Source organism: Sturnus vulgaris, chromosome 6 (genome assembly GCF_052056855.1).
Source record: "Sturnus vulgaris isolate bStuVul1 chromosome 6, bStuVul1.hap1, whole genome shotgun sequence".
Lineage (NCBI taxonomy): Eukaryota > Metazoa > Chordata > Aves > Passeriformes > Sturnidae > Sturnus > Sturnus vulgaris.
The window spans coordinates 2489176-2600073 of record NC_142248.1 but is presented as its reverse complement, the minus strand read 5'-3'; the positions used below and the strand labels follow the sequence as shown (position 1 = coordinate 2600073).

At 41.1% G+C, this 110898-nt stretch overlaps 1 protein-coding gene across 1 annotated transcript; it reads left to right on the top strand.

The window, feature by feature from the left end:
* Nucleotides 1-60518: 60518 nt before the first annotated feature.
* Nucleotides 60519-107921, top strand: MUC5AC (mucin 5AC, oligomeric mucus/gel-forming). Its single transcript, XM_088166695.1, has 54 exons — nt 60519-60591; nt 63406-63465; nt 64396-64657; nt 65622-65736; nt 66202-66292; nt 66707-66819; nt 67319-67535; nt 67864-67989; nt 68965-69082; nt 69839-69977; nt 71260-71370; nt 71753-71822; nt 72598-72735; nt 72820-72984; nt 73709-73803; nt 74778-74904; nt 75450-75705; nt 76315-76364; nt 76958-77058; nt 77185-77336; nt 77859-77997; nt 78095-78208; nt 78498-78677; nt 79187-79426; nt 80013-80169; nt 80780-80908; nt 81238-81379; nt 81989-82032; nt 82121-82309; nt 83155-83485; nt 83549-84115; nt 84509-85531; nt 85907-87943; nt 88319-89383; nt 89759-91321; nt 91697-95193; nt 95336-95559; nt 96359-96533; nt 97277-97527; nt 98803-98986; nt 99348-99546; nt 100453-100631; nt 100885-100954; nt 101245-101342; nt 101701-101732; nt 102439-102616; nt 103247-103351; nt 103573-103607; nt 103974-104096; nt 104204-104302; nt 104955-105083; nt 105713-105770; nt 106373-106478; nt 106999-107921. The coding sequence occupies exons 1-54, from the start codon at nt 60519-60521 to the stop codon at nt 107228-107230; spliced, it is 16473 nt and encodes a 5490-aa protein (XP_088022821.1). The 3' UTR covers nt 107231-107921.
* The last annotated feature ends 2977 nt before the right edge of the window (nt 107922-110898 follow it).

Sequence of the window (110898 nt, the reverse complement as noted above, 5' to 3'; positions counted from 1 at the left end):
TGTAGCTGGTCTCAACCTTTTTGCCATATCCCTGGCTTTTGTGCCCCAAAACATTAACGAAGTAACCACAAGTTGTAGTCATTTCTGCTGTTAAAAATGTTTGTGCATAATTACATCACTAGAAAAGAAATCCTTTTGCAAGTCTGTCTTTCCCCTTCAGTGATGTTGTTATTACAGGGCTCACTACAAACACTGAGCATGGCATATTTTTACATAAATCCTGGTTTCTTTTGAGCATAGGTTTACAATACTATATCAGAAAATAACCTTGGTCTGAAATTTTTGCAATATTTTTAAATATGGCAAATTGGCAAGGTGAAAAAACTCATAAAGTGATTTTTAAAAGCTCTTAACTTAGATTGCTATGTTGCTAAATTCAAAATATTTTTGGGCTTTGACTTTTGAAGAATACCAGGAGTATAGTAGGCATTCCAGAAATGAAACTTTATAAAGTGCCAGTTCATTCACTCTAGTAGGTCTTAATCTTTCCTTTATAGTATCTAAAGATCAGAATTAAAACAATGAAGCTACTAACAGAACAAATTAAAAGTTAAGTCTATGTTATACCTAAAAGCACTGAAATGCTTTCTCATATTTTGATAGAGAATTAGACTGAACTGCATCCACAAAGATTACATTTTAAGAAAAAATCACCGTTTGACCATATGTCAGTCCTAGGTTAACATTTTCTTGATTTACTGGAAGTTATTTTTGGATTTAAGGGAAACCTAGGAAAAAAATATTTTTGAGCCAGTTCTGAAGATAACATGATGATCTTCCATTTCATTAAATATCAGAATATTTAGCATTATGAGAATTTTGTTTATAATCGTTATGGGTATGCTTACTATTCTTAAATCATCTCTTATTTCTGTAGATAGAATTTATGATTTCCTAAATGTATTTTGATAACCATTTCCCCCTTTCTGCTTGCACCAGTCTATTGCCCTCACGTTGCTATGATATTCTGTCAATACATTTACATCATCAGTTATTGAGCATAATAACTTTACATCAGTATTAGCATAACATATACATTTAGTGAGATAATATCACTCATCAAACACTGCTGATTGTGTTACCCTTTAAGTCTATTTGAAACAATTTTGTGTTGTTGTTGCAGATGCTACTGCTTTTACTTAGGCCAATATAAGGCAGAACAAAATTCACTGAAATCAGAACTCTAGTGAGACAATAAAGAAATGGTGAGAAGAGAGTTATTCTTTTGTTTACAGTAAAGCTTTAGATTTATAAGTACAACATCCGTTTGATATTATACCAATCCTGTTATTTCATGGGTTTTGTATTACAGTGCTCCTAATTCCTGCTTACAACCATAGTCCTTCTGTTGTGTGCTTGTAGAAATGAATGTTTATAGAGAACCAAATCTGATGCTGACAGTTTTCTCAGAAGAAAGGTAAAGAGTTCATTTGCATATTTTTATGCACATATCGTCTGTATCCAGAAAGTCAATACAAGAAGGGTGGAACAATCAACAGGTTTTACAGAGATATTTGCTTTGTATTCCTTAATCTAAGACATATTTTTTAAGCCATCAAATGCTTAAGGCCTGTCATAATTTTTTCTTATGAAATAGCAAAGGTGAACAACCCATCTGGTTTAAGGTAGAGATCATTAATTTATGAAGGATTATCTGAGATGATTCTTTCACCAGAAGGGAATCTGGTGATCTCAGAACTCTCTTCCACTTGGAGAATCATACTAAATTTCATGGCTAGACCAGATGCATGAGTTTTAGTGGCATGAGTCAAGAGGCCACCTTGATACTTTCAGTGCACACTGAAGTCCATATTTGCTGTTTGAACAACATGTTCCTGACCGTTGGTGTATTTCTGTCCAGAGAGCCAAATTAAACTTCGTCCCCTTGCTTTCAGTACATGATTTGACATAAATCATGGCTGCAGTGGCATGTCCAGGACCTTTGCCAGACTGAGCACTTAACATAGTTTATGTCCTGAACTAGTGTTCCTTACTCAGCTCCCACACTGGATTTTTAGCACTGGCTTTATAATCTCTATTGTAATTACAGTAATGTTGCCTAATATCCCCTTATCAAATTTGTGACTCTTTCTTCACCATGAATGTGCCAGTCTCAAAGCCTGAAGTTAAATCAAGTAACCTGGCTTTTTTTGCTGTGCCTGGCAGGGATTTGTGGAGGCCTGTAAGACTGTCTCTGTTTCATGAATCACATTTGAAATTCACTGTCACAAATACAGACTCTCTTTGGAGTTCATACTGCAGAAGAGTTGACTGCACCTCCTTTATCCTAGCTCAGTCATATTTTCTTCTCAGGATTACATATCCTGTGGGACCAAGTGTTAGTCCAGTGGTATTCTGCCATGTTTCATGAGGTCCTAAAGGAAAACATTAGAGAAGCAAACTGCTGTGTGTCACTAGTGGTGATATTGCACTGAACAATGTTTGCTTTCCAAAACCCATTTTCAATAGGGGTAATAAATCATTTAATTGCTTTCCACAAGTCTACTGCAGCACAGCCAACCTCCTGCTTAACTGGCCAGACAGACTTCAGCAAACACTCTGCACAGGAGAGGTGAAAAGGGGCCCTAACATAATGGCAGAAGAAAATTTGTTTCTATGTTGGCAAAAGTAACTATTTCTCCCTAAATCACATGCCAGTACAATGCAATCACCCCAAAATACAACATATTGTGCTGCTCTTAGTTTGTAGCATGGGAGTCTGAGCCCTCATTGTTCTTTCCCATATGCCAGTAAGCAGTAGTGTTTACTGTACAATTTCCGTGGGTTCAGCTTTTGTGCCTAGTTAATTACAAGGAAGCAGCTACAATTCAAAGTCCCTGCATTTCTGAAAGCAGGACAAAGCACTACTGGACAAAACTTACACATTCTGTGACTGAGCAAGGGCTTTTGAACAGCTTTAAAGGACTAGAATCTTCATTCTTTCTATGCATGTCCAGCCCTGAGTCTTTTTCATCACATGCCATTGAGTTCCACAACAAAGATGAACAAATGTACGGGTTTGGTAAATTTGCAGTGTCAGTGTAAGAGACAGGAGCTATGTGGGGAGCAGCAGATGATCTGCAAGAGGTCTGGAGAAGTCCTGCAGCCTGTTGCTCAGAACACATGCAGTGGGAGATCACAGGGGCCAGCACTGCAAAAAGGAAGGGATGCCAAAGGCTTTCAGTATGTTCACTGCAGATAATAATAAAGTACTAATGAGACAAACCCAGCTCTACTAGACAAGGACTGTTTTCCTGCAAAAATGACCCAGAATTAAAGAACCGACTTAGTTGCGAAGACAATGGACCCATCACCTCCTTCTTAAATTGTAACTCAGTTTCACAAACCAAAAATGCTCCTATGCAACACACTTTTTAAGGAAACAGGCTTAAACTAGCTGCAGTCATGTTTTTTTCCTCCTGATGTTGCTGAAGATTCCGGTTTTTTTCGGGAGAATTTTGCTTCTTTTGATAACTCAGCATGGGTGAGTTTCTGCAGAGGCAAGAGTTACAGAAGTTGCTGCAGGCTTGAGCTGTGAGCATATAAAATGCATTGCACATCACCCAATGCCCTGAGTGGTTTAAGTATATGACAATTTTTCAGCTATTTTATGCCTTGGTTCTTAGTTTATTTTTTGACTGAGCTTATGAGCAAATATTGGCCTGTTAAAAAAGAAACGTTTCTGATGTAAATTAACATGGAAGCAATTCTCTCATTTCTACTTTTGACTTAAATGAAATGTAAATCCTGGAAAATTAAATTGTGAAACCACACCTCTCATTCTGCTTTCTCCATTTATACTGGTTGATTAGTGAACTTACAGAAAGCTTATCTCCTTATGGAAGTGAATTTGGATTAAGGGTGTGTGTATGAATTTAAACTGTGCTGCTTCTCATTGATTGGCTTCCTAGGATATTGTTCTTATGTGGGAAGTGAGAGGTCTAAACCAATTCAGAATAAGACACTCTTTACAACTTCAGAAAGCTTTATTTTCCCATTTGCCTTCATCTGCAAAGTGCTGGGTGTAAATCCTGGAATGAGATGTCCAGAGGAGGCAGGAAAGGTTGGAAAACTAGGGCTGTGCTCCTGGCCCTACAGAGCATCAATCACAAACCCACATCCTTTTTTGATAACTCACAAGAGCTGATAATGGTTGAAACAATGTTTGCTGCTGTTAGGTCTCTATAGCCTGTGAGTAATTTGCAGTCTTGGACAACATTTAAAATTCTGCCTCATTTGTGGCCAATACACTATTGATGGTATTTTTCATAGAGCTCGAAGTGCTAACACCCTGGCATCCTGGATCTATTCCAGCATCCATACTCCCAGTTTGCTCACCCATGCTAGCCCTGGAGTTCCATCTCCTGTAGCCAAACCATTTGCTGCTTCTTGTTTTAAACTGGCAAATACATGCCATGTTGTCAGCCTGTTGACTCACAGGGCAGGGCATTCCTACAGCTTACACTGTTATTACATCTGTCTTGTAAAGAAAGCTTGTTATATCACACATGCACAAAACATTTTAGCTGTCACCATCTTTCCCTCATTCTTTTTAACTATTCAAACATTTACCTAAGGAATGGTCATTTTCCATTCTTGGCCAACACGAGATTTGGGTTTGGTTTTGTTTGTTTTATTTTTACGGGAAAAACAGTTTCCAAACATTGGGGTTTTTTAAGAAATGCAGTTTGACTTCTTCCTCTGACATTTTTTCAGCATGGGTGGTTGACATTCTTCCTCTTTTTCCCATTTTCTGGTTTTTTTATATGATTTAAAGGACCAGTAGGTACAACTAGTAAATTAATTCTTGGATCAGAAAAAAAATCGACACCAATAAGAATAGAAATTGATTAAATCATAACACTGGGACTGTGAGCAGTGACAATATTGACTACTTCTACTATCTACATTGGCTAAATACAATAATAATAATAATAATAATAATAATAATAATAATAATAATAATAATAATAATAATAATAATAATAGACTCAAAGATCCTAAGAGTGAAAAAGTTTAATAATTTCTCAGCATTCTCAGGGCTGTACTGATTATGTGTTCTTATTCCCATCACTCAGAAAAACTGACACAGTGAAGGCAGTGGAGGGACACACTCTTTTAACCATGACTTTAGGCCATACATGGTGGAAAGCATTTCACTGTCCAGTGTCCAACAAATTCCTCCAAAGCACCTGTGTTTGATGCTTCAGCAGAGGGGAGTCATTAATATGAAGTTTATATTGAGATGAGCCTTGCAAGGCTGTCTAGTTTATTGAATCAAGAATTAAAAGGACTTTTATTAGTGCATGAAGATGTAGGGATTTCTTATTCTTTAAAAAAAAATTGAGATATCTGGCCTAAGTTTACAGGATATATGATCTAATAATATTTGGCAGCAATGTCTACTTTTAAGAGTGTTTTTCTCAGGGTTGACCACACATATGTTTCTTGACGAAAATCAGCATGCACCTTCCTGCTTCACTCAAGACTTCATATCTTCTGCACACCCAGATTGTCAGCAGTCATAGCTGGATAGAACCACTGAAATACTAATTTTGTTCAGTAAGGAGTCTCTTTTTCACCACTGATTTTTTACTTGTTATCTTGAAAATCAAAGGAAATCAAAATTAACCAGACTGCCTGCAGCAGTGAAAATAAATGCAGAGTTTCCCTAGGAAGGTTGCCTAATGCTGCAGATTTCTCACATATTCATTTTGGTGGAAAGCATCTGGAGAAATAACCAGAGCTAGATTTAACAATAAAAAGGCACTGAAAATGCAATAGATTGGTAGGAAAATTAATCTCCTTTTGTCTTAAAGCGTGATTTACAGGCAGAGCTGTGATGTCGGATATATTTTCAGTTAAGATAGTGTACACACAGTACAATCCTTTTATTTCATAAGAGCATTAGGATTCTTGGTGAAGAAAGGCTCTATTATAAATGCAACATATTATTATTAATATGTTAACAATTGTAAGAATTATTGCAAAGGAAATGAGCAATTTGTTCAAACAATATCATTTTATCATCTATTCCTATCGATGCACAATATAAATGGGATTGAATCCAGTCCACAATGTCAAAGTCCAGCTGAATTTCATTTACAGTGCATTAAGCAGGAAAGAAAGATAATTTGGGAAGTGTGGGATGTTTGCACTTTGCTTTCTTTGGCAAGACTCATTCCTGTATAATACATTCCTGACTCTCCCATTTTTGCAGTCAACATATGCAGGTCTTTTTCAGTGCCAGAAGATCAGTGTGCTTCTTACAAAACAAGGTTACATAATGCTCCTAACACATGTGTGCCAAGGGGGAACCCCCTTTATTCCATGTCCTACAGCCTTTTAAAGCAACTGTTGGCATTTTTTCCATTCTATTGCATGTGGTTAATTTTTTAACTTGCTGCAAGTAAGGGGAAAAAAAAAGGCAGTCCAGTGTTTGCAATGAGTGCACCTATCAGAGAACTAGGTGGTGCCCAGCCTGATGCATTTGGGCCCTAAGCTGAACCCATTTACCTCTAAACTTCCCAGGTAGATGGAGATATTATTGCTAGCTTTATCCTTTGTCCCTCAATCACATGTTCTTGGCACGTCCTCTCTCCCAGAAGGAGTGAAAGAGCTCCACCACTGCTTTTTCATCACCACCCCCAGCATCACCATCTGCTCTCCATGATCTCCAGCCCAATGGGTGCTCTGGATTTACAGCTATCCAAGTCAGTTTTTGCTAAGACTTGTCAACACATTTCCTCTTTAAATAGCACAAAAATCTACATGGTGGGAAGAAGGGGAGGAGAGTGCACCCTGAAAGATTTTGCAAAAGCCTGATCTCCTTTCCCCGACCAGTTGGGAGCACTCTGAGAATGATTCCTGCATCTCAGCTGCCTTGTTTGCATGAGGCTGGAGTGTTTAATGGAGAGGAAAGGAAGGAAGGAAGGAAGGAAGGAAGTGGCAGCTGCAAACTGTTGAATATTTTCCGAGGACCTTCTTCCAGGCCATGGATTTCTGGCACCTCCAGGCGTAAGCAAGACAAGCACTACCTGGAGTGCTGACCTGAGAGTCTTGTAGGCCATTCTATCCCTCAGCAAATTACATCTGGCTACCCACTTCACCACATGCATGGAGACTCATCCCCCACCTTTTTTATATTTGGTGCTTTCTGAGTCCCCCAGCCCAGGTGCCAGTGGACAGAAATTGCTGTGGAACAGCTGCAGCTAAGGCATGGACCTGCTAGCTGTACTCTGGCTCACATCTCGTGGGACTTGTGGCCACTGGGAAACTTGCAGAATTTCTCCTGTCTAAACAGGTGTCTTCTTCCTTAGAGAGGCAACGTGAGGAGGCCAGAGTAGGAAGAATGGAGAGGCAGGGACATGGAACTCCAGTTTGAGAGGGCACGTGTGTGGTGGGATGCCATGGGCTTGTGTGACCTGGACAGGTCTGGCCCATCCTTCTGGGCTGTCATCAAAGTACAGCTTCCTGGGGAACTAAAGGCTGTGCCTCTTCACTGCAGCAAGTACAGCATCTTTACTGCAGCTGATCTTTTAATCATTGACCCACTGCCATCCAAATAAATTTTATTTGATCTTGATTGAGGCAGCTGAATGGACAGAATTTCCTCTTGCTCCCTTTGCTCTCCTCAGACATTCAGTATTATAAGACCTCTCACACATACCTGGGGATTTTTGTTCTGATTTTGGAAAATTCCACTGCTCCAACTCCAGCCATTTTCATTCAGGAAAAGGAAAGTAAGTGAAAATTGGTTATCGTTAAATTTTAGTCATTGTTTAGTCTGAGCTTAGACCAGTTGCTAACTGAGAGTTCTTTATGCTGGTCTCTTTTGAAATGAGACTTGTAGCTGCCCCTCCTTTCCTGCTTAGTGCAAGCAGCAGGAGGTAAGAGGAGGAGGTAGATTTAAATCTGAACAAAAACCCTCATGTTGCATTTACAGAGGAATTTCTCCATTTCTTAAAGGATCACAGCACACAATTCTATGACTTCAAAACACAGAGTACCAGGAGGTTGATTACATTTTTTGTTACCATATCAGAAGTATTGAGTGTTTGATGGACCATGTCTGACCTAATAATTAAAAAACCTCTTTGTCAATGTATTGCCTTTATAGATCCTAAAGCCAAGTAAATTTCAGGAAAAAAAAACCCCAACATTTTTCCTTTAAAAAGGTAATTACTGAACTTCTTACCCATCCCCTCCTGACTGAGGTTTGTTCGAGTCATGGAGGGTTGGTCTTAAACAAATATCCCAATGAATTTTTTACGTCAAAGTCACGTTCACTCCATTGTGTCTAATGCCAAAGGTATTGAGGAAATTCCATCTACAAAATAATTTTCCAGTCTCCCTGCATTCGTTGCCAAGAACAGCATCAGCACAGCTGATAAACAGAGCTGCCATTTTCTGTAACGTTCCTTTTAAAGGAAAACCAGAGCTAAACCAGCAGAGTCACTCGAATATAAATGGAGAAAACCAAAAGCTTATAACATCACTTTTGTAGTTCTCTGTTGAATGAGACTTTACGAGATGTTAGTGGAATCTAGGCCTAAATTGAAACAGAGGCTAAAATTTACTTCTTGAATTAAGACCCTGCCCTGGGTGGGACCTGCTCATCTTTGGTGTAATAAAGGTCATGCAAGGATGTTCAGAACTATGCTGTAAGTGAAAGGCTCATCAGGGTTTAATGCCCTCCTAATTAACTGTATGCATGGTTGTTACCCTTCCGTGATGTAAGACACATCCCTCCCCCCTCCAGATGATGGTTCTCTAGTGACTATTCCTGTTTTTATTTTGATTGCTTCTGTCTTTGCAAAAAGAATAAGGATGGTAGAATGAGACCGATTTTGATTTTTCATATTATCTGAGATTTATCTCTAGGAAAGTGAAGGAGAAGATTTAAAGCTCATGAAGTTCAAAGGGAGAATAATTAGAATATCTTTCACTGCACACCATCTTCAGTTACTAGATAAACAGAGGCCCTATGTGCACACAAACTGTTCCTTATGCCGAGGGCCAAAGCCTGTTCTCTCAAGCAAACCAGAAGGACTTCAGGTGTGTTTCAAGCCAGATGTCAGAACCAAACCTAACCAAACTTTAAGGTGTTCAAATTCTGCATTTTGATTTTCCATATGGGACATTTCCCTATTTCACAACTTGTCTAAAAGAGAAAATAGGAGGATGTGGCTTTGCATTGCAGAGCCTAAACTCCTTTTGAATCGCCTCTCCCACTGCTTATCTTCATTCCTCTATTCATTCTTTCCTATATCATGTGCTTGTGATGCAATTGCAGGAACAACACATGGGCTCACTGCCCATGCTCAGGGCAGAAATGTTATAGCCCCAGGATTACAGCATTTGTAGAGCTGGAAGAGTTAATGAAGAGTAAATGGCAACAGGCAACTTGAGAGGAGGGAGAGATGTTAAGAATCGAGGCATTGTTTTCTGGATTAATGGTTCGTACACAGAAAAGAAAGTCAAAACCTTTCCTGCTGTAGGCAGTTGGGATTGGTAGAACCTGGTCACACCTTTAGAAAAAAATTCTTAGCAATTTACTCCAAACAATTCCAAGTAAACTGAAACTTTCCAGGTTACTTAGTATTCCTCCTGACGTACCATCCAGGGATGACTTAACACTTGTGATTGGCGTTGTAGTGCTTAACACCTGAGACTGGAGCTGTAGCAATGAGAAGACAGAAGTGTGTTGGATGGATGGATACGTGCAAGCCTGAATCCTCCTGCTCTGCAGACTCTGGAGGACAGTAGGCTGTGACTGACCAAAGCTGAAGGGGATGAGTGTTAGGAAGGGTAACCAAAGCAGCTAGAGTCACACATAAAAAAAGCAGTCTTAACAGTGAATCTCTAAAAATGGTTATTCACTGTATTATCCTCTTAAATCCGTCTTCTGACAAAGTTACCCAGTTGGTCAGTATGATGTTAGCTGCTATGCAGAACTGTCTGTGAGAAGAACTCAACCTCCAGAAGAAGAGATGAATCCAGAAGAAATATCACCAGTAAAAATGTTACACAGATTTCCCAGTAGGAAACAATACATGACAATGACTTCATGTACTTATGGATCAGTAGATCTCATTCTCCTGCATCTTGCCTTTTCTTTCCCTGGATGACTTGTTTCCAAATGTACCTAAGTGCTTGCATTCTTCATGAAGGGACTTGGCAGTTCAGTTCCATAGAAACACTGTTTTAACTTCATTTGTTGAGAAAATACAACCTGCTGCTTGGCCTACCTTGTGTAATCATAGGTTGACATAATGCCAACACTGGTCACAAATTCTGTGCAGCAGATGTACATTAACAGGTAGATTCTTGCTCCGTTTGCTCCTATTTTTACATGAGGCAGGTGCCTAAGAGGAAAAGTTAGGGCACAGGTTTGCTTGGTGTAGCACTATGCTGTATGATGGAGAGGCAGGAGGTCATCCAACTAGGTTTTGGTTTTAAATTTTAGTCTGTATAAATGAGGTCACATCCTGAATGCCACAAATGTCACTTTGGGTTTATACTATCTAAATCCGTCTGTTTAAGAGCATTAGTGAATTAAGGTCCTTAGTTGCCCACCAAGTCAATACCCCACCAAGGCAGTTCAACCAATTAGAGACACAAATCTCCTTGCATCATTCTCCACTGACTTGGGTCCTGAATTAAATATTTCACTTAGGTAACCACATCAAATTAACATATTTCAAGCACTCATATTTTATTGGCAGGTAATCTCTTGACATCCATTAAAACTAGAATTTGCTGTGAATGCTAATTTAAAGATACTTATCAGGGCTCCAGGCTTTGAGCACAAAGTGTTTCCCTGCCTTCCTACCTGCAACCCATCAAATATCTGTTGATGGTCTGATATGGAGAAAGATCCCATGAGGAATATGTCCCAGATTTGACCAGTCTTTATCCTGCAATTTATTGTCCAAATACCTTTGCAAGTCCTTTGGTGTGCTCCTTGGTGGACCTGAATGCTTTGTAAACACTCTTGTCCACAAAACTCACAGCCTAACGTGCAGTTTCATTCTACCATACACAACAAATCCTGTGACTAGTCTGCTTGAAGATTACAGATTCTCAGGCATGATTGGAACAACAGCATAAAAATAGTAATAACTTCATGATCAAGGAAACTTTCCATAAGCCTGGGGAAACAGAGTTCAGTTGTCCTACCATCAAATGTCAAGTTAAATATTACTTTGATTTCTGAAGGCAGTAATTGGTTCCAACTCTTAGCCCTGCAAAGCTGCCTGGTCCTAGCATCACCCTTGTTGTGTGTGCTCTTGTGATCAGTGGCATTTCATGGAAGATGGCTCAAACCAGCAGACATGAGCTTCCAGGAGGGACCATATTTCAGCATCTGGGGGTGGTTTTCAGCATCCTGAGTGAAGCAGTCCTTTTGATACAGAGCCACTGATCTCTAGGGCAGAGAAGTCAAGGGATGATTGTCACTGACTACAGCTGGATTAGGATCACATCTGCCATCTTCACTTCCTCTGGTGATTTTGTGTATCAGCTGACTCCAGAAAAATGTTGTAGTTACATGTGATGCAGGGTGCCAGGAGGAACGCCCTGTTCAGGGCCCATAGGAAACCAAAGGACCTTCTTCAGCAGAACTGCAAGAAAAACTCAGCAACAGAGAGCCACACATTACTCAGTATGATAAAGGCCAAATTCCTCCATGTCTGCACTTAATATCCATAACTGGGGAACAGTGGAAGTGCTTGTAAACACATAGGAACTTCTTGTAGCATGACTAAAAGGAATTATAAAGAATCTTTATTTTTGCAAAATGTCAAGGATTATCATCAGTTCATCCAGCCTCCTTGTATCCCATGAAGAACTTTGAATTGTGAATTTCCTTCCCGACTCTCTCTCCATCCCATCCATCACTTTAAGCTTGTATTTCCTAGGTTACTTTCTTGGTGTTGCCAGGACATTAAGTATCTTCATATTGTATTTCATGCTACTCTATGAAGTGTCCCTTAATGAAGGCTAATCCTATTTTAAATTATGATCTAGCCACTAAACCCACTAAATTCAGCTACTGGATTTTTATCCTACTTTTTAAAAATCCTGTACCTCTTTCTCAGCCTTTCACAAAGCCTTTAAGTTTTATGAGATCTAGGAAAATAAAACCATACTTTATGGATCAGATTTTCTTGTCAACTTTGGGGAATAATAGTATAGGGGACTACTAAATTGTTGGACTTCTAAAAAAGTATTAGAACCCACCACCTTTACATGTTAGGATTTTGTTGCTTTTTTCAGCCAGTGTTTCAGAGGAACACTTTTTTCCTTGACTTTGTTTCTTAAATTAAAAACTTCCTGCTTAAGAAGAACTTAAGGAAATGCTTGTATGGTTTGGTACATTCCCCAAATTGTTATGCAAAATTAAATGCACACTGGTAAATATAAATCACTTTACTTTGGGGGAAGATGAAGTAATAGATAAATAAAAGGGAATAGTCAAGTAATATTTCCATAGTAATGAACAATGGTTGTATGTTTGCACAGTCGTACTCAGACAAGAAGATTTCCCTTGTTGAGACACTGCCACCTATGTAAGACAAATTTGCTCAAGTCTATGCTGAGCTGTCTGCTTTGACTGACTGGATGAAGCAGATCCAGAGTGATTAGAGATGAGTAAGAATAGGGACAATGGTCAACTGTTATATCAAAATCCATCAGACACGTGTTGCAGAAAAACAGGAGAGAAGGAAACGTGATCTATTGCAGCTTGAGGATCCTGCATTTTCCCTGAGGGAGCCCTTCCCCAAAGCCTAAGTAGTTAAAATGCACAACATTTTGTTTGCCTCACAGTGGCTACTTACGTGACAGGCCTCAGGATAAAGCACCATAAATCATATTTTTATTTTGTCAGGATGCTTAAAAATCTGATATAAACAGGCTCCTGACAAAAATGTGACACCACTGGAATGGCCAGGAGTCATTGATTTTATGTTTACAGGTTCTCTTCCTCAGATTCAAAACAGTCCAGTTTACAGCCAAATAAGAGGTGTCATGGAAGCAATTTGAAACCTTGAAAGCCACTTATATCAGTGGCTTAACATGGACAGATGAGCTAGCTAAGGAGAACTGAGATGCTCATTTCTCATGATACTAATGCCCATTTAATTTCAAATTATTTCTCCAAATATTTGTATAAAACCATTAACCTAAAGGCGAAGGTGCCTCTTACTTCAAATCAATCTCAATTTGTGCTGGAGCTGTCACAGCACCACTGTGGAGCAGAATTAGCAAGTCCACAAAGACAAGGAAGGTAAAACTGCAAAACCCTGATTACAGAAAACTGTACTCAAAGTATCCCTCTTTATCTAACAATCACTATCCTATTTTCTATTTAAGTTCATAGAAGGTAGCAGTAGAAAAGAAAAGGTACCCTAAGATCTGCTGTAACAGCTGTTACCCTGGGGCCATGTGAAATGAGTGGGTTATGAATGGGCTGAAAGAATGGGTGAAATAAATGTGTGAATGGGTTAATGAATGAGCTGAAATGAATGACTTAAAAGTTTGAGTATTACAGATGTTAGGGAGTGCATAGAACTGAACAAAATCTGGAAAGGTTAAATTTCAGGATGATATTGTAATTTGCAGATTTAGTTCAAAGACATGGAGGGGATGTTGATTTGGCTGAAGGGCAGTGTAGTTTGGCTGAGGGATAAGGCCACTCTGCCTCTGTGTGTGTGTGTGTGTGTGTGCACTTTGCACTGGGGAAAAATGGGACATATAAAAATCTAAGCAACGAATTGATTTTAAAGATCTGGCAAAAATTATTATGACCTTGATCATGTATGAAAAATAGCACATTTAGGAAATTACCAAATGCCTGTGCATTCCCATTGGGGCTCTCACAGACATGGTAACTGCTCAAGAAAGTTTTCCTTGAACGAAAACACAGATGATTTTTATTACAGCAAACAGCAAATAGCAAATCTATATGAAACCAATAAAAAAGTTTCAGAATCTGTCTAAAACATAGCAAGATTACAAGAGAAAAAAGATGAAGCATTCACAGCAAGTTACGTGCCTCAATGGTTCCTTATCGGGTTATATGAATACCAAAGATCACACAAGTGCCAGTTAAGAGAGTAATAAAGTCTGTACAATATTAGGCTTTAGCAATATTGACACTTGCAGGGAAGCAGAAGGTAGGCTGTGTTAAATAAATCTTAAAAAATCCCATTAAAGTAAGCACTGTTTGCTTGCCGTAAAATCAAATCACTAACACAGCTGTCCATGCAGAATATTATCCACATGGTTTCAGATAAAGGCTTGTATCTTCATCCTTCAGTTTTTCTTGACAAATGGACAGAGTCCCTCTTCAGCAATTTGTCTTTTGTCAGCACCTTCTGAACCATGAAAATTTATAAGCAACACAACTGACAAGTTTTGCTGCTGTGACTCCAACAGAAAAACTAAACCAGATATCCAGCATCCAGGTAGACTTAAAATGAGTCCTTTCATGTGGTAAAAGGGCAAAAAGACCTTTTTCCTCAGTTTTCAGTTTCTGTGCTATAGTATTATAGTTTCAATTTATTTAAATGCCCTGAAATGCAGGCATACATATATCTCACTCTTAGTAATAAATATAGTTCTTATATTTTATATATTTGCCTATAACATAAAACATAACCAAAAATTAATGCATGTTAGAGCTACTCAAAGTGACTCTAAGTTGCATTAATTATGATTGCATTATAATGTTTACATCAATTATAACAATCAAAAATGCTTCAGCAAGGTAAAAATACCAGCTTAGAGCCACAAAATATGTGGACATCATCTTTGAACATATCATCCAAAAAGTACAAATGTTTTAATTTAATATTTTTATTGAGCCTTGAATTGCTTTACTCTCCCTAACATGCATACAATTGAATGAATGGAGCTTGTATGGGTTGACCTGCAGGCCTATCCTACACACACTGAAAAGAACTAGACTTGGTAGCTATGGGGATCATATGGATTTCCATGGAAACCAGAGGATAAGTCAGAGAGGATCTATATAAAAACACTGAATGTTCTCCTGCAATGTCTCCTCAGAGAACTAACTCTAGCTGCTGGCTGCAACAAGACAAAAGCTCAAGTCATAAAATAAATCAGATCTGGGTTTCAGTTCCACTTTGGAAGTGGAAGCTTTTAGTTTCATTTGGCTTATTGCACTGACAGGTCCATGAACAAAATAAACAGGCAAAAACTACTCAGAGTCAAAAGTCAGAAATAAACACTCATGGCTATGGTGTAGGTTAAGACAGAAACAAACAAACAACATCAGAAAACCACCCCAAACAAATCCCCAAGGGCTCTCAATGCCATTCATGTGAAGACACCCAGCAAAATGTCTGATTTTCAGTCTTTGTCCATAAAGAAAAAAAGATTGGTTTACCTCATGGAGGTGTTTTCTCACTGCACATGAAATGACAAATGTCTTGTCTTGCTGCTCCTCTCTGGACAAAAATTATTGAAGGCGAGTGACAATTTAGACAGTGATTTTGAGTATCTTATAACATTATCAATGTACATAATCCCTTCTCATACTAAAACATCATGTTCATAGTTTTTCTGTATAGTAAGAGATTGAGACAGTTCCTTGTGCAAAATCTCTGTATGAAAGAAAATCAAATTTGTGCATAAATGCACTTGTACACATACATAAGTGAATATAAATACAGATGGCTTAATGTTTTTTCACAATAGTCTTTGACTTATCTGCTGTGTTCAATCTTCCTTGTTTTCCCTGTAAAATACATGTATTTTAGCATATGACTTCTTTTATTCTTGAGTATCTCTTACTCAAAAAGAGCAAGGACTATGAACTAGTTAATTAAAATAAGTTGAAAGAGAATAACTTATTTAGCCAAATATTCAGAGGGTGATATGACATTTCTTTGTATACCAAGAGAAGATTTGGATTGGAACTGGGGACATATGGGTGTGATTCAGCAACGTTGACGTACACAGAAAAGCCTGCATCCCATTCTCTTCTGTATCCTTTGCTCTGTTCCTCATTATATGACATCTTTAAAGAGATAGGCTCTGTCTAGGCTGGATTTTTAATGTTTTCTTGATTTATGACCTTCAAGTGAGTTTCCTCTAGGAAAGCAGTATCTCAGATTTGTGCCTTTAATGGGATATCCAGAGGAAAGGTAAATGTTTTCAGGAAATAAAATACAGTAGTGCACAGTGACTTTTGGAATTTACACCATCTCCCTTATGCAGCAGTAGTGACAAGCAAATGTCTGCTCCAACATTTCCACGAGGTCTTGTGCCTACATAGCACACTTTATTTTATTGACAGCTCCAGAATGAGTTTAGAGCTTTATCCTGCTATCACTGCATTGAATGGAAAGTTGGGATTTTGGTGTGATCTTTCAACATCAGCTATGTTTGCTTTAAGACAGGCGCTGGAGGACTCTGAGGCTTGTCATGAAATTGTGATGCCAAGCCTGACTTTAAGCATATAGTCTGTGACACGAGGAAATGTCATGCAAGTGGAACCTATTCCCTGCTTTCTAAACTGATTTGTGATAGGTTCACTGTGCTCTGTTTGGTTTTTAAAAATGCATTTAATTTTGTCTTTTTTTTAGTGCATAGTAACTTTACCTGTAGCAAACTGGCGAGCCCCTACAAATCATTTTCTACATGTTCTTGGAAAGGTGTCAAATCCAGAAAGAAGGTTAATTAACCTTTGCAGTCATGCTGATAAAGCACAAAACTTATTTGCAGCAGTTACACTGGCTAAATACAGATGGTTAATCTTGATGAAGACATCAGCCATCAAAATATCCTTTAAGCTTTTACTTCCCTCTATATATCATTTTGGCTGTGATATTTCCCCTGCTATGAAATTTTAGATAGATGGAAATTCCTGAGCGGTTTCTGAGGCATGCAGTTTGAATCTCTGCATATTTCTGCCAAAGGAATGAGAAATTATCTGATGTGCTGCTCTGGCCTCATTGTACTGTTGGAATTATGATGTTACTGGCATACATGTATGGCAAATTCTCCTAGGAATCCTTTTGGATGGAAGGCATTATCCAAATGTAAATTTTAAATTTTAGCAATATCACTTGTAACTCTGAATTAGGAATTACATGAGCAGGTGTTGAATAGGCTGGCTAATTCTCTTAGAAATGCAGGGCATAAGGTAACACTGTGCAGGCCTGGTTTGAGTCTAGAACAATAGGAAATTCAGGGAGGCCAGGAGTTAAAAGCAAGGAATACTGGAAAAGACAGGCAAAGGTCTGTAAGTGTCTCCACCTGCTCCCTTACTTTTTTTAGGGGGAAAAACAAAAAAAGGGACATAATGAAATAAACTGTTGTCTTCTTTCAAAGCTTATCACATTCCCAAGGAGTCTTTCCACTACCTTCATCAGTTTTGTTTATGGTTTTAAATTTTCCGTATACCACTTTCTTGGTAACGTTGCTTCCAGCAGGCCACATTTCCATCAACTCCAGGAGCTGCTGCTCAACATCCACTCATTTTGCACCACTGACAACAGGATGCTGCTTCCTCTGCCACATGTTTGAAAAGACCTGACTTATGTTAGAGTTAGGTCTTTTTACTACGTTCTTTAAGGATGTATATACAGATTTATGAACACAGGACTCCAAACAATCTGTGTGCCAGAACTGTTCAGTCCCACTTTGGAAGACATTAGAACCTGACTTCAATTCCAGACTTTTTTGCAATTGTCCGAGAATGAAGATCACTTAGAAGTTGTCTCTATTGATGTTCAGAGCTGGTTTGTTTTGCTTTTCACCAGCCACCCTCCCATCTTTACATCTGGTCCTGTATCCTGTATTCTGTATCCTGTATCCTGTATCTACCCTGTATCCTGCACTGAAATGCACATCTATGCATTTTTGAAGTCAGCACAAAAGGTTCCTGCCAAAGGCCAGGTGATGCCAAAGGGGCATCTCATCTGACATCTCATATCCCTTCCTGTGGGGAACATCTGGGCAGACACTGGGCTCTCCTCCAGACCTCTCTCCACTCTGTGTGGAATGTGAGACATGGTGTGCAGAGAGGTCAGGAGCCAGGGACATGAAATTGTGCAAATCCTGTGCACAATTCTGTGTTAAGGTGTGCACGTGTGCTGACTCCAAGCACACAGCCACTGCTGCAGAGCCAGCAGCCCACAGGTCAGTCTGGGACCCAGAGATGACCAGATCTCCCTCTGCTGTGTGGGGTCAAGTAAAAAACCTCAGGGTTGAGATGAAAGGCAGATAGGGGCACAAGGCCAACATGAAGGACAGTGGAACTTCAACCACAGCTGCAGCTTTACTGACATAGCAGAACTATGCAAAACTGTAAGGGCACACGTACACAGATTCTTCACTGAATGCTTTCAGTGGGTCACCCCAGTATTTGCAGTGATTTAGCTTCAGGCAAAGCAGCAAGAAAGGTTTTCCCAGGTAATAACCTGTACTGTTGACACAGAGAGGAAAAAAATGCTAGTTTTTCACTTCCCTTAATCTTTGTGATGTTAGAAAGCTAGGGTTAAAATGAACCAGAAAGAGAAGGAAAACTATTGAAATAAAAGTATCTGCTGTCTAGCCTGCATCATTCTCTGCATTTCCAGCACAGACACCTCCCCAGTAATAACACTATCTCTCATTCATTCAAGACCTTTCATGTGCTGTGACTTCACAAGGTGTTGTAGGAATCCAGTGTGGAGAGGTGATTTCCATTTATAGGCAAGGCAGATCACAGAGAAACACTGCAGAACAGAGGATAACTGTTGCATTCTATGTAGCTGAAAATTTAAAGCAAAATTTCTAGCCATGAAAATTCCTCCAGCCTGTAATCAGACCACAGTGGATGTTCTCCTTTACTGAATTTACCTCTAGTGGTCAAATTTTATCCATACAATTGTTCTTTCATAAAAAGGCCGTTTTCTAGTTTTATGTATGATGGATGGGAAACAATGCTGGGATAAAAGGTGAATGACTCGCCTACTGAATTGTTTATGCCACACATCAAGGGTCTCTGAAAGGTGCCATTCACATGCAAAATGGCCAAGATTGTGCTACAAGTCTGTATCTAGCAAAAGGAAGTACAGGAAGCACAGATGTTGTACTTGCTCACTGGCATTAGAAACTAAAGAAGGAAAACATCAGAAATCTTTGCTAAATTCAAGTCTTGCTTTCAAGTCTTGCTCTTGTATCTGCAGAATCCCTTCAAAAACATTGTGGGTTTAAAGTTATCATAGTGGCTCAGGTTTAAAACAGTGAGGTGGAGTTTTCCCACTGATTTTATTGACATTTTTATCAAGATGACCACCATGGCTAAGATTTTGCTGTATTTTCCATTGGAACAAATGAGAAAATATGTGATTCTGTGCACACATTGCTGACTTTTCAGTGGATGTGAGCCAGTGGTCATTTCTGTCTGCTTGACCGATTTTTGATAGTTTAGAAGTCAAAACTCCTGGTATTTTTAGCTCTTGCTTTACTAGAAAAAAACAACTAGCTACGTGGCAAATTACTCTAAGAGTTTGCAGTAATGTTCCAGATTTTTAAAGTACCACTGACATAGTAAAAGTATACCTAGGAATGTAGAGATAATCTTGAAGATAGCATGTATTACCCCATTACATTAAGTAATTAAACCTTAGAGACCCCGGAAGAAAAAAGACCAATATAGTCAAAACTATCTTCTAAAGACCTTTTCCTAATCTCTGTTATTGACATTCATTTCGACCAGCACACACTGCCATATAATCTCTATGAATATTTACTGAGGCCTTGCTGCTGGTTCACTGTTTTTACCTAGACAACAAGATTCATGGAAACATTGACAAATCATAATCTAATCACAGATGAGATACTGCAAACGAGCTTTACGTGACTGCACTGGAGTGGCTCAACAGGTTTTGATACGTGTCTGGTACACCTGTGAGTGCTTTATGGGGACATCCCATTAGATTTACATCCACAAGGGCAATCCTTTATTGGTTTGAGAACTTTTTGCAACAACCAGTTCCTACTTCACCTCAGCAAATTGCTCCTATAATTGTTCTATCTATCTATCTATCTATCTATCTATCTATCTATCTATCTATCTATCTATATCTATCTATCTATCATCTAGCTAGCTAGCTAGCTGCCTCAGTTTGGAAGATTCTTAATTGTTTGTGGTTTTTTGTTTGTTTTTATTTCTTAGATAAATTAACTGGATGCAACCTTGTCTGCAGGCATGCTGATCTGTTTTCACTTCATTGAAAACAGGCATTTTTAGGTGCCTGCTTGTGTTTGGCCCAAGGCTGATGATACATTTGTATATTCCAGTTCCTCAGACCTTCGTCAAAACCAGTTACCGTGCACTGATTTCAATGAACAGTTTGTACCTGGCTCATTTCTTGGCCTCACAGCTAGTTATTGATCAGTGCCTTTAATATGTTACTGAGCCAGAAGGAGCCAAGAGCTGCTCTGTCTACACTTATACACTGACCTGCTAGCTGTGCATCAAGAAGATGGAAAGGGTTTCAAACACAAGGGTTTTTGTAAAGTTAATGAATGCTGCAGTATTCTGTGTTAGAGGAGTTTCTCTTTTCTGTCATTCAATTTTAATCAGTGTTTCTCAAATCCTAAATGAAATCCAGGAGTCTGAAACATGCTCAGAGAAGGTTCTGCTCTGGGGAAATTGCTGCTTGAGGAAGCAGCAGTTTAAGCCCCTTCAGAGACAATCTCAAAAGTATGATGAAGATTTTATTCAATTAGTAAAAATATAAGGAGAAATGAGTATGTCCACAAATACTGAGGAAGCTTGAGTCTACCTATTGTGAAAATAATATTTTACTGTATATGGTGAACCATCAAAAAAGAAATAGAAATGATAAGAAAAAACTAGGTAATTCCATATAAATTATCTCTGTTTCAGCTCATTCCAATTTCTTGGATTACATAGAAACAGGACAAAAGTCTAATGTATAGTAAAATCTTTGGGAGGGTCTGGCAGTACTACAGAACCTCTGTACAGAACCTCTTTTCTGTGAGGACTGAGACTACAACTTCTATGACAAAGTTCATCCAACTTTCCTTTCTGTACGATTCTATGAATCATTTGTGTGAATAATACTCTGAGAGAGCCTGTTTCTGAGCAGGCATTGTGAAAGGAAGCACAGGCATCTGATACGAACACTGCAGATATCAAATAGGGCATAAAATGAAATCCACCTCTTTCCCTTTGTCTAATTAATTACATTCTAGAAATATTAGCCATATCCATAAACTGTGACCATTGTTGCAGATCTTTTGGGAGGTGCTCCTTTACGTCACACCTCTTTCATTCAATATTGTTAACACAAAAATACCCAATGAAATGTAGTGAGTTTTGTTATGGTTACTAAAGATAAAGATCTGCACATTCACCCCCTGCCTTTTTTTAAGGCACTTTTGACCTCACGGTTTTGTTCCTCCACTCATGGGTACAGTGTCTCTTGGTATCTGGGATTTCAGGGGGTAAACAGTGTGCCAAAGGGAAAATAGTCTCTATGCATGACAAATTTTAAATGCCATGCATGGCCAGAGAAGCAAGGGAGAAGCTGTATTTGCCATCTGCACTTTGAGCTCAATGGATCACCAGGACTGAATATGGCTCATCTGGTTTCCAACAGCACAGAGTAATTTGAAAAGCTCTGTATTTAAATCACTCCAGTATGAAGAATTTTTGACAAACATCCAGAAGTCTAAAATGCATATATGGCTTCATCACACAGAATCTGAAATGCAGACTTCACTGATGGTGTAGGGATTCAGGATGAATCCACTCATGGTGGTGGGTTCAGGATTTTCTTGGATTATGTGACACATGTTCACCCCATATAAAGCAAATAGTAAAGATACAATATAGATAAAAATCCAGTGCCCAGCTCAAGGGTTGTCCAGTGACGAGTAAAGATAGAGAGATGGTGATTGCCCAAGTGAACTTTACTGCAATATCTACATAGGTGGAAATTCATTATTCATAAGTATGTAAAAGAATTTGCCCTTTTTATAAATAATCAGTTTATCTGCCTTGTGGGCCTGTTCATAGGGAGAAATACCCATCACTTCTGTTAAGAAAATTAGTGGGCCATATTCTCCTGTGGCATGGTTTGTCTTTCCTGCATTAGTCTAGTCCACAGTGTGATCATGATTACAGCAGGACAGAGGTACTACATTCTATTGTGAGTGGCTCCCCTTGTATAAACACCTTTATAAACACCATGAACACACCACATGTAAAACACTCACATTATAACCATGCTACATTTTTGGTTCAGGTAGAAACATGTGACTTCTATGTACAGACAAAGCAAACATGAAGCAAAACCAACCAATCAAACCCATGTAAAATACATACATGTAAAATTCAATAAAATAAGTAATATTATGAGGAAAAACCCAACATGTTGCACAGGCTGTGGAACAAGAAGACCTGGCTTCTCTGCTAAATAACAAGGGTTGAGCTTATAGATCAATATCAGCCTTTCTTTTAATAGCAACAGTTTTTCTTTTACTTCATGGGGTTTGCAAGAATCTAGGGCCTCTGGGATCACATACCTGCCAGATTCCCCAGGAATCATCCACCAGCTACAGGTGTTGTCTGGGAACAGCAGATGAATAGGTGGAGAGATCTATGGTACATCACTGGATGACCTTAACTGCAACATAAAAACCTGAAACAATAAGGAAAAATAAGAGTTTATTCAATACAGTAGACAGGTTTTTGTACTCACTCAAATGTACATTTGTCCAGTATTCTGCTTTTCTGTTCCTCCTTCTATTCCCAAGCCCAGTACCTAAGTGAAATGGAGCCCCACAGCCTGGAGTAGGAAACGACACTAGAGATAGGGAAGCTAAAATGCCCATAGTGCAGCTGAGTCTCCAGGAAGGCCCTGTGGCTTTCAGCAGTCTCTAATTTCCATCAGGCTGTGCAGCAAGGCAGGGTGGCAGCTGCTGAGCAGTGAGGTGTGGTGCTGATGCTCAGTTTCCCCAGCAAGCCTAAGGCTCCCATACAGAGCAGCAGGGAAGCAAGATAGCAGTGAAAGATTTTTGCTTTTCCTGTGAAAGATGCAACCCCAAGTTTTCCTCCCACACCAGCTCTTTGTACACTCCTGGGCAGTGAATTTCATTGACTTTTAATACGAAGAGTCCTTTTACCTGGAAAATCACCCAGTGAGCTTCTCCATCCCTATAGGATCAATTGCCGTGTAGTACAAAGGAATGGTGCAAAAACCCTTCCTGGAAAAGAAGGAATGAGACTCCTCAGCAAAGGGTGCCCACAGCCAGCTTTGTGCCCTGTGCTTGGTACACCTGGTGGGTGCATCTGCTCCCAGCTCTCCCTGTTTGCAGACAGTACCTTGACTCACAGTGACAATGATTAACTGCTGTAACTCGTCTGCAGTATGACATCTCCCTGCCAGCATCCACTTCAGCCTCGAGTGACACAGGGACAAATATAACCAACCAATGAACACACTCTTGTCATCCCTTCTTCAGCAAATACCTTCCATTCCTCACTTGTTTCAGAGATGTAGAAGGCAAAGCACCTTCCATGTGGGAGCCGCAGGCTGATGCCACTTCACATTCTGCCATCTGGGACTGTTTCAACTGAAAATCAATTAGAACTATTTAGGTTGTTTAAATAAAAGCTACAACTTTACCCTGCCGATGATTCATACCTCCAGAGTACAGAAGTAATATTATTTTAAAAGTCTATTATCATTCCTTTGATGTGGGATTTTGGCTTAGAAGAATTGTAGCAGGCCTCAAGGATGAGGCTGTGCAGAGGTGCTGAACCTATTGCCTGAGGAACCTGAACCTATTGCTGGGGTGTTAGGTTACAATTTAGAGAAAGGGAGGAATGAATCTTTCTGGTCAATACAAAACAGCCTTTCTAGTAAGACTTAAAAGATCTTGTGCAATTCCCAAGTGGCTCTTTTTTTTTTTTTTCTATGTCTGTGTGAACATTTTGAACATTAATAGTGGTCACTTTGCTGACATTAAGAATGCATCTCACTGGGAACTGATGGTCACTGCTGACACAGCAAGAGAAATTTTCCCTGGACTTCCATCCAGAGACAAACAAAAAGAAGGAAATGACCACATGGACAGCATGGCTCTTTTTCTTAGGTCGTCCGAGTCCAAAAATTATATCAAAAAGGAGGACTGCAGGGAAAGGATCAGCATATAGACCGACTGAATGTGACAGTAGCAGAGCTATATTTTCTTTCAAGTCAGTAGTCTGTGTAATAACTTTGAATAATGTGGTTCATACCTTTGCTCCTTTCTGAATGTTTTTCAACAAATAGAACCAAAATAAGAATATTTGCCTACAGCTATCACCAGAACTCAAATACTTCAACTTGGTATATACCATATATACCCAGTTGCAGATTTAAGACCTCCAAATACTGAAAATATGTAATCCCATCAGTCCAGTGACTGCAATGCAACTGTTAATGATGATGAAGAACAAAGGGAAAATTTTTTATCAAACTGATTTAAAAAAATTTAGAAATGCAAATGAAACTTTAGTTCTCAAACTAGCTCATGATATTTTTAAAATAATAGCCTATTCCCATGCAATGCATGTGATGTTATTAACAAGTGAGTGAAAGAGCAATTTTTAATACCAGTATCATATTTCAATACAATCACAATACCTATTACAGTAGAATAGTAACTATATTAAGCAATTCTAATACTCTAGAATCTTTCAGTAGTAACATCATATCACAACCCTTTTTTCTCATATTCAAAGTTTTTTGCTTAAGAGAAGCAAGAATAGCAGGTATTGGAAAGGAAGAATGATTTGATTAGTTGTCTTATTGGGGTTTGTTTGTACTGGTTCTGTATTTTATTGGTTAACATAATTACACCACTTATAGCACTAATATCAGTAGAAACATAATGTCAAATATTAACTTTGTGAGTGTCTTGAAAAATACTGCTGGACTTAAAAGGATATTTGATCCTAAAATATCTTTGCTGTGCAATTTATAAAGATTTCAATCTTACCACATGAATACTGCAAGATTAATTTCTTGTATTATTCCTTGAAAGGCAGCCATGTGACTGTTCTGATATTAAGGTAAACCACAATATACTTATTTTATTCTCACGTTCAAGGCTCACACCTTCTTTTGTCTGTTCGAGCAATTGTGCAGCTTTTAGCAAGGCCTCCCAAACACTTACTGGTTTCTGTTTGCACAGCTCTATGGTCATTAGAGTTAGAAGTTTAATACAGTGAATAAATACCTCTCCATGACCAGCTGTCTGCCTTCCAAATGTATGCACTGATATATTAGAGCCCGACACAGTTCTTATTCTGGATGTGCAGGTCTTCAGTATTGCATCAGAATTTATTCTTCTCAGAACTGTGTTAGGATCTCCAGTGAGGATGCCAAAGGGGGCCTTATTGAGCTCATGTCATATGGAAAACTGATTTAGCCCCGATTTGGAAGGATGTGTGAGTGCACAGTAAATGGATAGAAATGCAGGAACAACCGCATTGTGGAAGGCTCTTTTTACCTAACTTTGGGGATCCGAAGTTTGAGCACATAAGACTTCACAAATGCCTCACTTTCTCTGTCCAACTCTCCCCAGGAGAGGGGTATCATTTTCTGGAGCTGCTTATCTTCCTCTCTGGACTAACAGAGATGTGTATGAAACCATAAGGCCACAGAGCTGTCTTCAGAAGGCTCAGCTTAAGTGAGACTTCCTAAACGTGACAGCACGTTTCCTTAGAGATTTTATCTTCTGTTTAAAATAAAACAGATACTTTCATAAAGCAGCTGCAGCAGCATGGTCTGGTTTAGATGCTTTTGACACAGGTTTTGTGGTGTGTCTGCCCTTTGCTGCTGCTGAAGTGACAGCAGGGCAGACATGCCTGTAGGGAAATGGATCTCGGTTTTTCTGGTGATTCATGCAAGGCAGTGAGAGCCCTGATGTCTCCACAATTCATGTGCTGGTTGTAGGCTGGGTACCTCTGGGTGTGCACTATTGTGCCCTACTTCCATGTGCTACTTGTGTTCTCATTTATAATGTTCTTTCTAAGTAATAAGAAGAACTGAAAATAAAGCCGTAAATAAACTAGGCACTACTTAATGAAAATCATTGTGTTCAAAGCTCCTTCTGAAATTCTCAGATCTTGCATTAAAAAAAAAAAAGCCTCTGGTTTCTGCACATCAGTAATATTTTCTTATATAAGTGATACAGTTAAAAAGGCAGCATAAAATCTTAAAGTCATTGTTTCACTTCCTTGGGCACTACGTAGAAGGAATTAGAAACTATGCCTGTTTATCTGGCGTTTATCTCAAACATGTGTGAACTACCAAAAGTAAAAAGAAGATATTTGTAGAGAACAAATATCTTTCCTTATCTACTTTTTCTTCAGGCCACTGAATCTTAACTGGCAAACAGAAATGGTTTTGTGGCTCAGTGACTTATCAGTCTTCATCAGAAACATTTATTTACAAGCTGTTTCTCAAAGTTGACTGTATTATACAGTAAATTCAAGTGTTTTATAAGCTAAGAGTCAGTACTTCAGCAAACTGATAAAACGTCATTTACATGAACAGTAGCACATCTATGCTTTTGACCCAACATGTTTACTTACAGATGATGTATTAGTCCCAGTCTGGAGGTTTAGTTCACTACAGTACAGAATTATTTCTGGGATTGACAAAGCTAGCTCAGTCTAGCCCCTGGGTAAAATAGCAGGGATCCCTTTGGTTCATTAGAGGTACAAAGAGAGGTTTATACAGAGCATGCTGCACTTCCATCCCTCCTCACTGCTCATCCTGACCTTCCCCACAATTACCAACCCCTGCTGCATGCTTGTCACTCCTGAGTCTTTACTGCTCCTTTGGATCTTCCTCAAATCCATGTATTTTCCTCTCTTTGGAAAGCTACTGAAGCTCCTTTTTGTAGGTCAGCTGTGTGCCAGCTGCATCCACAGTATGGTGAGATGTTCCTTTTGGCTATTTGTTGTGAGGTTCCTTGCCCTTTCCTTGGAAGGCACTACTTCCCTGTTGGTACTTGATGACAATTTACAGGATTTGCAGGCTTGGCTGCCGGACCTAGGATGACACATTTCTTTGTAACTGTGTTCTTAATGTTCTCCTGCCATAACTGCTTCACAGCAATTCCCAAATAATAACAAAAAAGTTTCCTGGACTACCAGCACTTGAGAAAACTGTATGTGGAGTCTGCCACCACCACTTCCTCTTATTCCAGCAAGAAAGATTATTTTGTACCCTAGAGAAATGAACTGTGCAGAGAGGAAAGAAGATGCTGGGAGGTCAGATTATAGGTGGGAGAGACAGGCCATTCCAGTCTGTAGAAGACTTTGAAGAAGGGCATGTCCCTCTCTCTGAGCCCTGAAGTTGACTTTAGATTCAGTTTAGGTTTCCTTTCTCCTTGAGACACCAGCAGTTTTCTTTAATTCTGAAGAATGTCTAATTTAGAGCGCTAAAGGATAGAAATTATTCCCTTCTATATCTATTGTCTTAAAAGCATGCAGCTCAAAGCCATATAGACTGAAATTAATGTAGTATGCAAACTGACATGTGGGATCTTTGTGCGTAACGTTTATTACAAACACAAGTCTATCAAGACACTGAGATTAAAAAGAAAAAAGTAATGAGAAAGTGAAAATCCATAATGAAAAATTAATCTAACAAAAAAATTCCAGTCCATTGAAAGCACATTTTTTGAATGTAAGTAGGAAAGCTTATTTATATTTCTACTTTTCCCTCCATATACACCCTAAATGCCACCTTCCTACTGGTTCTTCAGTGATGCTTATATTCCCAAATTCCAACATAAATAGTTGGTCTCTTTCTGCCCATCCAGACATAGTCCAGTAGAACTTCAACATGCTTTCCAGTTTATCTGCACAGCCTCGTGAGCACATTTGATGGCAGAGTAACTCCCCTACTCGTCTCAGTATTACAGACTTAATCTTTAGTCAAGACAACTTCTAAGACAGATATAATATTTATTGCATTCTGTACATCTCTTCCTCTTCTAGCCATGGTTAAAACTTACCTTAATAGTCACACAAACACAAAATTACTACCAGGAAAGAGGTTCCTGTTACATAGTTTCCTCATCAGCAGCAAAGCCTGACAAAACCACTCAGTAGGGAGTTAAACTTTGACATGAAACATTTAGAGTTAGGGAGTTAATGAACCATGTCCTCTATTAGCTAGAGATCATGGTAAGCCTGGTGAAAATGAGGGTGGCTGATAACAATTGCAGATATATCCTGTTCAGGTGCCTCCTTCAAGACATGCCCATTTTGTCTGCCTTTTAGACAGGAATGGGGTAGGGAGGCCATGTAGTCGTGGGAGGACCTCAAGGATTCCTATGTACCAAATAGCTAAATAATTATGGCAAAAAAAATAAAGTCAGAGGACAACTGGGTAAAGGCTGTAGAATTGCATCCACATAGGCATGCTGGATATCAACTCCTGTTTTATATATCTTTCTTTCTTTTTACTTCTCTCATGTAATTTTTGCAGTTAGCAATTGTTGAACTTATTTTCTGCTTTGTAACTTGTGTGTGTTGCTCACTTAAACGAACTTCCAGATAAATAAAAGGCTGAAAAGATTAATATAAATAAGGTTATTACTATTTAATAAGTGAGTCACAGTTACCTGAAATACAGAAGCAGGGAAGCATCAGCTATGTATAAGTCAGTAAGGCAAATACAATCTAGGGCTTCACTACATTAAGATGATAAATAGCATTAGTCACCTCCTACCAGAAACTCATTTACTCAAAGTAAAACTCATTTCACTGTTAGCTTTCCTAATTTTTTGATAAGTAGGCAGTCCTCTTTTTGGAAAACCAGGCTAACACTTTTGCTTACCTTCCTCAATCCTTTTTTTTAGAAAATAAACCTCTATCACAAAGGCCATAGCTTATAAAAAATCCAAAGCAGGGAATATGGGAGGAAACATGATCAATTTTAAGAAGCTGAGTGTGTAGAGGGGTCTGTGACTCATTCTTTGAAACTGTAAACTTCAGAATTTTCAAGCTGCTCTGGGAAGAGGAATATACAATCCGTGTACTGCAGGTTTTGGTTTTTTCTTTCTATTCAAATCAGTTTTGAAACAGCTTTCTTAATTTTTTGAGCTGCCTCCGAACTTGCCCTTTGGTCCTCAGTTAGCTGTTCCCTGGCATTCTTTGCTCCTTGCCCGTTCTCCTAAAACAGGAAGACCAACAACCCTTGGCCATTCTTACATTTGCCCTTTCCCACATCTGAACACCACAGGCTGTCAGACTCTGTGCTCAACTACCGTGCTAATGACAAGAGAGCTCTGCTTCTGAAAGAAAATCAGGGCACCAGATCGGGAAATATCTCCTGGAACACTAATAAGGTCACTGGAGACTGAAAAGAGAACTGAAGGAGATAGAGCTGAACATCACCCATGTTGAAGTGGTGGAGTTGAAATAGTCCCTGAGGTAAATGAAAACAAATAAATTGTATAATTTCCCCTTTTGTTGTGAATGAAACACAACTACAGGCTTCCTTCTTGGCTTCTGAAGGTGTCCTTTAGAAATGCACAGTTTTGCAGAACCGGGAAGAGACTCTTGAATCCCCATGTCAGTAAAGCTGACACTGCTGGTAGGGCAACCCAACACCTCCTCCCTGCCACCCCCAGGAGCACTGGGCAAAGACCAAGAGCTCACATGGTGTAACACAACGTGTCACATTGCTGGACAAATCCCCCAGAAGAACTGAGTCTTGTGTAGCACTTTGATAAATCATTCATGGACAGATTTTCTTTCACCTTTGCATGTGGATTAAAGAGAGGGGAGTAAAGGGGAATATGTAGATGTCATACCAGGAACAACACAAAGAGAATTGCATGAAAATCTAAAATTCCCCATCCCACTTTCCCAATTTCTCTAGGGAAATAAGTGCATTTGAGAAGGTGTGTCTGTTTGCTGCCTTTTCCACCTGATATCCAGACAGAAATGCTTGCGTCCTGCCCACTCTCCATCAAAAATATGACTGAGGAAATAGATCCCCTTTGCCTACAGGCATTCAAGCCTAAACTCCAGACAGAGAGTAATATAATTTCCTGTACACTGTGAGGAAGACAGAGAAGTCCCTTTTTCCTGAAAATGTTCCTCAATGTGACTTGGCTTAACAGGAGGCTATTTCTTGTAGAATGCTAAAGACTGACAGGAGATCACCTATGGGACTGGGCTGTGAGCATGTGACAAAGAAAAAATACTGTCTGGACAGCTGTGGACAGCTCCAGCAAGGAGGGCTCATGCACTGTGTTGTGCAGTTTTTGCTTGGATGAATGTCATGGTGGTTATGCTCATGGATTTACCTGGGAAAAGCTGCCTGGGAGATCAGCAGGGGCTGCAAGAACCTCTGTGCTGTTTGCCCTCTACCACGAGTGTCAAGACTTGACCAAATAAAGACCAAACATCTATGCAAAGGTTCCAACCTCTTGACCCAAGGAGAGAACTGAAGAAGAACTTACTGAATATTGAAGAAACAACTTTGAAATTAAGAATTAGCAACAGTTAGCCAAACAAAGAGAAAAACATGAAGTTCAGACCGAATTTACAAAGGAGGAATAGCAGTTCAACAAAGTACCAGGAACAAAGTCCTGAAAGTAGGAAGGTGAGCAAAGCTATCAAAGTCAGACAAGCAAAAACATTATCCTGGTGTGCACAGCTGGCAAAACAGAGAAAAAGAGCTACTTCAGACAACCAGGATGCTGTCAGGCTCAGAGGTAACAAAGAATGGGGAAGAAAGGGCAGTAGAGCTGAAAATGCCTTCATGACTCACAGCGATTGGAAAGTACATGATTACATAAGAGGAGGAGAGGAAACGGCCTCAAGTTGCACCAGGGGATGTTTAGATTAGATATTGGGAAAAGTTTCTTCATGGCAAGGGTTGTCAAGCGTAGAACAGTCTGCCCAGCGGAGTCACCATCTCTGGAAGTGTTCAAAAAACTTGTGAATATGTCACTTGAGGACATAGTTCAGTGGTGGACGTGGTGGTGATGGGTTGACAGTTGAACTTGACGATGTTAGAGGTTTTTTACAACCTGAATAAGTCTATGTTTCTCTAAAAAAGGTAGCTCTAATTTTGCAGCTAAAAGGGGAGTCATTCATCCCTCTCAGATCAGTAATGTGCTATGAAGGATGACCACAGTGGAGTCATTCAGTTCCAGCGTAAAAAAAATTTTTTGAGCAGCAGTTCCACAGCCATTTGACCTAATAAAAACTAATTTCTCAGAGGGTTCTGTCTTCTTGTGCCACTGACACTTTAACTGAATTACACTAAATGGAATTCTAATTGAACTATGCTAATGTTATTCCTTCAAGCTAAGAGATTATGAATGTGCCAGCTTTCAGTCAGTATATTCATCTTACTGGACATCACAGAGCTCACCTGTCAGGTCAGATGTTTCAGAATGTGTGGGGCAATGAAGCCTAGTTTCCAACATATAAACATTTTGATGTTCAGCTCTCATGCTGATTCCCTGTGCAGTAAGGGGTAAATTAATATTGAAGCTTTTCCTGAAGTGGAAGGACTTTAACAGAAATATCCTTATAAAATTTCTTTCTTTTACCTAGCTAACTAATTTCTCTAGCTTTACAGAAACTTACATAAGCTTGAGACATCTATTCATCTGCCAGATTTGATTGAAATTGGCCAAAGATCCAGAAAGTATTCTGGGGGATGTTTACTCTAGGGAACACATTATTATTATATAACACATATAGTATAAATAAGTGGTATGGTCATCATTTAGAGATTGAATCTTTTCTAGTAACTCCCAGTGGTAAAGGTTTGAGTGTTTTGACTGACCAGGAATATTTCTTTCCTGGACACGTTCACAAGGCTTTGGCAAGTGCCCTTAGCAAAGAGCAAGTCTATGTGTACTCACTGCTGCTTCTGGAAAACACTGTTTCTGCAGACAGGGGTTGGCTTGTGTTCAGCAAGGCCAGAAAGCACAATCAAATTTTGAATGTACACAAGGTCAAACTTTTGCACAGCTGGCATATTACTTCAGAGAGAGAGGAAAAATAAAGAAGAAAAGAAAAAGTGAAAGCATTTGTAGGAGAAAAAAACTGCAGGATAAGAACAGAGTGTGTATAATTTTGTAGTGATCTCCACAGCTTCTGGACTCCAACCCTCTAGTTTTGATTAGCATTTCCCCACTGCTTAATTCCAGAGCCAATAAAATGGTCTCTGTTCTCTATGATTTGCTGCTTTCCTTATTAATGTATATTGACCCTCACTGCTTGCTAACAAGTTCCTATGCCAATTCTTCCCTGATATTTACTTCTTGCAAATAGAAAGTCTTTATGTCTAAAATAATTCTAGTTCTGTTTACACTGGAATGTCTCTGGGGTCAGTTTATCACGAGCAGCTGATAACAAGTGAAAGGTATGCCCTGGATGGCTCATCTAACTTTATGTGCTTACCACCCCCTCCAGACATTTTGCCCAGGATAAATCAGATAGTACATCTTCTACCAGTCACAGCTCAAGACTGCATTTCAATGCACTATTAAGCAGCTTGTGATTCATGCAGAGCCATGAAGGATTTCCCACCACTACAAGTTTATCAGTGTAACCATGTTAAATTGGGGAAGTCTTCCTCTTTACAGTACTTGCCAGTACATTTCTCCCTGCCTTTCCTTGTACATATATGTGAGTATAATTACATGTGTCTATTAGATATGATATGGTATTATGTGATATGATTAGTATAATCTCCAAGGTGCCTGGTCCTAACTGCATGAGATTGTCTCCTTGCCATATGTCCTTGCATCCTGGTACAATTCTGGGCAGGGCACATCATTATGGCATTTGTCCCCCAGGTCCTATGCATAGACTGGTGCATAAATAGCTAATGATTTATTTTCTCTCTTCCATGTTCCAGAAGGTTCCTAAACTGCTAATTGTCAGGTGTGGCTGAGACATCCCAGAGGAATCAAATATTATAGAATCATAGAACGAGTTTGTTTGGAAGGGACACTAGAGTTCATCTAGTCACAGCCATGGGCAGAGATGTCACTAACCAGACCACTTTTGCTCGAAGTCCCATCCAACCTGAACTTCTTGAACACTTCCAGCAGTGGGGCAACCCAACCTCTCTGGGCAACCTGTTCCTGTACTTCACCACCCTCTGAGTAAAGAATTTCTCCCTAATATCTAACCTAAACCTGCCTTCTTTTAGTTTAAAACCACTGCCCCTTGTCCTGATGCTATCTGCTTGTGTAAGAAGTCCCTCTCCAGCTTTCTTGTAGGGCCCATTTAAGTGCTGGAAGGTGCTCTAAACTCTTCCCAAAGTCTTCTCTTCTCCAGGCTGAGCAGCCCCATCTCTCTCAGCCTGTCTTCCTAGAAGAGGTGTTCCAGTCCTATGATCACCTCAGTGGCTCTGCTCTTGACTCATTCCAACAGGTCCATGTCTTTCTTGAGCTGAGGTCCTCAAAGCTGGACATAGCACTCCATGTGGGGTCCCACAAGGGCAGAATAGAGGGGGAGAATCATCTAGACCTAAAGGAGCTGTGAAAGGTTGCTACCAGAGGAAACTGGATCTCAGCTCTTGATGTAAAACTAGTCATCCTAATGGCAGAAGTCAGCTCAGTAACATTTGAGGGACAGGTTTTCAACTGATGTGCATGAATCTGTAAGAAAATCCCAAACCTCCAAAACAAACAAATGAAAAAAGAACAGCACAGCGCTTTCTGGTTTGTCTGCATGCTAGACAGGGTGGGGGCAGACTTATCCTGAGCCCCAGTGCTCCACCAAGGGCTCCCAGCACTGCCTGGAGCTCCTGCTGCCCCCAGAAAGCATTGCTGATTACCAAGGAGCAAGTCCTCACTGCTATCTACACCAGCGCTATCAGAGGTTTTTCTTGTTCAAACTGAAACAGAAGAAAGGGACACATCTCCTTCCTACCCAGCACTTTGTCAACGACCTGTTAGTGAAAGATTAGGATCCAAAGGGGAGCAACAAAAGGAGAACCAAACTATGAAGTAAACTACATGGCATTCTCCCATAGGTGTTTCCACCCTCGGGAAAGGGAACATAAGCCCTAACAGTATGTCTCACAGTGTGTATCAAATTTTCCTTTACTTTGTGATAGTGGTGTGTGACAACAGTTACACGGAGGGAAGGAAGGGTTTGGCCATGTTGTGGTAATACTGAATGTATGTATTTTATGATCTACAGTTACAGGATTATGTAGACAAGGAAAGCTTTGCCTCCAGCTTTGGTTTTTGGGATTTTTCTCAAATTTTATATAAATAACTGATCTTGCTGGTCAGAGAACTTATGAACCAGCATGTATATCTGTGATCTTGAAACTGAAGTTTCTACTTACTTCCTTTTTTTCTTTCTTCTAAAAATGGCAAAATTATGAAAGCCCTAAGGACACTCAAATGAAAAATGAACTCTCTGACACTAAGTCTTAAGAGAACGGATCCCTACAAGCAGATGGGCCCCACCTTGTAGCAAATTGGACAAATAAAAAGTAATTTATCTCTAGGTGCAGTAAGCAACATACAAGTTTGCCAAAGGCTGGATAATTCCATAAGGCTGCTCAACAAGAAGCCAGAATTGATTAGAAATGAAAGGTCTCACACCACCACCCTGAGTACTCAGCTCTTAATCAGGTTATCAGGCAGTAGGGCTTTTCTTAATTGATATAGTCTTTTATCGAACGAGGGTGTTATCTCATTGGTGAGGTCATGAAGAGTGAGTCACACAGAGTCGATAGGGTATCCAGCACAAAGGCCATGGTATGCATTATAGGGGCTAAAGATACTGCAGGTACTGTAGGTGCTGTTTGCTTACAGGCAACTACTAAGTGTTGTGTCTCCCTTCAACCTTCAGTAAAAGCTGTTGTAACCTCATTTTAAGCTGTGCCTAATGTTCAGAATAATTCTGCTTATCATGTTTTGATATTGTTGCCTTGGCAATGCTGTGGGACATTTTGAGCCCAGGGCCTAACTTCTCATTTTCAATTGGCCCGTGCTGAGATTTTAATTTAGCTAAGTGGAATGCATTCTCTGAGCACTGAGCTCTGTGTGGTTGAACCAGCAATGAACTCATATTAAGAAAAGAAAAATGAACACTTTTAATTGAGTGTTTTCCAGTTTTACCAGATTTTTACCCTAAGAATAGCTGCCAGTCAGAACTGGATTTCTTCTCTTGGAGATCTCTGTGATGATTCCAGGATTCATACATTAATTCTTATATGATTTTTGGCAGGTCTTTGGCTTATATTTTCTTCTGCTCATAGGTACCTAACTCTTCGGTGTTGTACTCTTGCATGAAAACCAGTGCCTTCTTAGCTTGCTTTTTTTATCTTCTTTTCCTATAAATGAAGAGAAAATTACTCCATAAACAAACCCAAGGAATTTGGCTACCTCTTAGGAGACTCCTCTCAAAGTCCATTCCTAAAAAATCCTTCCAGACTAGTGTCATAATCCTGTTGCTGATGCTTTAAGCCCCAGAAACCAATGCACTCTGTTAAAAGAGATGATCATGAGATCAGCATGGAAAAGATTTTGTTTCTGAAATTATTTTTTAAACCAAACCAAAAACTTTTACGCTGATCGAAGCACCTTGTGCACATATTAGAAATACTTTGTTTCAAGTCATGAATAATGCTTTTAAACATAGAATTACTCAAATGTAGAAGGCAGAAAGAAAGGGCTTTGTTTTTAATAGAATATCTAAAGGTGGAAGGGACCCATAGGGACCACCAAGTCCAGCTTATCAGTTGGACTTTAAGTATTGGTGATGGCTATTAGACATTCATCCTTCAGCCTGGAGGGCAGAAGTGCCCAATTTGTTGTTAAGGTGTGCTGGGTTTCACAGTACAGCAGCCCTGGCACACAGAGCACACAGAGACTCTTCACTGTCCCATTGCAAACCATCAGTGGTTGGTTTGCCAGGCACACTGAGACTGTGGCTTCTCCACCTTTCTTCTCTCTTGTGTTACTTAACACAATACTCTGGTCAGCTGCATCAAGTGCAGTGTTTCATCCTCTGCCAGAAATGGTATTAAGCATCATGTCTGATGGAGGAAGGACTTCATTCTGAGAGCAACAAAAGAGCAGCTGTGGCTGGAAAATGCTTCCAAGCAGTATTGCAAAAAGAAGGACCAGAAGAACAGGAAGCATCATCTCACACAGAAAATTAAGAAGTATTAAAGATTAAACAAATTATATCCATTAAATTTTGCAAGAAAAAAATCCTTCCAGTGTACCCTACAAAATGGTGTGAAGCTTTAGCTTCAAATATGGTGAAAAACTACTAAAGACCATTCCACACCCTGCTAAAGCTTAACATAGGTGCCACAGATCCATAATTATATTGTCAGAGAATCTAAATAGTCTTAGGGGAATGAGAAACCCTAGGCAAGATCTTCTTATCACTGGGTTTGAGCACCTTAAGGTAATACTGAACACATTTCTACCCTCCTAGGCAGAAGAAAATCCCAACTGTCACCTTACTGCCATTAGACCCATTCTGTCCAGGCTGAGATCAGGTAGTAGAGCACTGCTCTAATGAGCACTGACATTATTGATTTAAAAGATTGCATGCTATTAAAAAAAGGCTTATTCAGCAAAGAGGCTGAAAGTTTAGTTTGAATGTTGCTTGTTAGATTTGAAAGCTCCACTTTCCTTACAAAAGCTCCACTCCTTACAAAGGCACTTAAGCAAAGCTGGAAGTTGATTCTGTGTTTCATGACGTATCCATATGCACAGGAGCTCTTTGTACCAGAATAACTGTGCCATACTTAGACCAGTGTAGTAATAAATTTTAAAGAAGATTAATTTACTTAGTTGGCGTATATGAGCTAATAAATACAGAGTGTGTTTTCCAAAAGAGAACTGGATAATCTCTGGTTACATGGGTTTATCCATGTAATGAAGGGCAGATAGTGAATAGCTTAGACAATTAATATTGAAATGTAAAGTCTTATTTCTACCAATACTGGGGCAACTTCCAGCCTTAGCTTCACTGACTGCATCTCACCATCTCCCAGCTGCTATGGAGTACTATTCAAGTTGTGCTGTAGTTCAGTGGCTTCCTATTAGACAACTGCCATCAAGCCACAACGTTGCCTTCCAGAAAGGCAGCTCTTTATAGTCATGTAGAATGGCCGAATTTCCAGATTTCCAAGGAGGTGAATGCAGCTGGGTTACTCAAGCTGTATGCAGAAGATCACACTGGAGAGGTATTCAACCCACAGATTTTTATGATAGCATCTTTATGCCAGCAGGAAACCAATGGGTGTGGTTTTGGAGAATTTTAGGTAAATTCTGAGCTCACTGCCTGCCCAGAAGCCTGTGTTAATAACCCTTGCAGTGGTAAAGCCATTGCTGAAGGCCTCAGCAGTGTTGTGGCTGGCTCAGTTGCACACTTAGAGCCATCACCAGGTCCTAGGCTTGCTGCCTTCTCCCAGCTGGCTGTTATGCAGCAGCAGTGAATAGTCACAAAAGTCAGATGAGTTCAGAGCAGACACCTGGGGTGGGGGACCATATTCCCCCTGAATTTAAGGGGACTCAAGCAAGGAATCAAGCTCCTCCTGGGCAATATTTACAGCATCGAACTTGGCATCCTGCTGTTCTCCCCTAGGGATACAGCTACAAGAACACAGGCACACGGTGTCCTTTGCAAGCATCTGGCATTGTCTGTGGAGGCAGAGGTAGAAGGACACAAATTCTCTGCTCATGATGCTCAGGTATCCTGGGATATTTAAAGGGGCACAAGTCTTTTTCATTTGCACTGTGGTCAGGCAACTAAATCCTACATCTGGGATCTAAAGAATGATGTCCAAAATAAGGCTGGAGTCCCCAGTGCTTCCAGAGGCAAGAAGATAACAAAGTGCTAAGGTTCAGTGAGACCATGAGTTCATGACAGATGTCTCATGAGTGAGACATCTGCTCTGTTCATGAAACAGTGAATTCCCATGGGCTTTGAAATCCCCTTTGACATGGCAGGCACATCAATGGCTCACACTTGCTGAGCTTTAATTCTCGTCACAAGTACAAGCCCACTCCTTGTACAGTCTGAAAAACTCTTTCTGTAGCCCCTGGCAGAACTGCAATAGTATCCATGGTCTTTTGTACTTGTCCCATGAAAATATAAATTAATTGCATCTACATCAACAAAGCTTGTAAAATGAAATTATAATTATTCACAAAAAGCAGGTTAACAAGCAATACCTTTTCCCTTCTCTTACACTGATAAAATAGTAAAAGTCAGCATTCCAGCCTTAGATAAGTGGCAAATGGAAAAATCAGTGAACAACAATTGTCTCTGTATAATCAGTGGAAAAGGGCTTAAAAACTTTTTATAACAAAATTAAGGTAACTGAAATATTTTCATATTTGGTAGAAAACTGGATTACCACTGTTTCCAAACAAGAACAGCCCCCTTTTATTTTTTTAATCTGCAGGGGTGCTACCTAAGAGATGAATGTTTTGAATTTTCATTCACAAACCTCTGCAATATTGGCTGCTGTGGAGATCAGATCCCAGCTATGGGACCTCTCCAGCCTGCCCACCAGTTGTGGCAGCCCTTATTTGAGTTGTGGGGTCATGCAGGTGATGCAAATCGACTCCACCACTATTGTGCCTGCCTTTATCAAGGCTGTGCTGCTCACCCCTCGTTTGTACATAAAGCATTAGGTGGTGTGGCTGTCACTTACTTCCTGCACAGCTGCTCCTTGTGTCTTCAAGGGAATGGAGCCAAGTAGGAACAACCTTGAATGTGGACTGTGCCAACAGGATGCAAGTGGCCCACCTCCATGGGCATCTTTTTTTGTTGTTTCCAGAGAACTGATGTACGGTCCATGTTTGAGGAATGTTGGTTTGCCACTGGCCACAAGCACAGGCAGCTGTGCTGACCAGCTTGACCCCATGGGCTCTGAGTTGCCATGGCTCCACCATGGCAGCTGACACCAGCCATGCAGAATTGAATCTTGTGATCTCCCAGAACATATCCACCTCCCTGTGTACCTGGAGTGATGGGAGCCTTCTGTTGGTGAATCACCAATAGAGCCCCAAAAGTATCATGAGAGAGAAGCCTTTGCTACTTAGGACTAAATGAGAATGAGCTCTTAGACTTCACCAAGTCAATACTTGAACAAGCTGAGTCAATACTTTAGAGAGATTACTTTATACAGCTGGTTAAAAAAAATATATATAAAATGGAAAACTCAAGAAAACTTTCATCTTCTGTGACCACAGTTCCTGTAATACGTTTTATATGTTGTCAGAAATACAGACCTTTAAAACCTGAACTGGAAGCTTGATATGGGGCACAAGGAAAACATCTGGAAAATGCTAACAATTCTGTTCAGCGTGTGGTGGGTTCATCTCCTTCTCTCTCATGTGATCATGTGAGGGGTACCAGGTAGATTGTGCCCACTCCTATGATTTCCCCAAATATGATGTGTTTGAGTGCAGACTATCACTGCTGATAAGTAGCAATGGAAGTAAAGGGAGGGTTTGAAGGAGGAGAAAATGAATTTGTTTGTTTACTTGTTCATGTAGCCAGGCACATCAAACAAATATAATAATTGACCCAGAGGTTTGTTGATTTGGGACATCACCCAGAGTTGGATTTCAGCACCAGTACAGGAAAAAGTAGGATTGTCTGACCCAATAAGTTTGAATGGGTTCCTATTTCTCAGGTTATTAACTGGCATCTGAGAGCTGCTAAATCAGTAAATTGTTAGCATTTCTGGATCTGAACTCAACAAGCTTGACTTGCTCATCCAGTTACTGTTGCACATGCTTTGACATCAACTTTAGCAAGGAGGAGGATTTGAACCAGGAACTTCTATAAACAATTTTTCTTTGAAATCAGATTAGCAAGTCAGAAATGCCAAGAGATAAGAAAAGACTTTCCTTCACAAGACTTCCTTTAGCAACCCTGAGTCAATGGCATTGGGAGGACATTAGCCTTCATACCCACCCTACATAGGGTAGAAAAATTGATTCAGTGTCATCATGAAAGTTATAATTTTAACTTTGCTTCAGCAAGATATGGAATATAATTAGAGATGTATTAAAACCATGCATACTTGCCCTATTTTTAAATGGAAAAGGTATTATGCACCTGGAAGAAAGGTTTGCCCAAAATCTGGATTTAAAAAAAGAGGGAAAATAAAACAAAAAGGGAGAAAATCAGCCTGCAATGTCTTTGCTTGCTGGTTTTGACATTAAGGTCCTTTGCAGGCCAAAAGTGACCTTCCAAGTGAGGAGATAGAAAGCTTCTTCTTTTGGTGACGTGAAGAGATAGAGGTGGAAAGATGTTTCTTTTTTGGAGATGACTGGTCACTAGAAAGATCTTTTTAGCAAATTTATCCTGGCATAATACTCCTGACTAGTTCTCCTAGTAGCAACCCTTGTGTAGATTGGAATAAACCAAGAAGGCTCTTGCTTTGAGGTGTGCACAGCTGCACGTTGGCATCACACCTACAAAACACACTCCTTGGAGAGTCAGGTACACTACAGCCTGTGGTTCCTCATCAGCAGGCACGCAAGATGAGGGAGGAGTACTTGGTGAACATGTAGGAGGGCAGTTTGTCTTCTGAAAATAACAAAACAGTTTCCCTTTCTTTTCCTCTGTTGAACCGTAATGAAATGGTTCATCTCTGACTCAACACCTTTGCTGGGGATAGAACTCTAGAACAAAAAGTCAGATTGAATGCAGGATGATATTATAAGCAATTTAGGAACCTGCAAGGATCCAAACTGCTACCAGCAGAAGAGTAACCTGTTAAACTAAAGAGTTTTTATACTTGTGTTTGTTTTTAAGGTTATTGCCCAGAAGATTTGCAGTACAAATACCTTCAGATCATTGCTATTACAAAAATATTACTGCTACATTTAAAAACTTCTCTGTATAGCAAAAATGCAATAATAGTAATAATTCTACAATGTAGTATATCTCTACTGTAGGCATCACATCATATCTAGCATCTACAAAACTGGATGGGTTACTCTCCAAGAGCCAGTTTTCAGGTAGGTATTCATATGTATGCTGGTTTACACTGATCTAACAAAACCCCTCACACCTACCCTGAAGCATCCCAGCCAAAATGGAATCCAGGGGGGTGAAAAACTCAGAGTGTGAAATGCACTCACTGGGTGTCTTAAATGCAACAGTGAGTTTCATGGTCCTCCTCTACTGAGAGTGGAGAACATCATTCAGCCCACCTAGAACCTGCCTGGAACATGCAGCATGGCTCCAGCTGAGGTTACACCATTTCTGTAGCAAACACCATCAAAAAGCAGCATTTAGAAGTAGCTCCTGACACCTGACCCAAAGATCAGTGTCATTCCTTTGCCTTGATCAATTTTAATGCAAAAGGAGGCAGCACATTGTACTGCAGGGGAAATGGAGCCAGGCTCTGCACATCCAGTGTTTTCATGCCCAGGCTCTAGTTAGGGCTGTGATCTGTCACCACTGTGGTGGGTCATTACCCACAGGTATGAAGTTGCTTCTGTCAATATTTGTTCAAGTCTGCAAATAAATGGATTACCTGAGTGTGTATGTCTCTGCAAAGATTTACATGTTAGATTGGTCGTTATCAGATCACAGAGGGTGTAACACAAATCTGACCACAATCATTTCAAAGAGTTAAGCTCCTTTCTCACCCTAGCATTTTACCACAGGTTTCAGAGTAATATCAACACCAGGACAGAGACAAGATCAAAAGACATAAAATAAATGCAGAGCAAGCAAAAATTCTGCTACTTTTACTTTTTTTTAGGTTTAGTATGCAATAACACAATTAAAGGATTTCTCATCTGAAACAGTTTTAAAGATAAAAATGGCTTTGTGAGCTAATGTAAATGCACTTTCAAAAAAACACATCTCCAAAGGAAATGAAAAGAAAAAACCTCAGGAGAAATTACTTTATTTTTTTCCCATTCTCATTTTCATAAATGTCTAAAAGGTCAGGGAGGATAATATACTGCAAATGTTAATATGACACCTCTTACATATCTTTGCTGCATATCTGGTGGAAAGGTGGTTTTCCACTCACTGTAGGAATTTTCTTGCAGCAGTGGTTCCTACTCTAAAGTGAATAAAGGGGAAAGTGTCAGAGGTGAACAAAAGAGTGCAGATTTTTCTATCATACCCAGAAATAATCTGTAGCACCTACCTTATTAAGCTGTCATGGAAGCCAAGATTGTGTTGAATCATTACATCAGGATGTTCCAGTCCCTGGGAGAGTTTAGGTTCCTTCATAACACTGGCATGTACCTGCACTAAATTATAACAGCATTGAATATATAAAAAAAACAAACCACAAAAAAACAACAAAAACCACCACCAACAAAAAACCAAAAACCCCAAAAAAACCCCAAACCCCCAACTTCAAACAGCTATGTAATGTACTTCAAAATTAATCGGTCTAAGGGTTGGAGGAAGGAGGAATTTTGGCAGTCTGTAAAAGAAAAAGAATCATAACTGTAACTTTCATCTTTACTCTAGAACATTATTTTATATATTTGCTTTCAATATTTCTTTGCTTCCTGTTTGCATGAAAATAATGTCTTTCACAAACCACCTCCATTAGGCTTATTTCCAAAGGAATTTATTTAAAATCAAACTATATTACTGTTCTTTTTACCCTTTTTCCTTCCTCATTGTGCATTTTCCTTCAAAAATTATGAATTTCTCTTTCTAATTTATTTTAAACCAGGCAATTTTCTGCTTGATAGCTTCTCAGCTAATGCCAGATAATTTTTTCCTCCTCCTTATGTCCCCCCTTTTAAGAGCTGCTCGTTTGATTTCTTCTGATACGTATATGTATCTCATGCCCTTTATTATAACATTTATGGGTTTCATATATGTGTATTCTACTTTTAAAATATTGTTTCTATATCCTCTTTAAAAGGAAGAGGATTAGTTTAGCTCTTTAATTTTCCACACACTGGTAATATTTTTGTTGGCCAGATAGAGACTATGAGCTCACACATTAGTGTGTCAGGGGGAAGAGTAAATGAGTTTGCTTTTGTTTTGTTATATGTTATAAATAGTTTATCAGTTTCTGAGAAATAGTTGACACTTTTTTCCTCTATACCTCATCCCATTATAATTATCTATGAGGTGTCCATGCTGCTCTGGCTTCATACCTCTTCTGGTTTTGGCTGCAATTCTAACATGCAAATGGCCAAACAATCAATTTATCCCCCAAAATCAGTTGAAACAACAGTATCTGTGAGGCAGCAAAACTTCTGTCTTTTAGCAGATATTTTAGCACATTAACAAAACCAATTACTCAGTGAAGGGCTTACATGCTTCAAGATTTTTTTTTCTGCTTTCTTCCTTCCCATTACTGGTGATGCAGCTTTCCCTCCTCGCTGGGTGCACACATGAAATCCAAAGTTTGCCCAGATGGGAAGCTGTTATGGGGAGCTCCACAACCTCCAGGACAGCAGGAGACCGTCCCTGGATGCTGTGTCAGGTAACAGGCTGACATGTTCCTTCTGCTCAGAAATACAACACAGCCTTGCATCCTCGGGAGGGTAAAACTGATTTATCCAATAGCTTTGGGCTTTGGATCTGAATTTTGGGTTCTGAATTCTCCTAGCTGCTGGCTATGAGACTCTAACCCTGAGAAGTGCAGCTATGAAATCACGGGAACATTGGACATAGTTAAACTGGAGAATGTTACATCTGTTAAGCTCTAGCACCTTTTTATTCCTGGGAGCATTACTTGGGGGTTGCTGCAGATACCAAAGGGGTAAACCATCTCAACTTCTTCCCAAGGGTCTAGGTATGATCAATCACCTATCTGAATAGATGTAGGACTAATAGCAAAATAAAGACCCATGTTGACATGGAGCAGGGTTCCTTATTTAATTCTAGAACTGATAGAATATTTCAGAAAGCCACTGAACAGAAAAAGGATCCTATACACTTAAAGGTGACTTGTGACTGCATCTCTGTATATAGGAGGAGATGAGTTATTTCTTTATGAGCCGTTCTTATCATTAGTCTTTACCATCAAAAGGTATTATTAGAGCTGGCTGGTCACTGGTGAACATCTCCTTTCCCACTGCAATAGAAAACCAGCTAGTTTCTAGCCTTTTTCATTGCTACCATGTTCTTCTCTTTCTTCTTGCTCCTTCTTTCCGAGTCACTTCTTCCTTCCTGGTGATCTGTGTGGCACTGTCAAATCTGCTCCAAAGAGCATTATTGAAAAAAAAAAGTAAGCAGGTTATTATCAAGACTGTTCTCTGCTCTGAACATTGCTTTCTGTTGCCATGACTGCTGCCACAGCAATATGTGATGTCTGTCAGTGTAAACAGTGACTGAAAGCTCTGCCATCAGCACCACCACACACTGGGTGCATCTTGGAGGAGGTTCTCATGGACCTCCTCATGCCCTAAAGAGCTGTTCCTACAAATGGTACATCTGGTGTAGCTCGGACCTGTCATAACAGAGATAAAAGAAGGAGAAACATTAGCTGTGGGTGACTGACTGAACACAAACAGCTAGAGGGTACAGAGGTTTAAAATGCAGCTCATTTCCCTCCTTGACCTAGTCCCAGCCTTAACAGTAACATCTTGGAGATAAATGTTCAGAGGGGGCAGACGTTTTTCCTGCAGGGTATTTCCGTCTTGCACACAATTTCATGAAGTTCTCCTTTCCTGATTGCCTTGTGCAATGCTGTGAGCCCAGCAGAACGGGCTGTGGCAGGGTGTTTTGGGATTTCAGTCTTGCACTTGGTCCTTCCAATCCATGGAATGCCTCCAAGAGAACAGGTGTGTAGTGGCTGAACAGACCAGCTGTTTTCACACACATATCTACTTTCCTTGACCTGGATGAATATCTGCAGTAATTCTTTGCTAATATTTACTCACAGAATTGCATTCTGTGTGTGTTGTGCTATATCCTGCTCCCACACTTTCTACTTTTTTCCTATATATTATTACTTGTGCCCGTTCTGCTGTCTGTTTCTTTGTTCTTTTGTTGCAGACCACCGTGGAAATACTTTGCCCCATAACTACACACCTAAGTAGAGCAGAGATTTAGTCTGAGATCAAGATATTTGTACTTATAGATATATATATAAGGACAGCAGTTCAGCTTCTGTTTATATGCTCATAACTTCATACCACCATCCGTAGTCACCTTCTCAAGACTGGCTTTAGGTCACCCAACACCTTCATTTTTCTTTGGTCATTGTTCCTGTACAGGGCCATCTTCCCTAAATTCCCTACATTTCATTTTTTACTAGACATAAGGTCTGAGCCGTGTATTGTAAAATAACAGACCTTTGCCTGCCACAAATGTGGAACAGGCAAAGCCCAGTTTGTAATCAGAGGGAAGAGACAAGAGTGTGATGCAGATCCAAACTTTCTCAGGCTTTTGGAAGATGTAAATTATGGTTTCAGTATTAATGTTCAGGTGTACATCTGAGTGGCCTCAGTGGAGGGCAGAGAATCCCAGTTTAACATCTCTTTTCCAGGGAACACCTCTTACAGGTCATCATGAACCCAACTCATCATTAAATCAAGAGAGCTACAATGAAATAAGTAGAAAGAAGAGGGTTGGCTCACAGTACCCAAGTATTTACCTCTACAAATTTCTGGTAACATAATAGACATTTTCCAGTTAGGTATATACAAACAATGGCTTCCTGTGAGACATTTGATGCAAAAATTTATTTAAATTTATGTCAAATTTTCAGGGGTTTAGGGAGAATTTTAAATTAAATTATCATGGACATATAACAAAGAATAAATACCCAGATACAATTCTTGCTTTAACTTAAGCATTTAGAGAATTCAAGTGTGAGACTGAAGTGTAGAACAAGCTTTGCCCTAAAACCTCATTTAAGGGACCAATGTGATCCCATTTGGGAACATCATTTACAGGAAATAGGGATCTTTTACAGCTAGATATTCACACACACTGAATGTGGGATAAAGGATTCCTATCCCACCTAAAGCATTATATTTGGTTTAAAAGTTGTCCATACACTGATATAATGAGCATTCCTCTCTACAGAACAGGCTGAATGCAAACCTAATTCTATGTGCTTATATATCCAAGTCATATATGGTCATATATGAGGTTTATGCTCATTTATTAAAAATCATGCTGGCTAATAATTACTCTACTCAACTCACAAGTTTAACTGAACTTTATCTCAGATCCTAGTTTGACTTACTCTTTTTTTTTTTTTAAGAGGCTTTTCCAATCTTCCCAAAGGACTCACACACATTATAAATATCTTTAACTTGTTTTTAAGTCTTACATTATTACATAATATAAAAACAAATTAAATATTGGCAACACAATTTCCTCTAAGTCACTCCGTAAAAATTCAGTAGTGGCTTCAGAGGCAGCAGCTTTGCAAAGGTTATTATCTGTTGCCTGGATTGCTGAAGAGCTACTGCAGTGGTCAGATATCTCTGGGAGTCTGATTATGAAAAGATATATTGAATGAGATCAGAAAATGTCTCAGGAAACAATTTCACAGGGGAGCCAGAGTGTCTGACCTGGCAGAAAAAGCCAGTATTAGCTGGTCCAGGACACTGCCTTCTTTACTGATTCTAGATAATCAAACAGCAGATGAAGTCAGAAATCTTAAGAGTTCTGAAAAAACTACTATCATCCCACCATTCGTTTGAAAAATCACATTTCTATGCAATACTTTCATATGCTTTCATATGAAAACAGAATTTGTCTAAGGTTTACATATTCACTTTGTCTAATTTGAGACCCAGATGGGGATTTTTTTTTCTCCTTCAGCAGCAGATCTTCAGGGCTGGTGTACCTTGAGGCAGTTTTTCCTGTTGCCTCACTGTTTGGGTGATGAGAGCTCTCCTTCCAATCCTTTGCACTATTTGTTGCTACACAGAGCAAGAGACAGAGGTGAAACTCCAGCATCCCTGTCCTTAACTGAGTGGAGATGTGTAGCACTTTCAGGAAATTCACCTTTTGACTTGAAATCTCTGGTGTAAGCTCCTCCTGTTCTTACATTTTGATCTTGAACTGGTGAATCCTGTTTTCCTCTTAAACAGCATTAAACCTGACTATCCTGACAAAATCCCAAAACGGCATCACAGTGTGAGAACCACCACTTTCCATCATTTTCCCAATGTAACAGTCATGTTAGAAATGTAACGTAATTTTTTTCTGCAGCAGAGTAAGTGTTACTTTCTAAACTTAGCAGAAGCCACTTCCCAGCTGGCACCTTGAACAAATATGGAAAAACAAACAAGTAGGTTGGACTCGATGATCTCAGGACTTTTCCAATCTAATTGATTCTGTGATTCTGCGAAATAAAAGTAGACAAACATTCTATAACTCCCAAAGATGGTAGATACAAACAAGTGATCTAGAAACTGTTTGTTGAAAGAAGTAATTGTCAGAAAACCTTTAACCACAACCATCAGTCATTAAATTCATACAAATGCAGAATTTCATTTTTAACTTATATTCGCTTGTATTAACTTGTATCATAATAAATAATTACGATTAATAATGAGAAGGGTCAAAATCTTCCTCCCTTATTTTCTAAAAATGGCCTTTTCCTCCTCTGTGCACCAAAGAAGACTTTCCCCCAAACTGCCTCAGCATCCTCACTCCATTCTCACTTTAGCTTTGCTCCTTGAATCCCTATTTCACTACTTGCCAGGACAGAAAAGGAGCTCAAGGGAGACTCCACCTTTCCTCAGCTGCAGAGTCTGGTTGGCCCCTGTAGCCCTGCCAGGAGGCAAAGTCAGGAGTCATCAGCCAAATCCTTGCCTAACAAGGGGGAAATGGGACTTGGAACCAAGGCTTAATTTGGACTGAATTTCACTGGGACAGCATCTGAGCATTTCTGAGAACTGGGATGAACTGGGAGGAACTGGGAATGGAAAAATGGGAACTGGGATGGACTGGGAGGAACTGGGAATGGAAAAATGGGAACTGGGATGGACTGGGAGGAACTGGGAATGGGATAATGTTGTGAAAATGTGTGATCTTGTCAACAGGATGTTGCACATTGCAGGTATCCATGGTCTCAAACAGCCAAGCAAACAACCACAAGCCACAGGATACTTGCACAGAAGTTTGATGTAATTAATTACAGGGACTATAGGGTCAATATATTTTGTTAGTTCAATTGAAGGTTCTACTACAGATAAAGACACAATATACTTCAGAATCCGGATTTTAACCTGGCTAGAGTGGTTTTGTTCAAAATACAGTTAAATTTCCTGGCTGAAATGTGTTGATCTTAGAGAATGTAATTATGGAAAGAACCTGTGACATGTGCATTGGCAACACGGATTTCTGAGGACTCTGCTTATTTCCTGCTGTTGCTGCACATAGCTCTCCATAAGAACGTGCCCTTTCAGGTGTGCTGCTCCCTGTTTAGTTAGCCAAGGGGAAACTCTTGGTATTCAGGGTTGTTTTCCAAGGACCTGTGACAGATACAGTGATATTTGTCTCTTCCATTTTGTAGAAGGTGCTGCCTGACACCTGCAGAAGCCCTGTGTAAACTGGCATGCTCCTCATACGTGCAGGCTGGTGCTCAGCTCAGTATATTTAAACTCCTTAGTACACAACAACACCCACCAGGAATAAATGACTCTGCTATCCACATGAGATGAACCAGGAGACCTCTCCGGGTGAAAGTGCGATTTTGTTTTTTGCAGTCATTGCAGAAACAAATGGATTTAATCTTGTACGTCTTCACACGAAACATTTTGGCTGAACAAGAATTCCAAATTTGGGAGCTGTGGGGTTGTAGGTGGTATGGCTACTGTCAAGTGAAAGCTTTGAATGAATCTCAGATAAAATTAAATGAGAGTTCTCTACTTTGTTCTTACTGAACAGGAGAAATTTTCTTTCAGACACCTGTCTGCAGAGCACAGCTTAGTATCAAGCATGCACTTCTGGGTGGAAACCAGCTACAAAATTGTATTCCTTGCTGTAGTTCTTGTTCTCTTAGATAATGGTTGAACGAGCTAGTCTTTGTTTTCGATGATGCTTGACTTGAAGTTGTTAATTTAGTGTTTTGGCACTAAGCAGAACAACCTTTTGGCAATCTCTGTGACTGTGTACTTGATTAATATTTTGTTTTAAAAATACTGTCATGATAAAATCCGCTTTTCACTCCAATAGAAAATACTGACATATTCAAATAGCACAGATTTTGCAGTAATACCTAAGGGAATGGGAAATTGCTAAGATAGGAATTATAAAAATTAATAGTTTATTAAATTAATAGAGCAAGTTATTATTATATATTATACTGATATTACAAATCATTCTTTGTATGAACATATACATCGGACATAAAGCCATTCAATGTTTCATTCATGATTTTGGTAACACCACTTCTTGAAGATACTCAGATGGGCAACAAGTATTCAGAAATTGCAGAGGAAAATAGATGCCAGAAGCCAGCCAGGCAAGTGCATGCAGTTTGCTGTAATATCCACTTAGCATGTCTTTAAAATAGCATCCTTTTACTTCCTGCTTCACATGATGTAGGCTTGCAAGTCTTATGCTTTGCTTAAAGATAAGCATTGCTGCACATCCTTATGTGTGTCAGCTGCCAAGAAGTTTTACTGCAGTTTCATCCTGATTAAAGAGATTTTCAAATCAGACTTCAATTTGTAACTACCAGTGGTTCTTATGATGATTGCATTTCCTGCTAGCAATAGGGAAAGACTTCTGGCTATTCTCAAATAATGCAGTCAAGGATATGCTAGTCAGACTCCAGGTGTTGAGGATGTAAGGACCAATTGGCAATAATTGGGATAGCTGCAAAACTCTCTAAATACATTATTCACTGTAGAGGGTAAGCCCTCTCTTTAGGCTCAGTGATCTTGCAGATGATGGTAGTGACACATGAAGGAAGCAGTCTGTCCAAAGCATCTCCTGCTCAGCCCAGCCCCTCTCCATTCCATTTCTAGATGCTAGATTTCTTTTAACTCACCTTAACCAGAGCTGCAATGCCTTCAAGAAACAGTGAGCTGTAAGCAAATCCTGTTTGGGATTGTGGCCAGGGTTTAAGGTGCAGAATTGCACAGCATACTACCTAAATTACCATTCCTTCCACTTTTCCTCCTTAATCTCCCAACATTCTCATGAGAGGGGGACAAGAAGATTCTCTGCACACCCACCAGGACACAGTATGGTTGCATTTCCATTGTGAGTTTTATTCTTTGTAGTTACTGGAATGAAGAGAAGTAGTAATGCAAGGGAGATCTGTGTGGGGCTGTTTCTCAATACTCTGTGTTGTACCATTTCTTCCCTGCTTTGAATAAGCACATGTCAAGAAGGCTGCCAACAAAAGCATTGTTTCTGACTTACAATGTTTCAACAAATACTGTTTTCACACTATGAAATGTGGCTCTGAGTTTTAAATGCCTTGTTTTCAGGGAATGGCAAAGGCAGGAGCGATTGAAATTGTGCATAGACTGTGGGCACCTAAAATCCTCACCGATGCCATAGCTGTGGCCTCCACCCTTTCTTAGCACTTAACATTGTTATTAAATACTGAGCTTTGTTATACACTGCCCTAGACAGTGGCTAGGCTTGTTGTGTATTTAAGATTTTAATAGGATTTGTCCTGGCTAATCTTACATGTTGTAACTGCACAGTGTAAAACACTCATTGCTCTTTATACAGGGAGAGTGTCCTTAGACCCATTTATTTGCTTATTCATGCACAGTTTCTGGCTCTGACCTGCTTTGTCAGGTGTTTGTACCCTATCCCTTTGTTTACCAATGTAGGAACCAGCACAAACCATCATCCCTTCAGTTTCTCTAATTTTTAAACTTCTAAGCTAGGACCATAAGACATACCCATTCTTATTTAAAACACACACATACCAGAAAACAAAACAAAACAAAAAACCCCAACAAAATATAAAGGGAAAAAAAAAAGGAAACAAGAAAAAACAAAAAAAAAAAAAAAAAAAAAAAACACAAAAAACCAAACCAAATCAAAAAAACAAACTAAATCCCAAGCTTTTTTTTCTCAGTTTAGAAGTTAAAACAATGCAAATTCTAAACTGAAGGAATTTCCCCCTATCTTCTGTAAAATTAGATTGCCAAAGAACATTGCTTATGAAGGTGGATTATCTCCCAGGACCACTGAATTTAGTGGATTGCACAACACAGAGATAATAATTATTTCCATAAGAGTGGAGAGTATGCTGAGAAAATCCTTTGCTTTGAGAACAGCATAGTAAGTTTTGTGATTATGTGGAAAGGAATCCTTCAGTGGAAAAAGTTTAATTGAATATCAAGATTTTATAGGTCAGATACACTGGAACCTTTTTTCACTACTTAAGAATCTAGGATATTATAATGTTACATGAGAGAAAATGTATACATTTTTTATTACAAACTCTTACTGGTACTTACCAATACAGCTTGGAACCACTAGAAGGGAAAGTCCTTTTACATTATTGATTACAACATTGCCTGTTGTATTTCCTCAGCCACCCTAATCAGTGTAAATGTAATAAATTAATGTGACCCATGACAAGCTGTTTTACATGAGGGTCTATCTTGATGAAGCTTCAAGCCATAATGTGCACAAACCACTCAGTACTTACTGTTATACAAATCATAAAAGAAAAAATAATTTAAACCCTTTGATATGCAGCAGTTACAGCAAAATTGAAGTACATCAGAGAGCCTAGAGAACAGGCTGAAGTGACTCTTGTACAGCTCCAATGTGACTGCAAACAACCCAAACAATTCCTAACACAGCTAAAGGCTTCTTTTGCTTTTTTCACCTGCAGTCAATATTCTTTCTTGATCTGATCCACCTTCACTCGTGTGGGATAAAACTGGACTGATTTCCTGGGAACTGAAACTCCGTATGAAAAACAAGGCTGTCAAACAGATTTTAACCAAATTTTGACATAAATCTTTCAGCAAACTGACTTAGTGTTCAGCTGGGAAAAGCTTCAGCTGCTGATGTAAGTATGCAGTGTAGGCTTTCCCCCCTTGATCCTTCCCTTAGAAAAGGAAGACTGTCGTGTAGCAATGTTGAATATACAACAACGAAAACAGCTTTTCAACAGATGCAGGCAATTCTCTGTCATCAGGAATCTCTGAGCCAAGAAGGGATATTTGCCGAAATGATGAGCCCTAAATGTAAATTGGCAAGTTGCATGAAAAAAAAAGTACAGGATAAAATGCATGTGAGATATACAGGAGTATGATTCAACAAAAGTGATCACCTGATGGTTTTAAGTCTTTGAGTCAAGAAATGTAGTATTTGGAATACCACTGACAAAGCGTGGGACTCACAGGTTTCCTTCCGTGCAGCCCAACTGAGTTATGCTGAACTGCTTTGAATTTCACCAGCGTAAGAGACTTGGGTTTCCTGGAGCCTTGAATTCAATCCAAAACCTGCAAGGAAAGAAAGCACTCCCCACCTGTTTGCAAGAATGATTCAGAGAGAACAAATGAGCATACAAAGGAGTTCCAAAACTGCAGGATCCACACCATAAAAGCAAACTTACTTTTCCTGTTTCTCTTCTTGTTGGACAGAAGCACAAAATGGAGATGAACAGCTTTCTGGATTGTGTTGGTTTCAGAAGGCTTAAGAGCCCACTACCTGCTATGAAACATACGTCAAACTTTTCTATTTCTTTCTTAGACTGTAGGGAGTAATTTATTTGTTTATTCTTGTGAAGACAAGAAAAATGTCTCTTCATTTCACGGCAATATTTTCTCTATCAAAAAGTTATTGCATTGATAAGGCTAAAAATGCAAAACAGCCCTTTGTGTCAATATTAATCTGAGATAAATTTCAATAAGAAACCCTACTTCACCTTCAGTTTCCAAAAGAGTCAGCTTTTTACAGAAATGTTTTGTGCATCCATTTCCATGATTGTGTAATTAGTTCAACAATGGACAAGCTTTCTTCAAATCTCTTCAGCATCCACTGCATAGAGATTGAAAGATTCTCAATTCAGATCTGCGTTTGATGCATTCATTACTGCCTATTTTCATTGATCTAGTGCAGTTTTTTCTCTCTATAGTGTCCAAAATTGTTTCCAGAAACTTCAACAACAACCCTAAATTATTTATAGCAATATAAACAAGAGATAACTGTGCTTTGTTGTGTTGTATAAAAGGAATCACAGCTCTTCTACTCTGTATAAAGGCATCAGCCCATAAGCATGTATTAAAACTAACCACACACAGAATGTCACATCTAGCGTGACTGTAGACAGTGCCTTTGCTTTCCTAATCAGCAGCTCACAAAAATCAGTTTCAGATCTAAAATCTACATGTGATTGTCCTGTTCAATTTATTACTAATAATTCAGACTCCACCTTCATTTCATCAGAGATATTGTTAGCACTCAGAGGTGAAGAGTTAGAAGATCTACACTCAGAGCATCTGCAAGTACCAGCTCACAACATCAATCTCCTACTGAAGACTGACAGTCAAACTGCCATGGATAAAATTTGCTTGATGATGGCAATGGAAAAGAGCAGAATAATCTTTTCTTCATCCCTAACTCTGCAAGTCATTTCAGGTCAGGGTAAGAAAATTCAGTCCATACAATTCCCATTTTCAAAACATGAACATGCAGCACCAGTTTTCAGGAACTAACCAAAGCTGATAAGGATTTTCATAGTTTTTAGATCAAAAAAGCCGAAAAGTGACTATAAAAAAGGTCAGCAGACACTTCATCCACTGACGTGTTGAATGTTCAATACAAGCCTAGCTGCTCAAGTTTGACAGCATTCTTGTTTTATATCATACTTCAGCACTGCAAAATGATAAGGAGTCTGACAGCTCAGCTTAGCAAACCATGCAAGCCCAATTAGTCACCCCCATGATGCATATTTAGAGGATATATCTAAACCCCACAGTCCGTGATAACTCACAGCACAGAGCCCATGAGAATTTCTCAGGAGTGGTTCTGTCCCTGCTCAGGCTCACCGAGGAAGGGTTCCTTCCGTGGGCAGGGAGTGCAGGCTGTCAGAAATCACCATGTGCCATCTTTGTGTGCACACACAGCATTGCACAACCCCGAGCCCGCGGTTGGATCCTGCTGCTCTCCACTGGACTGTGTGCACATCAGGCTCCTGCTGCAGGGAGCTGAACCCGGATTCGAGGTTCAGTGAGAGCACGCTCTGAGCTTGATCCTTGTCCACACTCCTCTCTCACCCCCTGCAGAATTTGGCCACTGCAAATGGCACACAGATGTCGCCGTGTGGAAATGGATTCAAATTCTCCTTTATTTGGAATGGTTTTGATGCTGAGCATATTTATTTAAACGGAATCTTCACACTTGGTGATTTTTCTTCTTCTAGATTCTGTGCTGGACTTCAACATCTCATCTGCAGAGCTGTAGGACCTTCACAGTTCTGTCTGAAGATGGTATATAAACACGAGGCTGCCACAATGAAGTTCCATATTTTGAAAATTAATCCTAGGGATGTTATACCATTTGCCCCCCAAAATTAATATGTCTTATTTAGCAATATGTAAAAAAAAGATAATATGTCCCAAGTACTTAAAAATATATTTTCAAAAGCAATACACTACTACTGATGAACTTCTCAGAGACCCCAGTGATGGGCACCACAGAAAAGTAACTGAGGAAATTGCTGACTGTGTTCACCAAGGATTGAATAACACACAGCAACAAAGTGTTAGGACACATAGGTAAAAATAATTAAACAAGAGAAGACATTCATTATCTAAGCTCTGTCTAAAAAAAGCGAGAACCCTCTAAGAAACATAACATTTCACCCATGTAATTTAAAACTGTCTCATGGAACTGCACTGATGGTCTTAACATCAATACCTCCTAGTGTTTTGACCTTGCAAACTTAGTAATACTTTATAAAAATAAATATAAGCTCTCCTTAAAATTTACTAAAATCAAAATAAAAAAATAGATAAAAACCACGAACACAATAAACCCTCACATTAATAACTACATTAATCAGCATCAGGTTTGTCTCCAAAGTGATTATGATTCTTATCCCTGCTACTACAATAAGGTTGTAGAGAAATTATAGCAGTCCTTCGATATTTATAAACCTTAGCCAGATTTCCAAATGAAATTAATTTGTGGCCAATTTTTACCTCCCTGCATTTTGTTCAACATCTTCCATTAGTTTGTCTTTATGCTGTACCATTATCCAAGTTATCCAAGTGAATTGAAATGCCGAATATAGAAAAGGACTTTTAAAAGTAACTTTATAGAAGAGATTGAACACACATACACAGATATCCCCAGGAATATGCTCTCCCTTCAAGGAGGATGACATAACAGAAGCCTAAATTATTCATGTGAATGGCAATATTTGAACTGAAATACTAAAGAGATCTCTGCTAATTTTATACCACTTCTATAAATTTAGTTAATTACTCTGAGTCTTGAATAACACATGGAGCAAAGGATTTTGTTTCTTTTTCCATGTTTGTCCTTGCTTGTATGCATTTAATGATATCCTCCATGCATTATTTTATGGAATAGGGAAGTCTGCTACTGATTTAAGATATGGGAATATACTCAAAGGTCCACTAATAATCGAACTTCTGACAAAACTTGCTAGTGGTAATAGTATATATACATATATATCTGTCTCCACTTACACACAGTCTGTAGTTTATATTATTGCAAAAAACAAACAAACAAACAAACGAAGTATCATTCAGCAGAATTGTGTCCACCAGAGTATATTAACACAGATTTTTTGAGCTTGTGCATCACCAACAGGTTCCTTTGAGGGTTTATAGATATTGCTCAGCTTAGCCCTCCATTTCACCCACTTTTTGACTCGTTGTACCATTTATTTCCCTAAGCCTGCAAACATCAGTTGTTTCTAAAGACTGATTTTTGATTTGGCTCACCAAGGCACTGCATAACAGACCCCATCTCTCAGCTGTTTTTACAGAGTGCTGCAAAGGCCCTGTGGCATTGCATAGCTCTGGGTAAAGCTCTGATCCCAAACACAGTGCTGCAGTGTCAGTGCCTCAGAAAAAACCAAATTCTCTTTGGTGCAACTTCCTTTCAATGCAGTGACACTATTTCCTATTATGAATTTACCTTGGCAGCTGCTAACAGAGGGATCTCTGCAACATGCACCACTGCACACTGTAAATATGCCCTCCAGTATGTGTGTGTACATCCATTTTTCAGTCTATAATACCAATTGCAAATATTGGCATGCATGCTTGTGGTGTCTGTGTTTACAAACTGTAAAGAGGCTTAAGTGTTTATCCCCTTTATACACAGAGATATCCTGGACGTGTTCAGACAACATGGAAACCCTACTCTGGCCCCTATGTTCATACTTCTCATGGTACAGAGTGCACATGGCTTTTCCTTTACTGACTTTCCTTAGGGGGAATGTCTAAACACAGTACTCTTAGTTGTTCTCTGATGGATTTGCTTCCCAGAGAAAAACTGTTAAATAAAATGAGAGATACTCTTCTCAATATCTTTTACTTCCTAGTCATATTGGTGTTAATGAGCCTCTTATGTTGCAGCTAGTCATCTCCAGTGCCTGACTTATAATGTCCTGCTTTGCTTGGGTTCTTCTAAATGACACTTCAAACTTTGAAATGAACAGACCAGAAACAGACCCTAAGTCACCTATTACTTGTTTTGCAGTAAAAGCATAGGGATTGCAATGGTGGGTAAAGCATTATGTATTGCTCCTCTACAATGCACACGCTACAAGACAGGAGAACTACTCATGTTAATGAAATGGCTTAAAATCTCAGTTATTATGTGATTTGATTTTCAATTAATGAGTTTTATCTAAGCATTAGTGAGTAAAGGAATGGATCAATGGCTCTGTGTTTGACTAAGATCTGGTAAAGAACATAAAAGGAGTTGTATCCATATTTTAGTCTTTAACTATAGCTTTACTTTAGATAGACTGTATTGTATCATATTATGAAATATACTTATTGCAGCTTTTTGAAATGTAGTTCATCTTCACATAAGTAAGAGAACACCTGTGATATTAATGAACAACTTTTAAGCTGAAATTGATCAGTTACCTCACATTTCCATAGAAGCTTTCAGATAAAAATCATGCATTTGAATTTGCACAGGTCAAAATTCAGGGGCAATCAGAATGGTACTTCAGCTGAATCCCATGCCAAGTGTCCCAGCATCACTCTGGAGCTTAAGCATGGCTTCAGAAGTGGCCAAATGACCAGCCAGAGAAAAGTCCAGCCAGAGAAAAGTCCAGCAGGCAGCTCCTTGAAAATTTGCATTTGAGCACTCACACAGAGGAAGTGCTGTAATTCCTGACAATTACACCTGTTTTCCTCCTTCCCTCGAAATGAATACTCCCTACTCCAGTACGGCACCAGGTGGACTAGACAACCTTGTGCATGTCTCTATAAATTCTTCATTCTGTCTTTTCTAACTATAAATGGAGACCCTGATTTCAGTCATTATTGCACCCAAAATTAACCAAGTTTGCTATCACATTTTATTTGCATTCTACAGTGGGTATCTATGAAGATAAGATATGATGGTCTCATTTTATTTTATGAAGAAGGAGATTCAGAAATCACGAGTAAGATGTGTAAATAACATTGCCACCATGCAGCATTTGATCATGTAGGGTTGAAAAGAATGGATCTGAAAATGCTAACAACTCTTTTACTGAAATATTTCATTCAATTCAATATTGCAGAGGTAGAGAGTAGGAATATGATCCTGTGAAAAAGGAAGAGAAACTATAGAAAGAAACATGAGGGTTTCCAGGTCAAATGCAATGGCAAAATCTTCTAACTTTTCTGTAAAAAAATTTAAAATAGGTACATCAATAAATTCTTCAAACATATATTTCTGTTTATGCAGTCAATTGTATGGATTTGATCATAAGGAGGTTACAAAAATAAGACATGTTACTCCCACTAATTTTTAAAATATACTCTCCCATGTCACCTATGTATATCTATTGAGTGAATGGAGATGAAATACAATTTGAAGAGAAATTATTTATTTTAATAATTAATGATGCTACTAAATCAATTTAGCAAAATATTTGATATTATTTTTGAATGTCTCATACATTTTAACACATTTTATAATAATTTCTAAGAAGAAATAGCACAAGATAAGAAATTTAATATGGCAAGAGTCATAGTCCATGAATCAACCACTTAGTAATATCAGGATTATAATATTCATGACATATATGAAATTTGAACATTTCAGTCAAAAATACAGATGTAGAGAATCACTTCTGATGGTGCCTCAAAACTCAATTAAAGGGGTTAAACTGAACTGTAAACCGGTTTCAGCCTAATTTGTGATGACCAAACTGGGATGTCTCAGAGATCACCGTGCTTCCCTGAACATGCAGGAAATGTATATGAAACCACAGCATAGCAACTGTTGATATAAATTGATTTTTAGTCGTAAGTAATACAATGATTCATAAAGCATATTTTGCTTTTCGTAAGCATAATCTCTTAATAAGCTTATGTGTGTTACCCACATGAGTTTACCATACAATTTCATCATTACTTTAATTATGTATCATTTAAATCCATTATAATTTTTTATTTTTTTCCAGACCTCCATCCTGGAACTTCAATAATCACCATTAGAGACAACGATACTTCCTTAAATTTTCACTGCATGTATATACAAGTATCCTGTAGACATCTTCTTTTCCTTGTTAAATAGTGCTAAGGTGAATTCTACAGAGCTACACATCAATGAAGTTGCCAAAGGTATAAACTCATGACTGAAACGGAAAAATTCTTTCCATCAAAACTTCCAGTTCAATTTCGTTGTGTCACCTTTATTTAAATAGTTGTACTCTTAAAATTCAGGTTCAGGACAACCAGCATATTTTCTTGCTTTTGTTTGCTGCTTAGGTAAAAACTATGCTTTTTATTTTCCTCTTAGTGTTGAAGTTACTTCTTCAAATCTAACAGAGAGTAGATTTTTATTAGATATTAGGAAGAAATTCCTTTCTGTGGGGTGAGTGAGACACTGGGACAGGCTGCCCAGAGAAGCTGTGGATGCTCCATTCCCTGGAAGTGTCCAACACCAGGTTTGACAGGGCTCTGAGCAAGCTGGGATAGTGGAAGATGTCCCTGTCCATGGCAGGGGGTTGGAACTGGATGATCTTTAAGGTCCCTTCCAATACAAACCATTCTAGGATTCTGTGGTTCCATGATAATTTTTCATAAAACATAATAGAAAACCATATTTGAGAGAATTTCAAATGGGCATTTAGTCCATTGCCTTGCTACAGAGCATTATCAACAGCACTTAGACCATTCTCATGGAGGTGTTTAATAACTCAGTGATGGAAACTGGACAATATTCCTCAGCGACCTAAAGGAGAAATTCAGTACCTGTTCAATATCCCTCTCTAATGGCTAACTTCACTCCATTTTCAACATAGTTATGACTCCAAAGACCATGGACACAATCCCAGTACCTGCTTCCTTGCAGAAACTCTTTGAACCCATGTGGGATTATGGGATCTGCTCTCTTAGTCAAAGACTCCGTTTCTCTACACCCCAGGGTAAAACACTATAAAAGGTTAATTTCTACACCCCAGGGTAAAACATTATAAAAGGTTAATTTCTACACCTCAGGGTAAAACACTATAAAAGGTTAATTTCCCAAAGTTTTATAGCTGTAAATAATTGTTTTAACATACATTCTTAACTCTCTCATTGCTCTTAAGATAAGGAATATTAAAAAAAATACTTGCATATCTGTCCTTTAATGTCTCTAGAGTTAGAAAACACATAGATTTTATTTTTTTAATCATAGGTAGAATCCCAATAATTTTTAATGATGAAATAGCTGAAATAACCCTAAAATGGCCCATGTGAGAAGAGGAGTCCCTCAAGGAAAGGACCATATTACTAACTTACCAATATGAAAGAATTCTCTTTATGTACCCCTGTGTTGTGCCTGGTCAGTGGCATAACTGCTGACCTTAAATAGCATTTGATTTCTTCATTTTCACAAGCAAAATAGCTACATAGGCAGGTGCAAACTCAATTCTAACAATTTGTATCAGGTGGAGCTTCTTTGGGGTTTTTTTGAGAAGCTAATTATCATCACTTGGCCTAAGGAGGAAAAAAAAATTCACTCAAACTTCCTGCTCAAAAGTCACCCAGAAGTCTCTTAAATTGTGCTTATCCCACAGTAAACAAAAATTTGGGAAGACTATGCCTAAGCAAAAATTCTTCTTGCTCACTTCTTGACATTTCATCAAAAATGTGGAAAGAAGACTCCTCCTAGAGTGTAAATAGCTGAGGGAAAGTCAGAGCATCCTCTATTTACCTCTGCACTTGCAAAAGAAAACAAAAATGTCTGAAGCCCCACCTTTTAAGAGCCTTGTGAAACAATCTGGGAACTGAGCCAAATTCTGCTCTCTCACTATATAAGACTTGGGAGCAGACAGGTATTTCCTCAGAGGCAGGTAGTTCGGTGGTTCCTACCGGGCTTCCAGAAGATGGGTAAAGGTGGTGGGACACGGATACCACTGTGGATATCAATACTAGCCCTGGTCTTCATACAGATCGAAGGTAGGAGGATTCACTTGCTTGGAATTTTTACTGTTTTAAAGAATTTATAACTTGCTTTGGAGTTTGAAGCATCTTATTTTTTTTTTCTTGGCTTTGTGAAGTTAAAGAACCTGTTACCTTCATGCAAGATTTTATTTTCTGCTTAAAGAGCTTTCCTTCCTAAGGAAAGGAAATTAACTCTTTTGAAATTGTTGTCCTTTTTTCTCCAGTTGAAATCTGGAACAGCTCCACTGCATTGAGTGGAACTGCCTCAGAATTTGAATTTCTACAAAAATGCCTCAAGATTTGCATTTAGCTTTTAATATCCACTTCAGTGTGGTATAGCATTTCTAAATTACAAACCAAAAGGTGCACAAGTACCTCTAGAAAAGAACAAATCAGTGGAGGAGTATGTCTGTGTGAATTATTAAAGATTCTGTTTATCAGCTGATGATAGAGTATTGAAAAAAGGAGGATTTTACTTGAAAATCATCAGGCAATAGATTTTAAAAATTCATTTACTCTTGCTTATGAGGTTGCATAAGAGCTTAGCACACAGGGTTGGTTTACAATGGGCTGAAAACAAATGGAACTACTATAAATATTCTGCAGGAACTTAATAGTCACAGATGGATGGAAATCTCTTTAACTTTTTTTATTTTTCTTTTTTCATCTGATAACTTCCTTTTAAGTTTAAGGTAACAACAAGGGTTAATTTTAAATGCATTTTGGTCTCAAGTGCAGCTCTTATTGTATGACTTCATATTTTTCCTGCTCCTAGGTAGTTGCAGAGTAAGTTAGGTGGTGATGTCAAAGAGCAGCCCATGACAGGACTGCAGATTAGCACAACGTGCAGTGGCAGCAGGGACCTGCAGTGCTGAGACAGCAGAGCCACGCAGTGTGTGTGGAGGGAGAAGCAAAAGCTCTGTGAGGCTGGGCACTGCACGGCTCCTGCCATAAAAGTGGGCACATGTCCCCTCACCCCAGTGTAGAGGCCAGGAGGGGACTGGCAGAGCTCCCTGCAGCTCTGCTTTCAGCCTTGGCCCCTGCAGTGCTCCTGCCCTGAGCAGCTGCAGCAGAGGCTGAACCTGCCCTTGCAGTTTTCTCTGGCCAGAACAGTCTTCACCCCAAGCTGCTCTCTGAGCTCTCACTAAACCCTGCCTTGAAAGCCCCTCTGGCCCCTGCAGATAATGGATGTATTCCTATTCTGATGCTGCAGTGGAATGGAATGGAAAATGGTTTATTTGCTTTGGGGTGAAATCAACAGGCACAAATGTGTCTATTGGAAAGGTCTGTTTCCTTCTTTGTGATGTGGCTCTTGCATTTATTTTCCTCCTGTGGCTTATTACAAAGAGTGCTTGAAACTGTAAAATGCAGAGTAACTTTGGCCTTGACAAAGAACAGTCCTCTAACCCTAAAGTGAATTCTTCCTGTACAAAAGGAACTTATTTTAAAGCCCTCTAGCTAGAAAAAAAAAGATTTTGCTGATGCTTAAAGCACAGAGTCATCGTAAAACCTAACAAATTTAGGTCCTTCATCTGAAAAGCTTATATGGGAATCCAGAGGTATACTGTGACAGAAGAAGGCCCCTCAAGTCACTACAAACATGTTTTTGGTGGCTTCCCTGCAGTAATTTATTACCCAAAAAATTAAAAAACAGAAAGGCAAAGGCTGAAGGAGTGGTGTTTGGCCATCATAGGTCCTGATGCATTTCTTACCTCCCGTACATAAACATCTTTGATTTTTGAGTGTTGCATGTTTAAACAGATATAATTGAGACATTATGAGGGAACTCAAGAAAATTGACATTCACATTTCCTTTTCTACTCTTCTTGATGCAGTTCAAGCCCAGGGTGGTGAACAACCAACAAAGTCAGAGTATGTTTCTCCATCTCTCCTGCAGCGACAAAACTGTAGGTATTTTTATGCTGATCTCTCTCTAGGGTTTTGTTAAATAATAGTTAAATAAATAGTAAGATTACTATAGTATTTTTATATTACTAGAATAGTTTTATTCCTAGCTCAAATATACCACACACATTAAAAGAGAAGCCCTCTGTACAATATATCCAGTTCTCAGCCAGTCTCTGACTGCTCTAAGCTTGAGAACTTTGTCTGAGATCTGGCCCAGTGGATCTGCTCTGCTGATATGATACTGTTATCTAATCTTTAGCTTCACGAAAGGTACATAACTTGTATCTAAAAGTGTATTTTCAGAACAGGTGTGTGTTTACATGCATATCACCAAAGTACTTGATAGTAGGTAATAAAAGGCACATTTTTTTACACTGTGTCACTCACGATAGAATAAGAAAACTGTAACTACCTTAAACATTGAAATAATTAAGTACTACAAGATCATGCATGACACATAACTGGACAGTGCAAAATAAGGGTGGAAGGATCCAAAGCTGACTGGTGTATTAGTGATGACAGGCTGAAATAATTGATCATTAAGTCTACCCAGCTAAATATGTGCCAGAGATTATTTAAAAATAGCTGTTGTAATCACTATTGCAGTACAGTGGTCTGAGGATCATGTTGCTGCTTTTGAGTTCAGAGTATCAGGACCAGCATCAGATAGGAGTCTTGAGCAAATGATGGAAGAGAGCACTAGAGTCTGTGCAAATTAGCTGTTAGTGAAATTTATAGAAAGACAGAACACAAAGCATTGTGTAAAAACCACCAATAAAACCTTGTGGAAACATTCCCCTAGAGTGTAACTAGCAGTAGGAAATGTTATTCACTAAAAAGACTAGGCAATCTCTACCCATGTTTTAGCACTTCAAAAAAGGTTAAACCTGGTCACTTTTTCTCCTTTCTGTTTTCTACCAGCTGTCAAATCCCAAGGAGTGACAATCATTCCATCCTTTCCAAACACACTGAAAGTAAAGGGTAAGTTAAGCAAATAGCATGGCTCAAATATCTGTGCTCTTGTTAATGACAAAGAGCATGGCGTGAATGAAAAAGTAAACAAATTGTGTAAGGTCCTTTAGCACCATAAAAAATTAGCAGAAAATTAATCATCAGGTAGTGTGGATAACCTAACTGTGAATACAATGCTTTGCCTCATTGTTTTATGATGCAGCTGTAAAAAGAAATTTAATATATATTTATACATGCATATATACTGTACGTATTTTTCCTCAGCATTATATATATTTCCAGTAAAGAGAGGAAAATACTAGTGTGCTGAAAACTGTCAAGACACCTTATCTTGGGAATAGGGTACAATTCAAGCAGGCCGAGTGTAAATGTGGAAAGGGACTGGGAAGATAATCAGGGATATTGGAGCGTATGCTTGCAAGGAAAGGAAGGCTGAAAAGAAAAATTTCTATGAGGAGCAGGGAGGTTGAACCCCTTCAAGGTGAAGTGTAATTTTGGCACAAGAACAACCAGACATACATGGGATGGGAATATGTTTTGGAAGATGTTAAAAAAAGTCTTCCAGCCGTTCAGAGGTTGTGGGTATGAGTGGCCTTCTCAAGTAGAACTATCAGCTAGTTTTAAACTAGCTTTAAAATGATTTTATGGTGAAACTTTAGGACTCCATGCATTTAGGAAGGGATTTCTAGGATAGGGAAGTCATCAGAACTAGAGCACTGGATCTAGTGACCCAGGGGGTCTCTTTTGATCCTAGGCCCTGTATCCCTATGAAAGCTGACCAAGCACAATAATAAATAATGACAAAAAAATAGCTTGATAAAACAGAAAAAAGAAGAGGAGCTTTTTGGGCAGAGGCTGGTGAAAGGAGGGATAAAGCATCTACAGGGAGGGTATTACAAAAATTACAGGAAATTCTTACTGCTTATTTTGAATCCACAGCTGGCAACCCCTCTCACAATGGCCGTGTGTGCAGCACATGGGGGAACTTCCACTTCAAGACCTTTGATGGGGACATCTTTTACTTCCCTGGGGTCTGCAATTACATCTTTGCCTCCAACTGCAAGTCTTCCTACGAGGACTTCAACATCCAGATTAGGCGTGCAATGGTGGAAAATGCTACTGTGATCACTCATGTCATCATGAAGCTGGAAGGAGTTGTGATCGAACTGACCCCCAGCTCTGTCCTGCTCGACAACAAATTGTATGTTCCTGCCTTGTTCCCAGTGGGCTCTCTGGCCAAGTATCTCCTTTCCCTCATCTGATCTCACATTGCTCCCGAGCAGAGGGAGGGCTCAGGTTCTCCCTGAAGTAGTAACAAAATAAAAAAGGAGGGCTTGAAAGCAAGCTAATTGCCACTTCTGCAGATTATTCTTGTGGCTGTTTTGTTCAGATGAGCTACATCCAATATGCTGTCCCCACTGCTTCAATAGTGTATGCATGCAATTAAGTCTATAAGCTGCATTCTTTACACCTGTGAAGTTAGTATTTTCCATTATTTTACCACAGCAGAATCCCCAAGAGGAATTTTTGACAGCTTTTGTCTTTGCACTGAACAGTGTGTGGTAAAGCAGTGACTGCTCTTTAGCTTGTACCTGAATTTAAAATTATCTGTTGCACTGACTTTGGCATAGGGTGTGAAACCTATCCAAAAGTCCAGGTAAATATTTGGGCAGCTGTCCCACAGTGAGTTGCCTGTTATGGCAGCTATGCACAGTGAACTAGTCTAAAGGTTATCTCGGTTACAGCTTCCTGAATGGCACTCGTGTCACAGAAAGCCTGGAGTCTATCCCTTTATTAGCAAATGCTTCAAGAAGTAAATAGCAATATCCTGAAGCACACTGGCTGCAAAACAGAGCCTCCCAGCACTTCTTTGAACAATACAACCACAGGCACATGCTCACATTTTACCCAGAGAAACATCCTTAACAGAGAAAGCCAAAAGGAATAACGGGGAAAGCAAGGCCAATCTATTTGCATGGTGAGAGGTAATTGCATAGGAAATGGACAAAATACTACAAACCTGTGGTGTCTGTAGTAGTTATTGGTCTAATTTCTTCACAGATACATGGTGAAAATTTTCAAAGAGAATGAGAAAGGCTATAATTGTGGATCTTCAATGGATATTCTGTCCCTACCCCTGCTGACTTATGATGATCTTTCCCCAGGGTCCAGATGCCCTACAGCCATATGGGAGTCTTCATAGAGAGAAGTAACAACTACTTGAAAGTTTCTGCCAAGCTGGGACTGACCTTCCTTTGGAATGGACAGGATGCCCTCCTGGTAAGAAAACATTCAAAATGCAGCAGAAAGTCTGCATTTTGAAAGTAGTTTGTTTACACCTTTGCAGTATTACAGCCAGGCAGATACTAATTACTTTTGGATTTGTATCTATTTTTAGTGTATTGTTCTGTCTTCCAGTCATCTCTCAATTTCCCTTTTTTCCCCACCAAGCTGAGCTCAGAATCAGTAGATGCTGAATTATAATGTTCCTATCTCACCACAAAGTACTCCTCAGATTCCAGACCTGGCAAAGTATTGATGTTCACAACCCAGGACTAGGATAGGAGTGAGCTTTTCTTGGTCATCACTGACCATTCCAATGGTGCCTACCTTGCTATCACACAGCACAGTCTCCACAACAACCATATCTCAGATTTTGAGTATGTGAGCAATACTGGTATAGGCTGTGCTCCTAACCATCAAGACTGCCATTTCTATAAACCTCCTTCCTCCTTTCTTTTTAAGGTGGAATTAGATAAGAAATATGCCAATCAAACTTGTGGACTTTGTGGGGACTTCAATGGAATTCCAGTCAGCAATGAATTTATTTCAGGGAGTAAGTAATAAAAAGCATTATTAAGTACTGATGTGGGTTTTTTTTCTTCTTACAATATACTTCTACATAGGTTGTGGGTTGTATTAACTGGAAAACTGGAGATACTTCTTCATGTATTCCTGTGATGTCAGTTGTGCAAGTCAAGACTTTGAGATGTATTAGACTGCTTCCATCACTGTCAGATATTTTAAGACCTGCCACATAAAAATTTCTGCTTGTTTTCAATAGCTAGGATCGAGTTCTTTATATATCCTGTTCATCTTTTCCCTTTCATATTATAGTGATATTATTTGGTAATCACTGTTCATGTTGTAGCAGGTAGTGTCACAAAAAAAACTCTCATGCAAAATTCAGTAAGCATTACTCTAATATTGAATAACTGATAAGTTGGGACTTTGAACTGTTTTTTTACAGAGACGAAACTGACCCCCATACAGTTTGGTAATAGGCAGAAGATGGATGGACCTACAGAGCAGTGTGATGATCCTATTCCTCCTACTTCTCTGATGAACTGCTCAAGAGAATTTGTAAGAATCTCTCTCTCTCAAAATTTGTTTTCTCAGTGTGAATACATTCTAGGTCTTTGGAGAATGTTTTAGAAGGGGAAAAAAATAGAGCATTAATATGACTCAGCAGTAGGTCTCAAAAGAAAACCATTCTAAATTTCATGTTGTATTCTTTGCTAAAGTGAATGCCAAAAATTTGCATTCCACTTCTACAAGAAAGCTGTGTATTGTCCTGAAAGAGAAAATTACAGAGAATGTCTTAATACAAGGAAGTTGTATAATGCTTGGGAAGTGACTTGGGATGATGTTAACTAATGATATGGAAGCTACTAGAGTTAGTCAAAGGAGTTCTGTGTGGTTTTGCCCTATTGTTATATTTTACCCTAAATATCAGCTTATGGCTACTGTTGGATGGGTTTCTGGACCAGATCAATCTTTTATTTGTTCTGCTGTTTTGCCTTAAGTAATTAGTTTTGTATTTTCTTAAAACTTTGTTTACCTTCTCCCTTTCCCTTCCTAGGCTTCTATCTGTGAGACAGTATTAACCAGCAAGGCATTCACGAGTTGCAACATGCTTGTGAATGTCCAGGACTACATTGAAACTTGCATACAAGACCTGTGCCACTGTGACAGCTCCATGGCTGACTTCTGCATGTGCAACACCTTTGCTGAGTACTCCCGGCAGTGTGCTCATGCAGGGGGACAGCCCCTGAACTGGAGAACCTCAGACCTGTGCCGTGAGTATCTCGGGAAGGGACCCCCAACCTGTGCTTAATACACACGTCTAGAAAACCTCGAATATGCAGGGTTTTTTCCTGAAGAAGGTGTTAATTTAAAAGTGCAAGCAATTATCACGAAATCAGTTAACCTGGTCATGAACAGGACTTTAGGAATACGGAAGTTTTGGGGATTTTCAATAGAAATCAGAAAATCTAAGATGTTTCAGCCTCTGCCTGGATCAGGATACCCTGTCGTATATTGATAAAAAACAACCTAAACTGCAAACACTGTTTTCTGGAACTTTTAAATGGAAAGTCAGCTTTATAATACTCTTTCTATTTGTAGCCAAATCATGTCCGTTCAACATGCAGTACCACGAGTGTGGCTCTCCCTGCTCTGACACGTGCAGCAACCCGGAACGATCTGCACTTTGTGAGGATCACTGCACAGATGGCTGCGTCTGTCCTCCAGGCAAGCTCCTTTCCTGCCCTTTTCTCATAGCCAAAACCCCCTAGAATACCCACCTGTACACGTTTAGCAACTTTCATACTCTGGATCATTCCCATCACATGGAATGTGTTATTATCATTGAAGTAATAGTTACATTTCTCCCCTGGATGCACGATTTCTATTCAAATTACTAAATACGCTCTTTTAAAAAACAAATGTATTTCTATATATTGTATATATATAATTACTGAACTAAGATACTTTGCTCCTATTCTCAGCATTCAAATCCAGTTCACAGAAAGTATAAAGTGTTTAAGCAGATTTTGCATGCAGTCATAACTCCTGCAAATGCAAAGCTGAATCTGGTTTCACAAATGCCCAAATCCTTCTTGTCAAGTGTTGTGTGTCTAAACAAGGAGCTGGCAGAGCACTAGGCAGTGTGTTAGGTCTGGTGCTTCAGAGATTTACACATGAGAACTGCTTATCAGTACAAGATAGAGGTGTTCTCTTTGTGCATACTTCTGAGTCTAAAGTTTCGTTGCTGTTGTGACTGTGTATCACAGGAGCTTCACCCCTGGCAGATGTTCTGCCCATCCCCGTGATTTCTCACAGAATTCACCATCACTTGTTTGTGTAGTAGCATTGACTTCTCTAAGGCAATCCTCTGTCTCTGGACATAGAAATATTTATTGTACAGATATGTCCCTGGGCAGTCTTACAAATAGTTCATCTATTCCAGCGCATTTTCCAATAGTTTTAATCCTAATTCCATTGAATGAAGTCCATTACAGAAAGGCATTTCCCTAGAATTCCTTTTTGATGCTAAGATTTTTAGATAGGCTTCAATGGAATATAGCCCTTCAATTTCTACACGGCTTGCATATCTACATATCCTATTATTTTAAAGTACAGAAGTGGGACACAGGCATCTGCTAGCTCTGTGTTCAAAGGCAGGTTCTGAGTGCAGGGTAAGTAAGAGCCCCTTTCTTTTCCCAGGAATGGTGTTTGATGACGTGAATGGTGCTGGCTGCGTTCCCCGCAGAGAATGCCATTGTACCTATGAAGGTCAAACTTATGCTCCTGGTGCCTCCTTCTCATCTAAATGCAGATCATGGTAACATATTTTCTCACTTTTTGGGCTGAGATTTTTGTGTGTGCATTAGCTGAATATTTACTGATTTCCCCTTAAAAAACAAAGGAGCAACTACTTGCCAATTGAAGTTCCATAATTGCACTGCTTTAGAGGTTATTTTTATGTATGTTTTCCCTTCACACTTAGAGCAAAAATTAGAGTTTTTGAACGGGTGCTTCAATTTCAAGAAATTCCAATGAAGGAAGATAGCCAAAGTCAAATACCAGAGGTGTTTAAAATGTGTATTAGTGTTACACCTTTGCAGCACTCAGTGTAATGCTAAGATGCTCATGTAAATGCTATAGAGGACATGACATTTGGGGGCATGTGGCATTTAGAGTGGGAGATAACAACATCTGGGAGGCATGTTTGAAAAATACATAATATATTGTTAATATCAGTATAATTACTGAAGTATTACTGTGTAAGTGTATGCAACTGTACCTATTTATTTATTTATTTTCCAAGAAATACTTAACATATTTGACATGGGTTACAAGCTCACCAGGACTGAATTCTGTACAACAACTGGAAATGAACAGCAATATATATAGAAAATTATCACCTTAATATAAATGTGCCTGCCACATTTGCCTGAGATTTCAAAGCAATATTGGCTTCTTTGGCAGTATGAGCAGTGTTTCAAGAGGAAAATTAAGGCATCATCTACCCTTATTGTCTTTTTATTTCATTTACACTTGCATTACCTAATGTTACTGAATGCCTCCTTTATTTCAGTACCTGTGTTGGAGGTGAATGGTCTTGTGTCACTCAGTCGTGCCCTGGGACTTGCAGTATTGAAGGAGGTTCCCACATCTCAACATTTGATGAGAAATACTATTCCTTCTTTGGAGACTGTAGTTATGTCCTAACCAAGGTAAAAAAATGAGTCACAGTCCTTGCTAAAGATTTTTTTTTATTATACCTAATGTTGTTTGATGAAAACTACTGAAAATCAGATCAGTTTTCTGAATCTCAGAGGGTTAACATGGTTAGAGGGATAACATCCCTAAATGGATTTCAGGGGCTTTTCTCTTAGGGTTATATGAAATAATACTGTAGTATTTTTTGTGTTCTTTGGTCGTTGTTTAGGGTTTGCACTGAGTTTTTATGTTAGATTCCATAACCCTAGGGTTTATTCATTGTTTATTTCTACTGGATGACTAAAGTAAACTATTTTCATAAGCACTTCATATTAAATAAAATCTGATCTTGACATGATCAATCTGAATGTTACCAAGAAAAAGAATAATAAAATCTTACAAGTGAGCTAGAATGAGATGATTTAGAAATAATTAGCTTAAATCAATGAAACTTTAGGATAAGATTTACAAGCACTTCCTTGATGCACAATGGCAGCATAGGTCAGACTTGCACAAGAAATTCCTTTTTTGGCACCAACCTGTAAAATTAGATTCCTCTGGAAGCAGAGGAAAACCCCGGAATTTGCACACAAAAGTTCAAGAAGCTCCAGAATTTAATACTGAACTTCTAGATGGCTATAATTCTGCATCATGTCTTCAATATGCCACAAAAGGGATGACTGACATGTTCAGAATCACAGCCTTCGCTGAGCCTTTCCCTGCTGTGTTTTGGCCATCAGGCACACTTTGAAGATGGCTTACAGAACACAGTCTGATGAAAATCTGAACCTTTATGCAGTGACTTCCTGAATAATAATTTTAGTTTCATTTTTTCCTGTGGGAGGATATTTAAATCCATGTTTCCTACCTGTTAAAAGAATGTATCACCAGGGTCTTGAATAATCTGTTCAGTGCAGATGACATTGGGAACAATCTTTGCTCTCCCTGGTAAACTTCATAACCAGTGGGCAAGAAAGGCACAACTCCTTCTGCTCCAGCATATTAAATAGGTATAACCTACACATTAGGAACTAGTTTCACTAATGCATGAGGAAGTTTTCATATTAATATGTCTAACTCACCCCTGCATGCCAGAAGCAATGTACAGCTTCCAGTGTGCAGACTGCATGAATGCCAACTTACTTGGTGACTCCAGCCATGTGTTAGACTATATGAGCAAGAAGAAAGGAAATGAACAATATATTACTATTTCATTTGCTTGTGAGTCTTTTTGAAATAGCAATATTTCAATATAGCAAGTCCTTTTTAACAGTGTCTCTTGTTTTCTTCTTCAAGCTCTGTGACAGCAATGAGTTCACGGTGTTGGGGGATATCCACAAGTGTGGTCTGACTGACACTGAGACGTGCCTGAAGGGTGTGGCCATCAGCCTGAACGGAGGACAAACGGTGAGCACCAAATGCACACACCTGGCAGTCTGCAGGGGTGTTCTCCGAGATTAACAGGCAAGGCAAAGGACAAGTAACAGCACAGACAGGAAATTCGCGCTGCCTTTTTGTTATATCTCATTCAAACGTTGTTAAAAGAAAAATTAAGAATGAAGTAAGCACATAGGAAGAGAGGATCTTAGTAGCTTTAGGTTATTTAGATATTGTTTTTTGCTTTCTTGGAGAGTCAGTGGAACACAGTACTAAAGATTAAAGAAATAATACAGGAATCTGAACTTCATCTTAGTCTCCCTTGATTTCTGCCCCCTGCTTTATCTTGAATAGGAAACATTTGGAGAGTATTTAACTTATCTGCTTGATAATAATCTTTTCTTGTGGACAGAACATTGTGATCCAGCCTTCTGGGAGTGTATTTGTGAATATGATCTACACACAGCTACCATTCTCAGCAGGTAAGTTCCTTTGAAAATTTTCATTTCTAATTTTTGCTTTAAAATGTTATTTAATAAGTTAAACTAAAGCCAAGTTCTACCTCTGGTTACACTGCAGCAAACCCAGAGCACTTCCACAGAGCACTGTCTTCCAATTTTTATGTAATAGGATTTGCCTATTCAACACTAATAATTTTAGCAAAATCATGGTATAAATTTAGCAATTTCTAGTTAGTTCAAGCAAACAGTGTTATTGCACACTTTCAGATCCAAACTTTGTCATAAGAGAGGGAAGAAAAATTCTGACAGGCAACTGAATCCAGTTTCTCAAGTCATTTAGTTCTATGTGTTCCCCCTGTCCCTGTTGTCAAAGCACATCCATCACTGAAGTTTCTCTCATGCCAGTTCTTAAACATTACTGCACCTGAACACAAAGCAAACCATGAGAGGACAGAATAGGTCCAGGCTGGAGTCTTCAATTAAATAGTGCTATAGCATTTTCATCAAACAAAAGCAGCCTTTTAAATATCAACAGAAGTGTATGTTCTTCTCTCATTTTAAAACACCTGACAGAAAGTGGAGGTTTTGTATACATTTGTTGCTTAGGTGTTCAGGTTAGACTGTTTTGGTGCTGGATTTGATCCCTGTGAGGATCATTTTCCCCCAGTTCTTCAGAAATCAGGATCATATCAAACACAGTTGTAGAATTCCTCTACTATATTGTTCCTATAATGAATAATTAATTCAACTGCTCATCTTGAATGAAATTATAACTATTTTGTTCTTATATCCCTAGCAAATGTCACCATCTTCAGGCCTTCATCTTTCTTCATAATACTGCAAACAACTTTTGGCCTTCAGCTACAGGTTCAACTTGTGCCTTCAATGCAAGTTTTTATAGATTTAGACCCATCACACAAAGGGCAGACCTGTGGTGAGTGACCTGGTCCTAACAACTGCCTTTACCCATCCCTGTGCTCCTGTAGGAGACTTGCACAGACCATCTGCTTCCTTCTAGGTCTCTGTGGAAACTTCAATGATGTACAGGCAGATGATTTCAAAACCACCAGTGGTGTGATAGAGGGCACTTCAGCTGCCTTTGGCAATACTTGGAAAACTCGGGCTGATTGTCCTGATGCCAAAAATACCTTTGAGGACCCCTGTACTGTCAGCATACAAAATGGTAAACTCAGCAACCTCTATTCTCCTTTAACATGCAAAGAAGGAATAAGCTGATCGACCACCAAGCATTTAGCTAAAATAACAGAACTACTCACACATGCACACAATTTTCCTCAGTTGACACTAGAAGTCTTCAATTAATAAATAATAACTAGCAGAATATTTTGTCTCTTCAGATATATTCCTTTGGTTCAAGACAGCAAGTTAACTTGCTTAAGGGGAACTGGAACCATACAGCATATTAGGGATTAATCTTTGGAGAGGACTCATTGTCACATATGAAGAAAAGCTGTGCCTAGCCCCTCTGAAGGTTGTGGCCCTTCCTCTCTTAGGCTAAGAACCACACTTCACTGAACCACAGTTCAGAGATTGAAAGCATTCAAGCTCCATTTCAGCCAAAAAAATTATAATTCTTGAGTATTTACAGGCTACTCTTCTGTCTTCTGAGATGTACCAGCATAGTTTTAGTTTACAGTGTGAACCTTCCTTTAAAATTCAGCTAAGGGTATCTTTAGTTTATTCCATGACAATTATCACAAATTAGAGAACACTCAGTTTATGAAGAGTTCATATTTCTGTCTAGAAGTGAAAGACCGTGTGCCTCAGCAAATGCAGAGCTTAATTATGTTGTAACATTAAGCTTCTGCAATTTCCCTGGAGAAGGTATAGTTACATTAAGACAAAAATTTTGCAAATTAAATCCTTACCATGTTGTCAATTCACAGACCAGTATGCCCAGCACTGGTGTGGACTGCTCTCTGATACCACGGGACCTTTTGCTGAATGTCACTCAACAGTGAATCCAGAAGTTTACCAGAAGGTATTTGGCTCTAACTCTCTCCAGTATGGGAGGAAACGACTCATTAACACCTGAGAGAATAACTTGCCATTTGTGAGGAGATGCATTCATGATGGCTCTTTACAAGTCAAGAGCTCATTCTCATCTACACAATATGAAATTTGCTTCTCTGTGAAGCTATTTTTCTTTCCATTCCTTGGAGGATAAACTTACAAATGTACTCCTCCTGCACCTATTTTTAGGTGCAAACTTAAAGGCTAAGTTAGGGGTTTGGACTCCCTGTCAAAGGATACAGCTTGTCCCTTCTGAGAGCTATAATGAAAGCTTTAGCCAGAATCTTAAACTGGCACTTTAATTCCTCTGAATTGCTTTGCATATATGCAAGGACAAAGCCAGCTGTGTGTGTTCACATCTTGTCTGATTCTCATTGCTGCAAAAAAAGCAGCAAGGAGAATTAGACAAGATGTGAACGAAAATGTTCTAGGAATTCAAGGTGCTGAAACCCTGTAACAGAGTCCATGGGTACTTTAGAAAACCTTCCTGTTATTTGAAATATGTAAGATGATGTTCAATAAACATCATCTGGAGTTAACAATATTGTATTATCCGTGCCCAGCATAGAAATGCATCGAATAACCTCTTGTATTCTTTGTTCCTCTACTGCAGAGAGTGAAGGCTCTTAAACATAAGCTCCAAAAGCTGGGTGGCATCAAATAATGTCATTTATTCTAAATATATATGGCTCAGTGGCAAAAAACTTGAAGTTGGAAAACTGGAAAAAAAACCAAACCAAAAGTAGTGAACCTCTAATTACTCTTTTTTCACATAAATAATCTCTTTTGAAAGAGCTCAATGAAAATCAGGCATATATTTACTTATACATGTGAATTACACTCACTTTAATCTCTAATGAACATAACACTCTTTAAAAAACTGCAGACTGCCATAGCTTTGATGTGACATTTTAATGATCACATGTGATCTTCTGTTCCTAGACCTGTATGTTTGACACCTGTAACTGTGAGAAGAGTGAGGACTGCATGTGTGCTGCCCTTTCCAGCTATGTCAGAGCCTGTGCTGCTAAAGGAGTTCTTCTCACTGGATGGAGGAGCAAAGCCTGCAGTAAGTTCTGCATCCCTCTGCCTTTTGAAAATGCCCACCCAAAACGCCCCCCACAGCAGCTCTCAGGGATTCCACAGTAAATTGTGTTAAACTGGGGTTTCACTGTAGCATTGCCTTTCAAGATGCTGAGGAGGAAAGGAATGCCATAAAAGACAAATAGGAAAAAATATTAAAGAGACACTTTGTTAGGTTACTTGCTGAGAACCATCAGAAAAAACCTGAAGAGCAACACCCTTGCAATAGGAATAAAATAAGTGGGATGTTTCTCAACTTACTTTGACAAAAAGTACATAAATAGCATAGAGGAAGAAACATACTGCCCTAATATAATTGAACTTCATTCTTTTTTTAACTTGGGCAAAACATTTGGCACATTTAGAAGGGAAAATTTTGCTCTAGTATTAAAAAAAATTACACTGCTGGGGATATCAGTAAAGCATGTGTACATACAACACCACGTTTATCATATGTACTTTATCTCAAATACTATGACTATATTGATCCTTAAATGACCAACAAATGTTACTCACCTTCTTACTCTTAAGCAAAATACACCACCTTGTGTCCGAAGTCCTTGAAGTACACCTACAATGTCAATTCCTGCCAGCCCACCTGCCGCTCTCTGAGCGAGCCTGATGTCACCTGCAGCATCAAGTTTGTCCCAGTGGATGGCTGCACCTGCATAAATGGGACCTACATGGATGAGAGTGGCAAATGTGTGCCTGCTTCTAGCTGTCCTTGTTACTACAAAGGAATGCCTCTGTCTTCTGGAGAAGTTGTTCATGATAATGGTGTTGTCTGGTAAGAGACTTGAGAAAAAAAAATTTGGGTATAGGCAATCAAGAAACCATGTGACTGTTATGAAATCAAGTGAAATTAATTTCTAAACCTAAAAATTTCAATTAAAAAAAATCACAGCTTCTTAAATTCTTAGGGCTGTTTGCATTGGGAAGATTGTACATGAACAACTACAGGGATTCAATAAACAGTCCTATGGTGGGTCAGCCTTTGCTAACAGCCAAACTCCCATCCTGGGTCTTTCTCTCTGCCTTCTTTTGTTCCTTGCCCTCCACTCATACTTTTCTTGACTGTAAAAGGCTTCTTACATGGTGAAAAATGTCTAATAATTCTGTTACAGGTTATTCCCATTATGATGGGAATTGGATGTATTCGGAAGGACAGTTTTAAACCAGGCATATAGACAGAGAAAACATTTATTTATATAGAATTTACTTGTATTTTGTTCTACTCTAATATAGAATATTAATATTTTTGAAATGTGCTAACTATTTGATAAAGGACACAATTTATTTATCATACAGTAATTTTTCATTATTTCAAGTTCATTGGGAAATAGGCTGAAACTTAACAAGAACAAGTTAAAAATATATCAATTCCCTTGTTTTATAGCACTTGCACCTATGGAAAGCTGAGCTGCATTGGAGAGAAGCCCGAACCAGGTAACATATCACTTAGGATTTTCTTTGATTCTCCCTTTCCACCTTCACTCTTTTAATTTAATTCTCCTCTTGTCATAATGATGGAAACTGTACAAGTCTGAAATCAGATAAGAAAAATGAATTGAGGACTTCTGTAATGTAGAGGACATTCTCAAAATATAAAGAAACCTATCTTACCTTTCGGGTGTCTGAAACAACTTAGAACCCCCTGGGTTAGCCAGGGTAAAAGAATACTTGGTCACCTCACTCAATGTGAGGGGAAAATATTCACATTTAAATTAAAATGTAAAAGCAAAAACCCCCAAAGCAACCAATCAAAAAAAAAGTCCCAAATGTTATTTTGTTTTGTTCTGTTTTTCTGAAAGGAAGTGTTTCATGAAGCTAGCTAAAAATTAGTTTTGAGTTACTCCAAGCATAATCACAAAAACCAGGTGAATAAGAGATCAAAACAATATTTAGTTTCTCTTTCTTGCTACGTGCATCATATTAAGGTATACGTAATTCACAAAAGAGTATTTCTATTTTTTCTTGGAAACACAAGGATATGAATGTATAGTTGGTCTTACATTTCTCATGGCTTTTCTCTCTTTCAGTCTGTGTGCCTCCCATGGTTTATGTTGACTGTGGCAATGTCACTGCAAACGTGGTAGGAGCAGGATGCCAGAAGAGTTGTCAGACTCTAGATATGGAATGTGTAAGTACAGACTCTTTACACCTAGCTGAGAGCATATTAATCAAGATCTTTTACAATTACCAGCTACAGCTGGACTCATCCAGCAGGGAAATGTTTCAAGACACGTTTTCTTTATGGTCCTTACAGTACAAAACTCACTGTGTCTCTGGCTGTGTATGTCCTCATGATCAAGTGCTGGATGGCAAAGGTGGCTGTATAGCTCCAGAAGACTGTCCATGTATTCACAATGGGAATTCCTACAGTCCAGGAGAATCAATCAGAGTTGGCTGTAACAACTGGTAAGAGCATATGGAAAAATAATGTTTTGGAAATAAAAAATAGAACAGCTTAAGCTCTAAGCAAATAACATAATTTCACTCTAACAGTATCAAGTTTTCTAGGAAGGAAACCTGCATAAAACAATTCACTTAGTACCTAAAAAGCAAGCTCCATCTATTTTTCTCAATGGCATAGCCCAGAAATTTCAAGTGGTCAGAAAAACACCATGGTTTTGGTGTCATATTCATTTAAGTCTTTTTTTTTTTTTTTTTTCTTCCAAGGAAATCCTTCCATCTCAATATATCCAACAGGATATGGAAATGTGAAAAAGTTGGTGTTTTCTAATGCAGATGATTCATTACATTAAGTAACAATCTTTGGATAAATTCCAGTAGTTCTTGAGCTATGCTGCATTTTTGAGAATAAGCAAACCTTATTTTTTCATTAGAATCTTAATACATTTTAAAATACAGAAATGTACCTATATTTATCTTGTGTGTTTGTCTAGTTTTTACATTTGGAGTGCTCTTTGTCTTGTGTAGCACATGTAGAAACAGAAAATGGCAATGCTCTGAGGAACCCTGCCTGGAAACATGTTCTGTTTATGGAGATGGGCATTATAACACCTTTGATGGCAAACGCTTTGATTTTGAAGGAGACTGTGAATATGTTCTGGTCCAGGTAACAGAGTCCTGCCTAGAATTTTGCTCTAAGCACCTTGCATTTTACTAATGAATATGTAACATAATTAACAGTGAATATCACTCTCCTGTTTCAGAACTACTGTGGTCAACAGGCTATGAATCAGGGAACCTTCAGAGTCATCACTGAGAACATTCCATGTGGCACTACAGGAACTACCTGCTCTAAGTCTATTAAAGTTTTTCTGGGAGTAAGTTTTTCTTTCTTTTTTAAGTTGTGCCAGAAGGATGGAATAAGCTGTCCCAGACAGACTGCACAGGAGAAGTAGCCTCCAAAATAATGAGAATGTCACTGGACTTTTTTTCTCTCTACTCTAGAAAGCAAAGAAGGGAAATCTACAGAGAAATTTCTTAACGTGAGGTTGTTGAATAGGATCCTTTTGATGATAATATTATTTTAAGACGTTACTGTCAATATATAAAACTACAAAATAGGCAACTTTTTAAACTGGCCTCCAACTTTTTCTTCTCCTGTCTTAGAACTATGAGCTGGTACTCAATGATGGACACTCCGATGTCATCCAGAGGACACCTGGAGGAAAAATGCCATTCCAAATCCGTTCCATGGGCATCTACCTGGTGGTTGATACTACTGTTGGTCTGATACTCATGTGGGACAAGAAAACCAGTATATTCATCAAACTTAGTCCCAGCTTTCAGGTATACTTTAAAAGTGGAAACATGAATAAAATTAATTCTGTAATATATTCATATTATCCCTCAAAGAAAGAGGGTGAAAATTTAGGCTGTAAACCAGAAGACTGTAACCAAAAGAGCAACAATCACATATTTTTATCGTTACTGTGTTGACTTAAATTGTGTGTTAATACTATGTATTATCCTTAAATTACACTTTTCAGCAATGGCATAGCAGCAACTTTATCAGTAGCTTTCTTCATGAAAAACCTTCACTGAAGAGATGTATTTAGGATCAGCTAAAGCTAAATAGCTTAGTACTTCAGAACAAAACCCATCGTCTACTCCTTCTTCCTAACAAGTTAAAGACATCTTAGCGAAAAGCATTTTATGAAAATGTCCAATGCTGTTACTAAATAGGCATTAATAACCTTAAATGAGATGGTTACATAAGAGTCATGCTGAGGTCTGTTACTCACTAAGAAATTGTGCCTTATTGATCCTTGTCATTTTGCTTGTTTATCCTGATGCAGGGCCATGTCTGTGGACTTTGTGGCAACTATGATGGCAATGGAAATAATGACTTCACTACTCGCAGTCAGTCTGTGGTAGGAAGTGTGCTGGAGTTTGCCAATAGCTGGAAAGTATCTTCCAGCTGCCCAAATGCCAATCGTACGCTGGACCCATGCACTGCAAACCCATACAGGAAAGCCTGGGCACAGAAGCAATGCAGCATCATTACCAGTGAAGTGTTTGCAAAGTGTCACTCACAGGTATGACAAAAAATTCAGTCTTAAATTCTGGACAAAAGGATTACATCCATTTGTATGTGGAATAGATTTTAAAATACTCTAAAATACATTTTTGTCATGCTTGTCAAAGTGAAGCTAGACCAAGTTTCTGCATAGAGAGACTGCATAGAAATATTTTCACTTTCATTTTCTCAGCTTTTGTCTTGAGCAAGTACACTAAAGAAATTGATTGGGCTGGTTGGTTGGTTTTTAATAGAAGGAATAACAATAGATAAATCTCAAGATATGCTTATTTTCTCATGACATCATTTTATACTAATATAAATATCAGCCACCTGATATGTATAACTCTGTGCTAGCTTATAGTAATTACCAGTATTTTGCAACTGTCTTCAACATCAAACAGTTCTTAATATTACAGCTTACTAGCAATAGCTTTATTCTACATTTTCCTCTTGATTTTTCAAAGCGTTCTTGTGATTTTTTTTTTTTTCCCTTTCTTAGCTTTCTCACATACGGACCTGTGAGTTTCAGTTATCTTATTCAGTTATTTTAGGACAGTGCAAAGAGGGTAAAGGCATAAAAACTTGCATGTTTTCTCCATCAGGTTGAACCAAACGAATATTACCAAGCATGTGTGGATGATGCTTGTGCCTGTGACACTGGAGGAGACTGTGAATGTTTCTGCACAGCAGTAGCTGCCTATGCTCAAGCATGTAATGAGCTGGACATCTGTGTATCATGGAGAACCCCATCCATTTGTCGTGAGTTTCAACCCACTACTTTTTTTAAGGGGTTCAGAGGGAAAGGAAACAGGAGGGAAAAAATAGGAAACAAAGTAGAACAAGAAAGGAAGGATAAAACTGTATTTCTAAGAGGCACAGTGGTATGCTTAAGAAACAAACAGACAAAATCCAAAAAACACCTAAAAAACCCCAACAAAGCAGTTGGGTAAGTCACTAGAAAACAATCTATCTTAATAAAATGAAACCACAGGTAATAATTCTACAAGCGGTGTGATTAGTGTCTAATTAACTTGACAATCATGATACGCTACTGGTGAAATATGATATTTTATTATACTGCCACCTGCCTACATCAGGTTCCATGTAAACAAAACATTAGTGCATGCTAAGATCGGTGACTCAATCAACTGATTTTTCATGTTTAATGTGTAACTCTGTTCTATGATGTGTATATTTATTGATGTCAAAAGGTTTTAGAAATGTAACAATTGTATTACCTTAGCAATAAGACAATATAGTATTCACCACCTATGTGATTATGCTGATCCCATTGGAATTTTACATAGAAAAACTGAAACAGTACAAAGCTAAAACATCAAAGAGATTTTTCTGACATTTCTTCTTCTAGCTCTGTTCTGTGATTACTATAATCCACAAGGGGAATGTGAGTGGCACTACAAGCCATGTGGAGCGCCTTGTATGAAGACCTGCAATAATCCAAGTGGGAAATGCCTTCATGAAATGAGGGGTTTGGAAGGTAAACATAATTATGCATATCTCTTTCTGCTTGAAAGGTTAAAATGCAGTATGGTGAACAAAATTTGTATTACTCAGCATATGACACGTTTGCACTAGAAAATGTAAGATGATATTTTCTAATTAGTATTGTATGCCCTAATGGATTATGTAGTTGTTTGGAAAGAAGATGAGGATGATATACTCCAAAGCATATTGTGCAATCAAAGGAATAGCAGTAAGGGGATCTAAAATTCCACTTACCTTGTGGGACATTTTGGGAAAAGCAGATATGAGTGTAGAGTTACTTATGAAAGGCTTAGTGTCAACTTGACTCTCTTTTTATTGCAGGCTGCTATCCACAATGCCCAAAGAATAAGCCCTATTTTGATGAGGAAACCATGACTTGTGTTTCTAATTGTGGTTGCTTTGAAGATGGAAAAAATTACAAACCAGGAATGGAGATGCCTTCAAAGCAGAACTGTGAATCATGGTAGGATTAGAAAATAATTTTAAAAGTAGAGTTTAAAATTGTGGAACATAATTCATCACAGATTAAATTTGTTATTTACCCACAGGAACTAGGCCAGTCAGAGGCTGATGAACAATGTCTGTTTTTTCTTCCCTTCCCAGGAAATTAAATGACAACATAGTGAAACATTTTATAATTGAGAGATTAATTTACTACTTATTTTGTGTATTTATTAAAGTCCTTTTAATTTATTATCATTATTAAATTAAGTGAAAACAAGTTGCATTTACTGTGCTTTTCCCTTCCAAAAAATAAGTAGACCTATTTGGGAGATAAGGATATTTCAAATCATCCATCTCACATCTTTTGTCCTGTTCCTTTTGGGACTGGTAGGGATGCTGCATATTTTCTATGCTGGCTCAAAAGCTACCTTTCTTGCCAGGGAACTGTGTGAAGATAGCTAGCCTGAATTTGTACAGCAGAACTGACTGCCTAACTCAGAGAAGATAGGGTCACTTTACATTTAAACACACAATGGATAGCAAAGGATTGATAGAAGAAAAATTTATACAAAAATTGATGTAATGAACCAGTATGCCCATATTCATAGGCTGTTTTTCTCTTTTTCAGTGAATGCACACTTCATGGCAAAAAATGCAGATATGATGAACATGGTATGTTGATGAAGTCGTTTCTATATGAATAACACTTATGGTGTTGTGTTTCAGATAGCAAGGAATAATATCCTGTTTTAATCCACAGAATGTGTCTGCATTTATGAGGGACAGAAATACAACTACCAAGATGTGGTCTACAACACCACAGATGGCACAGGATGGTGTATTGTTGCAACCTGTGGTCCCAATGGAACGCTTCAAAGATTTATCCATGGATGTCTGCCCTCAACATCACCTACAACAGCAACGACACCACCTACCTCTACTTCCACAGGTATGTATGTCCTTTGTAACCCACAAGAGTGTGTTCTCTTGTTTAGTGTGATTTACAGTATTAAGTGGATTGCTCAAATATTGGCATTGAGATAAGGAAATTTTGAGTTTTAGAATTCCTGTACAACAGTCTTGAGGTTGGAAATCCCTAGTTACTCTGGGCATATGTTGTTTTACGAAATCAGTATTCGGTATAAAATAGATAGGTTTGGAAATTACAGAAAATATCAACATTGCTGGAGTTCAGTAGCTATTTTCTGCCTATTTCATAATGAAAATTCATCTGCAAGAGCTCTCCTACCAATAAATGGTTTATTAAGATCTGAGCAAAAATACAAAGTGTAGAGATGCTTGAAATGGAGGAGCAAAGACAATGCAATGAGGAGTCAACTGATTTGAAAGAAAAAAGTAGCTATGGATCTTGATGCATACACTAAACACTACTCTTTGCACTGATTTCAATACATTCCAGAGAGACTAGTATATAATGGAGCAAGATGCAACCAAAACAAATACACTGAACTAAGTGCAAAACAAGTGAGACTTGTTTTTTTCCAGGGTGTATAAATTAGACCTACACCTTGTAACACATAATTAGTTTTCTCTTGTGAAATGACTGTTCCAAGCATGTCACTACATTAAATTGCTGGGTGAAGGATTTTCTGTTCTACAACATATTAAAATATATGTATAATAAACCGATGCACAACAGGAGCATAATAGAAGAAAAATGACATTAGGAAACTAGTCAGCCCATGTAAAATAACAAAAAAATAACATCTACAAGAACTCATTCTCAATTTCATGGTCTCTTTTTTTTTTTTTTTTTTCTGTCTCCTTCGCCAGTGTCACCAACTACATCAGTATGTGTTCATGAAGTGTGTCAGTGGTCAGAATGGTATGATGGGAGTCTACAAACCCCTGGCTACGATGGGGGAGATTTTGAAACTTTTGATGATTTACGAGCAAAAGGGTATGAAGTCTGTAAAGCCCCAAAGGCTGTTGAATGCAGAGCAGAAAAGTTCCCTGATATACCACTGAAAGACCTTGGCCAAAAAGTAGAATGCAGTACAACACAAGGGCTTATATGTTACAACAAGGATCAAATTTCAACAATGTGCAACAACTATGAAATCAGAATCCTCTGCTGTGTTTTTGTACCATGCTCTTCCACACCGCCTTTCAGCACTTCAACCCCGGTCACACCTCCAACTGTGACAGAAACATCTACTGAAACAAGGTATACATTTAGTACAACTTCTGAAAGTACATGGTCCACAACATCAACTACAGAAGGAACAACACCGGTCACCATATCAACTTTTACAACTCCTCTTTGTTTCAAAGAAAAATGTTATTGGACAAGATGGTATGATGTCAGTTATCCAGGATCCGGTTACAATGATGGAGATTTTGATACTGTTCAGAACATTAAAAATCAGGGATACAAACTATGCGAGAACAGAAAGGATGTGGAATGTAGAGCAGTCAGGTTTCCTAATACACCATATCCTCTACTAGAGCAACACATAACGTGTAACACAGAAGAAGGGTTAACATGCTATAATAAAGACCAGTTGCCACCCATCTGCTATAATTATGAACTAAGATTTAAATGCTGCATAAATATACCAGTACCATGTGAAACAACCACAGAAATGGTTACTACAACAATAAAACCAACTGGATTTTCATCAATGACGACATCAAAAACGGTACCAACAACTCTAAGTTTACAAACAAAACACAAGACAACGACAAAACATACAGTCCAACCAAAAACAGATTTCATACATACCAGAATAACATCTACCACATCCACCACCACCACCAGCTGTGAACCCGAAGTGTGCACCTGGAGCGAGTGGTTTGACGTAGACTTTCCCTCCTCGGGGCCCAACCAGGGAGACTTTGAAACCTACCAGCACATCAGTGCCGCCGGCAAGCGAGTCTGCAGGCAGCCAAAGCAGATCGAGTGCCAGGCAGAGGACTACCCCGATGTACCCATCCAGCAGGTGGGACAGGTCGTGCAGTGCGACGTCCACTTTGGACTGGTGTGCAAGAACGAGGACCAGACGGGCAAGTTCAAGATGTGCCTCAACTACAGGATCCGTGTGCTCTGCTGCACCCCCAACTACAACTGCTCAACGCCCCGCCCCTACACCCCACCCAGCCCCACCACGACCATCCCGTCCTCAACCACTATCCCCATCTCCACCACCACGAGTCCCACCTCCACGGAAATCACCACAACCAGCACTTCTACGCCCACTACAACTACCACATCCACCACCACCACCAGCTGTGAACCCGAAGTGTGCACCTGGAGCGAGTGGTTTGACGTAGACTTTCCCTCCTCGGGGCCCAACCAGGGAGACTTTGAAACCTACCAGCACATCAGTGCCGCCGGCAAGCGAGTCTGCAGGCAGCCAAAGCAGATCGAGTGCCAGGCAGAGGACTACCCCGATGTACCCATCCAGCAGGTGGGACAGGTCGTGCAGTGCGACGTCCACTTTGGACTGGTGTGCAAGAACGAGGACCAGACGGGCAAGTTCAAGATGTGCCTCAACTACAGGATCCGTGTGCTCTGCTGCACCCCCAACTACAACTGCTCAACGCCCCGCCCCTACACCCCACCCAGCCCCACCACGACCACGACCATCCCGTCCTCAACCACTATCCCCACCTCCACACCATACATCTCCACCACCACGAGTCCCACCTCCACGGAAATCACCACAACCAGCACTTCTATGCCCACTACAACTACCACATCCACCACCACCACCAGCTGTGAACCCGAAGTGTGCACCTGGAGCGAGTGGTTTGACGTAGACTTTCCCTCCTCGGGGCCCAACCAGGGAGACTTTGAAACCTACCAGCACATCAGTGCCGCCGGCAAGCGAGTCTGCAGGCAGCCAAAGCAGATCGAGTGCCAGGCAGAGGACTACCCCGATGTACCCATCCAGCAGGTGGGACAGGTCGTGCAGTGCGACGTCCACTTTGGACTGGTGTGCAAGAACGAGGACCAGACGGGCAAGTTCAAGATGTGCCTCAACTACAGGATCCGTGTGCTCTGCTGCACCCCCAACTACAACTGCTCAACGCCCCGCCCCTACACCCCACCCAGCCCCACCACGACCATCCCGTCCTCAACCACTATCCCCATCTCCACCACCACGAGTCCCACCTCCACGGAAATCACCACAACCAGCACTTCTACGCCCACTACAACTACCACATCCACCACCACCACCAGCTGTGAACCCGAAGTGTGCACCTGGAGCGAGTGGTTTGACGTAGACTTTCCCTCCTCGGGGCCCAACCAGGGAGACTTTGAAACCTACCAGCACATCAGTGCTGCCGGCAAGCGAGTCTGCAGGCAGCCAAAGCAGATCGAGTGCCAGGCAGAGGACTACCCCGATGTACCCATCCAGCAGGTGGGACAGGTCGTGCAGTGCGACGTCCACTTTGGACTGGTGTGCAAGAACGAGGACCAGACGGGCAAGTTCAAGATGTGCCTCAACTACAGGATCCGTGTGCTCTGCTGCACCCCCAACTACAACTGCTCAACGCCCGGCCCCTTCACCCCACCCAGCCCCACCACGACCATCCCGTCCTCAACCACTATCCCCACCTCCACACCATACATCTCCACCACCACGAGTCCCACCTCCACGGAAATCACCACAACCAGCACTTCTACGCCCACTACAACTACCACATCCACCACCACCACCAGCTGTGAACCCGAAGTGTGCACCTGGAGCGAGTGGTTTGACGTAGACTTTCCCTCCTCGGGGCCCAACCAGGGAGACTTTGAAACCTACCAGCACATCAGTGCTGCCGGCAAGCGAGTCTGCAGGCAGCCAAAGCAGATCGAGTGCCAGGCAGAGGACTACCCCGATGTACCCATCCAGCAGGTGGGACAGGTCGTGCAGTGTGACGTCCACTTTGGACTGGTGTGCAAGAACGAGGACCAGACGGGCAAGTTCAAGATGTGCCTCAACTACAGGATCCGTGTGCTCTGCTGCACCCCCAACTACAACTGCTCAACGCCCGGCCCCTTCACCCCACCCAGCCCCACCACGACCATCCCGTCCTCAACCACTATCCCCACCTCCACACCATACATCTCCACCACCACGAGTCCCACCTCCACGGAAATCACCACAACCAGCACTTCTACGCCCACTACAACTACCACATCCACCACCACCACCAGCTGTGAACCCGAAGTGTGCACCTGGAGCGAGTGGTTTGACGTAGACTTTCCCTCCTCGGGGCCCAACCAGGGAGACTTTGAAACCTACCAGCACATCAGTGCAGCCGGCAAGCGAGTCTGCAGGCAACCAAAGCAGATCGAGTGCCAGGCAGAGGACTACCCCGATGTACCCATCCAGCAGGTGGGACAGGTCGTGCAGTGCAACGTCCACTTTGGACTGGTGTGCAAGAACGAGGACCAGACGGGCAAGTTCAAGATGTGCCTCAACTACAGGATCCGTGTGCTCTGCTGCACCCCCAACTACAACTGCTCAACGCCCCGCCCCTACACCCCACCCAGCCCCACCACGACCACGACCATCCCGTCCTCAACCACTATCCCCACCTCCACACCATACATCTCCACCACCACGAGTCCCACCTCCACGGAAATCACCACAACCAGCACTTCTACGCCCACTACAACTACCACATCCACCACCACCACCAGCTGTGAACCCGAAGTGTGCACCTGGAGCGAGTGGTTTGACGTAGACTTTCCCTCCTCGGGGCCCAACCAGGGAGACTTTGAAACCTACCAGCACATCAGTGCTGCCGGCAAGCGAGTCTGCAGGCAGCCAAAGCAGATCGAGTGCCAGGCAGAGGACTACCCCGATGTACCCATCCAGCAGGTGGGACAGGTCGTGCAGTGTGACGTCCACTTTGGACTGGTGTGCAAGAACGAGGACCAGACGGGCAAGTTCAAGATGTGCCTCAACTACAGGATCCGTGTGCTCTGCTGCACCCCCAACTACAACTGCTCAACGCCCCGCCCCTACACCCCACCCAGCCCCACCACGACCACGACCATCCCGTCCTCAACCACTATCCCCACCTCCACACCATACATCTCCACCACCACGAGTCCCACCTCCACGGAAATCACCACAACCAGCACTTCTATGCCCACTACAACTACCACATCCACCACCACCACCAGCTGTGAACCCGAAGTGTGCACCTGGAGCGAGTGGTTTGACGTAGACTTTCCCTCCTCGGGGCCCAACCAGGGAGACTTTGAAACCTACCAGCACATCAGTGCCGCCGGCAAGCGAGTCTGCAGGCAGCCAAAGCAGATCGAGTGCCAGGCAGAGGACTACCCCGATGTACCCATCCAGCAGGTGGGACAGGTCGTGCAGTGCGACGTCCACTTTGGACTGGTGTGCAAGAACGAGGACCAGACGGGCAAGTTCAAGATGTGCCTCAACTACAGGATCCGTGTGCTCTGCTGCACCCCCAACTACAACTGCTCAACGCCCCGCCCCTACACCCCACCCAGCCCCACCACGACCATCCCGTCCTCAACCACTATCCCCATCTCCACCACCACGAGTCCCACCTCCACGGAAATCACCACAACCAGCACTTCTACGCCCACTACAACTACCACATCCACCACCACCACCAGCTGTGAACCCGAAGTGTGCACCTGGAGCGAGTGGTTTGACGTAGACTTTCCCTCCTCGGGGCCCAACCAGGGAGACTTTGAAACCTACCAGCACATCAGTGCTGCCGGCAAGCGAGTCTGCAGGCAGCCAAAGCAGATCGAGTGCCAGGCAGAGGACTACCCCGATGTACCCATCCAGCAGGTGGGACAGGTCGTGCAGTGCGACGTCCACTTTGGACTGGTGTGCAAGAACGAGGACCAGACGGGCAAGTTCAAGATGTGCCTCAACTACAGGATCCGTGTGCTCTGCTGCACCCCCAACTACAACTGCTCAACGCCCGGCCCCTTCACCCCACCCAGCCCCACCACGACCATCCCGTCCTCAACCACTATCCCCACCTCCACACCATACATCTCCACCACCACGAGTCCCACCTCCACGGAAATCACCACAACCAGCACTTCTACGCCCACTACAACTACCACATCCACCACCACCACCAGCTGTGAACCCGAAGTGTGCACCTGGAGCGAGTGGTTTGACGTAGACTTTCCCTCCTCGGGGCCCAACCAGGGAGACTTTGAAACCTACCAGCACATCAGTGCAGCCGGCAAGCGAGTCTGCAGGCAACCAAAGCAGATCGAGTGCCAGGCAGAGGACTACCCCGATGTACCCATCCAGCAGGTGGGACAGGTCGTGCAGTGCAACGTCCACTTTGGACTGGTGTGCAAGAACGAGGACCAGACGGGCAAGTTCAAGATGTGCCTCAACTACAGGATCCGTGTGCTCTGCTGCACCCCCAACTACAACTGCTCAACGCCCCGCCCCTACACCCCACCCAGCCCCACCACGACCACGACCATCCCGTCCTCAACCACTATCCCCACCTCCACACCATACATCTCCACCACCACGAGTCCCACCTCCACGGAAATCACCACAACCAGCACTTCTATGCCCACTACAACTACCACATCCACCACCACCACCAGCTGTGAACCCGAAGTGTGCACCTGGAGCGAGTGGTTTGACGTAGACTTTCCCTCCTCGGGGCCCAACCAGGGAGACTTTGAAACCTACCAGCACATCAGTGCCGCCGGCAAGCGAGTCTGCAGGCAGCCAAAGCAGATCGAGTGCCAGGCAGAGGACTACCCCGATGTACCCATCCAGCAGGTGGGACAGGTCGTGCAGTGCGACGTCCACTTTGGACTGGTGTGCAAGAACGAGGACCAGACGGGCAAGTTCAAGATGTGCCTCAACTACAGGATCCGTGTGCTCTGCTGCACCCCCAACTACAACTGCTCAACGCCCCGCCCCTACACCCCACCCAGCCCCACCACGACCATCCCGTCCTCAACCACTATCCCCATCTCCACCACCACGAGTCCCACCTCCACGGAAATCACCACAACCAGCACTTCTACGCCCACTACAACTACCACATCCACCACCACCACCAGCTGTGAACCCGAAGTGTGCACCTGGAGCGAGTGGTTTGACGTAGACTTTCCCTCCTCGGGGCCCAACCAGGGAGACTTTGAAACCTACCAGCACATCAGTGCTGCCGGCAAGCGAGTCTGCAGGCAGCCAAAGCAGATCGAGTGCCAGGCAGAGGACTACCCCGATGTACCCATCCAGCAGGTGGGACAGGTCGTGCAGTGCGACGTCCACTTTGGACTGGTGTGCAAGAACGAGGACCAGACGGGCAAGTTCAAGATGTGCCTCAACTACAGGATCCGTGTGCTCTGCTGCACCCCCAACTACAACTGCTCAACGCCCGGCCCCTTCACCCCACCCAGCCCCACCACGACCATCCCGTCCTCAACCACTATCCCCACCTCCACACCATACATCTCCACCACCACGAGTCCCACCTCCACGGAAATCACCACAACCAGCACTTCTACGCCCACTACAACTACCACATCCACCACCACCACCAGCTGTGAACCCGAAGTGTGCACCTGGAGCGAGTGGTTTGACGTAGACTTTCCCTCCTCGGGGCCCAACCAGGGAGACTTTGAAACCTACCAGCACATCAGTGCTGCCGGCAAGCGAGTCTGCAGGCAGCCAAAGCAGATCGAGTGCCAGGCAGAGGACTACCCCGATGTACCCATCCAGCAGGTGGGACAGGTCGTGCAGTGTGACGTCCACTTTGGACTGGTGTGCAAGAACGAGGACCAGACGGGCAAGTTCAAGATGTGCCTCAACTACAGGATCCGTGTGCTCTGCTGCACCCCCAACTACAACTGCTCAACGCCCGGCCCCTTCACCCCACCCAGCCCCACCACGACCATCCCGTCCTCAACCACTATCCCCACCTCCACACCATACATCTCCACCACCACGAGTCCCACCTCCACGGAAATCACCACAACCAGCACTTCTACGCCCACTACAACTACCACATCCACCACCACCACCAGCTGTGAACCCGAAGTGTGCACCTGGAGCGAGTGGTTTGACGTAGACTTTCCCTCCTCGGGGCCCAACCAGGGAGACTTTGAAACCTACCAGCACATCAGTGCAGCCGGCAAGCGAGTCTGCAGGCAACCAAAGCAGATCGAGTGCCAGGCAGAGGACTACCCCGATGTACCCATCCAGCAGGTGGGACAGGTCGTGCAGTGCAACGTCCACTTTGGACTGGTGTGCAAGAACGAGGACCAGACGGGCAAGTTCAAGATGTGCCTCAACTACAGGATCCGTGTGCTCTGCTGCACCCCCAACTACAACTGCTCAACGCCCCGCCCCTACACCCCACCCAGCCCCACCACGACCACGACCATCCCGTCCTCAACCACTATCCCCACCTCCACACCATACATCTCCACCACCACGAGTCCCACCTCCACGGAAATCACCACAACCAGCACTTCTACGCCCACTACAACTACCACATCCACCACCACCACCAGCTGTGAACCCGAAGTGTGCACCTGGAGCGAGTGGTTTGACGTAGACTTTCCCTCCTCGGGGCCCAACCAGGGAGACTTTGAAACCTACCAGCACATCAGTGCTGCCGGCAAGCGAGTCTGCAGGCAGCCAAAGCAGATCGAGTGCCAGGCAGAGGACTACCCCGATGTACCCATCCAGCAGGTGGGACAGGTCGTGCAGTGTGACGTCCACTTTGGACTGGTGTGCAAGAACGAGGACCAGACGGGCAAGTTCAAGATGTGCCTCAACTACAGGATCCGTGTGCTCTGCTGCACCCCCAACTACAACTGCTCAACGCCCGGCCCCTTCACCCCACCCAGCCCCACCACGACCATCCCGTCCTCAACCACTATCCCCACCTCCACACCATACATCTCCACCACCACGAGTCCCACCTCCACGGAAATCACCACAACCAGCACTTCTACGCCCACTACAACTACCACATCCACCACCACCACCAGCTGTGAACCCGAAGTGTGCACCTGGAGCGAGTGGTTTGACGTAGACTTTCCCTCCTCGGGGCCCAACCAGGGAGACTTTGAAACCTACCAGCACATCAGTGCCGCCGGCAAGCGAGTCTGCAGGCAGCCAAAGCAGATCGAGTGCCAGGCAGAGGACTACCCCGATGTACCCATCCAGCAGGTGGGACAGGTCGTGCAGTGCGACGTCCACTTTGGACTGGTGTGCAAGAACGAGGACCAGACGGGCAAGTTCAAGATGTGCCTCAACTACAGGATCCGTGTGCTCTGCTGCACCCCCAACTACAACTGCTCAACGCCCCGCCCCTACACCCCACCCAGCCCCACCACGACCATCCCGTCCTCAACCACTATCCCCATCTCCACCACCACGAGTCCCACCTCCACGGAAATCACCACAACCAGCACTTCTACGCCCACTACAACTACCACATCCACCACCACCACCAGCTGTGAACCCGAAGTGTGCACCTGGAGCGAGTGGTTTGACGTAGACTTTCCCTCCTCGGGGCCCAACCAGGGAGACTTTGAAACCTACCAGCACATCAGTGCTGCCGGCAAGCGAGTCTGCAGGCAGCCAAAGCAGATCGAGTGCCAGGCAGAGGACTACCCCGATGTACCCATCCAGCAGGTGGGACAGGTCGTGCAGTGCGACGTCCACTTTGGACTGGTGTGCAAGAACGAGGACCAGACGGGCAAGTTCAAGATGTGCCTCAACTACAGGATCCGTGTGCTCTGCTGCACCCCCAACTACAACTGCTCAACGCCCCGCCCCTACACCCCACCCAGCCCCACCACGACCACGACCATCCCGTCCTCAACCACTATCCCCACCTCCACACCATACATCTCCACCACCACGAGTCCCACCTCCACGGAAATCACCACAACCAGCACTTCTACGCCCACTACAACTACCACATCCACCACCACCACCAGCTGTGAACCCGAAGTGTGCACCTGGAGCGAGTGGTTTGACGTAGACTTTCCCTCCTCGGGGCCCAACCAGGGAGACTTTGAAACCTACCAGCACATCAGTGCTGCCGGCAAGCGAGTCTGCAGGCAGCCAAAGCAGATCGAGTGCCAGGCAGAGGACTACCCCGATGTACCCATCCAGCAGGTGGGACAGGTCGTGCAGTGCGACGTCCACTTTGGACTGGTGTGCAAGAACGAGGACCAGACGGGCAAGTTCAAGATGTGCCTCAACTACAGGATCCGTGTGCTCTGCTGCACCCCCAACTACAACTGCTCAACGCCCCGCCCCTACACCCCACCCAGCCCCACCACGACCACGACCATCCCGTCCTCAACCACTATCCCCACCTCCACACCATACATCTCCACCACCACGAGTCCCACCTCCACGGAAATCACCACAACCAGCACTTCTACGCCCACTACAACTACCACATCCACCACCACCACCAGCTGTGAACCCGAAGTGTGCACCTGGAGCGAGTGGTTTGACGTAGACTTTCCCTCCTCGGGGCCCAACCAGGGAGACTTTGAAACCTACCAGCACATCAGTGCTGCCGGCAAGCGAGTCTGCAGGCAGCCAAAGCAGATCGAGTGCCAGGCAGAGGACTACCCCGATGTACCCATCCAGCAGGTGGGACAGGTCGTGCAGTGCGACGTCCACTTTGGACTGGTGTGCAAGAACGAGGACCAGACGGGCAAGTTCAAGATGTGCCTCAACTACAGGATCCGTGTGCTCTGCTGCACCCCCAACTACAACTGCTCAACGCCCCGCCCCTACACCCCACCCAGCCCCACCACGACCACGACCATCCCGTCCTCAACCACTATCCCCACCTCCACACCATACATCTCCACCACCACGAGTCCCACCTCCACGGAAATCACCACAACCAGCACTTCTACGCCCACTACAACTACCACATCCACCACCACCACCAGCTGTGAACCCGAAGTGTGCACCTGGAGCGAGTGGTTTGACGTAGACTTTCCCTCCTCGGGGCCCAACCAGGGAGACTTTGAAACCTACCAGCACATCAGTGCCGCCGGCAAGCAAGTCTGCAGGCAGCCAAAGCAGATCGAGTGCCAGGCAGAGGACTACCCCGATGTACCCATCCAGCAGGTGGGACAGGTCGTGCAGTGCGACGTCCACTTTGGACTGGTGTGCAAGAACGAGGACCAGACGGGCAAGTTCAAGATGTGCCTCAACTACAGGATCCGTGTGCTCTGCTGCACCCCCAACTACAACTGCTCAACGCCCCGCCCCTACACCCCACCCAGCCCCACCACGACCACGACCATCCCGTCCTCAACCACTATCCCCACCTCCGCACCATACATCTCCACCACCACGAGTCCCACCTCCACGGAAATCACCACAACCAGCACTTCTACGCCCACTACAACTACCACATCCACCACCACCACCAGCTGTGAACCCGAAGTGTGCACCTGGAGCGAGTGGTTTGACGTAGACTTTCCCTCCTCGGGGCCCAACCAGGGAGACTTTGAAACCTACCAGCACATCAGTGCTGCCGGCAAGCGAGTCTGCAGGCAGCCAAAGCAGATCGAGTGCCAGGCAGAGGACTACCCCAATGTACCCATCCAGCAGGTGGGACAGGTCGTGCAGTGCAACGTCCACTTTGGACTGGTGTGCAAGAACGAGGACCAGACGGGCAAGTTCAAGATGTGCCTCAACTACAGGATCCGTGTGCTCTGCTGCACCCCCAACTACAACTGCTCAACGCCCGGCCCCTTCACCCCACCCAGCCCCACCACGACCATCCCGACCTCAACCACTATCCCCACCTCCACACCATACATCTCCACCACCACGAGTCCCACCTCCACGGAAATCACCACAACCAGCACTTCTACGCCCACTACAACTACCACATCCACCACCACCACCAGCTGTGAACCCGAAGTGTGCACCTGGAGCGAGTGGTTTGACATAGACTTTCCCTCCTCAGGGCCCAACCAGGGAGACTTTGAAACCTACCAGCACATCAGTGCCGCCGGCAAGCAAGTCTGCAGGCAGCCAAAGCAGATCGAGTGCCAGGCAGAGGACTACCCCGATGTACCCATCCAGCAGGTGGGACAGGTCGTGCAGTGCGACGTCCACTTTGGACTGGTGTGCAAGAACGAGGACCAGACGGGCAAGTTCAAGATGTGCCTCAACTACAGGATCCGTGTGCTCTGCTGCACCCCCAACTACAACTGCTCAACGCCCGGCCCCTTCACCCCACCCAGCCCCACCACGACCATCCCGTCCTCAACCACTATCCCCACCTCCACACCATACATCTCCACCACCACGAGTCCCACCTCCATGGAAATCACCACAACCAGCACTTCTACGCCCACTACAACTACCACATCCACCACCACCACCAGCTGTGAACCCGAAGTGTGCACCTGGAGCGAGTGGTTTGACGTAGACTTTCCCTCCTCGGGGCCCAACCAGGGAGACTTTGAAACCTACCAGCACATCAGTGCCGCCGGCAAGCGAGTCTGCAGGCAGCCAAAGCAGATCGAGTGCCAGGCAGAGGACTACCCCGATGTACCCATCCAGCAGGTGGGACAGGTCGTGCAGTGCGACGTCCACTTTGGACTGGTGTGCAAGAACGAGGACCAGACGGGCAAGTTCAAGATGTGCCTCAACTACAGGATCCGTGTGCTCTGCTGTACCCCCAACTACAACTGCCCTTTCTCTACCTTCTCGTCCACCACCAGCACATCTACTATTATTACACCAAGTCAGCCTTTCTCAACCACTACTTTGTCTCACATTTCAACTACACCATGTTTCTGCAAGATTGGTGATGCAATTTTTTCGCCTGGTTAGTTTATTTTATTTTGGAACATCTTTATTTATTTTCAATTTTCTCCTTTTTTTTTTCCATAATTTTTATGGTTTTTTATTAATCTTTTTCTATTTTTTTCTGTTTTCTTTTAATATTTCTTCTCTATTTTTGTCTGTAGGTGACTTGATTTACGACAGATTGGATAGTGACGGATGCAGATTGTATGCCGTCTGTAGCCCAACATGTAATATTGAAAGGCACAGTGTGCATTGTAACATGATATCTTCACCATCCACTACTTCCTCTGAGTGGTCTACCGTTACAACATCAGTTCCTTCTTCTCCCACCCCTACAAGTGCTGTTTTTCATGGTTGTGTTTCCAATACTTACCCTCCATTACAAGTATGTATTTTCTGTGGGTTTGTTTGACTGTTGATATAATTTTTTTGTGTGGTACTTGATTGGAATAGTTTCTAGTCTTTAAACCTTGCATATGCTGATTCTCTTAATTTTTTTGCTCATGATGGGCAATGTATAGGACATAATATTTGATTTTTCCTTTTTCTGAATTTCATTTTTTTGTTCTGCTAAAGCCAGTTACAATATTCTTTTCTTGTTGCTTTATTTTTCATAAAACTCTTTGATGAACTGCATATGTGTCTTCCCACTGACATATAGAAGGAGTTTTCTTGTGGATCTTATTTTCTCACTAAGGGAAAACATTTAAGATGTAGTCAAGGCTTGTATCTGCTTTTGTTCTCCTGCCCTTTTATCTGTACTCCTTTAAACTTTTTTATTGTTATGTTCTCTGTTGACCTTGAAGAATGCTATACATAGAATAGAGGAAATCTGTTCCTGTAACCTAATACATGTTGCCCAAGCCCCAGAAGAGCTCTTCGTGCAGAAGAAACAAGTTTAGTTAATGTTCCCAACTTCTTTTAGCATTGAAAATTAATTCTGTAGAATATTTGTTTCTATATATGAATATATAGAAAAGCTGTAGACAACTTTTTACTATGAGAGAAAATTTTCATTTTAGTCTTTGTTTTAGATTTAGAAAAGTAAGCATTTTTCTATCCATACTGATTTAGTTTTTGACACCACCATTACTGGAAGCATCATAGAATAAATCTAAGAAGAGGAGTAAAGATTATGCCTGTTTGCAGAGTTTTGTGACAAAAGTTTTTTCTTCATTTTTCAGCCTGGAGAAAGATTCAAATTATCCAACTGTACAGAAGTCATCTGTAATGGAGACAATGATATAGACGTAGTACCAACATACTGCCCACCTGTAAAGGAAATTACCTGTGCAAACAAATATCCACCAATGCTGGTACCTGATGAAAATGGATGCTGTTACCGATATGAGTGTCAATGTACGCACCAATAGATTCAGGAATAACATTTTATGGGAAAAAAAAACCAACCTGAATTTTACACAGATTATAGAGATATTTTCATTTCTTAGAATTGCTCTATAAATTGCAGTATCTTCAGTGTAGCTGTCAGAGCTTGGGGGTTTTGGGCCCCAAACTGCCACAATGTGCCTGGATAAGTTGTCCTGTAGGGAACAGCCTTTCCTGGTGTCTCAGGCAGCTTTCAGCCACGAAGTATGAGGATGCAAGCAATGCCTGGAGTCCAGGCTTTCAGCTCTTTCAGCCTTGATTGCAAAGTACCTTTAGCCAGCAGAGGAAAGAAACCAAGAAAGCCACACAGAGATTCTGCAGATACTTTATTTCTTCCATGAAGGAGTTCCAGGCAGCAATCCAATGGACAGGGTACTAACAGGGGATTTTATAGGGTCAGGGTGTCTTAGAAACGGACCAATAATATATGGGATTCTAAAACAGACCAGCTACTAGGGATTTTAGGTAAAAAAGGGACCAATTACCTAGAGAATTGAAAATGGACCAGTAATATCATGGAGACATAAAATGGGGGTTTCCAAAGCGGGGAGACTATTCCTAGTATTAGTCATTCTAAGTAAGCAGTTTCTTATCTAAGGGATAGCTTTCCAAGGAGGGCCTGTTAGGGTTTCTGCTCCTTCCACACTTCAGGTTTTTAAATTTTGTTGTACATAAATTCTCATCTTAATCTTCCAATATTTTCTCTGTACCAGGTGTATGTAGTGGATGGGGTGATCCTCATTACATTACTTTTGATGGAACCTATTATACCTTCCTTGAAAACTGCACTTATGTCCTGGTGAAACAGATTGTCCCTAGATATGACAACTTCCGTGTTTACATTGACAATTATTACTGCGATGCAAAAGATGGACTCTCCTGCCCTAAATCCATTCTTATTTTCTACAAATCTGCAGAAGTGGTGCTGACTCGTGAACTCATGAATGGTGTGATGACTAATGTGGTAAATACTTCTTTTCTATTTTTGTAAAAAAAGAAATAGTGTCCATAAGCCTAGCTGATGCTATTCTGAGATAGTCTGTTATAATACCACATCATGGAGGTGATCAGGGCAGATTGTATCACCGGGAGGGAAAAAAGTATTGCACTGGATGCTAAGAACAAAATTTGTATTTCATGGAAAGTGGTACATTGTGCCGTACACTTATGTGAACACACTGAAGAAACACAAGTGCAAGTTGAAAGCAGGCGTCTTCTTTTGAGGGGAAGATGGATATGTATCCCTTTTTTGCTGGATGACTAGGAATGCTTTCTCTACATATGGATCTTCAGGCACTGAACAGCACTGACATGATTCCCCCTTCAATTTCCTACTGTGGAGAAAAGTATCGCTGAAGAAAAGGGTTGACTTAGACAGTCACCTCACTTTCGTGATCCAAAGTAGTGTTGGCAAACCAATGAAAATGAAAAGATAGTCCCCCTCTTACACTGGAGAATCTGTTACTTGATTAGAGAATCTATAGAAAGGGAGAAGAGTATCTGAATAGGCACTCTTGCCTCACAGTGCCATGCCACAAATTCTTAATCAGAAGCTCGTTGGTTCCAGTGATTCCCTGTGAAAGAAAACAGTAACTGACAATTTAAACTCATGCTTTAGCCCGATTCAGTGAGAAGAGAGTTACAGAATAACTTCTGACAAAATACTATTAGACAAATATATTTACCTTTATTAGCTCATATAAGATACTGGCTACAAATTGAAAAGTTTAACAAATAAATATGATCAATACTACATAAAACTGGCACTAAGGGTGTCTGACTTCATTTTGAATTCAGACAACACTTCCAACATCAATTACTATGTAATATAGGGATGGTGTGATTATCTGGCAAAGTTATTACATAACAATGGCAGGGATGTTTCTGTAGCTAAAGAAAACTACCACTCATTTTCATACGAAAAATGTTTCCAATATGCATAATCATGAAGAATACAATGAAAACACTTGGATTTATATGCTAAGAATACTGTGTATTGGTATATAATCAGCACAAATACAGTACAGTTAGATTATTAACACGTTGTAGCAATACAAGCCAAGATATCAATGCAAATATATGCTGTCATTAGGATGCCAATGGTCACTGGATGTGATGGACAACAATATGGAGTTATGCATAATTATGAAGATTAGAAAATATATTATTTACAGCAATCAGGCAGAAGCAGTGCTTGTTCTGATGTGGTGTTTTGTTCTTTTTTTAACCCTGCATTCAGATGTACTTCAACAAAAAGATTGTTCAACCAGGCTTCAAAAAAGATGGCATTTCTTTCTCCACTCTTGGCATCAATATGATTGTTGAAATAGAAGAAATTGGTGCTGTTATCACCTTTAGTGGTCTGATTTTCTCTGTGAAGCTCCCATACAGCAAATTTGGCAACAACACCGAGGGACAATGTGGTAAGAGGGACACAAAAATTGGAGGGGTTCCTCTTTCCCCACCCCTACCTTGGTTATGCTCACCTGCTCTGGCTATGCAGTCTTAAAATTTACAGAAATTTTTAAACAGCAGTAAATGGAAATGAATACAGTTCTGCTCTTCAACTTCTGTAGGATGTCAAAAGCTCAGTATTTTTGGGGGGTTGGGGTTTTACATATGTTTTTCCATAACCTAAAGTTCATATAACTAGAGAAAGCACTCCCTATGAAGCAAGACAAAATATGCATTTCATGAGCACATCACACCTAAACATATCAGGCCAAGAATGTCCTGTGCATCTCTGGCGTGGCCTATAAGACTTACCCAGCTTGTCTCTTGCAGGAACGTGTACAAACAATAAAGCAGATGAATGCCGCTTACCAAGTGGTAAGATCATTTCCTCCTGTCCCCAAATGGCTCACCACTGGATTGTTGACAACAACAAGGATTGCCATGGAGTACCAATACCACCAGCTGTAACCACGCCTCCACCAAAGCCGCAATGTGAAACACCTCGGCTCTGCAAGCTTATCTTGAGCGAGTAAGAAAACAAATTCTTTTTTTCTAGGCAAAAATGTCTAAGTATCTTAAAAGAAGAATAACAGCTATAGGTTTAGCATGTGATAACAGCTGAAAATGTCAGCTTAATAACAGAATCTATATAGTAAAAGGCCTTTGCAAAAGAAACTGGTCTGCCTTGAAGACTTTCATTCCGAAGACAAGTGAACAAGGAGAGGTGAAGTCAGAAAATCAGGGATGCAGCAAGCACTAAAATCAATAATCCCTGGATGCAATACTTTCAGATTATGCCCATTAACTATTAAGCAAGGACTGAACTCTAAATTTGAACAGGGTCTTTGGTACAAATCATAAAGAACTCAGTTACCAAAGAGGTGAAGAGAGCAGGCAGAAACAGCTGAGAAACGTCCTTCATTCTTTGTACATTTTACCTAATACGTGGAGTTTGAAAAGCACAAAGGCTTGTTTTCCTGAAGTATTTCCTCTACTTGTGTAGGCTGAGAAAAGCTTTCTTCAGACAAGTTATTTATAAAGGCCCTCTTATTCATGCTTTCTGTAGTATCTAGTAAGTTTGGAGCTATTTTATGTGTGAGCTTTCCATTGCCACTTTTGTTTCATTCCTTTTTTCTCAATCTGGTGCAGTTGCCTTTTACACTAAATTTCTGGTGTCAAACTGCTAAAAAGTTGAGTACACGTACAGAAATACTACGACCATTAACATCTTTAGAAAAGAAAGGCACTTCAGATTTCTTAATCTTTCCCAAATCTATCTCCTGGCATATTGGCCATCCCTAGGGTTTTGTTTCTCATCCCTCTCTTTCTGAACCAGAGTCACATGCTATTAACTGGAAAGTGTTGTCTGACAGGAACAGTCTTTGTATAACGGCTCATTAACATAGAAGGGGTTTGCTTTCTTTACTGCCTGCAGGGTTTTTGCAGAGTGTCATTCCGTGATACCACCAGAACCATTTTTCAAAGGCTGTGTTTTTGATGGATGTCGCATAGATGATGAATTCATGCAGTGTTCTAGTTTAGAGATATATGCAACAGAGTGTGCTGCTAGAGGTGTCTGCATTGACTGGAGAGGAATGACCAACAATACATGTTGTAAGTATTGCAGGGCTCAAAATGTGTGTGATAGATGCTAGAAATTAGTGTTTTATTAACTAAACTCATATCTGACACTTGGTTACTGTCTACAAATATCCAGTGGGGTCCTTCTCACAGAAGCTGCAGGTGAAGAAGGAAAAGCTATAGTATTTTTTTCTGGAAACAAATACATTTACTGTCAATTTTTTTTTTTTTTTTTTTTTTTTTTTTTTTTTTTGTGTGTGGTTTTTTTTTGTGTTTTTCTATACAGCATTCAGCTGTCCATCAAGCTTGGTATATAAGCCATGCGGGCCCATTAATCCAGTTAACTGTGACCAAAGGTAAGGAAAAGCAAACAAAAAAAAAAACCCCACCCTGAAACATCTGCTTATATTTTTCTTATCTATCTACTTTCCTCAGAAATTCGAGTTATTCCATAATGAAATGTGTTGTGACTTTGACTAATTTATTCAAGGTTTATAAATACCAGTCAGCTCTAGGAACATGTGCTTTCTGTTGCCCTTAGGAAAGTGTAAATTTTTTTGTCTTGTATCTGACACAATACGCTGCTCTGCCCCCTGCCTCACCACAGAAGTGTTGTACTCAAGCACATACATTGTTCCCATTCCAGCTATGAGCGTCCTGGTTATGGAATAACTGAAGGCTGTTTCTGTCCTGAAGGATTGACACTCTTGCATGCAGAGAGCAACATCTGTGTCTCTGAATGTGGTAAGTCATCTGTAGCTAGCTTGGGGAATAAATAGAGATTTGGATTGTTAGTCAGCAGGCCTGAGTTCTATAGTGATCTTCTGCATGGTCAGATCATTGCAAATCAGCCTCTCTAAGTGTCCCCAGTTACAAATTGAATAATAGTCAATATTGCATTTTTTTCCCATCATCCTTCCTTATGTGAGATCCACCAAGATGGTAGAATTCTACAGTTCAGCAAAACTAGTCTGCATATTCATTTTCTTGTTAGCTTTATCTTCACAGTGTTTTTATTTGAAACTGCACATATGTACTCCTTTGTCAGTTTTCAGTGGTGTAAATACCCATTCATTTGTTTGTCTTTTATTTTTCTTTCCAGTCTGCAGAGAACCAAATGGAATGTCCAGATGGGTGAGTATCACAAGTGTGGCTTGATGAAAACAGACAAGTGAAACAAGATGGTATTCAGTATTCCACTAAACCAAAGCTTTATCCCAAATATTTGTTGACTCTCAGTCTTAAAAATTATAAGTGCTAGAGCACCCCTAAGAAATTCTATAGTAAGTCATAAAATATTATTTCAATAACTTCACACACAGGAAAAAAAACTTTAAAAAAGAGAGAGATGGTAAAAGTGGAAGTTAGGCATATATGCTTATTTTAATTCCACAAGTTTGGCTCTCTAAAATTACTAGAAATTAAGGGGAAGATGGATAACAAAGTTTACCTGTTACTTATCATGTTCATAGCCTGCATTCTTAGCTCCTCAGCTGCATAGAAACCAGCAACCTAATGTGAAAATGAGAATGTCATATGATCATTTCTTATTCAAAAATGGATGCGAGGTTCCATCACTTCTTTTAGAGCTCCTGTAACCCTCATACTAACGCTGTTAACAAATAGAAAGTAATAGCTCTGTGAACTCAGAACCTTTAGTGGCCTCCAATATCTTCCCCCAATAAGCAATTTGAGGGTCTCCTATAAAATCTAAAATATGAAAAAGCTGATATAATCAGTTATCACTATATGCATGAATATGTCAACTGGAAGCAAAATTATTTTCGTTTATTTTTATATTTAATTTTTTTATTTCCTTTGTCTGTGCTTTTTTATTTAGCCAGGAGAAAAATGGACAAAAGATTGCCAGGAATGTGTCTGTGACAAAAACACTCTTAAGGTGACGTGTACAAAACATAAATGTTCTCTGACACAGCAAGTAATTTGTGAAGAACCAGGTTACATACCTGTTCAGATACCCATACCAGAAGATCCATGCTGCACTAGGACTGAGTGCTGTAAGTACTGTCTTAGTTCTTTATCATGGGGAATATGCTATATTAATTTTAGGAAACTACAGCAATCATTTCTCATTTTTTAATACTTTGCATTGATGTCAAAATGCTTTTCTCCCTCATCCTGCTTTTTAGAGCCTTCTTGCAGAGCATACAGTTACAAAAGTAACTGAAAATCTTCTATAATTTAACACTGAAAGCCTTTAATACTGCCACTATCTGAAAAAATATTCAAAAACCATTCAAAACATTTTCAATTTCAAAGATCAATATTAGTAAAATTAACTTTAAAAAATAGTCCTGACTATTTAAAAATTGCTCCAGAAAGCTCCAGAACCAGATGTCAGACCAGACAGTCATCAGATTTCCCCGTTGGGACAAATTTGTCTTAGAAATTCTCTCTTTCCAACAATTACCACTCTGTTCTTCTCACTGTTTTGTTTTACAAAGGTTATGGGAAAGCCTGATCACATTAAAAACACCTTGGCACATAGACTGAATTAGTCATTAAATGATCTTGTGTAACCACTATATCTACCCCACAGGAAAACTTCAGAAGTCCATGTGAAACAAAATTGCTTTAATTCAAAAATTCTGACCTTATTATTTTCTATATTCTCTTGCATGAAACAGACTGCAACACAAGCCTCTGCCCTGGCCCCACACCCCAGTGCTTAGAGGGACAGGAAATAATCACAGTAATGCCACCTGGAAACTGCTGTCCTGTCTTTGAATGCAGTGAGTATTGTGCGCCCACTTAATGTGCTATTTATTGCTGCATTTTTCTAAGTTACAAAAACCTTATGGGAGAGATGCAAATTAGCTGTGTTACCATATTGGGCCTTGTTGTGAATGAGTGTTTAAAGGCCACTGCCGTGGGCCAACAAAGCTACAAAGCAGAAGTTCTTTCATGCATTTCTGCCTGTTAAAACTTATACCTCCTTCTTCCTTCTTTACAGGACAGGGCTGCGTAGTCAACGAAACCTATTATGCAGTAAGTACAGAGTTACTCACTATAAAAATACACCTCCATGTAGTTCACAATAAGGTGTTTTTGAGACACCTGTCATGGTCCAGATTTTGTAGGAAGGCCTGAGATAAAACATTATTCATTATTTCACTGAGGTTAATGCTCCCTGTAAAAGCAAAAGCATTTTCTGCTCTCCTTTCTACGACAGCAGAATTTTATTCCAAAATCGATATTACCAAACCAGAAACTCTGCTTAAATAAAACAACCAAAATTGTATTTAGGGATAGCTTACCCTATAGACAGTTCATCTTTGAATTTTCTGTGACGTGTATACACAGAGCAGCTTGTTTTAACTGACTGCTAATGTTTTTTTTTCCCACTTGCCCTAGCCTGGAGCTGCCATTCCATCAGGCCCCTGTGAAGAATGTACCTGCTCCGAGTCGTCTCCCTCAAAGCCCCAGCGCCCCACAGTCAGGTGCCAGCCTGTGGTCTGTGACACCTCCTGCCCGCTGGTGAGTGCTGTGCTGCTCTCAGGGGTCCCTGCCCCACTCAGCTCCAGTAATAGCTAAGGTCTGTGACCTGACTTAATGCCACTGTCTCTCCATTTCTTTCCAAACAGGGCTATAAATACACAGTGGAACCTGGGCAGTGCTGCGGCACGTGCAAGGCAGCAGCTTGTGTAGTGACTGTGGGAGACAACATTACACACGTGCTCCATGTAATTACCTCTGCTTTAGTTCACTTTTGGGGACCTCTGCTAATCTTTCCATTCTTTCCTCTTCCTGTATTTGTCACATTTATTTCCTCCATCTTTCTTCATCTTAGAGAAATTCTTACTCAAGCAGGGACTGGACAGTCTCCACACAGCTTAAACAATACCTTGCACCAAAAAATGCCAGTTCTAAGACTTCTGGAAGCAGCTGTGATGTGATACTGAACAGTGGCTTTCAGAAATCAACATGGCAAAATACATAGGTGAAAGCAATAGGCTTTTTTTTTGCCTCCAGTTCTGGAACTGTAGCAGCCATTTTGCTCAAAGGATAATTTTATCTGTGGAGGCATTTTGACACATCCATAAATTCTAATGACAAAACCATTGAAATGCAAATTATTCTTTCCAAATGAGTCCCTGCACTTATCCTATTCACACAAAAAGCACATCTATATCCAGATAAAAATAGAGCCTCTTCACTTGGTTAATGAAAAACACTTAATAGCAGTATGATAATATGGAAAATAATTATCAGCTGAAATTCAGGGAAGTTGTTTGGAATAATCAAACTACTATATACAGCAACAATAAGGCATTGGGGGGGGTTGTTTCATTTTTATATAAGATTTTAATTTGCTTTAATTTTGGCTACTTTCAGGAAGGAGAATATTGGAATCCACCTGGTGATAACTGTACTGTTTACACATGTGAAAAACATGTTGACCAGTTCATTCAAGTCATCAAAAAGGCAAGCTGTCCTGCCTTTAACCGTGATGAGTGTGATCCTGTAAGTACTGACCTACCAGTTCTCATTTTTGGAAAAGTTGCAGTGCCTAACACCAGTGATAGAAGGATCATGGTGTCCAATGAAAATAACTGGCAGAAGCATCATGCAGGAAGTAGCTCTCCTTTTATCCTCTCTGAACCTGGTTCCAGTTAAATTTTATCTCAGAAAAGCAACTCCAAATTAAAACGAGTGATATATCAATCCTCACTGAGGATTGGACATTAGACAAAAGCATAATATTTTGGATTTCTAAAAGCATCAAGTGACCTAGAAGTAAAAATCAGCCTCTGGCAAGTCAGTTATTTCATTCATTTTGTTACCCTGTCTGTTATAATCCTCCACCTCTACGGACTTTGGTCACAATATTTTGACTTACACATGCTATGAGCTTTATTGCTTGCTGAAATTATAGTACTAAACTGAGCGTTTTCCTCCATTTCAACTTTCAAATAACTTTTATTAATATTAGTGACTTGCCCTTAATATTTAGCCTTGCTTGAATTTAGATTACATGTCAATACAAAAATATACACAGTCTCTTGTGCCAGAGAAAACGAAGAAGCAGGGAAAGTCTGCTTTAGTATGCAGATATGAAACCTGAGTTATCTTTTTGTGTTTTCCCACTTAAGGAGGATATCAGATTATCTGATGATGGCTGCTGTTTAGTGTGCCAAAGAATACCAAAACGTAAGTAATAATAGTTTTGTTAAAAGTATTGATTCTGTGTGCCTTGTTAGGTGTATTAGCCCATTTTGCACAATGGGTGCATAGACAGAAGAGGTGAATGGGTTTTGGTTCACTGCTTCACTGGGGTGAGAAAGGAAACAGGTGGAAAAAAAGGAACAGGACATTTCCACTGTGTGTTTTAGGTCCTTGTGAAACAGATGGAGAACTTTCCCACCCTCAAATGTTAAATGCTGGCTTTTTGGTGGGAGGGTAAGGACGATGACTATTCTCCAATTTCCATAGATACATTCTCTTTAAGGAGGAAAGCGAAGCCAGTTCTGAGCCAGTTCTGTGCATTGAGTAATTGCCACAGTAATGCCCTTAATTTCTGCAACCTGCACCAAGTTGCATTAAAAAAAGGGAAAGTTTCTTCCACTGATAACACAAACAGCAAGTCTTCATTTGGCCCTCAGCAATTAATAGAAAAATGCACTGTGACTTAGTTTCCTATTTCAGCTCCATCCACCTTAGTTTTCAGTTACAAACTATCGTATGATACACAGCTATCTATTTATATGCACACGTATTTTAACTCATTTTCCTTTGCTTTGTGATGATCTCAGTTTGCATGAAGTACAACGTGACCACTGTCATCAACTATAATGGCTGTGTGTCTCCTGCACCTGTTGAGATAACATACTGTGAAGGCAGCTGTGATGCTTACTCACGGTAAGTGGCATAAAAGATAATTGTGGCCTCTTGTCTTCTACTCTTTTTACACCAGTTACATCAAGCAAATCACATATGTTTTTCTGATGTGCTTAACATCTATCCAGTCGTCAAGTGTTTCCATTGTGCTAATTAACATGACCTTGTACTAGCTTGATTACCTCGAGATGCAGTGTTTAACAGCTCGTTCAGTGTCACAGTGAATAGATCCGAATTTTGATTTAGTCTCTTTAAAACTGAGGGGTTTTTTCCTCATTATTCTCTCACTGGACTGGCTCAAGATGTGATCTGGAATAATTCTTTACTTTTTCTGTGCCTTAATGAAGACTTAGAGTCGTTAATTTTCACAATGCGGAGCAATTTACCTGTATTTCACCACAATAGTGTAAGAATAGTAATATTGAGCAACAGTCCCACAGGCAAGCACACAACTTCTCGTTATGCTTTGTGATGGGTGGGAGGGGAGGTGTTATTTGTCACAAATTCTGAATCTCTCTCTTTCATTGTTTTTTTCAATCAGATATTCTCAGACAACAAACACAATGGTGCACAAATGCTCGTGCTGTCAGGAAATCAAGACCAGCAAAAGGAAGGTGACTCTGACGTGCAGTGATGGAACCTCCCTCGATCACTCCTACACCTACGTGGAGAGCTGCAGCTGTGTGGGTGCTGAGTGCATTCCCCAGGACAACAGCCAACAGCAGACACAACAGACAAAGACCTCTCAGGAGCAAGCAAATGTCAAAAATTAGAACTAGAGAGAAGTCCTCAAGCAAGGGCTGAGCATAAGATTAAATAAAGAAACTTCAAAAAATACAAAAGTGTCAAGAGCAGCTAAAATTTTGGATGAACAGATGAGGTTTTCTGTCTACAGAATTTCAGTTTTCATTATCACTATCTCTCTCATTGTTTTTTTCGTCTTTTCTTTTACATCTTGAGAGGTACAGCACAAGTTCATCCTGACATTTTCTGTTCATTTGTCTTCTGAGAAGTACTGGACTTTTAATAACATTTTCATTCCAGTTCAAGGAGTAAAATCAAAAGACAAAACCAGAAAACAAACCAAGCCCAAGGAAAACTGTACCCCTCTGCTTCTCTGCTTCTTTTTTTTTTGTTGAGGAAAACTTAGAGTGCAGGAAGCCATATATTTTCAAAACTGTAAACTTCAATATTTTGAACAATTTATGATGGACATATTTCCCTACATGGTTTTGTGAGGATGAGGAAAAAGAAAAAAATCCTATTGTGAGAAGCTGCTGCACACTCCTTTTTGTTTACATAATGCCATCAGCATAGTAGCTGTATGAAAATATGGATTTTTTTATTTTGTTATGTGGTTAACTGTTTACAGAAGAAATATATATATATATTTGCCAACAGAGGCATATGAAGGACTTTTTTTAAACAGAAGTATAATAATAATAATAATAATTGTAAATTCTTTCCTAGGAAGCTTTAAAAAGTTGAACCACTGCTATTTATTATTTTTTTAACTGATTTTTTTTGGGTAATTTCTTTCAGAATTAATGTTATCCCATTTCTTACTCTCTGTCATGTTGTCTGGGTATGGTATATTTTCTTTTGTTTTTGAATATTATTTTATTTTTGTTCCTTAAGAAACAAAAAAGAAATTATGATTAATAAATTTTGAGCATTTTACAGCACATCTGCTTTGACTTTTCAGTGAATCCCTTGCGTGAGAGTTGCTGGCTCCATAAAACATAATTCCAGGTCAAAAGTCAATGTAGGCAATATAGCCCCTATAGAGCTCTGACACTGCTTTGAATGGAAAACACTCGAAAACAAACACTTGGAAATGTTCCAAGCACATCACTTCAGGTGCTATCAATTAGTGAACTCTCAGAAGGCAAGCACCTCTGAGTCTGCACATGTTCTGTAGCCCTGGAAGTTCTTTAGAGCCCACTGCACTATAGATAAATCTCTGAAATGGCACTGTTGCAAATCTATGCGATTACTACAAACAATTTGATGGGTGAAGGTGTGGGTGTCAATGTGTTTGAAATGGGTCCCAGTGTCTCTGCTGGCTTTGGGCAGCAGGGTTGTTGCAGAGCCCGGCTCCTGACACACACAAGGGAAGGCACAGCCTGAGTTTCTGAGCTTTGGGGTAACACAGGAGGTTCAAGGGGGGAAGATGTGGCAGGTGGTTCGGGAAGGCTCTGCCTTCCCTGTGCCTCAGCCAATGGGTAAAGGAAGAGGGGAACCTGGGACCGGGAGTTTAGGATAAAAGGAGGAACCTGGAAGCCCTCTGGAACCTGGAGGGAGAGAATCTCACAGGTGTGTGCCCTGATGGACTCTGTCCCTCTATTCGAGTGAAGCTGGAGAACTCCTCTGCCTCCTTTTTGGGCACAAACTTCTGGCGTTTGTGGGATTTTCCTGGCAATGGTGACTCGTCTGGGTCCGGCAGGAGGAGCTGGCAGCGCCTGGCCCGGTTTTGGTGACCGGCTCCCTTCGGCGCTGGCCAGCAGCAGGAGATTGATGGGGTGCTCTGACTGTCCAGGAGACAGGAGAGGCGGATCAGGAGTGTCCGTGAAGAGTCCCCAGGAAAGGACCACTGGACATGGATGCCCAGAAGGGGCAGTGAGAGAAGGTTGAGGAGAGTCTCGGCAAATCTCACAGGTGAGTACAACCTGGGGGGGCAAAGCATGGCAGGATGCTCAGGGTGGGCAACAAAGGAAAGTCAAAAAAGGGTCTCGACTATAGGGATGATGATCCCAAAATACCTCCAGAGGGTCCTTTGGGAGAATGTTGGGAGGGTTTGCACATTCTCTCAGAGGCAGTTAGGGATATGGACGCCCAGAGGGGGCCATGAGAGGCACCGAGAAAGGGTCTCCAGAACAGGCACTTGTGTTGGTTTGGGAAAGGTTGAAGGGGAGCGTGGAGAAATATGGTTAAGGCAAATAGCAGCGGGAAGCTGTGATAAGGAAAGAATGCTGAGGAATGGGAAGCTCTCTGCCTTATCTTCAAAATCTGCGGTCTAATACAGGGCCAGCTGCAATTCGTTTGTATTCCCGGCTTCCAGGAGAGGGAAAACAGGGAGGCGTTGTTCCCACACCCCCACCCCTCGCCGGGCCCTCATGGAGCCAGGGTGGAGGGTTTGGGTTTGTCCCCTTACGGTTCAGGGTTTAGGGGGGTTCTCTGTGCTGAGGAGGGCCGAGGCCCGGTGTGAGGGTTCAGGAGGGGCAGCAGGGCTGGGCCCCTGGGGAGGTGCGGGGTGAGCCGGGGATGTGACAGCCGGGGCCGTGACAGTCGGGACAGTGACAGCTGGGGCCATGAAAATCGGAACTGTGACAACTGGGGCTGTGAGAGCCAGGGCTGTGAGAATTGGGCCGTGACAGTCGGGTCAGTGACAGCTGGGGCCATGAAAATCGGAGCTGTGACAACTGGGGCTGTGAGAGCCAGGGCTGTGATTGTCAGGGCCGTGACAGTCGGGGGGCTGTGACAGTCGGGGCTGTGCCAGCTGACAATGTGTCAATCAGGGCCGTGACTGTCAGGAGAGTGAAAATCGGGGCTGTTACAGTTGGGGCCTTGACTGTCGGGGCCATGATGGTCGGGACTGTGGCAGTTGGGGCCGGGACATTCGGGGCTGTGACAGCTGGGGCTGAGATAGCTGTGCTGTGACAATCGGAGCTGTGACAGTCGGGGCCGTGACTGTCCGGAGGCCTTGACAGTTGGGGGGCAGTGACAGTCAGGGCGCCGTGACAGTCAGGGCGCCGTGTCATTCGAGTTTCCGTGACAGTCGGGAGGCCTTGACACTTGGGGCCAGGACAGTCGGAGCTATGACAGTTGGGGGGCTGTGACCGTTGGGACTGTGCCAGCCAGGGATGTGACAGTCGGGACAGTGACAGCCGGGGCTGTGACAGCCGGGGATATGACAGTCGTGACAGTGACAGCCGGGGCCGTGACAGCTGGGGCTGTGACAATTGGGCCGTGACAGTTGGGGGACCGAGACAGTCAGGACAGTGATAGTCGGGACAGTTGGGACAGTGAAAGCCGGGTCTGTGAGAGCCAGGGCTGAGACAGTCGGGTCAGTGACAGCTGGGGCTGTGACAATCGGGGCTGTGACAGTCAGGGATGTGACAGCCGGGGCCGTGACAGTCGGGTCTGTGACAGCCAGGGACATGACATTCGGAGCTGTGACAGTGAGGGCCATATCAGCCGGGGCACTGACAGTCGAGCCAGAGACAGTCAGGTCAGTGACAGCCGAGGCCATGAAAATAGGGGCCATGACAGTCCGGGGCCGTGACAGTCGGGGCCATGACAGCCGGGGCTGCGACAGTCACGGGGCCTTGACACTCAGGGCCGGGACAGTCGAGACAGTGACAGCTGAGGCCACATCAGCTGGGGCAGTGACAGTCGGGTCACTGACAGCTAGGGTAGTGACAGTCAGGGAGCCATGATA

Excerpts from the sequence above, each read along its gene's own strand:
- MUC5AC (XM_088166695.1), top strand. The coding sequence starts at position 60,519 with ATGGGTAAAGGTGGTGGGACACGGATACCACTGTGGATATCAATACTA. Across the intron at positions 101,343-101,700 it reads CATCTGTGTCTCTGAATGTG|TCTGCAGAGAACCAAATGGA; the intron begins GTAAGTCATCTG and ends TTTTCTTTCCAG. Across the intron at positions 102,617-103,246 it reads CTGCACTAGGACTGAGTGCT|ACTGCAACACAAGCCTCTGC; the intron begins GTAAGTACTGTC and ends TGCATGAAACAG.